The sequence below is a fragment of the Pseudophryne corroboree genome, chromosome 1 (genome assembly GCF_028390025.1).
Source record: "Pseudophryne corroboree isolate aPseCor3 chromosome 1, aPseCor3.hap2, whole genome shotgun sequence".
NCBI classification, from domain to species: domain Eukaryota; kingdom Metazoa; phylum Chordata; class Amphibia; order Anura; family Myobatrachidae; genus Pseudophryne; species Pseudophryne corroboree.
The window spans coordinates 107,360,104-107,504,282 of NC_086444.1; positions in this window are offsets into that span (position 1 = coordinate 107,360,104).

Genomic DNA, 144,179 nt, shown 5'->3' on the forward strand with positions numbered 1-144,179 from the left:
TTCACTGGTTGCATATAGTACAAGTAGAACATCACTATACCTGGCTGGGCAGAGAGGTGAGGTGCCATTAATGAGTGCATTGTTATGTTCTGCATTGTGCATTCTGCTAATGTATTCTTGTCTACTATGTGTATTGTTTTAAAACCATTCACCACCAAAGAAAGATCCTTACAACTCTGTACAATAAGCAAAGAATTTAAGGGCTTATATAATAACCTGAAGAAAAGCGTGATGACATTTTGTAATCTCTCATGTATTAGCTTTTACCAGTGTAGTGCAGTAGGACTAATGAATGCTGGCATCTCTGTACAATCATTGGTTGCTATAGGTTGCAGCACTTTATTAACTGTGCACTGTAGGAAATCGGTCAAAACCGTCTAAATGCGGATATGCCATTATGCTGCAAGATAGACTCTTAGCTCTAGGTTCTACCTATAACCTGTTTTGGCATAATAATAGGTGTACACCTACCTGTAGACCTTAACGAGGACATAATTAGTGAGGCTTGAAGAAGTTAACTATGTTCAAACTTTTCTAGATTCTGTGAGCATCACTGTAGTGCAGTCGTTAGCTTGCTGCCACACAGCACATAGATCTTGGGTTCAAATCCCTCCCAGGCCATACAGCATCTGTGTGGAGTTTGTACATCCCCACATGTTTGCATGGGTTTCCTCCCACAATCCAAAAATGTATTGATAGATTGGGTTCTGACCATAGGCGTTTCTATCATGGGTGCAATGTGTGTGGTGCACACGGGCCCCTGGGTCCAGGGGGGGCCCACACCGCACACATTGCATATCCAGAGCCGTCTTAACAGCAGTGTAGGCCCCTGGGCACAGCAATGCACTGGGGCCCCTACCCACCCATCAGCGGTAGGGGTGGGGGGTGCTATCAGCGGCAGCTTTGATGTCCCGCGGGGGGTAGGGGGGGTTCTATCTTTCGCTCAGCATGTAGGACCTGGAGAAATAATTTCTGCTAATTACTCCTTTACTGCACAGATGGGGAATGAAGTAGAATGCTAAACTGTAGAAGGGGACATTGGGCTGAATGAAGGGGCCCTGGTACATGACTTCCAGTGTGATAGGGGGTGTTTAATACATAGGGGAGGGGTGGATAGTGAAGTGGGCTTAATATTCATCATTTTCCGGGGGTCAGGGCAGCTTGCTTTCCTGCAGATATCTGCAGTTTCTGGAAATAGATTTCTTAGCTTTAATGGGATAAAAAAAACTAGAGAGTCCCACCTTTCAGGATGTACTATGGACTTGGGTATCAGAGTTCAGGAGCTGGAGCAATCCACCAACAAATATATAAAACTGCATATTAAGCGTGTGGAGCTGTAGCAGGGACCAGCTGCTTGAAGGCTGATATCTCTGGTTCTGGGCACAGTAGAGACAAGCCGCCAGTGTCCACTGAAAGGGGTGAGTCCCTGCTTTTGGAGTATTCCCTCAGAAAAACTCTACGTCAGACAGAACCCAAGATATCTGGCTGGGAAGAACAATTAACAGGCTTGGATGGGGACCACTGCTTTGAAGTCGGATATCTCCGGTTCCCCAGGGCCGATTTTCAAAAATCTGGTACCCCTGGAAAGAGGGGACCCTCAGCTATCAGCCTATGGCCCTTTTATTCCTAGGGCCCTTGGGCAAGAGCCCATTGAGCCCATACAAAAAGACAGCTCTGCCCATATCTTAATGTCTACTTCTCCAGAGTCCAGCGTGGTACGCTGCAGCCGAAGCCTTCGCGGAAGAAAATCCCATCCAAAATGGCCGCCGCGCATGCGCACTACAAATTTTGTCTCCGGAACATGGCGGGTACCATGTTTCCGGAGACCTGCGCATGCGCAGCAGACTCCAGCTCAATGCCGGAGCCTATGGTGCCGTGAAAAGTAGGGGGCCCACCCAGAGTATGCACACAGGCCCCCTCCTCTTTAAAACGGCCCTGCTTCTGACAAAAAATGAACCCTAGTTTATTTGTATGAGTAGATTATTAACTCTGTTGGGGCAGGGACTGATGTGAATGACTTAATAATCTCTGTAAAGTGCTGCAAAATATGTGTTTTTTTATATAAATATCTGTTAATAAATAATAAGCAGGCCTGTCAAGAGGGGGAGAGCAGGTGCTAATAACCACAACCTGGGCTTGTTGTTTGGGTCTGCCGCTGCCTTCCCCTATTGTTATCCTATGATTATTATAGTGATAAAAGGATTATGGCCATACATCTACCACCACAATCTGTGTTAACCCTGTAAAGCCTGACACATCAAATAATATATATAATGAAAATTATGCAGTTGGCGTTATACAGTTAAATAACTGTATGTTTTCATGGGAAAGCTAGTTCTGCAGGAAAAAGACTATTTACTAGCCAGGGGCTTCACATCTAGGGAAAAATCCTATCTCTTGCAAAAATATCAGTTTTGCCCAGATTTAGAATTTTTCCCTTATAATAAATATACCTCCAATTCATTTAAAATGCAGTCTACCCCTAGGAACCTGCCCCACAAGTATTTTGCATCTATGATGATGCACAGTGGTGGCAAGAGGCTGGGGGAAGTGGCTAATAATTACTCAGGTCAGAGCTTGTTTGAGGGCCTTGGTCAGCTGCTAAAGGGGACAAATGCCTCTCTTCGGATATGGCCATGCCACTATCAGTCTCTGGGCCGCTCACGGTGGTCCTAATGATGTCACTGGTACCCAGTGCAGCAGTTATAGGATTAGATGCACCCCTATTCAAATTGCGTTGCTAAAAGGTTACAAAAATAGGAGTGGTATACCATACTCTGAACTTAGTAAGTAACGAGAATGCAGTGTAGAACTGAAAATAGCAATTTGATCCATAAAGCAACATCATCAGGATAAGATACATCTTGATAATTGTAAAACCAAAGCATTGCAAATACGCAAATACATGCAATATTAAATTACACTTCCAAAAATGGCTGCCTTTATTGAATTTAGGTCATAAGTACAATAATATATATATATATATATATATATATACCTTCCTTTTCTATGAAAGGTTATTGAGAAAGTTGTTGCAAATCAACTGGAAAGGAAACCCGCCTGACAACATGATATTTATGATCCATTCCAATCAGGATTCAGGAGAAGACATAGCATTGGTGTGTGTGTTAAATGATCTTCTGATGGTAAGAGACACAGGTGACTGTTCAATATTAATCCTTCTGGATCTCTCTGCAGCATTTGATACCGTGGACCATGGGCTCCTAATTGAGCGACTGATACATTTTTGTGGACTGGATGGCACAGTCCTAAGCTGGTTCAAATAATTTCTCACAGGTAGGTCACAGAGACTATCGTCTGGAGTATACTCATCACCATCAGTGCCATTGCCATGTGGTGTCCCACAAGGTTCTATACTATCCCCCATGCTTTTTGCAGTATACATGTTCCCGCTGGGTGAAATAATCAGGCACCATGGCCTGGTCTACCATTGCTATGCAGATGATACACAACTGTACTTGTCCTTTGCTCCGGGCACTGATAACCCAATAGCAACCAAAATGAGCTCCAGGAGTGGATGGGCGCCAGTTGGCTGCGACTGAACCGGGATAAAACAGAAGTCCTTATGATAGGACCGCAACATCAAAGGACAAGACTGCAGCATAGCCAGCTAACTGGATTTACACTCGGAGATTCAGAATTACAAACCACTGATCGTGTGCGGAATTTTGGCGTTGTCCTGGATGGTGGCTTGACACTTAAACATCAGATATCAGCCTCAATCAAATCCTCATTCTTTCACCTGAGGAACATAGCCAGAATCAAGCATTTAATTCCCTCAGATGATCTGCCAAAAGTCATACATGCATTTGTATCATCTCGATTAGACTACTGTAATGCCCTCTACCTTGGTCTCCCAGCAAAAGAATTGCACCGCTTACAGCTGGTGCAAAACACAGCTGCCAGGCTGTTAACCAACCAGCCCCATTCTAGTCACATAACACCTATCCTCTACTCCCTTCACTGGCTGCCTGTAAGATGGCGAATCATCTTCAAGATTGGCTTACTGAGTTTCAAAGCACTACATGACCAGGGCTCAAGGTACCTGAAGCCGCTTCTGATCCCATACTGCCCCACTTGATTACTGCGATCTGTAGATGAAGGACTTTTAGCAGTACCTAGAATCTCCCGTAATTCATCTGGGGGTCGAGCTTTTAGTCATGCGGCTCTGACTCTATGGAACTCACTTCCCCACACAGTGCGAGAGGCCCCAACTATAGAATCCTTCAAAAGTAGACTCAAGACTTTCCTGTTTACTCAAGCATTTCCATAATGTCCCTTTAGTATCTTCATGCTTCTGTAGTTTATGAAAAGCTGTTCTGTACTTCATTATTTTCTGTTCTATATTATGCTGTGTATCTGTTAAGCGCCTTGAGTCCCATTGGAGAACATTGTAGATCAGTATATATATATATATATATATATATACAGTGTGATTCAATAGTCACAGTACATCATTTTGTTTCAAAAACTGTGCAGGAAATGGGAAAAAAAGAGAAGAGACTTGAGGTCATTTTGATGTCTGGAGAACAAAGTTTCTGTGTCATAGCTGCAGATTTTAACAACCGGCACCCAGAAAGACTTCCAATTTCACATAACACTGTCAGGTGCCTAATTTCTAAATTCCGAGGGACTGAGACTGTTGCTGACATGTCATGGAGTGGTCGTCCAAAAAGTGTTACTGACGAGACAACCTTAACAATAGTTTTGGCGTCCTTTGTGAAGAGCCCACAGTGCAGCACATGACGTTCGTTCTCCAGACATCAAAATGACCTAAATTCTCTCTTCTTTTGTCAAAGCCATCTTCAGTTACCTGCAACAACAAAAAGTGTTGTAACTTTTGAACCATAACTGCTATTTCAAATCTGTTTGCAGCAATAAACTTTTCAGAAAATTCTGATGTTGTTTGACATGTTACACGACCCCCATTCCATTTGAAAAAACTGACTTAGATTCAAGATGGAAAATTTCAAGATGGTGCCCAAGTTTGGTACATTCCCTAAAATAGAGCCCACCTCACCCATACCTTACTGGAGTATTCAGTTTTCCCATTTCCTGCACAGTTTTTGAAACAAAAGGGTGTACTGCAACTTTTGAATCAGTGTGTGTGTGTGTGTGTGTGTGTGTGTGTGTGTGTGTGTGTGCGTGTGAGATCCTGTCCACCGGTATGCTGGCAGCGGGTTGAGCGCTAGCAAGCCCCTTGTGGGTTTGCTGTGCTCACCCCGCTACAGGCACGGCGGCGGGATCCTGACTAGCGGTATGGTGACTGCTTTCCATATATATATATATATATATATATATAGTCCAAATAGCCCGGCACTCCTCCAGTCGCACCTGCTGTGACAAATTTAACTTGCTGGGGTGCCCTCCTAGACTCCAACACGTCCACATATGAAATAAATTCAGGCGGCACTCCACAGGCTTTATGACAAAATAACGGGTGGTCTTCAGTATGCCGACTGACGGGATCCCGGCGCACAGTATACCGGCGCCGGGATCCCGACAGCCGGCATACCGATACTTATTCTCCCTCTTGGGGGTCCACGACCCCCCTGGAGGGAGAATAAAATAGTGTGGCGCGCGTAGCACGCCACCGTGCCCGTAGCGTGACGAGCGCAGCGAGCCCGCAAGGGGCTCATTTGCGCTCACCACACTGTTGGTAAGCCGGCGGTCGGGCTCCCGGCGCCGGTATGCTGGTCGCCGGGAGCCCGACCACTGGCATATCGTAGTGGACCCCAAAATAACAACGTCCTTTATTCCCACGGCGTTTCGAGGTAAACCCCCGTCTTCAGGGACAAACGTTTGTCCCTAAAGACGGGGGTTTACCTCGAAACGCCATTGGAATAAAGGACGTTGTTATTTTGTCATAAAGCCTGTGGAGTGCCGCTTGAATTTATTTCATATATATATATATATATATATATATATATACACACAGAGTAAAAACCACAGCACTCACCGCACCAGAAGCGGGGCTCAGCTATGCACTTACCACTCACAGGGTGGGGTGCATGTAACACTGCACTCTCCACCACAGAAGCGGGGTACACAGCTGTACTTACCACTCACAGGGCGGGGTGCATGTAGCCCATGACCACATCGCTCTAATAAATACAAACAGAGAACCCAGCACTCACCAAAGTAAACTCACTTATCCTCAACAATTCAATAAATAAATGATGGGGGTTTAGTTGGTGGATTGGCCAATGCACGGAAGCCTGTATACCGATTCAAGGTACCCCACCTTCATACAGGTCCTACACTATCACAGAGTCTTAAAACCTGACTACCACACTGCTGCATCATCTGCCTGCTAGATGTAATGTGTACCTGCCACAGACTATATGGCTTTTAAAGGCACACTAGTCACCTATTGCACTGGCTCAAAGATGATTGCTAAAAAACAGCTGAGACAGGTTCAGGATAATAAAGTCCACACAGGGGTGCATGAGAAAGCTAGTGGCCACGGTTAATAAGAGCTAACCATAGATTAACCCCTTCATATACACACAGAGTAAAAACCACAGCACTCACCGCACCAGAAGCGGGGCTCAGCTATGCACTTACCACTCACAGGGTGGGGTGCATGTAACACTGCACTCTCCACCACAGAAGCGGGGTACACAGCTGTACTTACCACTCACAGGGCGGGGTGCATGTAGCCCATGACCACATCGCTCTAATAAATACAAACAGAGAACCCAGCACTCACCAAAGTAAACTCACTTATCCTCAACAATTCAATAAATAAATGATGGGGGTTTAGTTGGTGGATTGGCCAATGCACGGAAGCCTGTATACCGATTCAAGGTACCCCACCTTCATACAGGTCCTACACTATCACAGAGTCTTAAAACCTGACTACCACACTGCTGCATCATCTGCCTGCTAGATGTAATGTGTACCTGCCACAGACTATATGGCTTTTAAAGGCACACTAGTCACCTATTGCACTGGCTCAAAGATGATTGCTAAAAAACAGCTGAGACAGGTTCAGGATAATAAAGTCCACACAGTCCACACAGGGGTGCATGAGAAAGCTAGTGGCCACGGTTAATAAGAGCTCTTATTAACCGTGGCCACTAGCTTTCTCATGCACCCCTGTGTGGACTTTATTATCCTGAACCTGTCTCAGCTGTTTTTTAGCAATCATCTTTGAGCCAGTGCAATAGGTGACTAGTGTGCCTTTAAAAGCCATATAGTCTGTGGCAGGTACACATTACATCTAGCAGGCAGATGATGCAGCAGTGTGGTAGTCAGGTTTTAAGACTCTGTGATAGTGTAGGACCTGTATGAAGGTGGGGTACCTTGAATCGGTATACAGGCTTCCGTGCATTGGCCAATCCACCAACTAAACCCCCATCATTTATTTATTGAATTGTTGAGGATAAGTGAGTTTACTTTGGTGAGTGCTGGGTTCTCTGTTTGTATATATATATATATATATATATATATATATATATATACTGTATATAAGTGAAAGTTTGTCCTTCTGTCTGTCTTTCTATACAAATCCACAGTTTGCAAGGGAAGATCATGAAATTTGGCATACGAGCATATTAAAACATGCTAAAAAAGATTAGAATTCCCTAGCACCCCTAGGGGGCGGGACAGCAGCACAGAGTATATTAGGAGACAGCATAACTCCGGAATTGCTGGACCCATGTATTAAAAAATTGGTACACATATGTCTTACAATCTGGCAACAAACACTGTGGGGGGAAGACACCCCTAGCACCCCTAGGGGTGAGGCAGTAGCACAAAGTATGTCAGCAGACAGCATAACTATGGAATGCCTGCAGCAGTTTACACCAAACTTGGTACCATACCTCCCAACATGACCCTCTCCAGGAGGGACACAATGCTCTGCTTCTGGACTTTTTTCTTTATTTATGATTGTCTGCACCTGTGTTCAACAGATTAATGGATAAGAAAGGTGTTTCAGCATAGGTGCCGGCAATCATAAATTAAGAGGAAAGTTCAGGAGCAGAGCATTGTGTCCCTCCTGGAAAGGGTCATGTTGGGAGGTATATGGTACACATATGACTTTCACTCTGGAAACAAACACTGTGGGGGTCAGACACCCCTAGCACCCCTAGGGGGGGGGTGACAGCAGCACAGAGTATGTCAGCAGACAGCATAACTGTGGAAGGCCTGGAGCACTTTGCACCAAACTGGGTACACATCTGACTTACAATCTGGGAACAAACTCTGTGGGGTATAGACACCCCTAGCACCCCTAGGTGTGGAAGAGCAGCACAGAGTATTTCAGGAGACAGTAAAACTCCCGAATGCCTGGACTTATTTACAAAACACTTGGTACACATATGACGTACAAGCTGGGAACAAACACTGTGCGGGAAAGACACCACTAGCACCCCTAGGGGTGAGGCAGCAGCACAGAATTTTTCAGCAGACAGCATAACTCTGGAATGCCTGGAACAATCTACACCAAACTTGCTACACAAGTGACTTACACTCTGAAAACAAACACTGTGGGGGTAACACACCACTATCACCCCTAGGGGTGGGCCAGCAGCACAGAATATATCAGTACATGCATGATATGTCAGTGATGGCATGGCTGCATGTGACAGAGCCAGTGACATGATGTGAGGAGGGGAATGCAGGTAGCACAAACCCACACAATGACAGTTATATAGTATAAGTAGTAGAGATGAGCGCCTGAAGTTTTTCGGGTTTTGTGTTTTGGTTTTGGGTTCGGTTCCGCGGCCGTGTTTTGGGTTCGACCGCGTTTTGGCAAAACCTCACCGAATTTTTTTTGTCGGATTCGGGTGTGTTTTGGATTCGGGTGTTTTTTAAAAAAAACACTAAAAAACAGCTTAAATCATAGAATTTGGGGGTCATTTTGATCCCATATTATTATTAACCTCAAAAACCATAATTTCCACTCATTTTCAGTCTATTCTGAATACCTCACACCTCACAATATTATTTTTAGTCCTAAAATTTGCACCAAGGTCGCTGGATGACTAAGCTAAGCGACACTAGTGGCCGACACAAACACCTGGCCCATCTAGGAGTGGCACTGCAGTGTCACGCAGGATGTCCCTTCTAAAAAACCCTCCCCAATCAGCACATGACGCAAAGAAAAAAAGAGGCGCAATGAGGTAGCTGACTGTGTGAGTAAGATAAGCGACCCTAGTGGCCGACACAAACACCGGGCCCATTTAGGAGTGGCACTGCAGTGTCACGCAGGATGTCCCTTCCAAAAAACCCTCCCCAATCAGCACATGACGCAAAGAAAAAAAGAGGCGCAATGAGGTAGCTGACTGTGTGAGTAAGATTAGCGACCATAGTGGCCGACACAAACACCGGGCCCATTTAGGAGTGGCACTGCAGTGTCACGCAGGATGTCCCTTCCAAAAAACCCTCCCCAATCAGCACATGACGCAAAGAAAAAAAGAGGCGCAATGAGGTAGCTGACTGTGTGAGTAAGATTAGCGACCCTAGTGGCCGACACAAACACCGGGCCCATCTAGGAGTGGCACTGCAGTGTCACGCAGGATGTCCCTTCCAAAAAACCCTCCCCAATCAGCACATGACGCAAAGAAAAAAAGAGGCGCAATGAGGTAGCTGACTGTGTGAGTAAGATAAGCGACCCTAGTGGCCGACACAAACACCGGGCCCATTTAGGAGTGGCACTGCAGTGTCACGCAGGATGTCCCTTCCAAAAAACCCTCCCCAATCAGCACATGACGCAAAGAAAAAAAGAGGCGCAATGAGGTAGCTGACTGTGTGAGTAAGATTAGCGACCCTAGTGGCCGACACAAACACCGGGCCCATTTAGGAGTGGCACTGCAGTGTCACGCAGGATGTCCCTTCCAAAAAACCCTCCCCAATCAGCACATGACGCAAAGAAAAAAAGAGGCGCAATGAGGTAGCTGACTGTGTGAGTAAGATTAGCGACCCTAGTGGCCGACACAAACACCGGGCCCATCTAGGAGTGGCACTGCAGTGTCACGCAGGATGTCCCTTCCAAAAAACCCTCCCCAATCAGCACATGACGCAAAGAAAAAAAGAGGCGCAATGAGGTAGCTGACTGTGTGAGTAAGATTAGCGACCCTAGTGGCCGACACAAACACCGGGCCCACTTAGGAGTGTCACTGCAGTGTCACGCAGGATGTCCCTTCCAAAAAACCCTCCCCAATCAGCACATGACGCAAAGAAAAAAAGAGGCGCAATGAGGTAGCTGACTGTGTGAGTAAGATTAGCGACCCTAGTGGCCGACACAAACACCGGGCCCATCTAGGAGTGGCACTGCAGTGTCACGCAGGATGTCCCTTCCAAAAAACCCTCCCCAATCAGCACATGACGCAAAGAAAAAAAGAGGCGCAATGAGGTAGCTGACTGTGTGAGTAAGATAAGCGACCCTAGTGGCCGACACAAACACCGGGCCCATTTAGGAGTGGCACTGCAGTGTCACGCAGGATGTCCCTTCCAAAAAACCCTCCCCAATCAGCACATGACGCAAAGAAAAAAAGAGGCGCAATGAGGTAGCTGACTGTGTGAGTAAGATTAGCGACCCTAGTGGCCGACACAAACACCGGGCCCATTTAGGAGTGGCACTGCAGTGTCACGCAGGATGTCCCTTCCAAAAAACCCTCCCCAATCAGCACATGACGCAAAGAAAAAAAGAGGCGCAATGAGGTAGCTGACTGTGTGAGTAAGATTAGCGACCCTAGTGGCCGACACAAACACCGGGCCCATTTAGGAGTGGCACTGCAGTGTCACGCAGGATGTCCCTTCCAAAAAACCCTCCCCAATCAGCACATGACGCAAAGAAAAAAAGAGGCGCAATGAGGTAGCTGACTGTGTGAGTAAGATTAGCGACCCTAGTGGCCGACACAAACACCGGGCCCATTTAGGAGTGGCACTGCAGTGTCACGCAGGATGTCCCTTCCAAAAAACCCTCCCCAATCAGCACATGACGCAAAGAAAAAAAGAGACGCAATGAGGTAGCTGACTGTGTGAGTAAGATTAGCGACCCTAGTGGCCGACACAAACACCGGGCCCATTTAGGAGTGGCACTGCAGTGTCACGCAGGATGTCCCTTCCAAAAAACCCTCAGCAATCAGCACATGACGCAAAGAAAAAAAGAGGCGCAATGAGGTAGCTGAATGTGTGAGTAAGATTAGCGACCCTAGTGGCCGACACAAACACCGGGCCCATTTAGGAGTGGCACTGCAGTGTCACGCAGGATGTCCCTTCCAAAAAACCCTCCCCAATCAGCACATGACGCAAAGAAAAAAAGAGGCGCAATGAGGTAGCTGACTGTGTGAGTAAGATTAGCGACCCTAGTGGCCGACACAAACACCGGGCCCATTTAGGAGTGGCACTGCAGTGTCACGCAGGATGTCCCTTCCAAAAAACCCTCCCCAAACAGCACATGACGCAAAGAAAAATAAAAGAAAAAAGAGGTGCAAGATGGAATTGTCCTTGGGCCCTCCCACCCACCCTTATGTTGTATAAACAAAACAGGACATGCACACTTTAACCAACCCATCATTTCAGTGACAGGGTCTGCCACACGACTGTGACTGATATGACGGGTTGGTTTGGACCCCCCCCAAAAAAGAAGCAATTAATCTCTCCTTGCACAAACTGGCTCTACAGAGGCAAGATGTCCACCTCATCATCACCCTCCGATATATCACCGTGTACATCCCCCTCCTCACAGATTATCAATTCGTCCCCACTGGAATCCACCATCTCAGCTCCCTGTGTACTTTGTGGAGGCAATTGCTGCTGGTCAATGTCTCCGCGGAGGAATTGATTATAATTCATTTTAATGAACATCATCTTCTCCACATTTTCTGGATGTAACCTCGTACGCCGATTGCTGACAAGGTGAGCGGCGGCACTAAACACTCTTTCAGAGTACACACTTGTGGGAGGGCAACTTAGGTAGAATAAAGCCAGTTTGTGCAATGGCCTCCAAATTGCCTCTTTTTCCTGCCAGTATAAGTATGGACTGTGTGACGTGCCTACTTGGATGCGGTCACTCATATAATCCTCCACCATTCTTTCAATGGTGAGAGAATCATATGCAGTGACAGTAGACGACATGTCCGTAATCGTTGTCAGGTCCTTCAGTCCGGACCAGATGTCAGCATCAGCAGTCGCTCCAGACTGCCCTGCATCACCGCCAGCGGGTGGGCTCGGAATTCTGAGCCTTTTCCTCGCACCCCCAGTTGCGGGAGAATGTGAAGGAGGAGATGTTGACAGGTCGCGTTCCGCTTGACTTGACAATTTTCTCACCAGCAGGTCTTTCAACCCCAGCAGACTTGTGTCTGCCGGAAAGAGAGATCCAAGGTAGGCTTTAAATCTAGGATCGAGCACGGTGGCCAAAATGTAGTGCTCTGATTTCAACAGATTGACCACCCGTGAATCCTTGTTAAGCGAATTAAGGGCTCCATCCACAAGTCCCACATGCCTAGCGGAATCGCTCCGTGTTAGCTCCTCCTTCAATGTCTCCAGCTTCTTCTGCAAAAGCCTGATGAGGGGAATGACCTGACTCAGGCTGGCAGTGTCTGAACTGACTTCACGTGTGGCAAGTTCAAAGGGCATCAGAACCTTGCACAACGTTGAAATCATTCTCCACTGCGCTTGAGACAGGTGCATTCCACCTCCTATATCGTGCTCAATTGTATAGGCTTGAATGGCCTTTTGCTGCTCCTCCAACCTCTGAAGCATATAGAGGGTTGAATTCCACCTCGTTACCACTTCTTGCTTCAGATGATGGCAGGGCAGGTTCAGTAGTTTTTGGTGGTGCTCCAGTCTTCTGTACGTGGTGCCTGTACGCCGAAAGTGTCCCGCAATTTTTCTGGCCACCGACAGCATCTCTTGCACGCCCCTGTCGTTTTTTAAATAATTCTGCACCACCAAATTCAAGGTATGTGCAAAACATGGGACGTGCTGGAATTTGCCCATATTTAATGCACACACAATATTGCTGGCGTTGTCCGATGCCACAAATCCACAGGAGAGTCCAATTGGGGTAAGCCATTCCGCGATGATCTTCCTCAGTTGCCGTAAGAGGTTTTCAGCTGTGTGCGTATTCTGGAAACCGGTGATACAAAGCGTAGCCTGCCTAGGAAAGAGTTGGCGTTTGCGAGATGCTGCTACTGGTGCCGCCGCTGCTGTTCTTGCGGCGGGAGTCCATACATCTACCCAGTGGGCTGTCACAGTCATATAGTCCTGACCCTGCCCTGCTCCACTTGTCCACATGTCCGTGGTTAAGTGGACATTGGGTACAGCTGCATTTTTTAGGACACTGGTGACTCTTTTTCTGAGGTCTGTGTAAATTTTTCGGTATCGCCTGCCTAGAGAAATGGAACCTAGATGGTATTTGGTACCGGGGACACAGTACCTCCAACAAGTCTCTAGTTGGCTCTGCAGTAATGATGGATACCGGAACCACGGTTCTCACCACCCAGGATGCCAAGGCCTCAGTTATCCGCTTTGCAGTAGGATGACTGCTGTGATATTTCATCTTCCTCGCAAAGGACTGTTGGACAGTCAATTGCTTGGTGGAAGTAGTAAAAGTGGTCTTACGACTTCCCCTCTGGGATGACCATCGACTCCCAGCAGCAACAACAGCAGCGCCAGCAGCAGTAGGCGTTACACGCAAGGATGCATCGGAGGAATCCCATGCAGGAGAGGAATCGTCAGAATTGCCAGTGACATGGCCTGCAGGACTATTGGCATTCCTGGGGAAGGAGGAAATTGACACTGAGGGAGTTGGTGGGGTGGTTTGCGTGAGCTTGGTTACAAGAGGAAGGGATTTACTGGTCAGTGGACTGCTTCCGCTGTCACCCAAAGTTTTTGAACTTGTCACTGTCTTATTATGAATGCGCTGCAGGTGACGTATAAGGGAGGATGTTCCGAGGTGGTTAACGTCCTTACCCCTACTTATTACAGCTTGACAAAGGGAACACACGGCTTGACACCTGTTGTCCGCATTTCTGTTGAAATACCTCCACACCGAAGAGCTGATTTTTTTGGTATTTTCACCTGGCATGTCAACGGCCATATTCCTCCCACCGACAACAGGTGTCTCCCCGGGTGCCTGACTTAAACAAACCACCTCACCATCAGAATCCTCCTGGTCAATTTCCTCCCCAGCGCCAGCAACACCCATATCCTCCTCATCCTGGTGTACTTCAACACTGACATCTTCAATCTGACTATCAGGAACTGGACTGCGGGTGCTCCTTCCAGCACTTGCAGGGGGCGTGCAAATGGTGGAAGGCGCATGCTCTTCACGTCCAGTGTAGGGAAGGTCAGGCATCGCAACCGACACAATTGGACTCTCCTTGTGGATTTGGGATTTCGAAGAATGCACAGTTCTTTGCTGTGCTTTTGCCAGCTTGAGTCTTTTCATTTTTCTAGCGAGAGGCTGAGTGCTTCCATCCTCATGTGAAGCTGAACCACTAGCCATGAACATAGGCCAGGGCCTCAGCCGTTCCTTGCCACTCCGTGTGGTAAATGGCATATTGGCAAGTTTACGCTTCTCCTCCGACAATTATATTTTAGGTTTTGGAGTCCTTTTTTTACTGATATTTGGTGTTTTGGATTTGACATGCTCTGTACTATGACATTGGGCATCGGCCTTGGCAGACGACGTTGCTGGCATTTCATCGTCTCGGCCATGACTAGTGGCAGCAGCTTCAGCACGAGGTGGAAGTGGATCTTGATCTTTCCCTAATTTTGGAACCTCAACATTTTTGTTCTCCATATTTTAATAGGCACAACTAAAAGGCACCTCAGGTAAACAATGGAGATGGATGGATACTAGTATACAATTATGGACGGACTGCCGAGTGCCGACACAGAGGTAGCCACAGCCGTGAACTACCGTACTGTACTGTGTCTGCTGCTAATATAGACTGGTTGATAAAGAGATGTCGTAGTATGTATGTATGAAGAAGAAAGAAAAAAAAACCACGGTTAGGTGGTATACAATTATGGACGGACTGCCGAGTGCCGACACAGAGGTAGCCACAGCCATGAACTACCGTACTGTACTGTGTCTGCTGCTAATATAGACTGGTTGATAAAGAGATGTCGTAGTATGTATGTATGAAGAAGAAAGAAAAAAAAAACCACGGGTAGGTGGTATACAATTATGGACGGACTGCCAAGTGCCGACACAGAGGTAGCCACAGCCGTGAACTACCGTACTGTACTGTGTCTGCTGCTAATATAGACTGGTTGATAAAGAGATGTCGTAGTATGTATGTATAAAGAAGAAAGAAAGAAAAACCACGGTTAGGTGGTATACAATTATGGACGGACTGCCGAGTGCCGACACAGAGGTAGCCACAGCCGTGAACTACCGTACTGTACTGTGTCTGCTGCTAATATAGACTGGTTGATAAAGAGATGTCGTAGTATGTATGTATAAAGAAGAAAGAAAAAAAAAACCACGGGTAGGTTGTATACAATTATGGACGGACTGCCGAGTGCCGACACAGAGGTAGCCACAGCCGTGAACTACCGTACTGTACTGTGTCTGCTGCTAATATAGACTGGTTGATAAAGAGATGTCGTAGTATGTATGTATAAAGAAGAAAGAAAAAAAAACCACGGTTAGGTGGTATACAATTATGGACGGACTGTCGAGTGCCGACACAGAGGTAGCCACAGCCGTGAACTACCGTACTGTACTGTGTCTGCTGCTAATATAGACTGGTTGATAAAGAGATGTCGTAGTATGTATGTATGAAGAAGAAAGAAAAAAAAACCACGGTTAGGTGGTATACAATTATGGACGGACTGCCGAGTGCCGACACAGAGGTAGCCACAGCCGTGAACTACCGTACTGTACTGTGTCTGCTGCTAATATAGACTGGTTGATAAAGAGATGTCGTAGTATGTATGTATAAAGAAGAAAGAAAAAAAAACCACGGTTAGGTGGTATACAATTATGGACGGACTGCCGAGTGCCGACACAGAGGTAGCCACAGCCGTGAACTACCGTACTGTACTGTGTCTGCTGCTAATATAGACTGGTTGATAAAGAGATGTCGTAGTATGTATGTATAAAGAAGAAAGAAAAAAAAAACACGGTTAGGTGGTATACAATTATGGACAGACTGCCGAGTGCCGACACAGAGGTAGCCACAGCCGTGAACTACCGTACTGTACTGTGTCTGCTGCTAATATAGACTGGTTGCTAAAGAGATGTAGTAGTATGTATGTATAAAGAAGAAAGAAAAAAAAACCACGGGTAGGTGGTATACAATTATGGATGGACTGCCGAGTGCCGACACAGAGGTAGCCACAGCCGTGAACTACCGTACTGTACTGTGTCTGCTGCTAATATAGACTGGTTGATAAAGAGATGTCGTAGTATGTATGTATAAAGAAGAAAGAAAAAAAAACCACGGTTAGGTGGTATACAATTATGGACGGACTGCCGAGTGCCGACACAGAGGTAGCCACAGCCGTGAACTACCGTACTGTACTGTGTCTGCTGCTAATATAGACTGGTTGATAAAGAGATGTCGTAGTATGTATGTATAAAGAAGAAAGAAAAAAAAACCACGGGTAGGTTGTATACAATTATGGACGGACTGCCGAGTGCCAACACAGAGGTAGCCACAGCCGTGAACTACCGTACTGTACTGTGTCTGCTGCTAATATAGACTGGTTGATAAAGAGATGTCGTAGTATGTATGTATAAAGAAGAAAGAAAAAAAAACCACGGTTAGGTGGTATACAATTATGGACGGACTGTCGAGTGCCGACACAGAGGTAGCCACAGCCGTGAACTACCGTATTGTACTGTGTCTGCTGCTAATATAGACTGGTTGATAAAGAGATGTCGTAGTATGTATGTATGAAGAAGAAAGAAAAAAAAACCACGGTTAGGTGGTATACAATTATGGACGGACTGCCGAGTGCCGACACAGAGGTAGCCACAGCCGTGAACTACCGTACTGTACTGTGTCTGCTGCTAATATAGACTGGTTGATAAAGAGATGTCGTAGTATGTATGTATAAAGAAGAAAGAAAAAAAAAACACGGTTAGGTGGTATACAATTATGGACAGACTGCCGAGTGCCGACACAGAGGTAGCCACAGCCGTGAACTACCGTACTGTACTGTGTCTGCTGCTAATATAGACTGGTTGATAAAGAGATGTAGTAGTATGTATGTATAAAGAAGAAAGAAAAAAAAACCACGGGTAGGTGGTATACAATTATGGATGGACTGCCGAGTGCCGACACAGAGGTAGCTACAGCCGTGAACTACCGTACTGTGTCTGCTGCGACTGGATGATAAATAATGATATAAAATATATATATATATATATCACTACTGCAGCCGGACAGGTATATATATTATATAATGACGGACCTGCTGGACACTGTCTGTCAGCAGAATGAGTTTTTTATAGAATAAAAAAAAAAACACCACACAAGTGAAGTCACACGACGAGTGTTTAACTTTTTCATGCAATCACAATATAGTATACTACTAACTATACTGGTGGTCAGTGTGGTCGGGTTCACTACGGGTGGCCGGCGGTCGGGCTCCCGGCGACCAGCATCCCGGCGCCGGGAGCCCGACCGCCGGCTTACCGACAGCTTGGCGAGCGCAAATGAGCCCCTTGCGGGCTCGCTGCGCTCGCCACGCTACGGGCACGGTGGCGCGCTACGCGCGCCACACTATTTTATTCTCCCTCTATGGGGGTCGTGGACCCCCACGAGGGAAAATAAGTGTCGGTAAGCCGGCGGTCGGGCTCCCGGCGCCGGTATACTGAGCGCCGGGAGCCCGACCGCCGGCAAACAGAAGACCACCCGTGTGGTCAGGTCACTGGTCAGTCACACTGGCAGTGGCACTCCTGCAGCAAAAGTGTGCACTGTTTAATTTTAATATAATATGTACTCCTGGCTCCTGCTATAACCTATAACTGGCACTGCAGTGCTCCCCAGTCTCCCCCACAATTCTAAGCTGTGTGAGCTGAGCACAGTCAGATATATAATATATACATAGATGATGCAGCACACTGGGCTGAGCAGTGCACACAGATATGGTATGTGACTGTCTTGTACTCCTGGCTCCTGCTATAACCTATAACTGGCACTGCAGTGCTCCCCAGTCTCCCCCACAATTATAAGCTGTGTGAGCTGAGCACAGTCAGATATATAATATATACATAGATGATGCAGGCATGCAGCACACTGGGCTGAGCAGTGCACACAGATATGGTATGTGACTGAGTCACTGTGTGTACCGTTTTTTTCAGGCAGAGAACGGATATATTAAATAAAACAACTGCACTGCTGGTGGTCACTGTGGTCAGTCACTAAACTCTGCACTCTCTTCTACAGTATCAGCCTCAGGTCAATCTCTCTCTCTCTCTCCTAATCTAAATGGAGAGGACGCCAGCCACGTCCTCTCCCTATCAATCTCAATGCACGTGTGAAAATGGCGGCGACGCGCGGCTCCTTATATAGAATCCGAGTCTCGCGAGAATCCGACAAGTTCATGATGACGTTCGGGCGCGCTCGGGTTAACCGAGCAAGGCGGGAAGATCCGAGTCGCTCGGACCCGTGAAAAAAAACATGAAGTTCGTGCGGGTTCGGATCCAGAGAAACCGAACCCGCTCATCTCTAATAAGTAGCACGGTCCCCCAGCAACACAGAGTATATCAGAAGATACATAATGTGTCGCTCTATATAAGAAACGTTAAAAAAACGCTAATTTCACAGGGTCACTGACATGATGTGAGGAGGGGAATGGAGGCAGCAGGAAGCCACAGACTGAGAGTTGTATATTGGGAAGAGCAGGGTCCCCTGGAGGACCAAAAACGGGTCCGGCCACTACACGAAGTGCGTCAGGGAAGCAAGATATGCCTATATACTAGATCTCCAACCAACGTAAATTAACAAACAACTATCATTCTAATTTACCATCCTCATCCCGTACCAAAGCAAGGGTATTCAGATATGTACAATGTTATTTATACTGTGTGTTTAATATTTACATTTATTTTTATAAACAGACATTATTAAAATCCCGGGCAACACCGGTTACTCCAGCTAGTATATATATATATATATATATATATATTAGTGATGTGCACCTGAAATTTTTCGGGTTTTGTGTTTTGGTTTTGGGTTCGGTTCCGCTGCCGTGTTTTGGGTTCGAACGCGTTTTGGCAAAACCTCACCGAATTTTTTTTGTCGGATTCGGGTGTGTTTTGGATTCGGGTGTTTTTTTTAAAAAACCCTAAAAAACAGCTTAAATCATTGAATTTGGGGGTCATTTTGATCCCATAGTATTATTCACCATAATTACCATAATTTCCACTCATTTCCAGTCTATTCTGAACACCTCATACCTCACAATATTATTTTTAGTCCTAAAATTTGCACCGAGGTCGCTGGATGGCTAAGCTAAGCGACACAAGTGGCCGACACAAACACCTGGCCCATCTAGGAGTGGCACTGCAGTGTCAGGCAGGATGGCCCTTCCAAAAAATACTCCCCAAACAGCACATGACGCAAAGAAAAAAAGAGGCGCAATGAGGTAGCTGTGTGAGTAAGCTAAGCGACCCTAGTGGCCGACACAAACACCTGGCCCATCTAGGAGTGGCACTGCAGTGTCAGGCAGGATGGCCCTTCCAAAAAATACTCCCCAAACAGCACATGACGCAAAGAAAAAAAGAGGCGCAATGAGGTAGCTGTGTGAGTAAGCTAAGCGACCCTAGTGGCCGACACAAACACCTGGCCCATCTAGGAGTGGCACTGCAGTGTCAGGCAGGATGGCCCTTCCAAAAAATACTCCCCAAACAGCACATGACGCAAAGAAAAAAAGAGGCGCAATGAGGTAGCTGTGTGAGTAAGCTAAGCGACCCTAGTGGCCGACACAAACACCTGGCCCATCTAGGAGTGGCACTGCAGTGTCAGGCAGGATGGCCCTTCCAAAAAATACTCCCCAAACAGCACATGACGCAAAGAAAAAAAGAGGCGCAATGAGGTAGCTGTGTGAGTAAGCTAAGCGACCCTAGTGGCCGACACAAGCACCTGGCCCATCTAGGAGTGGCACTGCAGTGTCAGGCAGGATGGCCCTTCAAAAAAATACTCCCCAAACAGCACATGACGCAAAGAAAAAAAGAGGCGCAATGAGGTAGCTGTGTGAGTAAGCTAAGCGACCCTAGTGGCTGACACAAACACCTGGCCCATCTAGGAGTGGCACTGCAGTGTCAGACAGGATGGCCCTTCCAAAAAATACTCCCCAAACAGCACATGACGCAAAGAAAAAAAGAGGCGCAATGAGGTAGCTGTGTGAGTAAGCTAAGCGACCCTAGTGGCCGACACAAACACCTGGCCCATCTAGGAGTGGCACTGCAGTGTCACGCAGGATGGCCCTTCCAAAAAATACTCCAAAAACAGCACATGACGCAAAGAAAAAAAGAGGCGCAATGAGGTAGCTGTGTGAGTAAGCTAAGCGACCCTAGTGGCCGACACAAACACTTGGCCCATATAGGAGTGGCACTGCAGTGTCACGCAGGATGGCCCTTCCCAAAAATACTCCAAAAACAGCACATGACGCAAAGAAAAATGAAAGAAAAAAGAGGTGCAAGATGGAATTGGCCTTGGGCCCTCCCACCCACCCACCCTTATGTTGTATAAACAGGACATGCACACTTTAACCAACCCATCATTTCAGCGACAGGGTCTGCCACACGACTGTGACTGAAATGACTGGTTGGTTTGGGCCCCCACCAAAAAAGAAGCAATCTTTCCTTGCACAAACTGGCTCTACAGAGGCAAGATGTCCACCTCATCATCATCGTCAGATTCATCACCCCTTTCACTGTGTACATCCCCCTCCTCACAGATTATTAATTCGTCCCCACTGGAATCCACCATCTCAGGTCCCCGTGTACTTTCTGGAGGCAATTGCTGCTGGTGAATGTCTCCATGGAGGAATTGATTATAATTAATTTTAATGAACATCATCTTCTCCACATTTTCTGGAAGTAACCTCGTACGCCGATTGCTGACAAGGTGAGCGGCGGCACTAAACACTCTTTCGGTGTACACACTGGAGGGAGGGCAACTTAGGTAGAATAAAGCCAGTTTGTGCAAGGGCCTCCAAATTGCCTATTTTTCCTGCCAGTATACGTACGGACTGTCTGACGTGCCTACTTGGATGCGGTCACTCATATAATCCTCCACCATTCTTTCAATGGTGACAGAATCATATGCAGTGACAGTAGACAACATGTCAGTAATCGTTGGCAGGTCCTTCAGTCCGGACCAGATGTCAGCATCAGCAGTCGCTCCAGACTGCCCTGCATCACCGCCAGCGGGTGGGCTCGGAATTCTTAGCCTTTTCCTCGCACCCCCAGTTGCGGGAGAATGTGAAGGAGGAGATGTTGACGGGTCGCGTTCCGCTTGACTTGACAATTTTCTCACCAGCAGTTCTTTGAACCTCTGCAGACTTGTGTCTGCCGGAAAGAGAGATACAACGTAGGTTTTAAATCTAGGATCGAGCACGGTGGCCAAAATGTAGTGCTCTGATTTCAACAGATTGACCACACGTGAATCCTGGTTAAGCGAATGAAGGGCTCGATCCACAAGTCCCACATGCCTAGCAGAATCGCTCTGTTTTAGCTCCTCCTTCAATGCCTCCAGCTTCTTCTGCAAAAGCCTGATGAGGGGAATGACCTGACTCAGGCTGGCAGTGTCTGAACTGACTTCACGTGTGGCAAGTTCAAAAGGTTGCAGAACCTTGCACAACGTTGAAATCATTCTCCACTGCGCTTGAGACAGGTGCATTCCCCCTCCTTTGCCTATATCGTGGCCAGATGTATAGGCTTGAATGACCTTTTGCTGCTCCTCCATCCTCTGAAGCATATAGAGGGTTGAATTCCACCTCGTTACCACCTCTTGCTTCAGATGATGGCAGGGCAGGTTCAGGTGTTTTTGGTGGTGCTCCAGTCTTCTGTACGCGGTGCCTGTACGCCGAAAGTGGCCCGCAATTCTTCTGGCCACCGACAGCATCTCTTGCACGCCCCTGTCGTTTTTTAAATAATTCTGCACCACCAAATTCAAGGTATGTGCAAAACATGGGACGTGCTGGAATTTGCCCAGATGTAATGCACGCACAATATTGCTGGCGTTGTCCGATGCCACAAATCCCCAGGAGAGTCCAATTGGGGTAAGCCATTCTGCGATGATCTTCCTCAGTTGCCGTAAGAGGTTTTCAGCTGTGTGCGTATTCTGGAAAGCGGTGATACAAAGCGTAGCCTGCCTAGGAACGAGTTGGCGTTTGCGAGATGCTGCTACTGGTGCAGCCGCTGCTGTTCTTGCAGCGGGAGGCAATACATCTACCCAGTGAGCTGTCACAGTCATGTAGTCCTGAGTCTGCCCTGCTCCACTTGTCCACATGTCCGTGGTTAAGTGGACATTGGGTACAACTGCATTTTTTAGGACACTGGTGAGTCTTTTTCTGACGTCCGTGTACATTCTCGATATCGCCTGCCTAGAGAAGTGGAACCTAGATGGTATTTGGTAACGGGGGCACACTACCTCAAGCAATTGTCTAGTTCCCTGTGAAGTAACGGCGGATACTGGACGCACGTCTAATACCAACATAGTTGTCAAGGCCTCAGTTATCCGCTTTGCAACAGGATGACTGCTGTGATATTTCATCTTCCTCGCAAAGGACTGTTGGACAGTCAATTGCTTACTGGAAGTAGTACAAGTGGTCTTCCGACTTCCCCTCTGGGATGACGATCGACTCCCAGCAGCAACAACAGTAGCGCCAGCAGCAGTAGGCGTTACACTCAAGGATGCATCGGAGGAATCCCAGGCAGGAGAGGACTCGTCAGACTTGCCAGTGACATGGCCTGCAGGACTATTGGCTTTCCTGGGTAAGGAGGAAATTGACACTGAGGGAGTTGGTGGTGTGGTTTGCGCGAGCTTGGTTACAAGAGGAAGGGATTTACTGGTCAGTGGACTGCTTCCGCTGTCGCCCAAAGTTTTTGAACTTGTCACTGACTTATTATGAATGCGCTGCAGGTGACGTATAAGGGAGGATGTTCCGAGGTGGTTAACGTCCTTACCCCTACTTATTACAGCTTGACAAAGGCAACACACGGCTTGACACCTGTTGTCCGCATTTCTGTTGAAATACTTCCACACTGAAGAGCTGATTTTTTTGGTATTTTCACCAGGCATGTCAATGGCCATATTCCTCCCACGGACAACAGGTGTCTCCCCGGGTGCCTGACTTAAACAAACCACCTCACCATCAGAATCCTCCTTGTCAATTTCCTCCCCAGCGCCAGCAACACCCATATCCTCATCCTGGTGTACTTCAACACTGACATCTTCAATTTCACTATCAGGAACTGGACTGCAGGTGCTCCTTTCAACACTTGCAGGGGGCGTGCAAATGGTGGAAGGCGCAAGCTCTTCCCGTCCAGTGTTGGGAAGGTCAGGCATCGCAACCGACACAATTGGACTCTCCTTTGGGATTTGTGATTTCGAAGAACGCACAGTTCTTTGCTGTGCTTTTGCCGCAAGTCTTTTCTTTTTTCTAGCGAGAGGATGAGTGCTTCCATCCTCATGTGAAGCTGAACCACTAGCCATGAACATAGGCCAGGGCCTCAGCCGTTCCTTGCCACTCCGTGTCGTAAATGGCATATTGGCAAGTTTACGCTTCTCCTCAGACGCTTTTAATTTTGATTTTTGGGTAATTTTTTTTACTGATCTTTTGTGTTTTGGATTTTACATGCTCTGTACTATGACATTGGGCATCGGCCTTGGCAGACGACGTTGATGGCATTTCATCGTCTCGGCCATGACTAGTGGCAGCAGCTTCAGCACGAGGTGGAAGTGGATCTTGATCTTTCCCTATTTTTTTAACCTCCACATTTTTGTTCTCCATATTTTGCGCACAACTAAAAGCCACCACAGGTATACAATGTAGATGGATGGATAGTATAGTATTACTTATGGACGGCGAGTGCACTGACGACACAGAGGTAGGTACAGCCGTGGCCTACCGTACTGCTGCTTATATATATATAATATACTGTATAACGGACCTGGTGGACACTGTCAGCAGACTGCTAAACTAGTATGAAGAAAGAAAAAACACCACAGGTATACAATGTAGATGGATGGATAGTATAGTATTACTTATACTTATGGACGACGAGTGCACTGACGACACAGAGGTAGGTACAGCCGTGGCCTACCGTACTGCTGCTAATATATATATATAATATACTGTATAACGGACCTGGTGGACACTGTCAGCAGACTGCTAAACAAACTAGTATGAAGAAAGAAAAAAAAAACACCACAGGTATACAATGTAGATGGATGGATAGTATAGTATTACTTATACTTATGGACGACGAGTGCACTGACGACACAGAGGTAGGTACAGCCGTGGCCTACCATACTGCTGTTTATATATATATAATATACTGTATAACGGACCTGGTGGACACTGTCAGCAGACTGCTAAACAAACTAGTATGAAGAAAGAAAAAAAAAACACCACTGGTATACAATGTAGATGAATGGATAGTATAGTATTACTTATACTTATGGACGACGAGTGCACTGACGACACAGAGGTAGGTACAGCCGTGGCCTACCGTACTGCTGCTTATATATATAATATACTGTATAACGGACCTGGTGGACACTGTCAGCAGACTGCTAAACAAACTAGTATGAAGAAAGAAAATAAAAAACACCACAGGTATACAATGTAGATGGGTGGATAGTATACTATTATTACTTATACTTATGGACGACGAGTGACGACACAGAGGTAGGTACAGCCGTGGCCTACCGTACTGCTGCTTATATATATATAATATACTATATAACGGACCTGGTGGACACTGTCAGCAGACTGCTAAACTAGTATGAAGAAAGAAAAAACACCACAGGTACACAATGTAGATGGATGGATAGTATAGTATTACTTATACTTATGGACGACGAGTGCACTGACGACACAGAGGTAGGTACAGCCGTGGCCTACCATACTGCTGCTTATATATATATAATATACTGTATAACGGACCTGGTAGACACTGTCAGCAGACTGCTAAACTAGTATGAAGAAAGAAAAAACACCACAGGTATACAATGTAGATGGATGGATAGTATAGTATTACTTATACTTATGGACGACGAGTGCACTGATGACACAGAGGTAGGTACAGCCGTGGCCTACCGTACTGCTGCTTATATATATATATAATATACTGTATAACGGACCTGGTGGACACTGTCAGCAGACTGCTAAACTAGTATGAAGAAAGAAAAAACACCACAGGTATACAATGTAGATGGATGGATAGTATAGTATTACTTATACTTATGGACGACGAGTGCACTGACGACACAGAGGTAGGTAGAGCAGTGGCCTACCGTACTGCTGCTTATATATATATATATAATATACTGTATAACGGACCTGGTGGACACTGTCAGCAGACTGCTAAACAAACTAGTATGTAGAAAGAAAAAAAAAACACCACAGGTATACAATGTAGATGGATGGATAGTATAGTATTACTTATACTTATGGACGACGAGTGCACTGACGACACAGAGGTAGGTACAGCCATGGCCTACCGTACTGCTGCTTATATATATATAATATACTGTATAACGGACCTGGTGGACACTGTCAGCAGACTGCTAAACTAGTATGAAGAAAGGAAAAAAAAACACCACAGGTATACAATGTAGATGGATGGATAGTATAGTATTATATTACTTATGGACGACGAGTGCACTGACGACACAGAGGTAGGTACAGCCGTGGTCTACCGTACTGCTGCTTATATATATATATAATATACTGTATAACGGACCTGGTGGACACTGTCAGCAGACTGCTAAATAGACTAGTATGAAGAAAGAAAAAAAAAACACCACAGGTATACAATGTAGATGGATGGATAGTATAGTATTACTTATACTTATGGACGACGAGTGCACTGACGACACAGAGGTAGGTACAGCCGTGGCCTACCGTACTGCTGCTTATATATATATAATATACTGTATAATGGACCTGGTGGACACTGTCAGCAGACTGCTAAACAAACTAGCATGAAGAAAGAAAAAAAAAACACCACAGTGTTTTTCAGGCAGACAAACGTATACTGGACTGGTGGTCACTGTCAGCAAAACTGTGCACTGTACTCCTGCTAGAACTGCTCCCCATTCCCCACAATTAGGTAGTGTGAGCAGAGCAGTGCACTCAGCACAGATATATCATGCAGCAGTGCAGCACACTGAGTGAGCACAGCCACAGATATGGTGGATCGTTTTTTTCAGGCAGAGAAACAAAAGATTAAAATCACTGGTGGTATAATCAAAACCCTGCACTGTACTCCCTAACAGCTGCTCCCCGTCCCCAATCCTCCCCACAATTATAACAATGTCACTCTTAGACTTAGTCTTTTCTATTACGGAGAGGACGCCAGCCACGTCCTCTCCCTATCAATCTCAATGCACGTGTGAAAATGGCGGCGACGCGCTGCTCCTTATATAGAATCCGTGTCTCGCGAGAATCCGACAGCGGGATGATGACGTTCGGGCGCGCTCGGGTTAACCCAGCAAGACGGGAGGATCCGAGTCGCTCGGACCCGTGTAAAAAAAAGGTGAAGTTCGGGCGGGTCGGATTCCGAGGATCCGAACCCGCTCATCACTAATATATATATATATATATATTAGTGATGTGCACCGGAAATTTTTCGGGTTTTGTGTTTTGGTTTTGGATTCGGATCCACGGCCGTGTTTTGGATTCGGACGCGTTTTTGCAAAACCTCCCTGAAAATTTTTTGTCGGATTCGGGTGTGTTTTGGATTCGGGTGTTTTTTTACAAAAAAACCTCAAAAACAGCTTAAATCATAGAATTTGGGGGTCATTTTGATCCCATAGTATTATTAACATCAATAACCATAATTTGCACTCATTTCCAGTCTATTCTGAACACCTCACACCTCACAATATTATTTTTAGTTTTAAAATTTGCACCAAGGTCACTGGATGACTAAGCTATGCGACCCAAGTGGCCGACACAAGCACCTGGCCCATCTAGGAGTGGCACTGCAGTGTCAGACAGGATGGCACTTCAAAAAATAGTCCCCAAACAGCACATGATGCAAAGAAAAAAAGAGGTTCACCAAGGTCGCTGGATAACAAAGCTAAGCGAGCCAAGTGGCCGACACAAACACCTGGCCCATCTAGGAGTGGCACTGCAGTGTCAGACAGGATGGCACTTCAAAAAATAGTCCCCAAACAGCACATGATGCAAAGGGAAATTAAAGAAAAAAGAGGTGCAAGATGGAATTGTCCTTGGGCCCTCCCACCCACCCTTATGTTGTATAAACAGGACATGCACACTTTAACATACCCATCATTTCAGCGACAGGGTCTGCCATATGACTGTGACTGAAATGACTGGTTGGTTTGGGCCCCCACCAAAAAAGAAGCAATCAATCTCTCCTTTCACAAACTGGCTCTACAGAGGCAAGATGTCCACCTCCTCCTCATCCTCCTATTCCTCACCCCTTTCACTGTGTACATCCCCCTCCTCACAGATTATTAATTCATCCCCACTGGAATGCACCATCTTAGGTCCCTGTGTATATTCTGGATGCAATTGCTGGTGAATGTCTCCACGGAAGAATTGATTATAATTAATTTTGATGAACATCATCTTCTACACATTTTCAGGAAGTAACCTCGTACGCCGATTGCTGACAAGGTGAGCGGCTGCACTAATCACTCTTTCGGAGTACACACTGGAGGGGGGGCAACTTAGGTAAAATAAAGCCAGTTTGTGCAAGGGCCTCCAAATTGCCTCTTTTTCCTGCCAGTATACGTACGGACTGTCTGATGTGCCTACTTGGATGCGGTCACTCATATAATCCTCCACCATTCTTTCAATGGTGACAGAATCATATGCAGTGACAGTAGACGACATGTCAGTAATCGTTGGCAGGTCCTTCAGTCCGAACAAGATGTCAGCACTCACTCCAGACTGCCCTGCATCACCGCCAGTGGGTGGGCTCGGAATTCTTAGCCTTTTCCTCGCAGCCCCAGTTGCAGGAGAATGTGAAGGAGGAGCTGTTGACGGGTCACGTTCCGCTTGACTTGACAATTTTCTCACCAGCAGGTCTTTGAACCTCTGCAGACTTGTGTCTGCCAGAAAGAGAGATACAACGTAGGTTTTAAATCTAGGATCGAGCACGGTGGCCAAAATGTAGAGCTCTGATTTCAACAGATTGACCACCCGTGAATCCTGGTTAAGCGAATTAAGGGCTCCATCCACAAGTCCCACATGCCTAGCGGAATCGCTCTGTTTTAGCTCCTCCTTCAATCTCTCCAGCTTCTTCTGCAAAAGCCTGATGAGGGGAATGACCTGACTCAGACTGGCAGTGTCTGAACTGACTTCACGTGTGGCAAGTTCAAAGGGTTGCAGAACCTTGCACAACGTTGAAATCATTCTCCACTGCGCTTGAATCAGGTGCATTCCCCCTCCTTTGCCTATATCGTGGGTAGCTGTATAGGCTTGAATGGCCTTTTGCTGCTCCTCCATCCTCTGAAGTATATAGAGGGTTGAATTCCACCTCGTTACCACCTCTTGCTTCAGATGATGGCGGAGCAGGTTCAGGAGTGTTTGCTGGTGCTCCAGTCTTTGGCACGCGGTGGCTGAATGCCGAAAGTGTCCGGCAATTCTTCGGGCCACCGACAGCATCTCTTGCACGCCCCTGTCATTTTTTAAATAATTCTGCACCACCAAATTCAATGTATGTGCAAAACATGGGACATGATGGAATTTGCCCACATGTAATGCACGCACAATATTGGTGACGTTGTCCGATGTCACAAATCCCCAGGAGAGTCCAATTGGGGTAAGCCATTCTGCGATGATGTTCCTCAGTTTCCGTAACAGGTTGTCAGCTGTGTGCCTCTTATGGAAAGCGGTGATACAAAGCGTAGCCTGCCTAGGAACAAGTTGGCGTTTGCGAGATGCTGCTACTGGTGCCGCCGCTGCTGTTCTTGCTGCGGGAGGCAATACATCTACCCAATGGGCTGTCACAGTCATATAGTCCTGAGCCTGCCCTGCTCCACTTGTCCACATGTCCGTGGTTAAGTAGACATTGGGTACAACTGCATTTTTTAGGACACTGGTGACTCTTTTTCTGAGGTCTGTGTACATTCTCGGTATCGCCTGCCTAGAGAAGTGGAACCTAGATGGTATTTGGTACTGGGGACACACTAACTCAATAAATGCTCTAATTCCCTTTGAATTAACGGTGGATACTGGACACACGTTTAACACCACCCAGGATGCCAAGGCCTGAGTTATATGCTTTGCAGCAGGATGACTGCTGTGATATTTAATCTTCCTCGCAAAGGACTGTTGGACAGTCAATTGCTTACTGGAAGTAGTACAAGTGGTCTTCCGACTTCCCCTCTGGGATGCCGATCGACTCCCAGCAGCAACAACAGCAGCGCCAGCAGCAGTAGGCGTTACACTCAAGGATGCATCGGGGGAATCCCAGGCAGGAGAGAACTCGTCAGACTTGCCAGTGACATAGCCTCCAGGACTATTGGCTTTCCTGTGTAAGGAGGAAATTGACACTGAGGGAGTTGGTGGTGTGGTTTGCAGGAGCTTGGTTACAAGAGGAAGGGATTTAGTTGTCAGTGGACTGCTTCCGCTTTCACCCAAAGTTTTTGAACTTGTCAATGACTTCTGATGAATGCACTCCAGGTGACGTATAAGGGAGGATGTTCCTAGGTGGTTAACGTCCTTAACCCTACTTATTACAGCTTGACAAAGGCAACACACGGCTTGACACCTGTTGTCAGCATTTCTGTTAAAATAATTCCACACCGAAGAGGTGATTTTTTTTATAATTTGACCAGGCATGTCAATGGCCATATTCGTCCCACGGACAACAGGTGTCTCCCCGGGTGCCTGACTTAAACAAACCACCTCACCATCACAATCCTCCTTGTCAATTTCCTCCTCAGCGCCAGAAAAACCCATATCCTCATCCTGGTGTACTTCAACAGTGACATCTTCAATTTGACTGTCAGGAACTGGACTGCGGGTGCTCCTTCCAGCACTTGCAGGGGGCATGCAAATGGTGGAAGGTACCACCTCTTCCCGTCCAGTGTTGGGAAGGTCAGGCATCGCAACCGACACAATTGGACTCTCCTTGGGGATTTGTGATTTAGAAGAACGCACAGTTCTTTGCTGTGCTTTTGCCAGCTTAAGTCTTTTCATTTTTCTAGCGAGAGGATGAGTGCTTCCATCCTCATGTGAAGCTGAACCACTAGCCATGAACATAGGCCAGGGCCTCAGCCGTTCCTTGCCACTCCGTGTCATAAATGGCATATTGGCAAGTTTACGCTTCTCCTCAGATGCTTTTAATTTAGATTTTTGGGTCATTTTACTGAACTTTTGTTTTTTGGATTTTACATGCTCTCTACTATGACATTGGGCATCGGCCTTGGCAGACGACGTTGATGGCATTTCATCATCTTGGCCATGACTAGAGGCAGCAGCTTCAGCACGAGGTGGAAGTGGATCTTGATCTTTCCCTCTTTTACCCGCCACATTTTTGTTCTCCATTTTTTAATGTGTGGAATTATATGCCAGTAATACATCAATAGCAACGGCCTACTCTACTGCTATATATATACTGGTGGTCAGCAAAATTCTGCACTGTCCTCCTACTATAAACTGCGCACAACTTAAATGCAGCACAGGTATGGATGGATAGTATACTTGACGACACAGAGTTAGGTAGATCAGTGGACTACTGTACAGTACTGCTATATATATACTGGTGGTCAGCAAAATTCTGCACTGTCCTCCTACTATATATACTGCGCACAACTAAAATGCAGCACAGGTATGGATGGATAGTATACTTGATGTCGAAGTCAAAAATATTACATAAAGAGAACATACAATCTACACACATCATAAGTAGCTATACTTGCAAATATGCGCAGCGAGCACAGCAATATATGGTAACATACGCATTTACACGGACATGCCACAGAGATGGATTTGATACTTATTTCATTCAGTACATAATTGTGGCGGTATCAAGCACCAGACATCATGATGATTTAAACTTATATATATTGAAGTAATGTCATGTATGTGATAGACCGGTCATGTTTACTATTGAAGCAACCAGATTGATGTGTAGATTCATTTTATGCTTGTTGTGAAGTTGTGGGACATTGCAGCGGATAGTTATGATTACATGTATAAAAGCTAAAATCACTTTTATTAGAACAATAGATATTCCAAACAGGTGGTGGACAGGAAACTCAGGCCAGCCCCTTTGGACATCCCCAAGGCTGAACCTGTTCAGCATATACAAAGAAACTAGTGACTCATCATGAATGAGAGAGAGAGAGTCCCCTCCCCCAAACTAGATAACACATTGTTGATCACACTGGAGCTCAGTGGCTGTAAGGTCTGAGATGATGATGGACTTGCTGGTAGATCAGTTCCTGTATTTATTTACAAAGAGAGAGAGACATAAGATGCATTGGAGGGAATGGTAATTGTATCGCTGGCATGTAACTGTATGTAACTGTATGTAATTGTATGTTTTAACTGCTTACTGTGTGAGTTGTAATCATGTAACTATAGGTATACTGTACTTTGTAATATATATTGAATCCATATCCTTTTAATAACAAATATATACATCAATGAGCTATGGAACTCAGATAATGTGTGGGTGTATTGTTTTCTCTTATGGGATGCAGTGTTTTGCGATGTATAGCACACATTCATGGGATATGGTAATAAGAGATGCAGGCATTTACGATATATATTAGAGCGGGCATTTTAAATATTTGTGAGAAATCAGTTTGGCATTCTTAGATGGGGGCTGGTCCGCGATATCACGTTCTTAATGATGCACTGTACATTAAAAATGCGGCTGTAATTGACCGTCTCCGATGGACGCATCGAGTAGCTGATAAAAATAACATCCACGTTAATGTATTGTTGTATTATCAGTAAGCCGCTGATATGAAATTAAAGGGACAATGCGTTTGTCATAATATTTAAGATGCTAAAATGTATTTTTATTGTTGCAAAACAAGGTTCAAATAAGTCATATTGTGTTTGATTCAGATTGGATTGTTTATCTGTTAAGTTGGTTTAAAAGTATATTTAAAAGTTGCTGCGTAGCCTTGATATAGTTTTTATTTTTAACTCAGGCCTAAAATAACTTCTGGTGCTTGTATGATGTGTGATTTATTTGTGACAAAGGAAGCCGCATGGTCTGTCCTCCATTTTGGACTAACCACATGGCCTGTCCACCATTTTGTGTAACCCTCATGGATGTGGAAGCGGGAGGAGCAGAGGCCATTTTGGGAAGTTCATTTTCTAAATGGCTGATTTTCACTGCTCTGAATAATCAGCTTTCCTTGGTCACATCAAACACCATTTATGAGTTACCAATGCATTTATTTAACCCATGCCATAGTCAATTACAAATAGTTTCAGCTTTGCCTAGTGAGAGTTAATAGATGAATACTTGATGTAAGAATTACACACAGATATAAAAAAGTTTTTGTTTTTTTTCCCCTCCAGGATTTAGTTAACTCTGCTTGCTAGTCTAGGATAGCCATTGAAATGTTAATTAACCTGTGTAACTGCTTTTTCTTAGCAGTGAAAAACCACTTTTACAGGCAGGCAAATGCACATAGCTTTGATATGCAAATTAGAAGCACTGAATGGGCAAATAAGTCTCATAGGAGACCAGTGAATGGTACATATATATAATATTATTAGAATTATGTGTGTGTTTATATCAGTGTATGTTGTGCAGGATAGCTATCCAATCTGAATCATATCATTTAAATTATTGATTATTGCTAGAGTCATTATAGATCTGTGTGAAACCATATACATTTGTTGCTATATAGTTAAAACTAAAATAAATGTTTAAGGAAGTAAGTGTAAAGCACAAACGCAGTCTGGCCTGGTTGTAAAGGTTTATACAGAAAGAAACTGTGTTGTGTTAAGTGAGCGATTATAGTTAGTATTGCTCACATTTTTAGAAATTGTGTGAGTTGTTTTATTGCGTACGACAGCGTACAAAAACTTGCACGTGGCGCAAGGCCGCACACGTGGCATAGAGGTATGCACGGTTGCGTAACTACGCAAGCTTGCGTAGGGTTGTGTGCGCATAATAAAACTACACAATAGTTTGTTTAGTTTAAAGGTGGGACAGTAGCCACGCTACAATAGCACAATACTGCTCGGTTTCCAAAGATTAGTATAAAACTTTTTGTTTAAACTGTATTGCCTCTGGGGGTAAAGCTGCTTATCTGAAAGAATCAAAATTTTCTGTACAGAAAAACAAAGTATACCTGAGTGAGCGAACGTAGGAGTGAGTGAAATTTGAACCCCGGAATTCGGGATCCCGGCGTTTGGTACACCAAGTGAGTGGAGGCTTGGTGGCGTGAGAAAGCTGACTCACATTAGTATAAGGTTTAATACGCAAATTGTGAGGTGATTTGCAGAGGAGCGTGATAGTGCATAGTATTGCGAAGTATTGAAGTAAAAAGTTTTTTTTGTATTACGCTCCGGACTGAGGGTTGCATTTTTTACAACAACCCGTGGTCGTACGGCAGATAAGTAACAAGTACCTATACGCTGTGCGATTGGACCGCACGTTTGTGGGTGCGATACATAGCGCAACATAATATCCTTTTACGAGCTTTTGCGTAAAATCGCGGTATTATTAGCGCTATATAGAGCATACACAAGCGTGATTTGTGTATAATAAAGTGCATAGGGAGTTTTCGCTGGTCTCTCTCAGGAAGATCTCCAATGACCGATACTTTAATGGAAAGGGTAAGTTATTCCTAAAAACTTCCAGTAAATATAGGTCAGATAGGGCCCTAGGTTGGGTACATTGCCTTCGCTATCGACAGTGTATGGTAGTACTGGCCAACGTGGGCGTGCGTGGGTGAAAGCGCTCTAAGAACTTTCACCATCTATTCGTATTGTGCATTGGGGATTGCGTAAAAGGAAAAAGTCCGTGATGGGATCCAATTGCACAAGCGGTGGACGTTTTGTAACCAGAATTCAAGTTGAAGAGCCGCGGCCCAAGGGGTCAGCGAGGTTTGTTAAAGGAAAAAGTATCATGTGTGGGAAATATGGTCAGGGCCGAAACTAGGATTTTTGTCACCCGGGGCAAGGTAGTCATTTGACACCAACCCCCCCCCCCCCCCCCCCCGCAAAAAAAAATAAAAAAAATATTTTACAATAAATAAATAAAAATAATAAAATAAAATAAAAAAAATAAATGAATAAAAATATTATATATATATATATATATATATATATATATATATATCTCTCTTTCAGAACTTTTTTACCTGAGAAACTGCCTTTTCTAACATACATTTCATATCCAGGAAAAAGTGTCCCCATTTTACACAGTACGACAGGCAAGTGTCCCCATTCCCCATTTTACACATTGCGGCAGACAGGTGTCCCCATTTTACACATTGCGGCAGGAAAAAGTGTCCCCATTTTACACATTGCGGCAGGAAAAAGTGTCCCCATTTTACACATTGCAGCAGGCACAGGTCCCCATTTTACACAGTACGCTGGCAAGTGTCCCCATTTTACACATAGCGGCAGGCACAGGTCCCCATTTTACACAGTACGCTGGCAAGTGTCCCCATTTTACACATTGCGGCAGGCACAGGTCCCCATTTTACACATTGCGGCAGGCACAGGTCCCCATTTTACACAGTACGCTGGCAAGTGTCCCCATTTTACACATAGTGGCAGGCACAGGTCCCCATTTTACACAGTACGCTGGCAAGTGTCCCCATTTTACACATTGCGGCAGGCACAGGTCCCCATTTTACACAGTACGCTGGCAAGTGTCCCCATTTTACACATAGCGGCAGGCACAGGTCCCCATTTTACACAGTACGCTGGCAAGTGTCCCCATTTTACACATTGCGGCAGGCACAGGTCCCCATTTTACACATTGCGGCAGGCACATGTCCCCATTTTACACAGTACGCTGACAAGTGTCCCCATTTTACACATAGCGGCAGGCACAGGTCCCCATTTTACACAGTACGCTGGCAAGTGTCCCCATTTTACACATTGCGGCAGGCACAGGTCCCCATTTTACACAGTACGCTGGCAAGTGTCCCCATTTTACACATAGCGGCAGGCACAGGTCCCCATTTTACACAGTACGCTGGCAAGTGTCCCCATTTTACACATTGCGGCAGGCACAGGTCCCCATTTTACACATTGCGGCAGGCACAGGTCCCCATTTTACACAGTACGCTGGCAAGTGTCCCCATTTTACACATTGCGGCAGGCACAGGTCCCCATTTTACACAGTACGCTGGCAGGTGTCCCCATTTTACACATAGCGGCAGGCACAGGTCCCCATTTTACACAGTACGCTGGCAAGTGTCCCCATTTTACACATTGCGGCAGGCACAGGTCCCCATTTTACACAGTACGCTGGCAAGTGTCCCCATTTTACACATAGCGGCAGGCACAGGTCCCCATTTTACACAGTACGCTGGCAAGTGTCCCCATTTTACACATAGCGGCAGGCACAGGTCCCCATTTTACACATAGCGGCAGGCACAGGTCCCCATTTTACACATAGCAGCAGGCACAGGTCCCCATTTTACACATTGCAGCAGGTGGTGGAGGGAGAGAGAGAGAGAGGAAGGGAGAGGGGCTGACTTACATTTGAAGCGGTTCTCGCCGCTCTTCAGCCGCCTCTCCCTCCTCGTCTGCGCGGCTCCGGGCTCCCCCTTCTCCCTCCTCCGGCGGGGTTTCGTGGAATGACGCGTTTGCGCCGTGACGTCACGACGCAATCGCGTCATTCCGCGAAAACCCCGCCCCCCGAGCTGGGCACTCTGGAGAAGGGGGTTTAAAAGTATGTACCGCGGCGGGTGTAAGGGGGTCTCGGCGCCCCCTCCAATCTGGCGCCCAGGTCGCCTGCCCCCCTAGCCCCCCCCTAGTTTCGGCCCTGATATGGTCCACACGCTGAAGACTTTTTGTCTGAATGGGAATGTATGACTGACAAAGATAGGGTACCATTCCCTAGGGTGGGAAGCTTTGAACCAGAGGTATTGCAGAACTTAAGGATAAGAATATGTCTGATAAAATCCCGAAAACAAAGGGTCAGACATACAAATTGTTTAAACCTGTGACAGCAAGAGGGGTTGGTGAGTTTGATCCTAAGGTATTGCAGGTGGTATGTGTAACCAAAGTCATATAAGACAAGAATGGAAATATAAGAACTGTTTGAACTTGTAGCAACAATAAATAAGTAGGAAGAAAAAAAAGAGAATGCAAGTACACCGTCTTATGTAGATGTGGAAGCAGTTACGGCCAGCATACAAACTATAGAAAATAATAAAAATATGAAACATATGACTGTAACCTATATATGTACTAATGAATGTTGAAGTTTTATTTAGGAGGAGAAGGTGACCTGATTGTTTTCAGACATTTCTCATGCACCCAGAGGAGTATCCAACCGGTAAAAGAAGAGCAGTAGCCTGTGGGGGAAGTGGCTGAGACCAGTGGAACAGGTAAGTATGGTATCATTTGTGTACATATATAGTAAAACAAAAAAATAAAACAAACAAAAAAATCAAGAAAGTAACGTCAGAAATGGAGAAAAAAACCTGTCCGCACATTAGTATTTGCCAGTAGGAAAGCGGACAGAGACAAGGTAACCCCAGGGTATTTCTTTCAGTTACCATATAAGAAGTATTTGTTCCTAGTAATGCCCCTAGTAAAGATGAGCTTGGAAATGTTTGTTGGACCACATACAGACCCTTAATACGGGATGAGAAGGATTGAATGAAATACTTCGCATGACCTAGAAGCTTGTTAAACTTTTTATTTGTTTTTGTCTCTTGCAGAAATAGAAAACTCTCCATCTGGATAAGATCACTGGTAAACACTAATTCAGCAAATGGGAGGTGGCTATCTCTGTGCAAATGGACGGGCTCAATAAGGCATTGAGTGTCAGGGTGCAGACTTCCTTGCAAAATTGGAAAGGGGTCACAGTAGCTAATCTTAGATAGTGTGCTATTGAACATCACTAGAATAGTGCTAGGCGCAGAGAACAACAGGTGGAGAGGTTGAGGACGGTAAGTATACTGGTACATACAGGAAAGACCCATCAGTCCAAACCCCAGATCCCTAATGGTCAATAATATGTTACACTTGTAGGAAGGAAGGGCATTTTGCCAGAGATTGTAGGAGTAGTAGGACACATAGTCAATATAGATCCCCTAGACAGAAAACACAAGCCACATTATTAAACACATAGACGGGACCAAGGGACATATAGTTTGGAATCATAAGCCATATAGAAAACACAGATTCAGCTAATGGGAAGAACAAAATAAATGCAACATTACCCTTTGATAAAACTTGAAGACTAATGTTGCATTCTGCTGTTCTAGATGCATGTCCATCACAGGTAGAGGAAATTATCTCACAGATACCGGGTTCCCTATGAATTTAGGATGGACAGGACACTGGATTGATGGCTGGGATAGTCCCAGTAGAGATAAGACACACAGATTTTTTTTTTTAAGGGGAGTAGACCAAGTAGAGAATCTCTTCCCTGTAGTGCCCAGTCCAGTTGTCAATTTTTTATATAATCTTCTCCACCTCTACAAACTCATCTGTCACCAACCTCTATTATGTTTCTCTACAGTTTTCCTCTTCATCTATTGCATTCACACAGGGTGGTACAATACATGGACCCAAGTACCGTTCAAACTCCACATGCCTAGGTCCTTCAGAGTTCTGCCCAAACCCAGTATATCTCAACAGCATGATGACACCAGTATTACGGCAGTGTGCCTTGTCATGCACAAAGGGTGGAGAATGGGAATACTGGTGAAGGGAAATTTTGGATAGACACTGATATGCCTGTAGGTGATTGGCAAACCTGACATTTTCTTTTTCATTTTCTTCTTCTTTCTCTCCTCTAGAGATGTTTCTTTTTTCTTTTTTTTTGAGTTATGCTCATGGTACTCTACATTACAAACACACGATAGTTAAATTAAGATACAAAAATTTGTGTTCCCTGCAGGAAGAGGCAGTCTGGAGGACAAAGGGGTATGGCCAGGAGTCCTCAGGACTGTGGGCAGGTGTACACGGTAAGCCTCTCTTTCCCGCTGACAAACATTTTCTTTCAGGATATTCTATTTTTGCAAGGTTTTTTTATGAGGAGTCGAGTGTGGGACTGGAACTGGTTCTGGAGGAAGGAGTGATTTCCTTATAGGATCCCAGGATTAGCCGATTAGTTTGTTAAAATCAGAAAAAAAAATCAAAAGTCTAGTAGTTATGGAGTTCAGAGGTAATCAGGAACAATCAGACAATGGTTATTCACACATTGCAGATAAAGAGCTCATTAATATATGTGGAAGAAAGGTTTATGAGTGGCTCTACCCGAACTCCGAAGGTCTATGTTATTTAGGAAGGACAATACTTATAACCCTTGTTCAATGATTAAACAGACCTAGCATACGTTCCAGAAATGGAAACAATGTTCAGAAAATGATAGGAATATGTAGATCATGAAAATTTTATATGTCACTGTCACAATTTGTTTGTGTCTTCTTCACCTACCCAGCAGAACCTCAATTGAATCCAAACATCAGTGTACAAAGACGTAGGTACATGTATGTGTGAAATGTTGATCACAAATCAGACATCATAGGCCAAAGCACTGTCCCAGCATACTCTATAGGTTGAATGTTATCCCATACCCAACCAGTGGTCCCATGACCGCCGAGTGCATATTAAGGATGTCTCGTCCTCCTCCCTGTCTTCCCCAAATATGGTCAAGTGTCTGATTTGTGAAATGAATACATACTTGTGTCTAAGTCACAGATTATTGTATGAAATATTTTTTCTTATGTTAATAATTGATGGCAGTTATTGTTTACTGCCAAAGGGTGGACTGTCGAAGTAAAAAATATTACATAAAGAGAACATACAAACTACACACATCATAAGTCGCTATACTTGCAAATATGCGCAGCGAGCACAGCAATATATGGTAACACACGCATTTACACGGACATGCCACAGAGATGGATTCAACACTTATTTCATGCAGTACATAATTGTGGTGGTATCAAGACATCATCATGATGATTTAAAATTATAAATATTGAAGTAATGTCATGTATGTGTATTATTTGAACGAAACCAGATAGACCGGTCATGTTTACTATTGAAGCAACGAGATTGATGTGTAGATTCATTTTATGCTTGTTGTGAAGTTGTGGGACATTGCAGCGAATAGTTATGATTACATGTATAAAAGCTAAAATCACTTTTATTAGAACAATAGATATTCCAAACAGGTGGTGGACAGAAAACTCAGGCCAGCCCCTTTGGACGTCCCCAAGGCTGAACCTGTTCAGCATATACAAAGAAACTAGTGACTCATCATGAATGAGAGAGAGTCCCCTCCCCCAAACTAGATAACACATTGTTTATCACACTGGAGCTCAGTGGCTGTAAGGTCTGAGACGATGATGGGCTTGCTGGCAGATCAGTTCCTGTATTTATTTACAAAGAGAGAGAGACATAAGATGCATTGGAGGGAATGGTAATTGTATCGCTGGCATGTAACTGTATGTAACTGTATGTAATTGTATGTTTTTACTACTTACTGTGTGAGTTGTAATCATGTAACTATAGGTATACTGTACTTTGTAATATATATTGAATCCATATCCTTTTAATAACAAATATATACATCAATGAGCTATGGAACTCAGATAATGTGTGGGTGTATTGTTTTCTCTTATGGTATGCAGTGTTTTGCGATGTACTGTATAGCACACATTCATGAGATATTGTAATAACAGATGCAGGCATTTACGTTATATATTGGAGCGGGCCTTTTAAATATTTGTGAGAAATCAATTTATCATTCTTATTGACAACACAGAGGTAGGTAGAGCAGTGGACTACTGTAACATACTGCTATATATATACTGGTGGTCAGCAAAATTCTGCACTGTCCTCCTACTATATATACTGTGCACAACTAAAATGCTGCACAGGTATGGATGGATAGTATACTTGATGACACAGAGGTAGAGCAGTGGACTACTGTACCGTACTGCTATATATATACTGGTGGTCAGCACAATTCTGCACTGTCCTCCTACTATATATACTGTGCACAACTAAAATGCAGCACAGGTATGGATGGATAGTATACTTGACAACACAGAGGTAGGTAGAGCAGTGGACTACTGTACCGTACTGCTATATATATACTGGTGGTCAGCAAAATTCTGCACTGTCCTCCTACTATATACTGTGCACAACTAAAATGCAGCACAGGAATGGATGGATAGTATACTTGATGACACAGATGTAGGTAAAGCAGTGGACTACTGTACCATACTGCTATATATATACTGGTGGTCAGCAACATTCTGCACTGTCCTCGTACTATATAAACTGTGCACAACTAAAATGCAGCACAGGTATGGATGGATAGTATACTTGACGACACAGAGGTAGAGAAGTGGACTACTGTACCGTACTGCTATATATATACTGGTGGTCAGCAAAATTCTGCACTGTCCTCCTACTATATATACTGCGCACAAGTAAAATGCAGCACAGGTATGGATGGATAGTATACTTGACGACACAGAGGTAGAGCAGTGGACTACTGTACCGTACTGCTATATATATACTGGTGGTCAGCAAAATTCTGCACTGTCCTCCTACTGTATATACTACGCAAAACTAAAATGCAGCAATGGTATGGATGGATAGTATACTTGACGACACAGAGGTAGAGCAGTGGACTACTGTACCATACTGCTATATATATACTGGTGGTCAGCAACATTCTGCACTGTCCTCGTACTATATAAACTGTGCACAACTAAAATGCAGCACAGGTATGGATGGATAGTATACTTGACGACACAGAGGTAGAGAAGTGGACTACTGTACCGTACTGCTATATATATACTGGTGGTCAGCAAAATTCTGCACTGTCCTCCTACTATATATACTGCGCACAAGTAAAATGCAGCACTGGTATGGATGGATAGTATACTTGACGACACAGAGGTAGAGCAGTGGACTACTGTACCGTACTGCTATATATATACTGGTGGTCAGCAAAATTCTGCACTGTCCTCCTACTATATATACTGCGCACAACTAAAATGCAGCACAGGTATGGATGGATAGTAAACTTGATGACGCAGAGGTAGATAGAGCAGTGGACTACTGTACCGTACTGCTATATATATACTGGTGGTCAGCAAAATTCTGCACTGTCCTCCTACTATATATACTGCGCACAACTAAAATGCAGCACAGGTATGGATGGATAGTATACTTGATGACACAGAGGTAGAGCAGTGGACTACTGTACCGTACTGCTATATATATACTGGTGGTCAGCAAAATTCTGCACTGTCCTCCTACTATATACTGCACACAACTAAAATGCAGCACAGGTATGGATGGATAGTATACTTGACGACACAGAGGTAGAGCAGTGGACTACTGTACCGTACTGCTATATATATACTGGTGGTCAGCAAAATTCTGCACTGTCCTCCTACTATATATACTGCGCACAACTAAAATGCAGCACAGGTATGGATGGATAGTATACTTGATGACACAGAGGTAGAGCAGTGGACTACTGTACCGTACTGCTATATATATACTGGTGGTCAGCAAAATTCTGCACTGTCCTCCTACTATATACTGCACACAACTAAAATGCAGCACAGGTATGGATGGATAGTATACTTGACGACACAGAGGTAGAGCAGTGGACTACTGTACCGTACTGCTATATATATACTGGTGGTCAGCAAAATTCTGCACTGTCCTCCTACTATATATACTGCGCACAACTAAAATGCAGCACAGGTATGGATGGATAGTAAACTTGATGACGCAGAGGTAGATAGAGCAGTGGACTACTGTACCATACTGCTATATATATACTGGTGGTCAGCAAAATTCTGCACTGTCCTCCTACTATATATACTGCACACAACTAAAATGCAGCACAGGTATGGATGGATAGTATACTTGATGACACAGAGGTAGAGCAGTGGACTACTGTACCGTACTGCTATATATATAGTGGTGGTCAGCAAAATTCTGCACTGTCCTCCTACTATATACTGCACACAACTAAAATGCAGCACAGGTATGGATGGATAGTACACTTGACGACACAGAGGTAGGTAGAGCAGTGGACTACTGTACCACACTGCTTTATATATACTGGTGGTCAGCAAAATTCTGCACTGTCCTCCTACTATATATACTGCGCACAACTAAAATGCAGCACAGGTATGGATGGATAGTATTCTTGATGTCACAGAGGTAGGTAGAGCAGTGAACTACTGTACCGTACTGCTATATAATACTAGTGGTCAGCAAAATTCTGCACTGTCCTCCTACTATATACTACAATGCAGCACAGATATGGAGCGTTTTTCTGGCAGAGAACGTAGATATTTTTAGCACATTGAGCACAGATATTTGCAAGCACACAGAGCACAGATATTTGCAGCACACTGAGCACAGATATTTGCAGCACACTGAGCACAGATATTTGCAGCACACTGAACACAGAAACTGAGAGAACGCTGCACGTCCTCTCGCTATCATCTCCAATGCACGAGTGAAAATGGCAGCGACGCGCGGCTCCTTATATAGAATACGAATCTCGCGAGAATCTGACAGCGGGATGATGACGTTCGGGCGCCCTCGGGTTAATCGAGCAAGGCGGGAAGACCCGAGTCTGCCTCGGAACCGTGTAAAATGGGTGAAGTTCGGGGGGGTTCGGATCCCGAGGAACCAAACCCGCTCATCACTAATATATATATATATATATATATATATATATATATAAAATTCACAATTCTTAATTCAGAACAAGTACATAAATTAAATGGTAGGCACTGTATAACTGAAGCATTTGAGTAGTGTATGGCAGGTGAGGCAGTGCCTCACCTGCTTATCTTTTCTGCACATCTCCGCTCAAAACTCACCAAATTTCCAGGAGTTTATACTGCTGCACCCGTGTATAATGCCCAGACGTACACTTTGGCTCATATATTGCGTGTAAATCTGTCACTGGGGCTTGCCAGTGCCTCCTGAGCCATTTAGCTCACCGCACGTCCCTGCATTTGACATATTAAACACAACCAGCCAATGAATACCCTTCTACATTTAATCCCCTTTGAGAATATGCTGGTTATTTTACTTCCCAGACAAAACCTTGCAACAATACAAAGAAATTATACACAACAGATGGATAAATCTATCATAAGATTCCTAAAACCTTCCGGCACTTTTAATTAGCTGAGTGAGAGTAGTTTGGAGAATACCAAAAATAAATGTACAAGCTCACCCTTAATAAAATGTCCATACTTTTCTGCGAAAAGTCCCATCTGAACGGCTTTGGCCACAGTCAATCATTCTAAAAGCCACTGATGGTTAATTTGATTTACCAATATAAAATGCAAATCAGTTGGTTAAGTGGAGTGGCAGACAGTACACGGCTTATTTCAAACCATTAGACTAAATGGAAGCCGACAGAGAACTGGCTTTGCAAAAGAAATTTTAGCATTTTCGTTTGATTAGTGCTACAAAAATTTAATTAGTTTGACTAATTACAGGACAAATTGCTGTACACCAGAGAAAAGGCAGAACCGTTTTATCTTTGCAATGCCCTGTGTGTATTTTAGCCCAAATGCTATCAACCAATTTGGAATAGCATTATTAAATGAAAAGAAGACGGTACAACAGCCCTTAGCGATTGTAGACAGCATAATATATTTAATTAGAAAAGTGGCACACACATATACCCATATGTTACATACTTAAACAATATAAATCCATGTATTGAAACATGTTCTTTTTTTTCCAGAATAAAGAACAAGCTGTCTGCTTTAAATTGTTGCATTTATTTAGAACAATGGCATCAAAACTTGGAATGCAAAGTCATTTTATACTGATTTAACCTCTGTGATGGACGGCTTTTCATCAATTAGGGCTGCGTCCATTCTCTTTTAAATATCCATTAAGTAAAAATTCAATATTTGACACAGTACAGTTACTACCATTCCCCTTTACACTTAAACAGGCATGTTTCAAAGAGATCACAAGTTAACTGAAGTTTAATCACATATTTCTATTTCTTCATTGTTAACAAGAAAAACATTCATAAAAACATTCAGAACAAAACATAGGTGGTCATTCCGAGTTGATTGCTAGCTGCTTTTATTCGCTCTGCAGCGATGAGGCAAAAAAACAGCACTTCTGCGCATGCATATTTGATGCAATGCCCACGCGCGTCGTACTATTGCAACAAACAATGTAGTTTCACACAAGGTCTAGCGAAGCTTTTCAGTCGCACTGCTGGACGCAGAGTGATTGACAGGAAGAGGGCGTTTCTGGGTGTCAACTAACCATTTTCAGGGAGTGTTCGGAAAAACGCAGGCGTGCCAGGAAAAACGCAGGTGTGGCTGGGCAAACGCAGGGTGTGTTCGTGACATCAAAACAGGAACTGTACAGTATGAAGTGATCGCAAGCGCTGAGTAGGTATTGAGCTATTCTAAAACTGAACAAAATTTTCTTGCCGCCATTCTGCTAAGCTAAAATACACTCCCAGTGGGCGGCAGCATAGTGTTTGCACGGCTGCAAAAAACTGCTAGCGAGCGCACAACTCGGAATGACCACCATAATTCACTGATACCACTGGTGAATTTATAATGGGTGCAGTGTGTGTGGTGCACACAGGCCCCTGGGGTCCAGGGAGACCCACATTGTACACCCTGCACTCATTTTTTTCAATACTTTCCCTTGTGCGCAGCAGCAGCGCTGCAGAAATCTGCAGGTAATTTTCCCAGTTTTTTGTGCATGTGCAGCAGGAAAATTACTGAGAAATTAGCCACCGGAGTCCTCTGCATGTGCACTAGACACTGGGACAGCGCTAAGGTCCCATAATGACCCTAGTGCCCAGAGTCAAGATCTCTGCCGGCTAGAGAGGAGGGCAGAGCCGGCCCTAGGCATAGGCAAACTAGGCAAATGCCTAGGGCATTTGGTATGCTTAGGGGCACCAGCAGCTTATGCTGATTAAAATGATATGCGGCATGCCTATGTTCTGTGTGTAACTGACGCTGTATCTGCATACAAAATGCTACGTTGCAGTGTATTCCTGGAAACCACTGTAATGTAGCATTTCGTATGCAGATACAGCCGCAGTCGCACACAGAATATAGGCATGCTGCATATCATTTTAATCAGCAAAAGCTGTTTGTGCATCCTAGTCACATAGCAATGCAAATAAGATGCATTTTCATAAACAAAATGCGCCCCAACATTAGCAGAGCTGCCAGCTGACTCGTGCCAGGCATGTCCTGTAGAACTAGCGGTGGTGCTAGGGGGCACCAGCCAAAATCTTGCCTAGGGCATCATATTGGTTAGGGCCGGCTCTGGAGGAGGGGGCCCAGAAGGAGACAGCACTCAGGCTGGGCCGTAACAAGGTGTGTGTGGTGTGTGCCACCACACATAGCGCTGCAGGGTAGGGGGCGCTGTTGGCGGCAATTATCAATTATCTGTTTCAATTTCTTTCACTTGCAGCTTTCCCCATTTTTAAAACCCACATCTCCTGACCGCCCCTGTCTCGTACCCCTATCTTTCTGTTGCTACTAACTATACAGCATTCATGTACTTGACTTGATAGCTCTTTGTTGTTCAGTCCCACTTTCCTTTATTACATTTTGGGATGCTGACGTGCCCATGTTTCAAACCCATTGCCTATGGCCTTGCTTTCAGACACTGAGACATTGAGCTCTCTGCCCTTGCATAGAAAGCTAGAGAATTCCAAGCTGGAGAGTTCTAACTATTTGAAGCTTACCTTGTACTTTGTGAAGGGATGATCAATGTTGCAGCTGGGCAGATCTATGTAGTGTGTGGCTGCAAGTGATTGGATGTGAGGCTGCACACTGCATGGATCTCCTTGATTATGGTATTGGTTATTTTTTATGAGGTACAGGCAGCTTCATATGATTATAAATCTAATAGTTTTTATGCGTGATCAAGTGACTCATGATTGGGGTATTTGGCTGGGATGCAGCAGGTTGTGGGTTTGAGTCCTGGGTGTGGCAGTATATTGAAATGTGTTATTTACTGAGTATTGTGGCTGGTTGTCGATGAGCTCTCAGGTTGAGTGCATGAATGTGTCCAAATCCATTTTTTTGCAGTGCTCTATAAATGTGTGTGTATAACAAATATGTATGTATGTATGTATGTATGTATGTATGTATGTATACACACATACCGGGTGATTCAAAGGTCGCAGTACACCCTTTTGTTTCAAAAACTGTGCAGGAAGTGGGAAAACTGAATACTCCAGTAAGGAATGGGTGAGGTGGGCTATCTTTTAGGGTATGTACGGGAACATTGTCCCCATTTTGAAATTGCCATCTTGAATCTAAGTCAGTTTTTTCAAATGGAAAGGGGGTCGTGTAACATGTCAAACATCATCAAACTTTGCTGAAAATTTTATTGCTGCAAACAGATTTGAAATAGCAGTTATGGTTTAAAAGTTACAACACTTTTTTGTTGCAGGTAACTAAAGATGGCTTTGACAAAAGAGGAGAGAATTGAGATAATTTTGATGTCTGGAGAATGAAGTTTCCATGTCATAGCTGCAGATTTTAACAACCGGCACCCAGAAAGATCTCCAATTTCACATAACACTGTCAGGTGCCTAATTTCAACAGGATAAGGCTATACCACACTATGGAGCAGTTGTTCATCAGTGGTTAGATGGTTAATTTCCTGGTCATTGGATTGGCCGATGTGGTTCTGTGGAATGGCCACCCAGATCACCTGACCTCACACCACTTGACTTTTATCTGTGGGGTCATTTAAAGCAACTCGTATATGCAGAGAAAATAAGAAATGGACATCATCTCCAGCAACGCATTGAAGAAGCGTGTGCCAGCATTTCTTCGGAAATCCTTATGCGAGTGCATGACGATTGGATCCAGCGCCTTTCGAATTTGTGTTGACCGAGAGGGTCAACATGTTGAACACATTAAATGACTGTCCATTATGGAGAACAGTTCAGCCTGTAATTCCAACAAAAAAAGTGTTGTAACTTTAACCATAACTGCTATTTCAAATCTATTTGCAGCAATAAACTTTTCAGCAAATTCTAATGTTGTTTGAGATGTTATACAACACCCTATCCATTTGAAAAAACTGACTTAGATTCAAGATGGACGATTTCAAGATGGCGCCCTTGCTCTGTACATACCCTAAAAGATAGCCCACCTCACCCATACCTTACTGGAGTATTATTTCATACTAGGTAGAAGTAATTCCTAAGCCATATTTGGCAATAATTGAAGAGTTATAAGGACCAGTTTGAAGCAACCAATAAAAGTGCAGGCAGGTAATATCTTTAGTGTAATTCTACTAATTGATTATCTGAACTCTTTTTCCCAGTAATTTACGATCAGCTAATCAGTTGTTTCTATAAAGGTACCATCTGGCTTTAAATCTAATAAGGCTATAAAATTCGAAGATGTATTACTTTTAAACAAGTTGAAATCGTTTTAAAGCAACCAAAAAGGGTGCTCTTTACTAGTAGGTAATTCCACACCACCATAGAATTTATTACTTTAGAACAACAGAAAAGTTGCTATTTATAAATATATCTAATCTTCCACATCTTTTTATCCTTCTCACCCATTTTAATAATTCTTGAACCCCTGAAGAAGTCAATTCTGACGAAACGCATAGGGTCATGATGTTGACACTGACATGTCAACATATCCAAACTGTCCACGACTATGAATGTTGACAGTCAGAATGTTGATGCATGAAATTAACGTTAGGTTTTGGATTAGGGTTATGTTGCAATTAGGGTTAGGCTGCATTTAGGATTACAGCCAGGCTAACATAGAGGTGTTGACATTCTGAATACTTTCAGATCCTATGATGGTAACAGGTGGTAATAGGTGTCAGTTGTGGGCAATGGAGACTACTGCACACGGCAGATAATTGGTTTATTTACCAAAAGAAAACAGGTGCAGAATAACACAGGGTTAATGCAAGTATGCAGCACATACAGAATTGAATATCCCCAGTTGCAGCCAGAAGCATATGGGGTTAATGCTGGATGTGTATAGTAGTAGGCATCTATTTGCACACACATTCTGTATACAGTTGTGGCAGCGGGATGCATATAATGCATAGCAGTGATGACAGTGGTAAAATGGGGTTTTGTATAGTGGCACACTCTGTAGGGGACATGTACTAAGCAGTGATAAAAGTGGAGAAGTGAGCCAGTGGAGAAGTTTCCCATGGCAACCAATCACCTGATCTGTATACTTTTATAGTATGCAAATTATAAATGTTACATCAGATCAGATTGGTTGCCATAGGCAACTTCTCCACTGGCTCACGTCTCCACTTTTATCACTGCTTAGTACATCTCCCCCACTGTCTCCATTATAGGATACTCTCAGTCACATGTCCTTCACTCTGTGGCGCTGGAGAGGAGAAAATATGCAAAGAACTGCTAAGTGCACAGTAGCATCCCCCGGTGGTCCTGGAGATGGACGTGATGCCGATGTTCCACGCATTTGAGCGATTTTCATCAAACTGTGCATATGCCGCGATCGCACTGTGCATGCATCAAGGTGCTGCTGCGATCCTGCTCACACTGAGGATTTAATCGCAGAATGATTGACAGGAAGTAACCATTAGGGGTTGTTTTGGGGTAACGGGGAGCCATTGGAAAAATGCAGGCGTGTCATGTCCATTTTTGGGGAGTATCTGCCGTCAGCTGCAAGCTCTTGACTTCAGCTGTAACTTCAAACCCCTGCAGCAAGTGAAGATATAGCAGCCATCGGCTGTGCTGCGTCGTTCACAGACATACCGTTTGCATACACCCACCAACTCGCTAACTATCTATCGGCCATACACAGCTTTAAAGACAGTATACTTAACATATATATAATAGGTGGGTTCCGATGACATGACATGTGTTTATTAGGACAACTTGTGTTGTATTAAGAATAATTCAACCCCCCCTCCTGTCAATTATTAGGGATAATAGAAGTTTCCTTGGAGAGCCATGGTCTGTACGAAAGCACTCAGCCATTGACCTTTGCACATTTATACAGTTGCGGAAATCCTGGCTTGCAATACATCTGTAATTTACAGCACAGGTACATTAACCTATAAATAAAATACAGCTTGCACAAATCTCATTTATGTATTAAATAGATAATGAGAGTATAGAGAAGTCCTTAATACATCTGTAACTACGGGACATTTTTATACTTTATTTGTAATTTATGTATTTTTATACTGGGAAATGCACTTTTCTGTATTAAATGGAAGGTAATCATGCAGCTCACTGAGAGTATACGGTGTAATCCGTATCTATGACAATACGACAGACATGTATAATCCACGTCTCCCTGCTAATCTGGAAACAGGGCTGGTGCTGCCATTAAGTGGTTGCCTAGTGCAACACTGGTTAGATGACGCCTAAAACACAGAATATGGGTGTGCGAGCTGTGCAGGTGCCCTGTGAGCTGGGCTTTGGGGTGGCAGCATTACTGCCCCATGGCAATTGCTTTTATTTTGCAAAGTGCCTGAAACAAGTACCCTACAGCCAGTGGAGCTTCTGCATGATCTAAAAGGACATTCTGGGAAAGTGCTCTACAGCCAATAGAGCTGCCTAGAGGCTTTAAAGATGCTCCCTGCAGTGCTCTTCTTCCCGGTAGCTGAATTCCCGCCCTCAGTATGACATCACATGTTCATTGAGCGGGACCGGCACAGGGTAGAAAATTACCCCTGCTCCGGCGCTGGATACATTTGAATATTACAGTAACCTACCAGCAATTCGTTTTGAACAGTCTAGACTAGAGAATGAATACTGGTGACTAATTGGTTGTTTGGTATTGGTATATATGTACTGTAGCCAAGTATACATAAATACCAAGGGGTAGGTTTACTAAACCTTCTATAAAGGAAATGTGGAGCCAATGCATGCAGTAATATACATGATTGAGTCATATTATTATGACCACCAGCTAATAGCCAGAGTAACCGCCGTGTGTAGCACGGACAGCAGCTACACATTTGCTGAACTGTTGTTTTAGTCACATGTCTTGTAGCCCCGAGGCTCATTTTGATGGTGAGCTGCTCCACTTTAGTGTGTCGGTGGCCTCAAGCACCTTCGTAGCCGCCGTTCACCTCTCACATAAATGGCATGTGGTGCTCCGCAGTTTCCACATCAGTCACGATACACCTTCACCACAGCAGCACGCGAACTGCACTGTGTCAGAAATACTGCCACCCTTGGCCCGAAAGCCGATAATCATCCCTTTCTGCAACTCAGATAAATCACCCCTTTTACCCATGACAGCAACGAATGATATGTGTGCAGACGGCCTAATACACACCTTATATACCCACTAAACCAGCGCACAACACATGACGTACTTCATGGGCTACGTGCTGCTGACATCACATGTAGGAGGTGGTCATAATAATGTGACTCGCCCATATACATATATCAATTTATACATTCCTGTGATACCATATACAGAACCATTCCTCTGCCTTCTGGTGGAGCTGGAGACAGCGGATATGTTGTGTGAGTGCTCACATTCCTCTCCATTTCCTATTCTCTACAATAGAATGGCAGGTGGTGAAGACCACTGATAGATTTTACATTGTTTCAACACTTTGCAAAACAATTAGGTTGGTGTTACATGGACACTTTCAGTCCATGTTTAAAGGCACAGAATCTCATTCAGGGTTGGTTATAAACTCAGGTTGCGGTCTTTGGAGGGGAAAGACCTGTGTGTACGAGACCTCTGGTGCTATCTGTGAGCAGCTGGTAACAACGACCGCTGATAGTGTCTGATTCGCAAATCTTCTGCATACATGATACAACCACTGCGATTGCAATTAATACGCCTTTTCCACCTGCGAGCACGGGTCGTAGCCGGGAGCCTGACACGGGAGCTGCCCCCTGCTGCGACCCGTGCTCGGCCCCTTTCCCATCAGCAGTCACAACCCGGCATATGCCGGGTTGGTGACGCTTCTAGTGATGCGGCAGGGGCGGCGCAGGGAGATCACATGATCTCCCAGCGCCGCCCTTCCATACAGTGTAAACGGGAGCCGTGTCGCATCGACACGGCTCCCGTTTACACTACAACCCTACCCGGATCATTCCCGTGTCCTACCCAGGTAGATAGCCGGGTAGGATTCACGGGTCACTTGATCCGGGTTTACCCTTTTCCACTTGCAAAAAACACGGGTAAATGCACGCCCCCGTGCATTTACCCGTGTTTTTTGAGCTAGTGGAAAAGGGGTATAAATAACGGCACTGAACATTTGTTTTTAAAAGAAAAACATGTTTCTTACTCTGTTGGAAAAGAGGAAGGCTGCTACTATGTTTCTTGGTGTGGGCTTCAAAAAAAGTTAAAATTTAATATTTGCCCCTTGTTCTATTTAAATTTAACAGGCTCCAAGCCACTTGGTACTCTTTGTAATTTTTCCGATCCAACCTGAATAGGGCCCTGTGTCTTTGCTCATCTTTTGTGCTCTCAGTGAAGCCAAATATCCTGTCGCAGCCCTGGCGCATCGGCTCCTGTTATTTGCATGGGGACGGAGGCGCATTTGCTACCTACACAGTTGCTGCATCCAGAGGTGTAGCTAGGTGCCATGGTGCCCAGAGCAAGGGTATGTTTTGGCGCCCCCTCCGCTGTACTGAATTGGGGGCCTGGCAAACATATTTAAAAATCCCTAAATGGTGACAGGGCCAGTTTTAGACCTTTTGGAGCTCAGTGCAGGAAGCGCACATCTAAAATATGGAGTAGTGTCCGTTATTCACGTTACACCACACAGTAGTATCCCTTATACAAGTTACACCAGAAATTATAGCTGATTATACACGTTACGCTACACAGTAGAGATGCTTATTCACGTTCCACCACAATAGAGCCCCTTATACACATTATTCCACAGTAGAGCACCTTATACATATTATGGCAAAGTAGAGCCTCTTACACAAGTTACACCACAGTAGAGCTGCTATGAAGGTAGATGATGTATTTAAATATTTACTTGTTTAATTCCAATAAAATGAAAATACTATGTATGCCCCGATGGACCTGACTTTACAACCCCCCAATCCCTTAATGATAATAATGCCCAAAATGTGACCTACCACAGACTTGATAATCCCCCTAATCTCTCAACGAAAATAATGCCCCAGAACTGACCCAGCAGCGGAGAGAGGTGCTGCAGCTGCAGCTGGGGCAGAGAGAGGTCCTGCAGCAACTGGGGCAGAGAGAGGTGTTGCAGCAGCTGGGCTAGATAGAGAGAGGTGCTGCAGCAGCTGGGGCAGAGAGTGGTGCTTCAGTACAGAAGTGACCCTGCTGCACAGCTAAAAGCAGACAGTGAGACATGTAAAGAGAGAAGTGGACCGACCCTCGTGTGAACATAGGTAAGTATGTATGTATGTAGGTGTGCATGTATGTAATAAAGTTTTACTATCACGGTGTGTGTGTTCTGTTTTTTGTTGGGTATTTTTTTTGTAGTAGTACTACAGGTACCAGAGGGCCCGTTTTTCCACCGCATGCTGGTACTTGTGGTTCTCCAAGTACCAGCTTGCGGGGAGGCTTGCTGGGACTTGCAGTACTGCTACAAAAAACAATATTCTTTTTTTTACACTTGGCTATCAGCCCCCCATCCGCCGCCCTTGGATGGGGGGGACAGCCTCGGGCTTCACCCCTGGCCCTTGGGTGGCTGGAGGGGTGCCTTGATTTAAGGGGTCCCCACTCCTCCAGGGTACCCCGGCCAGGGGTGACTAGTTAGTGATTTAATGCCAGGGTCGGAGGGACCTATATAAAAGTGTCCCCCGGCTGTGTCATTATCTCTCTGACTAGTGGAGCCTGGTGCTGGTGTTAAAAATACGGGGGACCCCTACGCTTTTTGTCCCCCATATTTTTGGCACCAGGACCAGGCGCAGAGCTCGGTGCTGGTTGTTCAAATATGGGTGAACCCCTGTAATTTTCCCCCCCATATTTTTACAACCAGGACCGGCTCAAAGAGCCCAAGGCTGGTTTTGCTTAGGAGGGGGGACCCCACGCAATTTTTTTCTTGATTTTTAACACTTTATTTTAATTTTAAAGGTGCACAATGAAGCCCTGCACGAATCTCACAGATCCGGCCGAGATTCATTGTGTTAATGTCGGCAGTGTTTTACTATTCACTCCCGTAAAACACTTGCCGAAATTACGAATGACATCGACATTGGAAAAAACGAAAATGCAGAATACGACAGCATAGTAAATGTGGCGTAAAAAATTCAAAAAGTTGCAAATTCACACATTCGATGTCATTCGAGTTTGAACTTTAACCTCATTCAGAAAAATACAAATTTTAGTAAATATACCCCCATGTTGCAAGCAATGGGTGCATATACATTTACATTTTTTTCTGTGCAGGGTAAATACTGGCTGCTTTGCACAGGTTACACCTGCCCCCCCTCCCCCCCGTGCAGCATGATTTTGCCCACTTGCTTGCTTTTTTGCTTTACTTACAAACCTGAATCATGCTAAGTCTGCAGTGCCTATTCGAAATTGAAATGAACTTTGATAATTTACTAAGCTCTCGAATCCATTCTAGTTTGCTTTTTTTTTTCTAAGCGGAATCTTTGGTATTTACTAAACTCAAATCTCGGTAGTGTTGGGGCTTTTCGTATTGCGATACACTGTCAACCACACAAATATGAATCAAAAGACCATCAGTCAAACAGGGCTGTTATTTTATACAGCACGGGAATTTACTAAGAATTCATATTCTCAATCACTGCCTGCAATAGCCAAACACTGCCGGGAAAGCATAGAATTCGTACAAAAATGTAACTTTCAAAATATACCAGCTTCTGGCTGGCGTGTTTTGCAAGTCATGCATGGATCAGTGAGATCTGTGCATGCTTCTCTGTCTAAAAGTGTCTAAAAGTATTAAAAAATGTAAAAAAATTGTGTGGGGTCCCCCCTCCTAAGCATAACCAGCCTCGGGCACTTTGAGCCAGTCCTGGTTGTTAAAATACCGGGGGGGAAATTGTGTAGGGGACCCTAGTATTTATACAACCAGCACCGGGCTCTTGGGCCAGTTCTAGTTCCAAAAATATGGGTGACAAAAGACGTAGGGGTCCCCCGTATTTTTGAAACCAACACCGGGCTCCACTAGCCAGAGAGATAATGCCACAGCCGGGGGACACATTTATGTAGGTCCCTGCAGCTGTGGCATTACCCCCCCAACTAGTCACCCCTGTCCTGGGTTCCCTGGGGGAGTGAGGACCCCTTAAATTGAGGGGTCCCCCCCTCCAGGCACCCAAGGGCCAGTGGTAGATGGAGGGCTGATAGCCTTTAAAAGTGTAAAGAGAAAGAAAATGGTCTTTTTCTGTGGAACTACAAGTCCCAGCAAGCCTCCCCTGCATGCTGGTACTTGGAGAACCACAAGTACCAGCATGCAGGGAAATAATGGGCCCGCTGGTACCTGTAGTTCAACAACAAAAGAAATACCCACCAAAAAACACAACACACAGTGTGAAAGTACAAGTTTATTTACACATACATGCACACTTACACACTCACACATACTTACCTAGTGTCCCACGGTGCCCATCGGTCCCTTTGTCTAGTAGAATCCATTGGGGTTCCTGTAAAAAAGAAACCAATATACTCATCTATAATCCAGTGAAGATCGGTCCTCTTCTTTCCATGTAGGGATCCATGGGATAAAAAAAAAAAATGCAAAAAAACCCAGTCCATGCCACTAACACGTGGATCCCCTTTCCCCCGAATGCCAGGACCCCCCGTGACTGCTGTCCCTAGAGGACCTGGCAGCCAATCAGGGAGTGCCACATCATAGTGCTCTCCTGATTGGCTGTGTGCTCCTGGCCAGTCAATCAGGCGGAGCGCACTGGCTATAAGGGAGGATCGCGGTCCTCCATTATAGTATAAGGTGGGAAAATTGCGGTCTGCGGCTAACCGCGAGCTTAATTGAGGTCATTCACAAGTTCATTGTCTTAAATCCAGCAGTGTTTTACTATTCTCTCCATAAAACACTGCCGGCAATACGAGTTACATCGACATCGGTGAACTCAAATTGAAAAAATACGGTGCTTTAGTAAATTACCGTGCTTTTTTTTTTTTTTTAAAGTTGCAATCTCACACTGCCGATGTCAGCCAAGATTGATCTCGGCTGAAATCGGCAGATATACAATTGATGGTAAATAACAATGAAGAAAAGGGAGATGTCACACAAGCGCTAACTGCATGGTCTTTAAAATGCTAACAGCAGCATTTTGGGGTCTGAAACGCTCCGTAAACTGCTCTGCAAATGAAATGCATTATATTTGAGCAGCCACTCATTGTAGAGTGTGAGATTTAAAGGCGCTGCATTTCCCCATTGTAAAAACACCAGAGTGGTATTGCCATGTAGCAGTATCTTACTTTCGAGCTGCAGGGAGGACGGCATTTTAAAGCTTTTCTATGATAACGGCTTGCATAGGTAATATGGGGGTTGGTGTAAAGGTCAACGCAAGTCCATTTTGTGTACATATCTTCTAGCGCTGCACATGCTCCTTAAGTAAAAGTAAAAATCCATACCCATGGGCAACTCCAGATCGTATCTAAACTAGAGATGAGCGCCGGAAATTTTTCGGGTTTTGTGTTTTGGTTTTGGGTTCGGTTCCGCGGCCGTGTTTTGGGTTCGACCGCGTTTTGGCAAACCTCACCGAATTTTTTTTGTCGGATTCGGGTGTGTTTTGGATTCGGGTGTTTTTTTCAAAAAACCCTAAAAAACAGCTTAAATCATAGAATTTGGGGGTCATTTTGATCCCAAAGTATTATTAACCTCAAAAACCATAATTTCCACTCATTTTCAGTCTATTCTGAATACCTCACACCTCACAATATTATTTTTAGTCCTAAAATTTGCACCGAGGTCGCTGTGTGAGTAAGATAAGCGACCCTAGTGGCCGACACAAACACCGGGCCCATCTAGGAGTGGCACTGCAGTGTCACGCAGGATGGCCCTTCCAAAAAACCCTCCCCAAACAGCACATGACGCAAAGAAAAAAAGAGGCGCAATGAGGTAGCTGACTGTGTGAGTAAGATAAGCGACCCTAGTGGCCGACACAAACACCGGGCCCATCTAGGAGTGGCACTGCAGTGTCACGCAGGATGGCCCTTCCAAAAAACCCTCCCCAAACAGCACATGACGCAAAGAAAAAAAGAGGCGCAATGAGGTAGCTGACTGTGTGAGTAAGATAAGCGACCCTAGTGGCCGACACAAACACCGGGCCCATCTAGGAGTGGCACTGCAGTGTCACGCAGGATGGCCCTTCCAAAAAACCCTCCCCAAACAGCACATGACGCAAAGAAAAATAAAAGAAAAAAGAGGTGCAAGATGGAATTGTCCTTGGGCCCTCCCACCCACCCTTATGTTGTATAAACAGGACATGCACCCTTTAACCAACCCATCATTTCAGTGACAGGGTCTGCCACACGACTGTGACTGATATGACGGGTTGGTTTGGACCCCCCCAAAAAAGAAGCAATTAATCTCTCCTTGCACAAACTGGCTCTACAGAGGCAAGATGTCCACCTCATCATCATCCTCCGATATATCACCGTGTACATCCCCCTCCTCACAGATTATCAATTCGTCCCCACTGGAATCCACCATCTCAGCTCCCTGTGTACTTTGTGGAGGCAATTGCTGCTGGTCAATGTCTCCGCGGAGGAATTGATTATAATTCATTTTAATGAACATCATCTTCTCCACATTTTCTGGATGTAACCTCGTACGCCGATTGCTGACAAGGTGAGCGGCGGCACTAAACACTCTTTCGGAGTACACACTTGTGGGAGGGCAACTTAGGTAGAATAAAGCCAGTTTGTGCAAGGGCCTCCAAATTGCCTCTTTTTCCTGCCAGTATAAGTACGGACTGTGTGACGTGCCTACTTGGATGCGGTCACTCATATAATCCTCCACCATTCTTTCAATGTTGAGAGAATCATATGCAGTGACAGTAGACGACATGTCCGTAATCGTTGTCAGGTCCTTCAGTCCGGACCAGATGTCAGCATCAGCAGTCGCTCCAGACTGCCCTGCATCACCGCCAGCGGGTGGGCTCGGAATTCTGAGCCTTTTCCTCGCACCCCCAGTTGCGGGAGAATGTGAAGGAGGAGATGTTGACAGGTCGCGTTCCGCTTGACTTGACAATTTTCTCACCAGCAGGTCTTTCAACCCCAGCAGACTTGTGTCTGCCGGAAAGAGAGATCCAAGGTAGGCTTTAAATCTAGGATCGAGCACGGTGGCCAAAATGTAGTGCTCTGATTTCAACAGATTGACCACCCGTGAATCCTTGTTAAGCGAATTAAGGGCTCCATCCACAAGTCCCACATGCCTAGCGGAATCGCTCCGTGTTAGCTCCTCCTTCAATGTCTCCAGCTTCTTCTGCAAAAGCCTGATGAGGGGAATGACCTGACTCAGGCTGGCAGTGTCTGAACTGACTTCACGTGTGGCAAGTTCAAAGGGCAGCAGAACCTTGCACAACGTTGAAATCATTCTCCACTGCGCTTGAGACAGGTGCATTCCACCTCCTATATCGTGCTCAATTGTATAGGCTTGAATGGCCTTTTGCTGCTCCTCCAACCTCTGAAGCATATAGAGGGTTGAATTCCACCTCGTTACCACTTCTTGCTTCAGATGATGGCAGGGCAGGTTCAGTAGTTTTTGGTGGTGCTCCAGTCTTCTGTACGTGGTGCCTGTACGCCGAAAGTGTCCCGCAATTCTTCTGGCCACCGACAGCATCTCTTGCACGCCCCTGTCGTTTTCTAAAAAATTCTGCACCACCAAATTCAAGGTATGTGCAAAACATGGGACGTGCTGGAATTTGCCCATATTTAATGCACACACAATATTGCTGGCGTTGTCCGATGCCACAAATCCACAGGAGAGTGCAATTGGGGTAAGCCATTCCGCGATGATCTTCCTCAGTTGCCGTAAGAGGTTTTCAGCTGTGTGCGTATTCTGGAAAGCGGTGATACAAAGCGTAGCCTGCCTAGGAAAGAGTTGGCGTTTGCGAGATGCTGCTACTGGTGCCGCCGCTGCTGTTCTTGCGGCGGGAGTCCATACATCTACCCAGTGGGCTGTCACAGTCATATAGTCCTGACCCTGCCCTGCTCCACTTGTCCACATGTCCGTGGTTAAGTGGACATTGGGTACAACTGCATTTTTTAGGACACTGGTGAGTCTTTTTCTGACGTCCGTGTACATTCTCGGTATCGCCTGCCTAGAGAAGTGGAACCTAGATGGTATTTGGTAACGGGGGCACACTGCCTCAATAAATTGTCTAGTTCCCTGTGAACTAACGGCGGATACCGGACGCACGTCTAACACCAACATAGTTGTCAAGGCCTCAGTTATCCGCTTTGCAGCAGGATGACTGCTGTGATATTTCATCTTCCTCGCAAAGGACTGTTGAACAGTCAATTGCTTACTGGAAGTAGTACAAGTGGGCTTACGACTTCCCCTCTGGGATGACCATCGACTCCCAGCAGCAACAACAGCAGCGCCAGCAGCAGTAGGCGTTACACGCAAGGATGCATCGGAGGAATCCCAGGCAGGAGAGGACTCGTCAGAATTGCCGGTGACATGGCCTGCAGGACTATTGGCATTCCTGGGGAAGGAGGAAATTGACACTGAGGGAGTTGGTGGGGTGGTTTGCGTGAGCTTGGTTACAAGAGGAAGGGATTTACTGGTCAGTGGACTGCTTCCGCTGTCGCCCAAAGTTTTTGAACTTGTCACTGACTTATTATGAATGCGCTACAGGTGACGTATAAGGGAGGATGTTCCGAGGTGGTTAACGTCCTTACCCCTACTTATTACAGCTTGACAAAGGCAACACACGGCTTGACACCTGTTGTCTGCATTTCTGTTGAAATACTTCCACACCGAAGAGCTGATTTTTTTGGTATTTTCACCAGGCATGTCAGTGGCCATATTCCTCCCACGGACAACAGGTGTCTCCCCGGGTGCCTGACTTAAACAAACCACCTCACCATCAGAATCCTCCTGGTCAATTTCCTCCCCAGCGCCAGCAACACCCATATCCTCCTCATCCTGGTGTACTTCAGCACTGACATCTTCAATCTGACTATCAGGAACTGGACTGCGGGTGCTCCTTCCAGCACTTGCAGGGGGCGTGCAAATGGTGGAAGGCGCATGCTCTTCACGTCCAGTGTTGGGAAGGTCAGGCATCGCAACCGACACAATTGGACTCTCCTTGAGGATTTGGGATTTCGAAGAACGCACAGTTCTTTGCGGTGCTTTTGCCAGCTTGAGTCTTTTCAGTTTTCTAGCGAGAGGCTGAGTGCTTCCATCCTCATGTGAAGCTGAACCACTAGCCATGAACATAGGCCAGGGCCTCAGCCGTTCCTTGCCACTCCGTGTGGTAAATGGCATATTGGCAAGTTTACGCTTCTCCTCCGACAATTTTATTTTAGGTTTTGGAGTCCTTTTTTTACTGATATTTGGTGTTTTGGATTTGACATGCTCTGTACTATGACATTGGGCATCGGCCTTGGCAGACGACGTTGCTGGCATTTCATCGTCTCGGCCATGACTAGTGGCAGCAGCTTCAGCACGAGGTGGAAGTGGATCTTGATCTTTCCCTAATTTTGGAACCTCAACATTTTTGTTCTCCATATTTTAATAGGCACAACTAAAAGGCACCTCAGGTAAACAATGGAGATGGATGGATACTAGTATACAATTATGGATGGACTGCCGAGTGCCGACACAGAGGTAGCTACAGCCGTGGACTTCCGTACTGTACTGTGTTTGCTGCTAATATAGACTGGATGATAATGAGATGTAGTATGTATGTATAAAGAAGAAAGAAAAAAAAACCACGGGTAGCTGGTATACAATTATGGATGGACTGCCGAGTGCCGACACAGAGGTAGCTACAGCCGTGGACTACCGTACTGTGTCTGCTGCTAATATAGACTGGTTGATAATGAGATGTAGTATGTATAAAGAAGAAAGAAAAAAAAAACCACGGGTAGGTGGTATACAATTATGGACGGACTGCCGAGTGCCGACACAGAGGTAGCTACAGCCGTGGACTACCGTACTGTACTGTGTCTGCTGCTAATATAGACTGGATGATAATGAGATGTAGTATGTATAAAGAAGAAAGAAAAAAAAACCACGGGTAGGTGGTATACAATTATGGACGGACTGCCGAGTGCCGACACAGAGGTAGCTACAGCCGTGGACTATTGTACTGTACTGTGTCTGCTGCTAATATAGACTGGATGATAATGAGATGTAGTATGTATAAAGAAGAAAGAAAAAAAAACCACGGGTAGGTGGTATACAATTATGGATGGACTGCCGAGTGCCGACACAGAGGTAGCTACAGCCGTGGACTTCCGTACTGTACTGTGTCTGCTGCTAATATAGACTGGATGATAATGAGATGTAGTATGTATAAAGAAGAAAGAAAAAAAAAACCACGGGTAGGTGGTATACAATTATGGACGGACTGCCGAGTGCCGACACAGAGGTAGCTACAGCCATGGACTACCGTACTGTACTGTGTCTGCTGCTAATATAGACTGGATGATAATGAGATGTAGTATGTATAAAGAAGAAAGAAAAAAAAAAACACGGGTAGGTGGTATACAATTATGGATGGACTGCCGAGTGCCGACACAGAGGTAGCTACAGCCGTCGACTACCGTACTGTGTCTGCTGCTAATATAGACTGGTTGATAATGAGATGTAGTATGTATAAAGAAGAAAGAAAAAAAAAACACGGGTAGGTGGTATACAATTATGGACGGACTGCCGAGTGCCGACACAGAGGTAGCTACAGCCGTGGACTACCGTACTGTACTGTGTCTGCTGCTAATATAGACTGGATGATAATAAGATGTAGTATGTATAAAGAAGAAAGAAAAAAAAAACCACGGGTAGGTGGTATACAATTATGGATGGACTGCCGAGTGCCGACACAGAGGTAGCTACAGCCGTGAACTACCGTACTGTGTCTGCTGCGACTGGATGATAAATAATGATATAAAAAATATATATATATCACTACTGCAGCCGGACAGGTATATATTATATAATGACGGACCTGCTGGACACTGTCTGTCAGCAGAATGAGTTTTTTATTTTATAGAATAAAAAAACACCACACAAGTCACACGACGTGTGTTTAACTTTTACAGGCAGACATTCACAATACAATATAGTATCCTATATACTGGTGGTCAGGTCACTGGTCAGTCACACTGGCAGTGGCACTCCTGCAGAAAAAAAGTGTGCACTGTTTAATTTTTTAATATGTACTCCTGGCTCCTGCTATAACCTAACTGCTCCCCAGTCTCCCCCACAATTAAGCTGTGTGAGCACAGTCAGATATTATACATAGATGATGCAGCAGCACACTGGGCTGAGCACAGATATGGTATGTGACTGAGTCACTGTGTATCGTTTTTTCAGGCAGAGAACGGATTATATTAAATAATATAAAACTGCACTGGTGGTCACTGGTCAGTCACTAGTATAACTAACTAATACTATCAGCAAAATTCTGCACTCTCTGTCTGAGTACTCCTCCTAAGCTCCAGTAAATGAAGTGTCACTGTCTCACTCTGTCACTAGTATAACTAACTAATACTATCAGCAAAATTCTGCACTCTCTGTCTGAGTACTCCTCCTAAGCTCCAGTAAATGAAGTGTCACTGTCTCACTCTCACTCTCCTATCTATTTCTTCTCTAAACGGAGAGGACGCCAGCCACGTCCTCTCACTATCAATCTCAATGCACGTGTAAAATGGCGGCGACGCGCGGCTCCTTATATAGAATCCGAGTCTCGCGATAGAATCCGAGCCTCGCGAGAATCCGACAGCGTCATGATGACGTTCGGGCGCGCTCGGGTTAACCGAGCAAGGCGGGAAGATCCGAGTCGCTCGGATCCGTGTAAAAAAAGCTGAAGTTCGGGCGGGTTCGGATTCCGAGGAACCGAACCCGCTCATCTCTAATCTAAACTTGTGGCTGAAAGGGCTTCACTGGGTGGTAATGGGGAGTATGCATCTAGGCTAAGATTGGTGAGTGAGATTTATAGGAGTGTAGGCACATTTGCGTGTAGGTTTATTTGCATGTAGGCGTACTGGCGTGTAGGCGGATTTGCAGCCTATGCAGAGTTTGGTTATTCAGAGATGTGTCTGAATTCAAGTAATGATGGCTATTTAACCAAGGGTATAGACTTACAGTAGGGGTTGATGTATCAAACAAGGAAAAGAGTAGAGAAGTGAACCCATGGAGAAGTTGCCCATAGCAACCAGTCATCTTCGAGGAAGTATCTACAAGTACATTCTATAAAATGACAGAAACAAATTGGTTGCTATGGGCACCTTCTCCATTGGTCCACTCTTTTCACTTGCTTGATAAATTGGGTTGGGTATGAAGTACCAGTAGTTGGGATCCCAACAGTCAGTAGACTGGCATGGGGAGACCGGCATCCAAAGGAATATCTAGAGAAAGGGAGACCCGTGTGCAGGCTCCGTGTGTGGGCCCCCTCCTCTCCCGTAGCTGGCAGCACTGCTGCTAGCACTCTGATACTCTGGCACAGTGCCAGAGTCTACAGCGCATGCACGGTGGCCATTTCTTTTCCTGCGCATGCCCTGTAGATGTGCCAGTGTCTCTGGTGCTCAGTGCGCTAGCAGCGGCGGTTCCGGCAACGGGAGAGGAGGGGGCCCACACACGGTCACCGATGGACGGCGGAAAGGTAAGTATAGAAGAAATGGGTGCAGTGTGTGTGGTGTGGGCCCACTCTGGACCCAGGTGCCCGCGTGCACCGCACACACTGAATCCATTATAGATACGCCACTGCCGACATGGAATTTCGATATTCCAAATCCTGACACATCCCGTTAAGTACTTTTACCCTAATCCTACCCTTAAACCCTAACCCACCCATCCTGCAGCCTAACCCTAGCCTTCTCCTCCCAAAGCCTAACCCTAACCTACCTCTCTCCCCAGTGTAGTCACTCTGTGGGCTATATACTTGGGCTATATGCTTCCTTATACTTTACTTAAGAAATGTATTGTAAACAAAACTGAACTGTCCATTTATTATAATATAAATGTTTAACAGTAAACTAAATATATAATGTGCAATATAGATATATGTGCATATTGCTCTGATGAAAGGTGTTAATATATATGCATTCATTTATGGGCAGTGTGAGAGAAAGCTCCAGAAGCAGCACATGCACAACATATAGCTGGAGACCCAGGCAGTTAGGCAAGTAAACAGTTAGAGGGGCGTGCGACAGACTGAGAGGGAGAGGAGCAGCAGCATTAATATCTGTGGTCCCAGCAGTATAAAGCACCATTTATGGTTTGGAGCCATATTTACCGGTGGGAGGATTGATAACGGTGGTGAATAGTATCGGGAGTCGTGACTGTGGCTGTACTGATCTGGCTGCGCAGGAAGCTGAGCGCATCGGTAGGCAGAGTTGACAGAGAGGAGAGGCGGTGTCATGAGCATCAATGAGTACCCAGCAACTGCGGCCCTGTGAGTGTTTATGAATGGTGATAGGCGGGTACCTGGGTGGTACTAGCCTGATATTGAACCACAGGAAGCGAGAGGCAGCTCCTGGTTAGCGCTGCATAAACTGACTGAAGGCTATCAGTATCTACAGAGAGGAGGAATTGGCAGCATAATAAATAATTGATTACATGAGGAGGATAGCAGTGCCTGGTTCAGTCACGCTACCCATGGCAGTTAGACTGTGAGGTGAAAGACAGATTTGAACTCCGACAGAAAGGTGGCTATTACTTCTTTAGCCGAATAATCTACATGTCCAATAGCAGGGAGTCGGGGAGTGAAAGGCCACTGGCACGCACCAGCAGGGAAACACTTACCGGTATTGGGGGAGTTATAGGAGTGAAGTGCACCTCCCCCTGGTACTGAGGTTAATTCACAGTTTATTCCTTACATTATATGCTAAACCCACTAACATACCAGTGAGCTGAGTAGTGAAAGACTCACAATTTATGTCATCCGCTTAAGCTATTTATGAGACTATTATCCTCAGTGATCGGACAGTGGTACACCAGAATATACAGCATTTAAGGGACTTCTGCCTTTTTATGGTGACTTATGAACCGCCGCCCTTGATAACATTGGGACGACAGTGAGTCCGGTCTTGTGAGTGACTATTACTAATACAACGAGCCAGTGATACCATGAGTTGGACTCAGCTACAGAGTAAACTGTGAGAAAGAAGCAACTGTCAGGAGAGCAACGTCCCCAGCTGTGTACCAGTAGATTACTAACCTAACTCAATCTAACACCCAAGAGACATCGGTGGGTAGATCGCCAACCCGGCTGCAGGTAGCACCGTCATCTGTTTATAATGGATATAAATACATCACTATGAGGAACTGTCATATATCATAGACGTCACCATCTCTTGTGCAAGCTTGACTAACTTTTTCAGTTTTGTTTGAATGACTCAAGTCAAGTTACATTGCTCTCTGCACATTTCTAGAAAGGGTCCCCACGGTACCATATTTTTTTATCCACCCAAATCCCAGGTCTATAGTCCTTCTGACTATAGGTGGAAGGTATTAAGATTTTTTTTGTTGTGCATGCAAGGGTATTGTTATTAGTAAATATATATATATATATATATATATATATAAAATTGTTCAAGGAGTATTACTTAATCATATCCAGTGGTACTGATTTATACATTTGAACCTTAGATAGGAATAATTAATAAGCTGATGTATAGTCTAATAGGTGTATATTAAATTGACTGCCTTATTATAAAACAAACGAAGTGTAATCTATGATCTATGCCGAAGAATTTACCTGACTCCAGTGAACAAAACAAGAGACATCAGGCAGGAAAAGGGTGACTATATTGTGTTCCTACAGTTCAAAGGTTATCTTAGCTATCACAAGCTAGCTAGGTACAATCCAACTAACTCATTACACTCATTGCTTGGGTGGAGGCACAATCTTGTTAAACCCATTCCTTTCGGGGGCAAGGGGGGTTACACCAGCCTAACCCTAACCCCCTCCCTAGTGCCTAACTCTAACCTCCCCCTTCCACAGCTTATCCTTAACTGTTCCCTGCAGCCTAACCCTAACCTCCCCCTCCCGCATCATAACCCTAACCTTCCCCTCTCACCAGGGCCGTAACTACGTGTGTGCCAAGGGGGCTTGGCACACAGCGCAGTTGCCCTGAGGGCGCAACGGCCAGCGGCATGTAATGAGTCAAATTGACTCATTACATGCCGCCGAAGTCTGCGCCGTGCGCCCCGCTGTGTAGGGAGAAGAGGACCAGCGCCGGGCAGCGGAGAGAAGGAGGAGGAAGGAGGGGGAGCAGTGAGCCGCAGCAGCGCTATTTGATTGGTAGTAAGCGCCGCTGCAGCATCCCCCTCTCCTCCTGTATTGGCTGCCCGGCGCTGCTAAGGATGCTGGGATGCGGTTCCCCAGCATCCACAGCAGCGCCAGGCAACCAATACAGGAGGAGAGGGGGATGCTGCAGCGGCGCTTACTACCAATCAAATAGCGCTGCTGCGGCTCCCTGCTCCCCCCCTCCTCCTCCTTCTCACCTCACACAGCCTGCACCGAGAGGAAGCTGCACGAGGAGCCTGTCAGCGGGGAGAAGGTAAGTATATCCCCCCCCCCTCTCTCTCTCTCTCTCTCTCTCTCTCTCTCACCGTCTGCCGCAATGTGTAAAATGGGGTCTCGTCTGCCGCAATGTGTAAAATGGGGTCCCGGCTGCCGCAATGTGTAAAATGGGGTCTCGTCTGCCGCAATGTGTAAAATGGGGTCCCGGCTGCCGCAATGTGTAAAATGGGGTCTCGTCTGCCGCAATGTGTAAAAAGGGGTCCTGGATGCCGCAATGTGTAAAAATGGGGACTGGCTGCCGCAATGTGTAAAAAGGGGGACTGGATGCCGCAATGTGTAAAGAGGGGGACTGGCTGCCGCAATGTGTAAAAATGGGGACTGGCTGCCGTAATGTGTAAAAAGGGGGCCTGGATGCCGCAATGTGTAAAAAGGGGGACTGGCTGCCGCAATGTGTAAAAAGGGGGACTGGCTGCCGCAATGTGTAAAAAGGGGGCCTGGATGCCGCAATGTGTAAAAAGGGGGACTGGCTGCCGCAATGTGTAAAAAGGGGGACTGGCTGCCGTAATGTGTAAAAAGGGGGCCTGGATGCCGCAATGTGTAAAAAGGTGGACTTGCTGCCGCAATGTGTAAAAAGGGGGCCTGGATGCCGCAATGTGTAAAAAGGGGGCCTGGCTGCCGCAATGTGTAAAAAGGGGGACTAGCTGCCGCAATGTGTAAAAAGGGGGACTGGCTGCTGTAATGTGTAAAAAGGGGGACGCTGTCTATTGTAATGTATAAAAGGGGCGCTACTGTGCAGCGTAATTTGAATAATGTAGACTACTGTGCACCGTAGTATGAATTGCTATTATTTTGTGGCCACACCCCTTCCCCATTAAGCCACGCCCCTATAATTTTTTTGCGCGCCTAAGGCGCGCACTGCCCCTATCTTACATTGGGGGGGGCGCCACTATCGTTTCTTGCACACAGCGCTAAAATGCCTAGTTACGGCAATGCCTCTCACATCCTAACCCTAACCGCCCCCCTGCAGCATAGCAGTAACCTCCCCCTGGCTCTCACTGCCTAACTCCCACTCAAGATCCCGCTGTCGGTTTCACTGTTAAGATTCTGACTGCTGAGATTTTGACAGCATCCTGATACATTAATCCCTTAGTTACATTTAAGCAAAGTGAGAGTAATTGAATCGGCCCCATAATTTCCACCCCATGTACTTCATCAGGGTGGTCTTCTGTTTGCCGGCGGTCGGGCTCCCGGCGCTCAGTATACCGGCGCCGGGAGCCCGACAGCCGGCATACCGACACTTATTTTCCCTCGTGGGGGTCCACGACCCCCATAGAGGGAGAATAAAATAGTGTGGCGCGCGTAGCGCGCCACCGTGCCCGTAGCGTGGCGAGCGCAGCGAGCCCGCAAGGGGCTCATTTGCGCTCGCCAAGCTGTCGGTAAGCCGGCGGTCGGGCTCCCGGCGCCGGGATGCTGGTCGCCGGGAGCCCGACCGCCGGCCAGCCGTAGTGAACCCCTTCATCAGACTTTATCATCATTTAAGTAACTTCTGTACATACCACAAGAACACATGTAAATCAGCACATTATCACTAAAGAGAAGGACACAACATTTAAGCTGTGTTTTCTGCTATTTATTCTTTTAAGCAATTACAGTAGATTTCTTAAGTTCGTTTTCTTCTGCCTGTGTCCTCTACTTCTACCTAGCTCATCTTGAACAGCCCGGACCAAGGTTAATGTTAGTAACTGCTGTGATGGTCAATTGAACTAAGTGCAACAAAATTTGCAAATGACTACATACAGTATGGGCTGCTCGTGTCCCATTGAAGTGCATTGGAAAACAAGGCACTGACAAATATGACTTTGTTGTCCCAACCGGCTAAGCAGCTGCTTCAGGTCCTGCTGACAGTATAGATGACCGGAACATGAATTCTTTGGAGGAAGAGAGATGAATTAAAAGTAGTGTAAGTTATCGTGTTTAATCTGCATGACAATACAGGAAGCTTGAAGCAACTGTGTGGGGCAACAAACTCATGTAAATTGAGGTATTAGTGTTGCAAATAAGGAATCATTAGATGTACCATATAATTGTAATGACAAAGAACAGAAGGCCAATGAGAAGTAAAAGGAAATCTTCTTAAGTGCTACATCTAATAAAACAAGTCATCTGTTCACTTGATTGACACTCGGCAGTCTATGTTTATGCCTGAAGAGATACTTGGCTTCTTTGATTTCACAATATATTCCCTGAAGTATTAGTTACACAGTTGTATTAAACATTCAGAGTTTTTCACGATAATAGAGAGATACCATTTCAGGACATGAATATATTTTAGCTGCCTGACTGGATATGGGCGATGTCTGACGTGACCATTTGCCCACCATTGTGCCACAAAGAATACCCTTGTGTATGTGAACAAAAGTATAGTATATCCCCTCTGTTCTCCGGAGCTCCCTTGGCTTCAGTTTTGTCGCTCACTGCAACTTGTTTTATTTTTTGAAGAATTAGAACTTTTACCAATATTTGTTTAACTCATTTCCAGTTTGTGATAAACATATACCGATAGAGCATGTGTCTCTAAAGGCCAGTACTGATGGGAGAGATGTGTGCTGAGCGATCTTAACACAGACCGCTCAGCATACATCTCTCCCCCCGCTCAGCACAGCGTGATGGGTGCTGAGCGAGGGGGGGGGGGGATGGGGGGCCACTCACTTCACACAGCGCTGAAGTGAGCGACCAGCTAGATTGAGCCTGCATGCAGCTCAATCTAGCACCGGCGATAGTGATGTGCGGGGCCGCGCATCGCTATCGCTGGGGGGGCACACACACGGCAGATCCGTGCTTAAAATTTAAGCAATCAAGTCAGGTTGCTTAATCTAGCAGCAGCGATAGCGATGCACGGGGCTGCGCATCGCTATCACTGTAGGGGGTACACAGAGCGATCATGCTTAAAATCTAAGCAATCTAGTCAGATTGCTTAGATTATCGCTCCGTGAGTACCCCCCTTAAGATTTTAAACACAGATCTCTCTGTGTGTACCCCCCTTAAGTCTGAGCAGGAGATTTAGCGAACGCTGGAAAGAAGACAAGGGGAAGTGTTGTCTATAGCAACCAATCAGATTCTAACTTTCATTTTAAAGAATGTACTAGATAAATGAAAGCTAGAATCTGATAGGTTGCTATGGAAAACACCTTAACTTGTCTTTTGAAGTTTTGATAAATCTCTCCGGGATTGGGTGATCTGGTGACCTTCAAAGTGTGCTACAATCACCTGACTGTTCCGGAATAATCCTGTCTCCGCTATTGTACATCAATGGGGCAGAGCTAAGCATGAGCGTTGAGTTTGTATGTTAAGGTGTGTACACACGGTTAGATTTTTGCTTGCAATTTTGATTATATAGTCAAAATCACAAAGAAAGTTAGTGCAGACTGACTTTCACCTCGCAATCCCGATGCGCGGTCCCGCGAGGTCGGTATCGCAAGCCTAGAAAGACTGTGCAGGCAAGTCAATTTTGACTATCTAGTATAAAAGTATAGTCAAAATTGACACTTAGCCAAAATCGAACGTAGCCAGTATCGAAAGCACAGTCGTCTAGGCTTGCTATACCGACCACAGTCCACATTGCACAGTGAGAATTGGGCATAGCCGAAATCTCACCGTGTGTACACACCTTTAGTGCTACTTACAGTATTCATTGGTCAAAATCAATGGTGCTTTACATGTTTGTGTAAATACATATATTTACATACAGTATCACAGACATACTGTACTAGAGCGAAATATCAGATACAGTGGGACTGACAAAGAGTTGAATGTATGCTTTTTTTGCAGAGTGTATCTTGCATACCCTCCAACATGACCCATTCCACTAGGTACAACATGCTCTGTTCCTGGACTTCCTTATCAGTGGCAGGTGCAGAGGTGGGGCTGCAGCACAGTCCAGAATTCAAATAGGGGAACAAGTCACTGGCAATTGAATTACATCTACAACAAATGTGACAGTACAGTGGCGTAACTCCCAGAGGCAACGGAGACTTTTGCCGCCGGCGTCAAAAGGCCACCAGTCGGGCACAGAGGAGCTGGCCACTTCTGCAGTGAGCGGTAGCGTACCTGACGATGCTGCAGTTGTGTAACAGCAGAGTCCCGGGAGATGCGCAGCAGTCCTTAACAATGTATGTGCTTCTTGCTGGGAGGAGGGACGAAATGCTCGTAGCTGAGATTTCGGTGTATGGAGTTCTAACATTGGAGCCAGCACCAGCATATATATAAAATATTTTATATTTTATATATATATGTATGCCATACTATAGCCCAGCACTCAGTGGGTTCAAATGTATGATGGCTGCGATGCCTTCCTAGGACTTTTAGCATAGTCCAATGTATGTAGAAAAATGAAGGTGGCACTCACTAGGCTTGCTCAGCTGTTAAAATCTTCGTTCTTTACTGGGTCCTAATAAAGGATAAAGATTTTTACAGCTAAGCCAGCTTGGTGAGTGCCACCTTCATTTTTTATATATATATATATATATATATATATATATAAAATGCTCAGAGTGGGCCGATACACACCGGTATGGCATTCCAGCACTTAGATCACTGACTGTCACAGAACTCTCTCTAACTGGCAGCCAATCAGGAGCGGCCGCGCAGCAGATTTGAAATAGTAGTGGCGGTCATATGAACTGCACCAAAGTCCGTCACCCACATCCGCCTCCTCTGTTGCACCGCCCCCTCCCTCTACCTCCTCCTCCGCTGCATCACCACCTCCCTCAGCCTCCTCTGCCACCCCACTGCCATCCTCAGTCTCCTCTGCACCTCCGCCAACTCCCACAGCCTCCTCCTCCACATCATCTCCAATGCCCACAGCCTGCTCATCCACCGCACCGCAGACCACAGCCTCCTCCGCACCGCTGCTGCTCAATAGGTAATTTTACCCTGCTGCCTTTCTCTCTCCCTATGTCCCTGTTGTCACTCTCCCTGTCCCTCTGTCACTCTCCCTGTCACTCTCCCTATTCCTATGTCCCTCTCCCTGTCCATATGTCCTTGCTATATTTAAGTGTGGATATCTATACTTTATAGTGGAGAACTATGATGAAGGACATTAACATTTGTGATTGGCAACAGATAGCGCTCATATGGATAACTGCTGAATGTTTTTTACCAACTTTTTATTTTATTTATTTTGTGTATTTTTAATGTTCTGCACCTTTAGGGTCACTTTTCTTTGTATATTTCACTATCGTTTGTGTTTACGGCAATAGCTTTAGTATCTATTTGAAAGTATAGCCAATAAAAAAAATTATTTTTAAGGGGGATCTCTATTATTGCCAGTACTGAATTTGGGCATCTGATATACTGACTATATTTTTGATTATGATGTTTGTCCCAAATCTCCTGAGGCACCTCATAGATCGGCAGTTTCTGATCAGTACATACTGAGTAAGACATATGCTGGGTGATCTAGAATTTAAGGCCAATTGCTTGCAGAAATCAATACCTACAGTATGTATCTCACACTTGCAGACTTTATGGCTGCCCTCTCCTGGAGAGAGCAGTCAGGTCGGTTCAGCGGGGGGCGGGGCAGTGTCATGTCATGCAGAGGGAGGCGGGCCAGAGGCAGAACGGGGCATGGCGGAGACAGAACAGGGGCGTGGCTGATGTACTGCATCATGTAAGCCACACACCCCCACTGTGTAATGCCACTATTGCCGGCAATATACTGAAGGGGGCATGGCTATGATGATGCGATTCAACAAGAATCGCGTCATCAACTGCCCGGACCGCCCACTTTTCTCGCTAAGTGGGCAGCCGGGCAGGGTGGACCCCAGAAATCGGGAGACTTGTCTGCTTTTCCGGGGGGCCGGGAGGGTCACCCGATTTTTGGGAGCCTCCTGACCATTCCAGGAGAGTTGGCAAGTATGATGTAGATATTGCAGTTTTTGGACCAGTGGTGCATCCCAAGGATCTATTCTTTGATTACTGCCCTTCAGTTTCTTTATTGGTGACATTACCAACTTTTGCAGATTATACAAAGATATGAAGGAGAGTAAACACAGCAGAGTGTGTTAACAAAATTATTGATGTTCTATGTAGACTACAAAAATATTCAAGTGTGTGGCAATTAATCCTTGTCCCAGTTCACATCCCAGCATGCCCTGCAACAGTTTTAGTATGGTTAAATAGCAAAACTGTAGTAGGGCATGCTTGTGTGTGTAGCTCAACAACAGCTTGAGGGCCAAAGGTTCCCCACCCGTGTTCTAGATTCTCATGTTGCTTCCCTTCAAAGCCCTCTCCAGCACACCCTCTTACTTGGGGCCTGATTCAGAGAAGTATGCAAAGCCTATGTTCCACACAACAGAACGATTATCGGAAGACTGCGCACGTGCTACAGTCGCATTGTGCATGCGTTAAGGTGGCGCTGCGATCCCACATGCATTGATTATTCCATCGCAAGTGATTGACAGGAAGTGATCATTTGAGGGTGTGAACATGGTGTTAGTGGAGAGTGGTCAAAAAACCTCAGACGTGTCATGACCGTTTCGGGGCGTGTATCTGACGTCAGCTGCGGGTTATAGCTTACAAAAACATAGCACCTGTGATGCATGCAGTCTGCATAGCCATAAACATACTAGAGCAGTCGATGTTTCCTGCTCTTGTGTATAAGATGCGTATGTGTACGTAATTGCGAATGAGTTGCTGTTGGTGCGGTGTGCATCTCTTTTCATTTCTGGGTGGCAGCTTTGCTTGCCCATATCAGCAGCTGCATTTTGGAGAAAAATGCACTTGCAGCTGCATTTCCGTACTTCTCTGAATTAGGCCCTTATTCTCAAGTTATTCTCCCATATACCAACTAATATCAGCCTCTGATCTTCACTTTACACCTGAGCCTCCTCACTTATGAAACTTCCTTCCACTGCTGTTGGTCCACTTTAAGGATCTTGAACAATTTAGAGGGCAGCATGACTGCCATTCAATACAGAGATTATGTATTCTTCTTGCTCTTGCTAAATAATACAGATATCATATTAGTTACCATCATACAATACACAGAATATCCTAGTAATCATGGTAAAATACAGAGAGTATCCTAATGACCACCGAACAATACAGAGGGATTTATAGTGACTGCCATACAATGCTGAGAGCATTCTAATGATTATTGTACAATAAAAAGAGCATTCTAATAACTGCCCTCAGGGGCATCACTTCCCCTGATGACATGCGGTGTGGGTGGATGTAAAAGAGGATGTGGACTTATATGAGGGAAGTGGCTTATTGGGATTCTCATATGTTATAGCAACCAGCCCTGTGTTTTACCTCATTCTCCTGTCCTGTGGGCCAGGACTTTCTGCAGTATCCTAGAGTTCACTCAGCCTTGCTCTTGAATTCCTTATTTCATGCTCTGGCTCCAGTATCTGCTGTGCATACTAGTTTCCAAACTGCAGCACCTTCCCAGGCTGGTTGCACAGGTGCACAGATTCCAGATTGCAGCAGTGTTCTCAGACCAGTTGTTAATTATATGTGGGCCTGAGGTTTATTCAAGCTCCTGTGGTCCTGCATATCCTCAGCCAGTAATCAGTCCAGTCCTGCAAATCCTCGGCCAGTAACCAGTCCGGTCCCACATATCCTCAGTCAGTAACCAGTCTGGTCCAGCAGCATCTCTTCATCTGGTAGCCAGTCAGGTACAGCTGTATTCCTTAGCCAGTAGCCAGTCTAGTCCAGCTGTATTCCTCAGCCGGTAGCCAGTCCGGTCCAGCTGTATTCCTCAGCCGGTAACCAGTCTGGTCCCACATATCCTCAGCCAGTTACCAGTCTGATCCAACAGCATCGCTTCAGCCGTTAGCCAGTCAGGTACAGCTGTATTCGTGAGCCGGTAGCCAGTCCAATCCAGCTGTATTCCTCAGCAGGTAGCCAGTCTTGTCCAGCAGCATCTCTTCAGCCGGTAGCTAGTCCGGTCCAGCTGTATTCCTCTGCCGGTAACCAGTATGGTCCAGCATTCTTCAGCTGGAAACCAGTTGGGTACATTACTACTGCGTGGTTCATAACCTTGAACTCATATCAAAGGCAGTTCTCACTGCTACCCAAATCCCATGCAAAAGAGCTATATTCAGCCTCCTCAACTCCAGCTCAAAGCCTCAGACCCTGGATGTCGGTCATCACCTTACCCAGGTAACCTTGTGTACCAAAACCGTGCTGGGGGCATGGCGACAAGGACAACCCTTTATTTTTGGCACAACGGGTGTTTGGGACATCCAGTTTTTCCCCCGGGGACTGCTGTGGCTGCAGTACTGGCTCCTACACAGTGACAAAAGCCAGTGATGCACATAATGTTACAGTGCAGCACCTGATTCTGCCACTAAGCAGGAGCCAGCATTTTGGTGTCATCCCTCGGCTGGTGACACACGGGTGTGGCCCGCACCCCCCTTGTGATGTCACTGACCTGACTGTCTTACCTTATAGCAGGCATGTCCAAACTGCGGCCGTCCAGCTGTTGAGAAACTACACATCCCAGCATGCCCTGACACAGCTTTAGCATTCTCTGACAGCAAAACAGTGTCAGGGCATGCTGGGATATGTAGTTTCACAACAGCTTGAGAGCCGCAGTTTGGACATGCCTGCCTTATAGAGAGCATCCTAGTGCCTACTGCACAGTACATAGAGTATTCAGTAATTACCATGCAATATTGAGGGCATCCTTCTGACTGTTATACAATATGGAAGGCACACCAATGACCAAAACACACTTTAGAGAGCATCCTTATTACTGCCATACAATAAGAGCATCAAACAGTTTGCCATACAATAAGATGACATACTTGTGACTGCTGTATAACATGGAAAGCATCCTAGTGACTTCAGTACAATACAGAGGGCATCCTATTGACTGCCAAACAATACATAATCAACTCACATACAACACAGAGAGCATCCTAAGTGACCACCATACACTACATAGATAATCAAAGTGCCAAACAATACATAGATCATCCTAGTTACATTTCCACCTGGGCAAGATACATAAATCCAGCTGACTTTTCTCTCTTTTTCAACAGCATATCATCTATCTCTTCTTCCAACCTATACAATGATTTGGTCCTTTCCTCACTAGATCATTTCCAATCAGGGCCATTCTAATAGCAGTGCATGCTCCTGGGGAAAGTAATGACTGGGAAGGCAGCTTGCTTGACTGCAGATTTCTCCAGTTCCTAGAAATAGATTTCTTGGCTTCTAATGGGCTCTCCTTTCAGGTGGTAAAGGGGACTTGGGGATCAGAGTTCAGGAGCCAGAGAAATCCACTGATGAAATTATAAAACTGCATACCAGCCATGTGGAGCTGGAGCAGGGACCAGCTGCTGGAAGGCTGATATCTCTGGTTCTGGGCATAGTAGAGACAAGCTGCCAGTGTCCACTGAACGGGGAGAGTCCTAGCTTTTTGAGTATACCCTCAGATAAACTCTAATTTAGACAGAACCTAGGATATCTGGTTGGGAAGAGCAATTACTGGTTCAGATGGGGACCACTGCTTTGAAGTTGGATATCTCCGATTTCGCATGTCCGATTTTTAAAATTCTGGTACCCCTGGAAAAAGGGTACCCTCTGCTAACAGCCTAGGGCCCTTATACTCCTTTGGCCCTTGGAAAACTGCCCTTGAAGGCCACATGAAAAGATAGCCCTGTCCCGAATTATGCTAATATGCTTGTAATATTGCTGCAATCTAACAAAATAGATGAACAGATATGAAATAGACAGATGCAGCCCTTCTTTTGAATAATGGATCTTTTGATTATGTCATTATTCTCTCAATAGCTAATAATAATATGAGCACTGGGATCCTGCTGTAGAAATGGTGGAAGTCCATGGGGAAGGAAGCCACCAAAGTATCATTTGAAAAACCTAGCAATAAATGCGTTCATCAATTTATTGCTGAAAATGTACAGTAACTTGCATGGTGGCAAGGAGAAAGTGAGCATATAAGACTATCACTCTCAGGCCCTGCAATCCAATCGGGGCCACTCATATGCCAATCGCTGCCAGCAAATGGTTTCCACCTACTCACTCTTATCATGACCAATGGATTGCCACAAATGTGCGTCTCTGACCTTCGACTATGGTCTAAGTCAACCAATTCCCTTCTCACATGGAGAGCATACCACTGTTAGCATGGCATCCTTTCTGATCTGACACTCCCTCCTGCCACCAAGAAAATAAACAAAATTAAATGATTGCCAAAAGTAGGGAGAAGAAGAAGAAGAAGAAGAAGAAGAGGAAGAAGAAGAAGAAGAGGAAGAGGAAGAAGAAGAAGAGGAAGAAGAAGAAGAAGAGGAATAGGAAGATTGACAGGCAGAGGCGATCACATTTTCTGCGGCCCCCCACAGAAAATGCAGATGCTTGTGCAGCAGGGCCCGCTGCGCATGCGCCTGCGCCACCCCCGCAAAAATTCCGTGCGAATCGCGACTTGCGATCCTTACTGAATTTGCCCCAATGTGTATACCTCTGATAGAAAGCAAAAAACAATACGGACACAGATACTCTGCTGAGACATTCTGTAACACTTATCATCAATTTCCAGACATCACATGCTACAGTTGCCATATGTAACATTGTATCCAGCTTGTTTCCATACTGAGGATTACAACTGCACACCAGCTGATTATTACAGCTTTAAGACTCTGTAGATTGGTACCTGTTTATTGCTCTAACAGCTGTTTTACTACTGCTGTCGCCCAGTGAATAAGCAGATTTCTTTTAGATTATTTTAATTTATTATGTTTCTAATTATGTTTTTTATTGTGTGATGTCTACATGTCCTAGTAAATAATTCATTTAGAAATTGATATTAACTCTGCATTGGTTTTGAATCATTTGCTCCCACGAGCGCTGCTGTTCCTTTCTTATAAAAGTATACATGGCCTTCTATAGTCAGTGGTGAAATTGTACTTATTGGTGCAATCTCATCGCTATGTAAATATTGTAATAAAGATTGCTAATTGATCCTTGGTGTATTGACATCATTTCAAATCTGTGATGGCAGCGCCCATCATCTCTTATATAATTTCCCAGATCTGTGATTCTGTGACTCAGTGTATAATGCGGGGCGGGGCTCTAGCAGGGTCTGCCCTTCTGAATCACAGCGATCACTGTGAGCTAGAACCCCCCCCCTTCCTCCCACAGGTCCACGTCATTACTAGCCTTGGGCCAGATACACACGCTGCAGCCATATGCCGCGGTGGTGACAGCTCCATAAGTGGGGGGTTACAGCAGGGCTCCCCTTTCTCTCCCCCTCTTCCAACAGTTACACAGCCCCTGGGCCACATACACAGGCTGCAGCCATATGCCGCGCTGCTCACAGCTCCTTACCTGCAGGATACAGCGCGGCTCCCCATCCCGTCCCCGGGGATGATGACGGCGGCTGCTGTGTGTGGCATGCGGAGGGCGGCAGCGGCATTGCACCATGCCACAGATACTTGACCCAGATCCCAGTGGAAGACACAGCGCGGAAGCAGCGATGCGAGGGATGGACGCCGGCCACAGCCAATGGCTTGACCGCGGCAGCCGGTGACATCATGGGGTTGGACATTCCACTGTGCTCTGGCGGCGGCTGCTGTACACACAGCGTGGTGGCTGCCGGGTGCTGCTGGGGGCAGCGGTGATGTCACAGGATGGGGTTTCCAGTGTGCTCCGCCGGCAGCTGCTGTACACACAGCGTGGTGGCTGCCGGGTGCTGCTGAAGCTATGGTGTAGTGGGGACAATATCATCGCCTCAGGTACTATTAGATAGCAAACATGTTATTGCATAGTCTTTGCACTGCTGTGGTACAGCCAGTGGGGCGCAGTTGTTAACAGGGTGTCACACATAGTATTGCACCAGCTGGCAGCCCAGGTGTATGAGACATTACATAAACACTACCAAACACTACCCTGCTGCATGCATGCCCACAGGGTACAGGGCAACCCCGGGTGGGTCCCACTGCCAATGGCCAGCCCCTTCTCTATGGATCAGGTTCTACATTGTGCAACTGTACATATGATACATTATACTGCACAGGACTGGGGTGTATTCTCTACAGTGCATTGCTGCTACTAATCTGATAAATTATCACGCATACACTACTAATTCATTTTATAACGCTGGCCAGGCCTATAGCAGGGACTGCCCTTCTGCATCACAAACCAGGGACTGTACTGCACTAAGTGATTCATCGTGGCCTGCGCCCACAATTCACGTCGTTGCAAAGAGCTTCGCCCTCTTCACCATCGCACGCCCTCTCGCCGTGCAATATCTAACACAATTATGATTGCAGGTAATACTCCATATAATACAAATATAGCACAGCCTAAGGGCGTGCAGGTGTTCAGGGGGTGTAGCCTGTTGCATAAAATACCAAGATTTCACACACAACACGCATGCAGGGGTTAAGGGCGTGTAGCGCTTACGACGGTGTGAGGAGCGCCCGTAGGGCGCGATGAATCAACTAGTACATGTAAATTGTGTTATCACAGCTTGCCGACTATATCAAAGTGACCCAGAAACCGATACAGTATCTACTTTTTTAAATGTAATAATGTTGAGCAGTCAACCATATAAAAATGCCACAATGTTTGTTATAAATGTCAGCAGAAAAATTTTCACAAATGCAAACTTATGAAAGTTTTGTAAATACTGTTGATGTGGTTGCCAGGGGTAACCATCCATATCTTCAAACTGCTCTCTATATAAGTATAGAGTAGTAAACTATCTGATAATGCAACAATGCTTTTGAATGTCAGCAGAAAGAAATGATCATATGAAATCTTTGTGAACAATATTGATGTGGTTGTCAGGGGTAACCACACATAACATCAAACTGTTTTGTGCACATGCAGAGATGAGGGGGAGATGTCCCACATCTTGTATAAGAACACCGATGTCAAAATAAAGAATTTGTGATATAACTGTAGGAAAATATCCCAAAAGTAAATCACAGTTGATTAAGCACTTGATCACTCTTTGTTGTTCATATTTTAGAAACATAGAAACATAGAATTTGATGGCAGATAAGAACCACTTGGCCCATCAAGTCTGCCCATTTTTTATCCTTTAGGGCAGGGGTTCTCAAACTCGGTCCTCAGGACCCCACACAGTGCATGTTTTGCAGGTAACCCAGTAGGTGCACAGGTGTATTAATTACTCACTGACACATTTTAAAAGGTCCACAGGTGGAGGTAATTATTTCACTTGTGATTCTGTGAGGAGACCTGCAAAACATGCACTGTGTGGGGTCCTGAGGACCGAGTTTGAGAACCTATGCTTTAGGGAATCTCAACCCTCTCTGAACCTTAATTCTTTGTAAGGTTATTCATAAGTCTATCCCAAGCATATTTAAATTGCTCTACAGTCTTAGCCTCTACCACCTCTGATGAAAGGCTATTCCACTTATCCACTACCCTTTCTGGGAAGTAATTTTTCCTTAAATTTCCCCTGAACCTGCCAAGTACAGTAATAATATCAATAATAGTATAGAGGGGTTGCGTTCATTATCCTGGCTGTCGGGATGCCGGCAGTCATGTGACCAATGCCAGAGTCTCGACACCACTCAGGAGACCGGCACAAGATCACCGACAGCTGACATCCCGAAGGTGAATTTCGGGGTTCAGGTTTAGGGGTAGGGCCTGAGAAGTGTCAGGATTAGGCACTAGGGGGGTTAAGGTTAGACACTGGGCGTTAGCCCTAGCCACGCCCCCAAGGCTTAGCTGTAGATGCCACACCCGGAGGATTAGCCCTACCCACCACACCGCCAATGGTTAGGGTAGGGAACGGGGGGAGAGGTAGAAATACTTACCCCCTCATCTTCAGTGTTGGCATGCCACAGTCAGTCATGGGACCGCCGGCATCCAGACCACTTACAAATTTTATGTATTCCGTATAGAAAATGCAGTGCATTGGGGGTTATATTTACTAAATTGTGGGTTATTAGAGGTGGAGATGTTGCCCATTGTCAAAGTCGAAAAATATTGCAGTACACACATCACGTACAAACCACACACACATGTCCGCCATGCGTGCACATATCCGCAAATTGCTTATGGTCGCACCCGCGGTTCGGCGCATTAGAGCGTGGTACGAGTAATTACAGTGGAATTTGTACTCTCCTGGAAAAGCCACAAAGATATCATAGATCTAATATATATATTGTAAAAATCCCACACTGTCTGCTTGGCCCTTCTAAATAGCATGAAGCTCAGTCACACAAAAATTAAAACTCCTAGAGACTAAAATACAATGGCCTTATTTACACTAAGCTTTGAAATTCTATGAAGAAGGCAAATACCTTTGTTTACTAAAATAGCCAAGTTTCTATTTAAAACAATGGCCCTCATTCCGAGTTGATCGCAGAGATTCATCGCATCGCAAATGTACGAAAACTAAGTGTCTGCGCATGCGCAAAAGAGTAAATACACATGCGTGAGTACATGCGTACGACATTAGTGCTAAAATACCAAATTTAAACCAACACGTAACTGGCAAACGAAAACGAGGAGTGGCAGAGGCGTGGCGGAGGCGAGACTTCGCAATGCTCCGACATGGGCGTGAAAGTGGGCGTACAGTGTGGGAGTATGCAACTCGCAATGGGCGTGTTTTTCGCAATTAAACCTTGTCGCTGTTAAATCTAACAACCGTAGCAACCTTCACGCAGCAGCCGAGTAGGTCTGCAGTTACTCTACATTTGCGAAGTACTGTTACCAAGTGTGTATGCAGTAATTAGCTGTTAATTGGAGAGCACATTCATCTGATGGCCAATTACTTGCTAATTACTGCGCAGATGAAAGTTAGCAAACAGCAATTGTCTGAACCAACATTACATGTTTATTCTACTCACATATAAATTTCACACACTGCCAAATAAGGTTGTTATTTGTGTTAAAGTTGGTGTGTAAACATTTTTTAAATTGTTTTAATGTGTGTAAGAATAACAAATACAAACAAGTGAAATAATTAAACATTTAAATTGAAAGCTGCAACATTTTTGCTAAAGAAACCGACACCCACATAATGCAGCATACACTTTAATTTTGTCAGAAATGTAACATAAATATTTGTTTATAATATTTGACAATGTTTTAAATGATGTCCTGTTGACCAATAGATAAATCTAAAAAGTGTTGTGTCAGTTTACTTAATATGGACATTAAAGTGTGGTGCAAAGCATACCTGTATTTGTTGGATGATGCAATTTTTTGGCAGAAATTGCAGATTGGTCCACAAGTGTCTATATGCTGACCTAATCTTTCTGGAACTAAGATTTACCTAATGCATTACCTTGAATAAACTGCACAATTTTTAATTAAATATTTTTTATTACTGTAGTAAGATTTCACAACATGAAAACAACATGGCTACACGTGAGTCTCACAGGCAGAGATGGACCAAGCAGCAAGCATATGGCACTGACACAAATGATATAGCAGAATTTAGTACTCTGCAAAATTCAGCTTCTGACTAAATTATAATTTGTAAGCAAAAATAAAACATATTACACACCCTGCCACACAAAAATTTTGCCCCAACTGAGAAAGAATTAGGATCCACCACACAAACACAACAATACACACTAGTAAGAGGAAGATGGCTCTGGTGTTTATACAAAAAAACTCACAGGCTACAATACCTCCAAACATAAATAATACATTTCACTAAGAGGGAGTTATCCATTGTAGGTTTCACACTTTTAATTTGTGTTTTTCCTTTTTTGTCTCAATTTCAAATTGTTCCGGAATTGAACCCAGAAAAAATGTCGTATGCTCCGGCAGTAAGTTGACACCCCGTTTTTAGTTTTTTTTTTTTTTTTTTGGATTGCATTTGTCTTATTCAACATATCTTTTTAATTTTTTTAAAGTGTGTGATGTCAGTGTTTGTGGCAGCAGAAGCCCTGCCACCCCAACCCACGGCAGCACTCCCACCCCAACCGCCAGCCCCACAACCACAACCGGCTCCTCATCAACCAAGGCAACGGAGGCGTGCTAGGCCACCAATTTTCCGCACCCGTGTCCTACTTTTTGGGATGCCAGATGATGTTGTTGTGCGTAGATACAGGCTGCCAGCACATCTAATCCTAGACACTCTCTCCATAATAGAGAGTGATCTGGAGTCTTCAATTCGGTATCCTACAGCAATACCACCATTGACACAATTCCTTGCTGTGTTACATTTTTTGGCCACAGGGTCTTTTCAACATGTTGTTGGAGACCTGGTTGGCATGTCGCAGGGCCAGTTCAGTAAGGTCCTGTGGCGTGTCAGCCAGGCTTTCATAAAGCGGGTTAAGCAATTTATTGCTATGCCTTTGGATGTTGGTGCCCTAGATGTGGTGAAGCGGCAATTTGAGGAAGGTGGTAGTCGCTTCGCACATGTTATTGGGGTTGTGGATGGCACACATGTAGCTATTGTGCCACCAAGACATAATGAAGAAATTTATAGAAACAGGAAACTGTTTCATTCTCTGAATGTAATGGTTGTTTGTTGTGGCATTCAGGGATCCTTTCCCTGAATGCCAAGTTTCCCAGAAACTCGCATGATGCTTATGTCATTAGACAATCAGGGATATGGCACAGATTAAGATCAAGTCAACGAGCAGACATGTGGTTATTGGGTGAGTTGGCCAACATAATTTCCTGCCATTTTTAAACAATTTTAGGAATATACTCTTTCTAATTTTTACTTCTCCTCAAACAGGAGACCGTGGATATCCTTGCACCCCCTGGCTCATGACTCCTTACCGTAATCCCAGGCCAGGACCACAGACGGCATTTAACTCCACGCTTACTGCCACTAGACAGCTGGTGGAGCGCACAATTGGGGTCCTTAAAGGCCGGTTTCGTGTGCTCCACCGCACTGGTGGCGACATCATGTATTCGCCGGAGATGGCAAGTAAACTAGTGGTCCTGTGCGCTATACTACATAACATTGCGGTAAGGAGTAGCGTAGAGCTTCCTCAGACAGAGGAATTGCCTGATGAGGAGCCAGGGGTTGTCCGTCGCTTCGGTGGGGGGAGTGTTACACGGAGGGGAAGCCAAGTCAGGGCAAGCATTGTTGAAGAATATTTCAGGTATAGTGTTTTTTTATTTACTTTTTGAAATTAATCAAAAACACAGTATGCTTATGCTCATTTTGTAACGCAGAAATTTGGCTTGCTATTGTAAGGTCATTGTGTAATTATTCGGGTGTGTGGGAATCTCTAATTATGTTTTTAAAAAATAACCGTAAACAGGTTAAGCTTACAATGTGTTATTTTCGAATCTAATAATGTGATGTTGCTAAATAGTGTCCTTATTTGTTTTCTATCATAAAAAACACAAACAAATGAAACTGAATGTTGACCACTTTGTGACTGTCCAGCTGAATTATCACACAAACTGTGGTGAGTACACAGATATTTTTACAATTTATTAAAAAAGTGTGTGTGTGTGTGTGTGTGTGTGTGTGTGTGTGTGTGTGTGTGTGTGTGTCTGTGTTTGTGTGGGTGTTTTCGTTGGTTGTGTGTTAAATTATTTTTTTCTTTTTTCTCTTCCGCGACTGCGTATTTCCGCTCGAGCGAAATTACCACTGTGCTCTTCACAGCATTGCAAAGATCAATAAAGTTAATTGAAATGACGGCATAGATTTTAGACAAATCACATGCTAACACACACTATAAATATATGCCCAAATAAGGAAAACGCCATTGCCATGATGCGTGCAGCACCTTTCACCAGGCGGGAGCTCCGCGTCGCGGTGATGGACCGCCGCGTAGGCTGCGTTGGGCGCTTTATCCCAAATCGGGTTAAGCGCGAGGCCTACGCGGAGGTCCGCCACCTACTGCGGTCTCACGTCCGCAGCAGGCGGACCATCATCCAACTAGAGAGGAGATGGAGTGATCTCCGCAGGAGGACTCCTGAACTGTTGGCGGAGATCCGCCAGCAAATCCGGGAAATGAATGCACGCAGTAAGTTACATTACATAACAGAGATTATTAGCATAAATTTTGCAAATTTACACTAAGTGGTAGTCTGTAATTACAACACTGACTGAACAAATGTAAAAAATATGACAGTGTGTGTGGTTAGGGCAAACAGTACTGACTGTAGCAAAGTGATTCAAAACAAGTGCATGTTGTCCAGAATTAATACCCAGGCTGGAAACTGTACCAAATAACTTGATCAGTGGTGTCTATATAATAAGGTGGCTTGAATAGTGATCTGGTGATGTTGCCTATACCAATCAATATGACTCAATGGAATAGATTCAGTAATGAGCATCAAAAAAGTTTAGTAGAATCATTTTGGTTGCTGTGGCCAACATGAAGAGTTTGAAAAATCTTAATAAAAAAAAAAAAAAAAAGCCCTGTGTCTTTTACATGGGACAGAACAGTGTAATTGACAAATGGTGTTTCTGAAATTTAACATGCAATCTAAAATATACCACATATATCATTATAGGACAACGGCAACCAGATGCAGGGAGGCAACATCAGGCCCCTTCTCAGCCCCCCTCCCCTTCTCACTCCCCCTCCCCTTCTCACTCCCCCTCCCCTTCTCAATCCCCCTCCCCTTCTCAATCCCCCTCCCCTTCTCACTCCCCCTCCCCTTCCCAGTCCCCCTCACCTTCCCAGTCCCCCTCAGCTTCCCAGTCCCCCTCACCTTCCCAGTCCCCCTCAGCTTCCCAGGCCCCCTCAGCTTCCCAGTCCCCCTCAGCTTCCCAGGCCCCCTCAGCTTCCCAGTTCCCCTCAGCTTCACCGGCCCCCTCAGCTTCCCAGGCCCCCTCCCCTTTCCACTCCCCTTCTCAGCCCACCTCTCCTTCTCTTTCTGTGCCCCCTTCTCCTCCTTCCCAGTCCCCTTCTCCTTCTACTTCCAACTCCCCTTCTCAGCCCCCCTCACCCTCTATTGAACAAACATTCTCTCCGCCCCCCTCGCCATCTCAATCAGACCCACCCTCAGAAATTACATCCCCAATCCCTCCTCCTTACCCCATCTCTCCTCCTTCCCCAATCCCTCCTCCTTCACCCATCCAGACTCCTTCCCCCATCCCTCCTCCTTCCCCAATCCCTCCTCCTTCCCCCATCCAGCTGCCTTCACCACCCAGTGAATGGGCAGAAGAAGCCCCTGATGGTCTCAGTGGTGAACATAATGTTGCTGAGGAAAGTAAGTGTTTTAACATTTCTAACATAAATATTACCTACTTACACTTACAATGTAAAAACATGCACTGTTGTACTGTTGAAAATCAGCTAGCATGGAAAACATTTTGAGTTATTATTGATGGTGTTCATGTTGCATTGTAATTTTTGTGAGTATCATTATATGTAGTGTTTATGTGTGCAATGTTTTGTGTGTCCACTCTAGGTCGACACTCATTAGTTTGACAGGGTTGCCAGGACAACATGGTTTAATATGTGCTCAGTTTTCTGCCTAACATTTCTACCTGAGTGGAGTTTAGTATGTTGTTAGTCTTTTACACTTGTGCCTGTGTATTCATAATGTTTGCACTTTCAAATCACATGCTTCACTTTGTTAGCCAGCCGAACAACACAATGATTTGTGGTGTGAAAGTTACACTCACAAAATGCTTATTGTATTTTTCACAACCTGTTTGACCTTATTTAGTAAAGGCGGTTTTCAGGGATTGTGGGCATGCTAGGATATGTAGTCCTTCTGAAGATGTTGATATGCAGTGTGATGATGCAGGACCAAACCTCCTTAAATTTTATTCTCTTCACTACAGATGTGAATGAATGCCAACATGGTGTTACATTTACTAAGATGGTAGTTCTCTTTAACATGGGATGTTGCCCATAGCAACCAATAAGATTATATTTGAAGTTTTTATGCCCACTTTTACAAGATAACATGTTTAATTTGATTGGTTGCTATGGTCAACTTCGCATCTTAAATTGAACTCCCGTAGTAGTAAATGTACCCCATGGTGTGGTACACTTTCTTGTTTAAAAAAAAAAACATTGCTGAGCAGGCTTGTGTGTTGTTATGCTACTGATTTATCCTTAAAGCAGCCATGATGTAGTCACTTAGGCATTAAAGCAGGCCTGTCCAAACTGCGGCCCTCCAGCTAGATAAAAACTACACATCCCAGCATGCCCTGACACAGCTTTGGCATTCTCTGACCACAAAACTGTGTCAAGGCATGCTGGTATATGTAGTTTCACAACAGCTGGAGGCCAGCAGTTTGGACATGCCTGCATTTAAGTGTGCTTTGTGCCTTGCTTGTATAATAAGTAATGTGATTAAGTTATTAATGTTTATGTTGCATCTTAATTTCAGATGTTGCAGTTGGAGATCCCACAAGTTTTGGTGGAATTATTGAAACCATGCGCCAACACCTGCATGGGTTAATTAATTGTCTGGATCTGTTACAAAAATTTGCATGATTTTTTTTTTGGTTAATACATTTATTGATTTAAAAAAAATTACAAATAAAAACAAGTTGTTTAAAGTTAACCGGGTGTTGTGTTTATTAATGCAAAAAAGGATCAGCAGATTGGCAAGCAGAAATTGAATTCCTAAAACATTTCACACATCTAACGTAAGATTATAAAAAATAAAAAAGTTAGGAGATTATTGTGTTAATAAACATGTAAACACCTTCATTCACAAACAACACCTTAAAACCAAAAAAAAAAAAAAAAAACATCTATATTTCTATTTTAGACTTTTACATGTTGATGGCCAATTATGGCAACAAAGTGTTCTTCAGGTTTTTTTTGCTGACTTAATTGGTTTGGAACATTATCAATCATTACACTAATTGGATTCGTAATTGACGAGGGCTTGTGGACTTTAAACTGAAAGGTGTAATTTCACTTAATAGCAAAAAAAAAAAACATTGTTGCGCGTTTTTCCTTTAAAGTGTGCACTTTTAAGGAAAAATGTGTAAATCTACGACAACTTAGTATTTTTACGATGAAGTATGTGTTAATGCGATGGTTTCGCATTGATGCGATGGTTTCGCATTACTGCGATGTCATTTGGCGTACGCCCACTTTGTGTAATACTGCGTACAAATGTGCAAAAATACGTTGGGGGCGGATGTTCGCAAATTTACTACATTAACGCAACTTTGCGAATATGTTGTGCGAACGAAAAACTTAGCGACCAACTCGGAATGACCTCCTATGAGTACTGAATTGTCATTGTCTCACCTGAAAGCAAAAAACAAATGAAGAGACAATACCCAGGAACCGAAGCTGTTTAGAAACAATAGCTAACCACAACACAAGACCAGACAGATAGAAATCTAAGATATTAACATTCATAGTCTAAAACCCATGGAGATGTAGGTGTTCATATATATATATATATATATATATATATATTATATATATGAATAAATATATATATATAATTCCTAACAAATTGTAATAGTAGGAGTATGTGTGCACGTGTGTATATATATATATATATATATATATATATATATGAATATGAATATGTGGATATATGTATATCTTGAAGATTGAAATAGATAATCATATCATGTGTGGGATCATATTGTTCAGAGTCACGTAAACATTAATCTGGTGGGAATAAGAACATTATTAAATATTACCTCATTAAGTTATTAATAATACCAGATTTATGTATGATTAATGTGATGGGTTTAACTGGTCATGGGGCGGGAACTCAGATGTAAACAACAGAAACCACATCTCAAGTCCTAGCCATCGCCCACTTCTTGAACTGACCAATGGTCCCCGGTGCACAGGATATGTCCCACCCCCGAACCAATGGAAGAAGAGCACACAGTGTCTATTGTATTATGATTTGATCTACTGAATAAAGAGCGAGCTGCAGGCCAGGTCACTATCACAGACTCTTAACGCTTTCAACCTGATTAGCGAAGGACCGGGACCGGGAAGCGCACGCAATTATTCACACGTATGTACATTGACTGTAGCCATTATTCTGTTTTAGATTTATCTTGTTAGCCTGTAGTGTATAATTTGTACTGTTATCCCTTTGAAATAATCCACTGTGGCCTTAGAACCCTGTGGTTCACTACATATCGGTGTTGTGTCCTCATTTCCCTGCTAGGGTTTAAAGCGTATTTAACTGTATAAGGTTTAAGAGTATATTGATAAGGTGTACGCACTGCGGGTACTTTATACCGTCAGCGCTACTTAAGGTTTAAGGTATAACATCGTTGCAGTGCTTTGCTGCATAAAGGTTTAAAGTGTAACCATATCATTGCATTGTATCACTAACAAGGTTTCAAGTTTATCAACTGATTGTGTGCGCGCTGTGTGTACTTTGTACCCCCAGCGCAGCGTTTTGTACGCTAAGTACGTACGCGGTACAGGACTCTGTACGCAAATAGCATACGAAGTGCGTAGCGTGTGTATTAAGTCTAGCGGCCGCAGCGGCTCAATGGTAAGAGTGTGTTTAGAGGTATAGCTTTATGGTTTAAGATAATATCGACATTATCACCATAGCAACCAATCAGATTCTACCTATCATTTATCTAGCACCTTCTAGAAGATTATAGATCCACTTCTAAAAACTTACACTTTAGCATACATATCTCTGGGTGCACCACCAACGCTTACGAAATTGATTGATCTCATTTCTACAAAAGGGACTTAATTATTGACTATTGTTGGTTCTTCCATGAGTAATAATATTTGCCAATTGCACGAGTCCTGTGCAGAATCACTACCTTGCTTCTAGATAATGCTCTAATGACTCAGGTTTAAAACCTATCAGGCCAAAAGTCCTTGTGTCAGATTTCCTATTTGTGATCTATGCATAAATATTTTGAAGACCACTTACCTTCACCCAGGCAATGCACCACAGGTGGATATCCAACTGTCGGAATATACAAATCCATAGACCCATAAAAGATTGCTTTAAAAATGTACCCACCAAATATAATTTTGTAGGTACTTTTAAACATATACCTACAGACTTACAGACAGAATTGATATCTGACAAACAAGTATATAAATCAGAATATGTTTTTGTGCTCTACACCTCGTCTATAAAAGCTTATTTAAAAAGTATAACAATGATTGTTCCCACTTTCTGCGCCTTTTTTCCTGCAGCTCACTTTTCAATATCAATCCTTTATTTTATTTTTTTTAGGCACAAAAAAAGAATATAATATAATTTTGCAAGCAAAACTCTTTCAAGTGTTTTAAATGTTTAAAGGCACTGAAGTTTAGAATTGAATTCCAAGTGCTTATAAAAATGAAACTAACAATTTGAAAATGCTTTACACTGAGCAGACCCAGAATTTGACCACCCTCAAGCAGCGGCTTTATATGAAACAGCGAACCACTCCAGTATTTTAAATTGCACAGCCTAATATGGAGTGATTTCAAATGATGAGAGATCTTTTAGTGTGTGCTTTCTTTTATTAAGTGAAGCAGCATTTTAGTATAGCTGCTAAGAAGGTATTAAATATAGACACGGAAAGTACTATGCAGTCCCTAAGCAGGTAGTGCCCATTTTATTTTAATGTTCCACTCATTTTTCCCTTTCACTTTTGCATGCTCTATTTGTGCTCATGCAGCAATGAATGGTTGTATTTTTGTTTTGCTTATTATTAAACCAAGTACTGCATTTGGCATTTTGTACCATGGAACATTGTGAAAATAAATGTGTTTTCTACACCACTGTTGTCAACAAGCACGTTTGTAGATTGGATGACTCATAACTCATCGTATCTCTAATTTACTATCCTCCGATCACATTTGTATTTTTATAGACATTTTCAAAGTGCAAAAGTTCAAGCATCAAATACAGCATGTGGAAAGTAATGTTAGTCTTGGACCAGATTTTAATTTAAAATAAAAAAAATGCCCAATTACTGTACTTCAATATTTTGGTTAATAATAAAAAAGAATGAACTTGTATTATCTGGTGGGGTTATTTCTTACACAGAAATATCGAATTTGATGGCAGATAAAAACTAGAGATGTGCGGGTTTGGATTTACTTGTTTCTTAACACCAGAATTAAAGCAAGTTCGGATTTATCCAGATTTTTCGTATTAGCTAACCAAAACACATGACATCTGAGAGCCAATAACATACTGTATTGAGATCCAGGTAAATCCGAGTAAATCCGTGAAAATCAGAATCCGCTCATCTCTAATAAAAACCACCTGGCCCATCTAGTCTGCCCCTTTAGGGTTAGGGTTAGTTTAGGGGTTAGAGTATTAGGGTTGGTGTACTAGAGTTAGGAGTTAATGAATGGGTTTAGAGTTACACAGAAAGATGGCAGTATTTCTGAAACAGTGCATTTTGCAAAATGTTTACATGCTGCTTTGGTGAAGGTGTACGGTGACTGGACAAATGGCACCATTGCGAATAACCGACGTGGAAACTGTGGAGCACCATCTGCCATTGATGTGAGAGGTGAACATCTGCTACGAAGGTGCATGAGGGCTGACCAGTGGAGCAGCTACAGTGGAGCAGCTTACTGTTAAAATGAACCTGGGGGCTACCCAGGGCCGGTGCTAGGGTGTTCGGCGCCCCCCTGCAAACGATAAATTTGCGCCCTCCCATATTCCTTTGGCACGCGCCGGGAAAAGGGGTGTGGGCTCACAAGTAAGGGGCATGGCCACTCAATAGTACCCCCATTTAAAATTACGCCACAATGTAGCACAATCTTATTCCTCTTATACATAATGCCCCACCCGTAGTAGTAGCGTCATATGTAATGCACCCCAGTAGTAGTAGCATCCTTATACATAATGCCCCCCAGTAGTAGTAGTATCCTTATACATAATGCCCCCCAGTAGTAGTAGCATCCTTATATGTAGTGCGCCCCCAGTAGTAGACGCGTCCTTATACGTAATGCTCCCCCAGTAGTAGTAGCGTCCTTATACGTAGTGCACCCCCAATAGTAGAAGCGTCCTTATACGTAATTCCCCCCTAGTAGTAGTATCGTCCTTATACGTAATGCCCCCCCCAGTAGTAGTAGCATCATTACGCGTAATGCCCCCCCTGTAGTAGTAGCATCCTTATACGTAGTGCACTCCCAGTAGTAGAAACGTCCTTATACGTAATTCCCCCCTAGTAGTAGTATCGTCCTTATACGTAATGCCCCCCCCAGTAGTAGTAGCATCATTACGCGTAATGCCCCCCCTGTAGTAGTAGCATCCTTATACGTAGTGCACCCCCAGTAGTAGAAACGTCCTTATACGTAATTCCCCCCTAGTAGTAGTATCGTCCTTACACGTAATGGCCCCCCCAGTAGTAGCGTTGTTTCACAAAATGCCCCCCCAGTAGTAGTAGCGTCCTTACATGTAATGCCCCCCCCCCCAGTAATAGCGTCATTATACGTAATGCCCCCCAGTACTACCATCCATAAAGTGCGCGTCCACAGACATACCACACACACACACACACACACTTCACACATATATACACACACATACACACCCACCATATACACACACACACACACACCGTATGCACATACACACACACCATATACACACACACACACATACACACCCACCATATATACAAACACACACTTCTCTCTCACCCTCTACTTACCTAAACCAGTCTCCCTCGGTACAGCAGCCTGGTCCGTGTAGCTCCGCCCCTTCTGGACCGTTTAGCTCCGCCCCTTCCATCCCGTTTAACCCCGCCCCCTTCCATCCCATACACAGCCGCTGTCACACAGGTGAGGGAAGGGGAGGGAGGAGGCTTTTCACGCTGCAGGCGCCGCTGCCAGTGACTGTCATACAGTGACAGACACAGCAGCAGCAGCAGCAACAGGGGGGCCAGGACGGCGCAGCAGGGAAGGGATGCAGAGCATGGGGAGCGCCTCTCCGTCCCAGCGCCTCCCTGCACTGCATCCCTTCGCTGAGCGGGTAGCGCCAGGCCTGGGGCTACCAGACATGTGTCTAAAATGACAGTTCAGCCAGTCTAGCTGCTGTCCATGCTGCACATGGCGATTTCTCTGGCTCTTTAGCTGGTGGTCATAATAATGTGACTTGACCGTGTAGAATTTTATGACAGATAAGAACCTCTTGGCCCAACTAGTCTGCCCCAGTTTTAACCTTATATTAACCCCACCCCTATATGATCCTTAATTCTTTGTAAGGATATCCTATTTTCCGATTTTTGCATAAAACAACACTTTCTTGTTGATTGTCCATCTTCTCTTTGGTGCAGGAAGCCCATCCCAAATTGACATGTAAGGAGGATGGATCACCAAAGAGAAGACAAGGGTCATATACAGTACTGTAGTCTGCACTGCCTCTACCATTGGAAGGATAAAATGCTTAATCCAGGCAGTCACTCGGTGCCTGCCTGCCGACATCTCCACCCCGTTCTCCATCTCACCCATCTTCTATGTAAAAAAATAAACTGGATATGAAATAAAGGCCAAACTACCTCTGATGGGTCTCCACAAGTTTCAATGTCCTGGTCTACAGCCTGATCAGCTTGTTAATTAAACAGTACATTGCAGATTTTCAACATTATCTCAATAGGATACAAATAGCTAACAAAGAGATCCAGCAATTTTCAAACTATAGAGAACGTAACAGTTAAAGCTGTATTTTAACCATAACCTCAATAGGAGTGCTCATTGCAATTAAATGATGACAGATCATGGAAACAATCAACTGATTTATTACAATTGCTCCTCTTTTCAATGAAAGTAACTTCAGAAGACAGCTCCTTGCTCTCCAACAATTGGTGACTTTATTCTGAAGTTCAGTCCAATTTTATAAACCTGTATTCAAAGCACTCCTCAACTTGTTTCAGTTATACTTCATTCAATCAGTTTCCATTAGACATGTTACATTATTTTTGCAGAGACAAAATTAGAAACAGTTAGACCTATTCATAAATTTTAAATAATTATATTTTAAGCATTAGTACAAACATACATTAACAATATATTTTTACTGTTTTTGTTGATATCTTAGTAATAATGAAGATCAAATACATTTTGATTTGATATTACATCAAATCTTTCTATTATATAAACACTATATTCCAGAGGTTCTCAAACATGGTCCTCAAGGCACCCCAACGTTTTAAGTTTATCCATGCTTGACCACCGATGACTTAATTAGCACCTTGGTCAATTTGATTTAAACATCTGTGCTGGGCAATGGATATAACCTAAAGCCTAGACCGTTGGTGTGCCTTGACATCCAAAACCGAATCCAAAACCAAAACCTCATGACAAATTTAACCCAAAACCAGCAATAATGGTCTGGCGGTGCATCAGAAAATGTGATCTCAGAAAGGTTCATTAGAAAATAAAAAAATTATACAAATTAGGTAATTAAAATGTTTAAAACTCATTTATTTAACCTGTGTCAGCTGTTTTCCTATTAGTTTTGCAGCAGCTAGGCTTGGCGACTATATCACTTTTAAAAGCCATAAGTCAGTTGGCTGGTGAGCTTTAAATCATTTAGCGTACCTTAAGTTTAATTATGATGTGATAGCAGTTACCAGGTTCATAATTTTGAGTGATAGTGTAGGACTTGCAGGGAAATGGTGTCCCTTGACGTTGGGCTGCAAGCTTACATGTATTGATCAATTTGTGAACTTAAACACCACTGTTTGTTATTGTAAGTGTGTTTATTATGGTGATCGCTGAGCTCTGTGATTTTATATATATATATATATATATATATATATATATACATACACACACACACCTACAGAAATCCACTGTACTCACCATTCCTAGGGATGGGGTGCACACCTGCACTAACCACTCCCGGGTTGAGGTGCAGTGGCCTCTGACTGCATTGCTTACATAAATAAAAACCAGAGAGCCAGTACTCATGATGGTAAGTTTCCTTGCCTTAATATATAAATAATTAAATTATGGCGTTTTGGTTCATGGATTGATCAATACATTTAAGCTTGCAGCCCAACATCCAGGGACTTCATCACACTGCAAGTCCTACTCTGTCACACAGATTGCTGAGAACCTGGCAACTGCTATCACGTCAAAGTCAAACTGAAAATATGCTCCCTTGTGTATAGCTCATCTGCCAACTAACTTATGGCTTTTACAGGTGAGACAGTCACCAACACTAGGGGAATTACCACTAGGGAAGCAGCTGACACAGGTTGAAAGTAAATGAGCTTAGACAGGGGTGCATGAGAAAGCTATGCTCACAGAAAGGGTAATAAAAAATGAACCCAAATATACACATACAGAAATCCACCGCACTCGCTATTCCTAGGAATATGGCATCTAATTCAGCATCAGTTGCAGTTAATATAGCAGAACTGAAACTGCTATCAGACGCATTTTTTGGGCCAACAAGCACAGGGCGAGGCCGCTCAGCCCAGCATGAAAATGCCCACTAGTGATGCGATCGCTGAACTAGGGATGCCCCCTGCATGAGCAGCCTGTCTGCTAAGGCAGGCATAGGGTGGCCATGTTGTCCATCGCAGCGGGCGCGCCTGCCACCACAAAAACATCTCCGGCCCGATCCCAGTTTCGCCACAAAGCACGTGCGCAATGCCACAGGAGCCAAGGAAATATGAACGCATCTTAGATGCGTTCAGTACTGAATAACCCCCATGCATTGGCGTTTCTGTAATGGGTGGAATGTGTGTCGTGCACACCAGCCCCTCGGTCCAGGGGGGGGCCCACACCACACACACTGCACCCATATTTTAATACTCACCTTCCAGAGTACAGCCTCTCATGGTGAAAATCACAGTCAAAATGGCCACCGCACATGCGCAATAGCCAAGTTGGTCTCCGGAACATGGCAGGCACCATGTTTCCGGAGACCTGCACATGTGCAGTAGACTCAGGCACATTGCCGGAGACTACTGCACCGTGCAGAGGAGGGGGCCCACCTCTGTTAAAGTGCCCCTGTCCCCATGGTCCATAAAGAATCAGGCCGCACTCAAAGCCTTGTAATTATTGAATATAGCAGTGTTTAATAAATCATATAATATATACACTGGTAACATTGTATTACTAAAGTAAATATATTCATTAATTACTACTGTACATTAAATTATATTTTGTATTTACTGTTGGAAATTCTTATTAATTATCATTATTTTGGTCAAATGTAGTGTAGTTTTCATAATAGAAATTACCAACCAAACTGTCCTTTACATACTGTAATCCACCACTATCCCTACTGTATTCTTTTTTACATGACATTAACAAACAGAACAAAATTATTTTCTTTGTGCCATATTCTTACATAATATTTCTTATAGAAATAACAAATTCACTTGTATTACATTAATAGGAAAAATTGATTTTTCTCGTTAATAGGAAAAATTGGATTTTCATCTCGTTAAGTCCAATGAAGAATATATATCATTATAATATGGCATGACAACATTCAATGATACAGAATAATGTGGCTAAACAGGTAAAGGTATTCTACATGGATTAACTGTCGGAGGAGAAATAGGAAAGTCGTCTTTAACAAGAACATTTTAAAAACAATTCTGTCTGTAGATAAGTTAAAGAACATTCTCCAAATTTTTAGACAGTTAAAGCTTATCCTGAGTTTAGGAATCAATAAGAATTTTTGTTTAAGCTGTGGGTATTACAAACAGAGATTAGTACTCTCTCACTTCAGAGTTGTCACTGTTAAAGTGACAGATGCTATTAACATTCTATAATAAGTGGCCAGGATCCTCTCTTGGCATTCTTGTGACACAACTAGTAAAGCCCTTTAAATGCTTGTGTTTTCAATGTCATAATCTCTTCCTTTATAAGTGATTACTTTGTAACATTCAACAAGTCATTATTCAATAAGTCTATATATTTTCACAGGCTTTGTAATGCATTATTTTGGGACAGATATTTTGATGGAATTAGCAAAATACAAAAAAAAAAAAAATCAAAAATCAAATGATCTATCTTCATCCAAAACAAGGAACGAAATTTAGTGATTGTGAATGATGTGACAGCTCTCTTACCTGTATGTGCCTGACTGGATTCATTCATGTTTTTGTGTGCAACATTCTGTCCATCTCAGGCACACAGTAGAGATGATGGAATAGAGAGCCATGAGATTGAGGAAAATGAATTCATCAATGAGGCATCAGGAAGGGCAACCTTTAATCGTTGCCTCATGTTAGCATGAGGAAACACATGCTCTGATCTCCAGACTTTGACTAAGAATAATTGGGGATGGATGTTTGACTATGAGGCACCAGGAGGCGACTGTGTCATAGTGGGAGTGGCCATGCCCCATTAGTATATACCGCCTACAAATTGGGATGAATGATTATGGTACATTCCCCTGAAATATACTATTCCACCAAAGTTATTGTGAGATATTATATGTCTGTTATATTTCTGTTTATACTGGTTAGATATTTATTTGAAGAGGGTTTAGCACAAACATATAAAGTAACACATTGATCAGTGGCATCACTAGGGCAGGTACAGGCTGCTTAGAGTATGACCTTCTGAGGGGGTGACACTAAAATGCCGACCTATTTTCAGTGACAGGAAGACACCCAACACCCGGGTCCCCGTCACCGAGGAGGAGCCAGCAGTGAGGGGAGAGTGCCAAAACAGAGAAACCGACCCAGACGCGCTGTTACAGCTATATTACAGAAAATAGGGTAGTACACAAGCGCTCCTAATCCTAGTGATGAAAGGAATTTCCTCCTTTCTCTGAAATTTCTGTACAAAATATACTTTAATAAACGATGTTCACTGTTCTCCGGGCAGTTCGCACCTCCAAACTGACCTCCTTTTGAGTGATGGTACACACATAAAGGTATCTTTTCACAATACTTTCCAATGGTCTTCTTTTTCTATAACCCCTCTTTACAAGACGCTCACCTCATATATGAGCCCTATATGCTCTGAAAGGTTTCTTTAAGATCTTCATATATCACACCATATCCACCACAATCTGAAGGCATCCTCTCCCTTATTGTGACGCTCACCTTAGGGTATATCCCTATGTTCCTTGAAAGGTTTCTTTTGTAGTCAGCATTCGCTGAATGGGTAATGGAGAGGAACCACTTCTTTCCAATCTCAAGCACTCGATTTCCAAAGTACCATGCGTCCACAGTGGTAAAAAAGTGCGGTTTTAATAAAAAAGTTCACATACAATAAAAAACATACAATTGTACCCCAACATATAAGGGCGCGAGTTACTACTCTCTTTTTTTCCTTTTGTAGCGCTGTTACAGCTGCCAGTAGAGATTGTCAGTCCCAATGAAAATTATGAAGAAAAAAAGGAAGGAACTGGCGCTAGATGTTTCCCCAATAATAAAAACTGTGGATGAATTTCAATAAAATAACATAAAATTTATTAATAAACTAAACATCACATGCTAAAAGCAGGAAATAATTCCAATATACACATGTAGTTAAGGGCATTGATGGAGCTCAGAAGTGGTTAATAGTAGCTGCTAGTAAGTGTCCACAAAGGATCCCGGACTGAAAATATGCAAAGTTCCCTGGGGAGAAGAAATGCAAACAGCTGGTGTTACCCTTGTTGGTGGAGACTTCCAGAGATTTGAAATAGCCAGCAGGCAAGCTGTGCTGTTCGTATGAGCGCTGGGTCTCTCCAATCGGTGCTGTATAGATGGAATCCCACAGGGAAATATTTCCAAGGTAATTGGTTCAAAAGTCCATATCTGGATCCATTTGGAGTGCAGGACACTGGTGTGATGGCAGCATAAACACAGTGAGGGGAGAGTCTCTGGTTGCATCCCACTACCTCCTAGAGTGCTGGGTACTCCCCCAGAGTTATGAAAATGGACATATGGCACAAGACTACACCCCTTTCCCTCAAAGCCACACCCTCTTCCCCTCAAGGCCACCCCCCATTTTTAGCACACTGGGTTACCCTGACCCCAAAGACACCACTGCATTTAATCATTTTACTTATTATAACAAAGTAAATGGCAAATTACAGTGCAAATACATGTGTACAAAGAGAATTAATGCCTCTGGACAAGAGCCCACTAAATTGTTTTACAAACTTAGTAAGGTGGAACACACAGAGTGAAAATAAAAGAAAAATAAAGGAAATAATAAAGTAAAAACTGATAATGATAGTGGATAAGTCAATGGAAGGTGGTAGGAACAGGGTTGACCAGAGTGTATGTATAGAGTATCTGGGCCATTCTGGGGGCCTGGAGGTGCAGCTAAAACCCCAAGATGTTGCAGGGCCCTGTTGTTATCAATGTGCCCTCTTAGTACTGAGGCTCAAAAAGTCTACTGATGGCCTCAGAAGACAACACACAAATCACTTATGTTCCCAGAAGATGCATTGAATAGACTCTACAAACACCATCAGCAAAAGGAGGAGTTAGTCAGGAATAACTTGCAAAGGGTAGTGGGAGTTTTGTACAAACAGATATCTTGCACCCAGCTTCCTGGGCCTTACAACTAGTAGATGATTTATGTGGAAGATTGCATCCGGCTGTATAATAAGAGATATAGGCAGGGGTAAAGGGGAAGGCAGGGCCGGACCCATCTGGCACTTCTGGCAAATGCCAGAAGGGCCGATGGCCAGGTGGGCCAATTTGTCCATCCATTACAAGACTGGCAGCACCGCCTCCTGGGTGGCACTGTGCTGAGCGGCCGAGTCATATGCATAGTGACGCGGCTGCGTCATGACGCGGCTGAGCCTCCGGGGTATGAGCGGGGTATGAGCAGAGGGAATCTACCATCAACCATGAAGGGAGCGGAGCGGTGCTAGCGGGGGGAGCTGATCGGGCAGTGGGATGCGACCAAGCTGGCCTGAGTGTAAAAGGTGCGGGCGGGACGAGCTCAGCGGGCGCCGTCTATACATGCATAGATCATGCACCTGCCTGCCTGCGTTCTGAGTCTCCAACTGCACTGCAGACTTCTGCTGCTGCAAGCAGCACGTGCACTGGCTCCAGCCTTCTTTGCTCATCTGCTGGGTGCACAGCTTCTTCCCTTCACATTCCATGGGCAGGTACTGCCACTGCTGCACTTTCTTTATAGTTTTGATGCCCTTTGCTGTTTGATTATGTCACTTGTATTTTTTTAAGGAATTGCATAATTAGTACTAATATCTGCAAACCACATTTCTCTAACGTCCTAGTGGATGCTGGGGACTCCGTAAGGACCATGGGGAATAGACGGGCTCCGCAGGAGACTGGGCACTCTAAGAAAGATTTAGTACTACTGGTGTGCACTGGCTCCTCCCTCTATGCCCCTCCTCCAGACCTCAGTTAGAATCTGTGCCCAGAAGGAGCTGGTTGCATTTTAGTGAGCTCTCCTGAGCTTGCTATTAAGAAAGTATTTTAGTTAGGTTTTTTATTTTCAGAGAGCTTCTGCTGGCAACAGACTCTCTGCTACATGGGACTGAGGGGAGAGAAGCTAACCTACTAACTGCGGCTAGGTTGCGCTTCTTAGGCTACTGGACACCATTAGCTCCAGAGGGATCGAACACAGGAACCGCGCCGCCATCCCCCTCGCAGAGCCAGAAGACAGAAGCCGGCGGGTTGAAGCAAGAAGACGTCAAAATCGGCGGCAGAAGACTCCTGTCTTCATATGAGGTAGCGCACAGCACTGCAGCTGTGCGCCATTGCTCCCACACTAACCCACACACTCCGGTCACTGTAGGGTGCAGGGCGCAGGGGGGGGGGGGGCACCCTGGGCAGCAATTGAGTACCTCCTGGCAAAAAGCAGCATATGTACAGCTGGGCACTGTAATATGCATGAGCCCCCGCCATTATTTTTACACAAAATCGCGGGACAGAAGCCCGCCGCTGAGGGGGCGGGGCTTCTTCCTCAGCACTCACCAGCGCCATTTACTCTCCACAGCTAAGAGGAAGCTCCCCAGGCTATCCCCTGCAGAAGCACGATAGAAGAGGGTGAAAAAGAGAGGGGGTACATAAATTTGGCATAAAAACAATATATACAGCAGCTACTGGGTTAACACTAAGTTACTGTGTGATTCCTGGGTCATATATCGCTGGGGTGTGTGCTGGCATACTCTCTCTCTGTCTCTCCAAAGGGCCTTGTGGGGGAACTGTCTTCAAATAGAGCATCCCCTGTGTGTGTGGTATGTCGGTATGTGTGTGTCGACATGTCTGAGGTAAAAGGCTCCCCTAAGGAGGAGATAGAGCAAATATGTGTGTGAGAGGGTGTCTCCGTCGACAACGCCGACACCTGTTTGGATATGTGTAAGTGCTAAGGTGAATTTACTGCACAAAAGATTAGAGAACAGACAGGAAATCTACCCATGTCTGTCCCTATGGCGCAGAGACCTTCAGAGTCTCACAATGCTCACTATCCAAAATAATAAACACTGATATCGACACGGAGTTTGACTCCAGTGTCGACTACGATAATGCAAAGTTACAGCCAAAATGGCAGAAAATTATTCAATATATGATTATTGTAATAAAAGATGATTTGCATATCACTGATGACTCATTTGTCCCTGACACAAGGGTACACATGTTTAAGGGGAAGAAAGCTGAGGTAAATTTCCCTCCTCTCATGAGGAAAAAGAGCGGGAATCTCCAGACAAGAGACTGCAGCTTCCCACAAAGAATTCTCAGGCAGTATCCTTTCCCCACTAGGGCCAGGATGTGATGGGAATCTTCCCCTAGGGTGTCACGTTTGCCAGAAGGTAGCCCTAGCTATTCTCAGGGATCCTACAGATAGCGTGCACATTCTGGTACACTACTCAGACCGGCAATTATGTCGGCATGGGTTTATAGCGCTGGGGCGGCGTGGACAGGTACCTTATCAGCAGAAATTGAGACCATAGTATGTATATATATATATATATATATATAATATATATATGTATATAGAGAGATATGTATATATATTAAAGATGCTGTCTTAAGAGATATATATAATCAAACATGCCTAAAGAGACATGAGTATACTGGGTCCTAGAGTCAAAGCTATGTCGATTTCTGCTTGACGTGTCCTGTAGAATATGCAATGGACAGATGATGCCAACTTAAGTGGCATATGGAAGGCTGAGGATTGCGTGGAGAAGTGTTCTCGGACCTGGTCTCCACGGCTATAGCTGGTAATTCGGATATTTTGCCTTATATTCCTGCACAGCCTAGGAAAGCACGTCATTATCAAATGCAGCTTTTCGAACAAAGAAACAAGAAACTCCGAGATGCGTCCTTTCTTGCCAGAGGCGGGGCCAGAGGAAAGAAGCTGCACAACACAGCTGGTTCCCAGGAACAGAAGTCCTCCCCGGCCTCTATGAAAATCCACCGCATGTTGCTGGGGCTCCACAGACTGAGCTAGGCCCAGTGGGGGCACGCTTTCGTAAGTTCTGCAACAAGTGGGTTCACTCCCTGTTAGATCCCTGGGCAATAGATATTGTGTCTCAGGGATACAAGCTGGACTTTGAGAAGATGCCTCCTCCCTGACGGACCTGCCGGCTTCCCCCCACGAGAGGGAAACAGGGTTAACTGCAATTCACAAATTGTAGCTTCAACAGGTGGTGGTCAAGGTTCCCCTCCTTCGACAAGGAGGGGGTTATTATTCGACCATGTGGTAGTCCCGAAACCAGACGGTTCGGTCAGACCCATATTGCATTTAAAATCCCTGAACATTTACCTGAAAAGGATCAAGTTCAAGATGGAATCGCTAAGAGCGGTCGTTACAAGCCTGAAAGGGGGAGATTTTATCGTGACTCAGGACATAAAGGAGGCATACCTTCATGTCCCCATTTATCCCCCTCATCAGGGGTACCTCAGAATTGCGGTACGGGATTGTCATTACCAATTTCAGACGTTGCCGTTTGGTCTATCCACGGCCCGAGAATATTCACCAAGGTAATGGCGGAAATTATGGTGCTCCTACGGAAGCAAGTGTCACTATTATCACGTACTTGGACGATCTCCTCATAAAAGCGAGATCAAGAGAGCAGTGGCTGAACAGCGTATCACTTTCTCTGGAAGTGTAACGGCAACACGGCTGGATTCTATGTATTCCAAAGTCACAGTTGGTTCCTACAGCTCATCTGCCTCTCCTAGGCATGATCCTTGACACAGACCAGAAAAGGGTTTATCTCCCGATAGAGAGAGCTCAGGAGCTCGTGACACTGGTCAGGAATCTATTAAAACCAAAACAGGTGTCAGTGCATCACTGCACTCGAGTCCTGGGAAGGATAGTGGCATCATACGAGGCCATTCCTTTCAGCAGGTTCTATGAGAGGACCTTCTAATGGGACTTACTGGACAAAGTGGTCCGGATCACATCTTTAGATGCATCGGTTAATCACCCTATCCCCCGGGGCCAGGGTGTCTCTCCGGTGGTGGCTGCAGAGTACTCACCTTCTCGAGGGCCGCAGGTTGGGCATTCAGGACTGGGTCCTGGTGACCACGGATGCAAGCCTCCGAGGGTGGGGGGCAGTCACTCAGGGAAGAAGTTTCCAAGGGCTGTGGTCAAGTCAGGAGACTTGCCTTCACATCAATATCCTGGAACTAAGGGCCATATACAACGCCCTAAGTCAAGCGGAGACCCTGCTTCGCAACCAATCGGTGCTGATCCAATCAGACAACATCACCGCAGTGGCTCATGTAAACCGCCAAGGCGGCACAAGGAGCAGGGTGGCGGAAGCCACCAGAATTCTTTTATGGGCGGAGAATCACGTACGAGCACTGTCAGCAGTGTTCATTCCGGGAGTGGACAACTGGGAAGCAGACTTCCTCAGCAGGCACGACCTCCACCCGGGAGAGGGGGGACTTCATCAAGAAGTCTTCGCGCAGATTGTAGGTTCGTGGGAACTGCCACAGGTGGACATGATGGCATCCCGCCTCAACAAAAAGCTACAGAGGTATTGCGCCAGGTCAAGAGACTCTCAAGCGATAGCTGTAGACGCACTGGTGACACCTTGGATGTTCGTCGGTTTATGTGTTTCCTCCTCTTCCTCTCTTACCCAAGGTGCTGAGAATCATAAGGAAAAGAGGAGTGAGAACAATACTCATTGTTCCGGATTGGCCAAGAAGGACTTTGTATCCAGAGCTGCAAGAAATGCTCATAGAGGACCCATGGCCTCTGCCTCTAGGGCAGGATCTGTTGCAGCAGGGACCTTGTATGTTCCAAGACTTACCGCTGCTGCGTCTGACAGCATGGCGGTTGAACGCCGGATCCTAGTAGAAAAAAGGGATTCCGGATGAGGTTATTCCTACGCTGATAAAGGCTAGGAAGGATGTGACGGCTAAACATTATCACCGTATACGGCGAAAACATGTTGCTGGGTGTGAGGCCAGGAATGCCTCTACAGAGGAATTCCAGCTGGGCCGTTTCCTTCACTTCCTACAGTCGGGAGTGACTTTGGGCCTAGAATTGGGGTCCATTAAGGTCCAGATTTCGGCCCTATCCATTTTCTTTCATAAAAAACTAGCTTCTCTACCTGAAGTTCAGACGTTTGTAAAGGGAGTGCTGCATATTCAGCCTCCTTTTGTGCCACCAGTGGCACCTTGGGATCTTAACGTGGTGTTGAGTTTCCTGAAATCTCACTGGTTTGAGTCGCTTAAGACCGTGGAGTTAAAAATATCTCACGTGGAAAGTGGTCATGCTATTGGCCTTAACTTCGGCTAGGCGTGTGTCAGAATTGGCGGCTTTGTCATGTAAAAGCCCCTATCTGGTTTTCCATATGGACAGGGCAGAATTACGGACTCGTCCGCAATTTATGCCAAAGGTGGTGTCATCTTTTCATTTGACCCAACCTATTGTGGTGCCTGCGGCTACTCGTGACTTGGAGGATTCCAAGTTACTAGATGTAGTCAGGGATTTGAAGATTTATGTAGCCAGAACGGCTGGAGTCAGGAAAACTGACTCGCTGTTTATCCTGTATGCATCCAACAAGCTGGGTGCTCCTGCTTCAAAGCAAACTATTGCTCGCTGGATCTGTAACACGATTCAGCAGGCTCATTCTGCGGCTGGATTGCCGCCGCCAAAATCAGTAAAAGCCCATTCCACAAGGAAGGTGGGCTCTTTTTGGATGGCTGCCCGAGGGGTCTCGGCATTACAGCTTTGCCGAGCAGCTACTTGGTCGGGTTCAAACACTTTTGCAAAGTTCTTCAAGTTTGATACCCTGGCTGAGGAGGACCTTGTGTTTGTTCATTCGGTGCTGCAGAGTCATCCGCACTCTCCTGCCCATTTGGGAGCTTTGGTATAATCTAGTGATGAGCACCGGAAATTTTTCGGGTTTTGTGTTTTGGTCTTGGGTTCGGTTCCGCGGCCGTGTTTTGGGTTCGAACGCGTTTTGGCAAAACCTCACCGAATTTTTTTTGTCGGATTCGGGTGTGTTTTGGATTCGGGTGTTTTTTTCAAAAAAACCTAAAAAACAGCTTAAATCATTGAATTTGGGGGTCATTTTGATCCCATAGTATTATTAACCTCAATAACCATAATTTCCACTCATTTTCAGTCTATTCTGAACACCTCACACCTCACAATATTATTTTTAGTCCTAAAATTTGCACCGAGGTCGCTGGATGACTAAGCTCAGCGACCCAACTGGCCGACACAAACACCTGGCCCATCTAGGAGTGGCACTGCAGTGTCAGGCAGGATGTCCCTTCCAAAAAATACTCCCCAAACAGCACATGACGCAAAGAAAAAAAAAAGGCGCAATGAGGTAGCTGTGTGACTAAGATAAGCGACCCAAGTGGCCGACACAAACACCTGGCCCATCTAGGAGTGGCACTGCAGTGTCACGCAGGCTGGCCCTTCAAAAAACTACTCCCCAAACAGCACATGACGCAAAGAAAAAAAGAGGCGCAATGAGGTAGCTGTGTGACTAAGATAAGCGACCCAAGTGGCCGACACAAACACCTGGCCCATCTAGGAGTGGCACTGCAGTGTCACGCAGGATGGCCCTTCCAAAAAACACTCCCCAAACAGCACATGACGCAAAGAAAAATGAAAGAAAAAAGAGGTGCAAGATGGAATTGTCCTTGGGCCCTCCCACCCACCCTTATGTTGTATAAACAGGACATGCACACTTTAACCAACCCATCATTTCAGTGACAGGGTCTGCCACACGACTGTGACTGAAATGACGGGTTGGTTTGGACCCCCACCAAAAAAGAAGCAATTAATCTCTCCTTGCACAAACTGGCTCTACAGAGGCAAGATGTCCACCTCATCATCATCCTCCGATATATCACCGTGTACATCCCCCTCCTCACAGATTATCAATTCGTCCCCACTGGAATCCACCATCTCAGCTCCCTGTGTACTTTGTGGAGGCAATTGCTGCTGGTCAATGTCTGCACGGAGGAATTGATTATAATTCCTTTTTAAGAACATCATCTTCTCCACATTTTCTGGATGTAACCTCGTACGCCGATTTCTGACAAGGTGAGCGGCGGCACTAAACACTCTTTCGGAGTACACACTTGTGGGAGGGCAACTTAGGTAGAATAAAGCCAGTTTGTGCAAGGGCCTCCAAATTGCCTCTTTTTCCTGCCAGTATAAGTACGGACTGTCTGACGTGCCTACTTGGATGCGGTCACTCATATAATCCTCCACCATTCTTTCAATGGGGAGAGAATCATATGCAGTGACAGTAGACGACATGTCCGTAATCGTTGTCAGGTCCTTCAGTCCGGACCAGATGTCAGCATCAGCAGTCACTCCAGACTGCCCTGCATCAGCAGTCGCTCCAGACTGCCCTGCATCACCACCAGCGGGTGGGCTCGGAATTCTGAGCCTTTTCCTCGCACCCCCAGTTGCGGGAGAATGTGAAGGAGGAGATGTTGACAGGTCGCGTTCCGCTTGACTTGACAATTTTCTCACCAGCAGTTCTTTGAACCCCAGTAGACTTGTGTCTGCCGGAAAGAGAGATCCAAGGTAGGTTTTAAATCTAGGATCGAGCACGGTGGCCAAAATGTAGTGCTCTGATTTCAACAGATTGACCACCCGTGAATCCTTGTTAAGCGAATTAAGGGCTCCATCCACAAGTCCCACATGCCTAGCGGAATCGCTCTGTCTTAGCTCCTCCTTCAATGTCTCCAGCTTCTTTTGCAAAAGCCTGATGAGGGGAATGACCTGACTCAGGCTGGCAGTGTCTGAACTGACTTCACGTGTGGCAAGTTCAAAGGGCAGCAGAACCTTGCACAACGTTGAAATCATTCTCCACTGCGCTTGAGACAGGTGCATTCCACCTCCTATATCGTGCTCAGTTGAATGGCCTTTTGCTGCTCCTCCAACCTCTGAAGCATATAGAGGGTTGAATTCCACCTCGTTACCACTTCTTGCTTCAGATGATGGCAGGGCAGGTTCAGGCGTTTTTTGTGGTGCTCCAGTCTTCTGTACGTGGTGCCTGTACGCCGAAAGTGTCCCGCAATTCTTCTGGCCACCAACAGCATCTCTTGCACGCCCCTGTCGTTTTTTAAATAATTCTGCACCACCAAATTCAAGGTATGTGCAAAACATGGGACGTGCTGGAATTTGCCCAGATTTAATGCACACACAATATTGCTGGCGTTGTCCGATGCCACAAATCCACAGGAGAGTGCAATTGGGGTAAGCCATTCCGCGATGATCTTCCTCAGTTGCCGTAAGAGGTTTTCAGCTGTGTGCGTATTCTGGAAAGCGGTGATACAAAGCGTAGCCTGCCTAGGAAAGAGTTGGCGTTTGCGAGATGCTGCTACTGGTGCCGCCGCTGCTGTTCTTGCGGCGGGAGTCCATACATCTACCCAGTGGGCTGTCACAGTCATATAGTCCTGAGCCTGCCCTGCTCCACTTGTCCACATGTCCGTGGTTAAGTGGACATTGGGTACAACTGCATTTTTTAGGACACTGGTGAGTCTTTTTTTGAGGTCTGTGTACATTTTCGGTATCGCCTGCCTAGAGAAATGGAACCTAGATGGTATTTGGTACCGGGGACACAGTACCTCCAACAAGTCTCTAGTTGGCTCTGCAGTAATGATGGATACCGGAACCACGTTTCTCACCGCCCAGGATGCCAAGGCCTCAGTTATCCGCTTTGCAGCAGGATGACTGCTGTGATATTTCATCTTCCTCGCAAAGAACTGTTGGACAGTCAATTGCTTGGTGGAAGTAGTAAAAGTGGGCTTACGACTTCCCCTCTGGGATGACCATCGACTCCCAGCAGCAACAACAGCAGCGCCAGCAGCAGTAGGCGTTACACGCAAGGATGCATCGGAGGAATCCCAGGCAGGAGAGGACTCGTCAGAATTGCCAGTGACATGGCCTGCAGGACTATTGGCATTCCTGGGTAAGGAGGAAATTGACACTGAGGGAGTTGGTGGGGTGGTTTGCGTGAGCTTGGTTACAAGAGGAAGGGATTTACTGGTCAGTGGACTGCTTCCGCTGTCGCCCAAAGTTTTTGAACTTGTCACTGACTTATGATGAATGCGCTGCAGGTGACGTATAAGGGAGGATGTTCCGAGGTGGTTAACGTCCTTACCCCTACTTATTACAGCTTGACAAAGGCAACACACGGCTTGACAAATGTTGTCCGCATTTCTGGTGAAATACTTCCACACCGAAGAGCTGATTTTTTTGGTATTTTCACCAGGCATGTCAATGGCCATATTCCTCCCACGGACAACAGGTGTCTCCCCGGGTGCCTGACTTAAACAAACCACCTCACCATCAGAATCCTCCTGGTCAATTTCCTCCCCAGCGCCAGCAACACCCATATCCTCCTCATCCTGGTGTACTTCAACACTGACATCTTCAATCTGACTATCAGGAACTGGACTGCGGGTGCTCCTTCCAGCACTTGCAGGGGGCGTGCAAATGGTGGAAGGCGCATGCTCTTCATGTCCAGTGTTGGGAAGGTCAGGCATCGCAACCGACACAATTGGACTCTCCTTGTGGATTTGGGATTTCGAAGAACGCACAGTTCTTTGCTGTGCTTTTGCCAGCTTGAGTCTTTTCATTTTTCTAGCGAGAGGCTGAGTGCTTCCATCATCATGTGAAGCTGAACCACTAGCCATGAACATAGGCCAGGGCCTCAGCCATTCCTTGCCACTCCGTGTGGTAAATGGCATATTGGCAAGTTTACGCTTCTCCTCCGACAATTTTATTTTAGATTTTTGAGTCCTTTTTTTACTGATATTTGGTGTTTTGGATTTTACATGCTCTCTACTATGACATTGGGCATCGGCCTTGGCAGACGACGTTGATGGCATTTCATCGTCTCGGCCATGACTAGTGGCAGCAGCTTCAGCACGAGGTGGAAGTCGATCTTGATCTTTCCCTATTTTTGGAACCTCAACATTTTTGTTCTCCATATTTTAATAGGCACAACTAAAAGGCACCTCAGGTAAACAATGGAGATGGATGGATACCAGTATACTTATGGATGACGAGCGACTGCCGACACAGAGGTAGCTACAGCCGTGGACTACCGTACTGCGTCTGCTGCTAGTATAGACTGGATGATAATGATATAAAATATATATATATATCACTACTGCAGCCGGACAGGTATATATTATATAATGACGGACCTGCTGGACACTGTCAGCTCAGCACTGCAGACTCCTAAAGTAAGCTACTAGTATCAAGAAGATAAAAGAAAAAAAAAAACACCACGGGTAGGTGGTATACAATTATGGATGGACGAGCGACTGCCGACACAGAGGTAGCTACAGCCGTGGACTACCGTACTGCGTCTGCTGCTAATATAGACTGGATGATAATGATATAAAAATATATATATATCACTACTGCAGCCGGACAGGTATATATTATATAATGACGGACCTGCTGGACACTGTCAGCTCAGCACTGCAGACTCCTAAAGTAAGCTACTAGTATCAAGAAGATAGAAAAAAAAAAACACCACGGGTAGGTGGTATACAATTATGGATGGACGAGCGACTGCCGACACAGAGGTAGCTACAGCCGTGGACTACCGTACTGCGTCTGCTGCTAATATAGACTGGATGATAATGATAAAAAAATATATATATATCACTACTGCAGCCGGACAGGTATATATTATATAATGATGGACCTGCTGGACACTGTCAGCTCAGCACTGCAGACTCCTAAAGTAAGCTACTAGTATCAAGAAGATAGAAAAAAAAAATACCACGGGTAGGTGGTATACAATTATGGATGGACGAGCGACTGCCGACACAGAGGTAGCTACAGCCGTGGACTACCATACTGCGTCTGCTGCTAATATAGACTGGATGATAATGATATAAAAAATATATATATATCACTACTGCAGCCGGACAGGTATATATTATATAATGAAGGACCTGCTGGACACTGTCAGCAGAATGCGTTTATAGAATAAAAACACCACACGACGAGTGTTTAACTTTTTCAGGCAGACAATCACAATATACTGGTGGTCAGTGGTCACTGGTCAGTCACACTGGCAGTGGCACTCTGGCAGCAAAAGTGTGCACTGTTAAAATATGTACTCCTGCTATAACTGCTCCCCAGTCTCCCCCACAATTAAGCTGTGTGAGCAGTGAGCACTCAGCACAGTCAGATATACAGTATTACATAGATGATGCAGCATACTGAGGCTGAGCACAGATATGGTATGTGACTGTGTCACACTGTGTATCGTTTTTTTTCAGGCAGAGAACGATTATATTAAATAATAATAAAACTGCACTGGTGGTCAGTGGTCACTGGTCAGTCACTAGTAAACTCTGCACTCTCTGAGTACTCCTAACTTCCTAAGCTCCAGTAAATCAAGTGTCTCACTCTCACTCTCTATTTCTATTTTCTAAACGGAGAGGACGCCAGCCACGTCCTCTCCCTATCAATCTCAATGCACGTGTGAAAATGGCGGCGACGCGCGGCTCCTTATATAGAATCCGAGTCTCACGATAGAATCCGAGCCTCGCGAGAATCCGACAGCGGGATGATGACGTTCGGGCGCGCTCGGGTTAACCGAGCAAGGCGGGAAGATCCGAGTCTGCCTCGGACCCGTGTAAAAAGGCTGAAGTTCGGGGGGGTTCGGATTTCGAGGAACCGAACCCGCTCATCACTAGTATAATCCCCATGGTCCTTACGGAGTCCCCAGCATCCACTAGGACGTTAGAGAAAATAAGATTTTACTCACCGGTAAATCTATTTCTCGTAGTCCGTAGTGGATGCTGGGCGCCCGTCCCAAGTGCGGACTTCTTCTGCAATACTTGTATATAGTTATTGCTTAAATAAGGGTTATGTTATGGTTGCATCAGGTTTGTCTGATGCTCTGTTGTTGTTCATACTGTTGACTGGGTATGTTATCACAAGTTATACGGTGTGATTGGTGTGGCTGGTATGAGTCTTACCCTGGATTCCAAAATCCTTTCCTTGTAATGTTAGCTCTTCCGGGCACAGTTTCCTTAACTGAGGTCTGGAGGAGGGGCATAGAGGGAGGAGCCAATGCACACCAGTAGTACTAAATCTTTCTTAGAGTGCCCAGTCTCCTGCGGAGCCCGTCTATTCCCCATGGTCCTTACGGAGTCCCCAGCATCCACTACGGACTACGAGAAATAGATTTACCGGTGAGTAAAATCTTATTTTCTGCTATATGAAGTGAAAAATGTATATTAGGCCAGAATTTCTTATAGTATGTCACTTCTGCAATAATGTGAATTTCGGCTCATACCGGTTGCTATAATGTGAGTTTCGTCTCATTCTGTGTGCTATAATGTGAATTTCGGGTCATACCGTGTGCTATAATGTGAATTTCGGCTCATTCTGTGTGCTATAATGTGAATTTTGGCTCATACCGTGTGCTATAATGTGAATTTCGTCTCATACCGTGTGCTATAATGTGAATTTTGGCTCATATCGTGTGTGCTATAATGTGAATTTCGGTTCATACCATGTGCTGTAATGTGAATTTTGGCTCATACTGTGTGGTATAATGTGAAAGAGGCATTAGTACTAGATAGTATAAGGGGTCCTACTATTGTGGTGCATAATGTACATAAGGGGTATATGGTGTGGTAAACTATATTGAAGAACACGCCCCCTTTTGAGTGGCCACGCCCCCTTTTCCGGCACGCGCTTAGTTACATCCTTCACTTTTCCATTCCCCCACTTCAAAATTTCCACTTCAACCACTGGTTCTGTATGTTTTAATATAGAATGATGTACACTTGTATGTGTTTATAATATTAATTATATTTGTAAGAGCACATAGACTAGGAAGTAGGAGGAGTCAGTAATAATAAGGGGAGGAGTAACCGAGGTGGGCCTGTGTGCTTCAAAAATGCCAGGGCCTATTTTTAGTCCCAGTCCGGCCCTGAGGGAAGGTGTACAGTTACAAGTTACCTAGGCTATATAGGAGGGAGGTCATCACAGTTAAGCTGTTTACACAATAGACGATATGTCATTGGACCGACATATTGGGCGTATCATCTAGTATATTCCTGCTATGTTGCTGACAATGCACGCATCCGCGCATCGTCAGGTACATCCTCCGTCGGCCCTACATGCAGGACCAACAGAAGACATCCCTAGCAAGGGCCATGCTGCCAAATACAGCTTGGCACCCGCCATTACTCTATCACTGCCAGCATCAGCAGATGTGTATGCACTTACCAATGCCGGCTCCCCCGCCGGGTCCTGTCGCTGCTGATGTTGCTGGGTACACACATCGTCTAGTGTGTGCCTAGCATGATGCACAGTCCTGGGTATTGGGTTGTCTGAATCTGTGTGCTGGAGTTTCCAAGATTTCATGTATGTACTTCAAGGGGCTTTAACCTCAAATGTGGCCAGCTAGCAAAAACAGCCCTGTTTTTTATGAGAGGCGATGCCCGATGTGTAAGAATTTGTAGAACTTGAGCATGTGCAGCAAGAACACACACTAAGCAAATTGGCATAAATTCAGCCCCTTTGAGGCAAAAGCTCCTTCTTAATTGCTAGGCTTCCTTCCCATGACTGTTAAGGCCATAAAATTACTACAGTACCTTCATGATGTGGGGATGATTGGTTCTACTTATAAAGCAACCACATGAATTTAACATGATCTTGGATACAAGTGTGCAATGAAATATTGGAATACTGAGAACACTAACATACTTTAAGATGCTTTGTAGAGGAGAGATAACTATCCCCTGCACCCATGAATTATTTAATTAAGTCATTTTACAAGTATACCACATCTAATTACAACTGTTTTTATGCCTGACATGTGACACTAAAATATCAGAAGTCGGAATAATACAATGTCACACTAGACAGCGTACGGAAGCATATTAATAAAGTAAAAAAAAAGATCAATTAGTAAAAATGTAATCTGTACTTGTAGTTTCAATTAATTGTATAGCAATTTAAGTGTAATATTCAGTGAGATTATGGATTGCAAAAAGATTAAAAAAAATCAAATATTTCTGAATATTCCATAAGTAAGCATATTTTCTCCTAGGTTATTGTTTGTACTGTACTAATGAAATGTCCATTTCTCTATTATGTACAGTGCTGAGGGATAACATTGTGTAATCCAATGTCTGAGCTACTCTGTTGAGTTGGACTTTCCCCCAATTACAAGGTGCAAAATGTGTACAGTATTGCGCATGGCCACAAAAACAGCATACACCTATGCTGTATTCATATTTGGTCCTTGCATTAGGTGAGGTGGGATGGATGAGGGAAGGGGCTCACAAAAAACAGACTGAGCTCAGTAGGTGGCATATTTGCAAAATTGCAAATGGCTCTTTTCCCTCATGTGCTTTTTTCCCCTTCACTTATACCATTATCTACTCCCCACTGCGTGCATCACCACCTAGCTCTTGAGTTATGAGAACCAGGAAAAGTAAGCCAGTGTGGTTCACAAAAGAGGTATCAACTAGTGTGAAAGCAAAAAAAGATGGGCAGTAGGAAATATAAACACACTGAAAATAAAAATAACAAAGAGGTATATCTTCCCAGATGGAAGGAGGCTAAGAAGGTAATCAGCCATGGAAAGGCAGAAGCTGGGGAGAAAATGACCCAAGTGAAAGGAGAAAATCAAATGGAGAAATAATAAGACTTAAGACAGACAGCGAAAATTTGGTGGAGGGAGACAAAGCAATAGCAGATCACCTAAATATTTTTTTCTCCTCAATAATCACTACCGAAGGAGAAGGAGAGGGGATACATTTAAGCTGCAAGGACATTCATAAAAATAAGGTAATGTAAGTACATTTACAGACTAGAAGGTCCTAACAGAACTCTCAAAACTGAAAGAAACATCCAAGGATACTAAAAGAGCTAAAAGATGTGCTGGTAGCACCATTAACAGAATTATTCAACCAGTCACTAGATACAGGTACAATTCCAGAGTATTTGAAAAGAGTGAATATAGTTCCACTGCACAAAAGTGGAAGCAAGGAAGAAGCAAGACCAGTAAGCCTTACATCAGTAGTAGGTAAAGTAATGGAAATACTATTAAAATAAATAGTAATGGAATATCTTAAATCAAACAATTTACAGGACGCCAAACAGCATGGAATTACTGGGGGGGTGATCATGCCAAATAAATCTTATTGACTTTTTGATTCTGTAACTAACATAATAGATCAAGGGGAGACCTTAGATGTAGCAAATCTAGACTTTAGTAAGGCATTTGATATTGTCCCATATAGCAGACTGCTAAATAAACTCAAAAGCATGAGATTGTATTATAAAACAGTTATATAGATAAGAACCTGGTTGCAGAATGGGAAACATACAGTTACTGTATACTCAATGGAGTACATTCTGTGAAGAGAAATGTTATCAGTGGAGTACCACAGGGACCTATATTTGGACCAGTGCTTTTTAATATCTTGGTGGCATTTCAAATAGTATTGAAGGGAAAATATGCTTTTTTGCAGATGACGCAAAGATAGACAACAGGGTAGACACACCGGGAAGGGTAAAACAAATGATTGATGCTCTAGGTAGACTTGAGAAATGGTCAAGAACATGGCAACTACAGATTAATGCTAAAAAATGCATAATCATGCACTTGGGTCTCAAAAATCCATAGCTTAAATATAGTATCAAGTGTACTATAATGGAAACTAATGAGGAGGAAAGGAGGATCTAGGAGTCACTATTTCAAGTGACTTAAAGGCAGAAAAATAATGCAACAAATCAATGAGAAAGGCAAGTCAGATGGTTGGCAGCATAGGGAGAGGAAACAGTAGCAGAAATAATAAGTAATAATGCCACTGTATTGGTATGACTTCATCTGCAATACTGTGTCCAGTTCCGGAGACCATATCTACAGAAGTATATAAAAACATTAAAGAGCATACAAAGAAGTGCAACTAAAATGGTGCATGGCCTACATCACAAAACTTACCTGGAAAGACTAACAAATCGTAACATGTATAGTTTGGAGCAGAAAAAGGAAAGGGATAGAAACTTTAAAATATTTCAAGGGTTTTAACAAAGTATAGGAGGGAAACATTGCTAAAAAAAAAGAGAAGTATTAGAACTCGAGAACATCTGCTAAAACTGGAAGGAGGCAGGTTCAGGGGAAATTTAAGGAAAATTACTTCACAGAAAGGGTAGTGGATAAGTGGAATAGCTTCCCGTCAGAGGTGACAGAGGCTAAGACAATAAAGCATTTTAAACATGCTTGGGATAGGCATATGAATATCCTTACAAAAAACTAAGGATAAAAAAGGTTCAGATTATCTAAAGGATAAAAAAGGGGCAGACTAGATGGGCCAAGTGGTTCTGTTTCTATGTTTCTGCTGCTCTGCGGATAACTTGAGTATTATGACTGATGATATAGCAATGTTTATACCATGTCCTGCAATGTTCTGTACAGTAAATCAATTTATACTTGTTTTGTTCAAACTGTTTGTGTTTATGTTCTTTGTAAGACACTGCAAGCCTCTTGTGTGCCATATAAATAAAGGATAATAATAATAATAATAATAATAATAACAACAACATACTGCCCAACCTGATTTTGGTGGGACAATACTGCTTTTCAAATACTGTCCTGTCGTGCCACCCGCAGGCTGCAGTAAGTCGCAGTGGTGGTGGAAGAATTGTGAGACCCTTCTTAGTGGTCAATAGCTGCGCACAGCAATCTGACATACTGTACTAATTTGTACATTGTAATTAAAATAATCCTCCACCATTCAGTTTATGGTTACTGTATCAGATAGAGTTATGGTAGAGGTGTCAATAATTTTTGCAAATTCTTTTAGGCCTGACCAGATGTCATAACGTTGTTTAACTTTGGTGTCCAGATAGCTTTCCTGACGGCAGCCGCAGCACTTGTACTGGATTGCTGCTCCTGCTTTTCTAGTGAATGATCCATGATTGGTTTTACTTTTTACACCAGTCAAAAGATTAATTTTTTACACTTGAGAAATAGTTTTGGGGTGTAGGCGATGGGGGACACTACCGCACACAGGACAGTAATATACACTGCATCACTCATCGGAAACACTAAATAAATAGCCAATATAATTTTTTAATTGTTTTAGACAACAACAGGGAAAAAAATTGTTTAGCAGTTTTTTTATATATATAACAATACCTTATAGTATACTGCAGTGATAGCTTTCCTAGGGGAAAAATGTGCAGGTTCACCCTAAAATGACATTATATTTTTTAAAATATAGGGGTAAATTTACTAAGATGGGAGTTCTATTTAAGATGGAATGTTGCCCATAGCAACCAATCACATTCCATGTTTTATCTATAGATTGTAAGCTTGCGAGCAGGGCCTTCCTACTACCTCTGTCTGTCTGTCTGTCTTTGCCCAGTTTTGTTCTATAATTGTTGTTCTAATTGTAAAGCGCAACGGAATATGCTGCGCTATATAAGAAACTGCTAATAAATAAATAATAAATAAATCTTCTAGAAGGTGCTAGATCAGCCGTGGCCAACCCGTGGCTCTTGAGCCACATGCGGCTCTTTCTTTATTCAAATGTGGCTCCCGACACTCAAAGTCACCTGACCAGAACAGATCCGGAAACTTGTGCACTCCAGCCAGACACACAGCAGCACTATGGCGACTGAAAACTGAGGTAGCCAGATCCTGGGCTGTAGTGATATATGAGGGTGGGCTGGAGTGACACAAGGGGGAGCTGGATGAAGTGACACAGAAGGATCCTGGCAGGAGAAACATAATGGGGGAGATGACTGGAGTGATACAGGAGGGTGCTGGCTGGAGTGACTCATGAGGGTGCTGACAGGAGTGACACAATGGGGAGCTAACTGGAGTGTCACAGGAGGATCCTGGCAGGGGAGACACAATGGGGGAGCTGACTGGAGTGACACAGGAGGGTGTTGGCAGGAGTGAAACATGGGGGAGCTGGCTGGAGTGACACAGGAGGGTACTAGCAGGAGTGACCCATTGACACATGGGGTAGCTGGTTGGAGTGACATCGGAGGGTGTTGGCAAGAGTGACACATGGGGTAGCTGGCTGGAGTGACATCGGATGGTGTGGGCAAGAGTGACACATGGGGTAGCTGGCTGGAGTGACATCGGAGGCTGTTGGCAAGAGTGACACATGGGGTAGCTGGCTGGAGTGACATCGGAGGGTGTTGGCAAGAGTGACACATGGGGTAGCTGGCTGGAGTGACATCAGAGGGTGTTGGCAAGAGTGACACATGGGGTAGCTGGCTGGAGTGACATCGGAGGCTGTTGGCAAGAGTGACACATGGGGGAGCTGGCTGGAGTGACACAGGAGGGTACTAACAGGAGTGACATGGGGTAGCTGGCTGGAGTGAAACATGGAGGGGCTGAAGTGTATTATGTGAATATAGCTTTTTCAATATATTTTATGTGGATCTGGATTTTTGTATTATTTTATGTGGAAGTGTCTTTTTCATTGTATTTTAGATTTATTCTTGCTTAAAATGTATTTTATGTGGATCCAGCATTTTCATTGTATTTTATAATAGGGGTGTGGCCTAGCAGGCACAAGGCCACACACCATTTTTGCGTTTGGGCTTGATTCGGCTTGAAGTCGGCTCTTTGACGTACCTAACAAGATTTTTTGGCTCTTTGTCTCTGACTGGTTGGCCAGCCCTGTGCTAGATAAATGAGAAGTAGAATTTGATTGGTTGCTACGGGCAACATCCCAACTTGAATAGAACTCCCATGTTCGTAAATTTACCCCATAGTGCCTGAACATACAAACAAAACAGTGTCTCTAGAAATAACTAGTGATGAGCGGGTTAGGTTCCTCGGAATCCGAACCCCCCCGAACTTCCCCCATTTTACACGGTTCCGAGGCGGACTCGAATCTTCCCGCCTTGCTCGGTTAACACAAGCGCGCCCGAACGTCATCATCCCGCTGTCGGATTCTCCCGAGATTCTTATTCTATATAAGGAGCCGCGCGTCGCCGCCATTTTCACTCGTGCATTGGAGATAATAGGGAGAGGACGTGTGCAGCGTTCTCGCAGTTGTGTTCAGTGTGCTGCAAATATCTGTGTTCAGTGTGCTGCAAATATCTGTGCTCAGTGTGCTTGCAAATATCTGTGCTCAGTGTGCTGAAAATATCTACGTTCTCTGCCTGAAAAACACTCCATATCTGTACTGCATTGTAGTATATAGTAGGAGGACAGTGCAGAATTTTGCTGACCAGTGACCACCAGTATTATATCAGTATGGTACAGTAGTCCACTGCTCTACCTACCTCTGTGTCGTCAAGTATACTATCCATCCATACCTGTGGTACATTTAAGTTTTGCTCAGTATATATAGTAGGAGGACAGTGCATCGTTTTGCTGACCACCAGTATATAATATATAGCAGTATGGTACAGTAGTACACTGCTCTACCTACCTACCTCTGTGTCGTCAAGTATACTATCCATCCATACCTGTGGTGCATTTTAGTTGTTGTGCGCAGTATATATAGTAGGAGGACAGTGCATAATTTTGCTGACCACCAGTATATAATATATAGCAGTACGGTACAGTAGTCCACTGCTCTACCTACCTCTGTGTCGTCAAGTATACTATCCATCCATACATGTGGTGCATTTTAGTTGTTGTGCGCAGTATATATAGTAGGAGGACAGTGCATAATTTTGCTGACCACCAGTATATAATATATAGCAGTACGGTACAGTAGTCCACTGCTCTACCTACCTCTGTGTCATCAAGTATACTATCCATCCATACCTGTGGTGCATTTAGTTGTTGTGCGCAGTATATATAGTAGGAGGACAGTGCATAATTTTGCTGACCACCAGTATATAATATACAGCAGTACGGTACAGCAGTCCACTGCTCTACCTACCTCTGTTTCGTCAAGTATACTATCCATCCATACCTGTGGTGCATTTTAGTTGTTGTGCGCAGTATATATAGTAGGAGGACAGTGCATAATTTTTCTGACCACCAGTATATAATATATAGCAGTACGGTACAGTAGTCCACTGCTCTACCTACCTCTGTGTCGTCAAGTATACTATACATCCATATCTGTGGTGCATTTTAGTTGTTGTGTGCAGTATATATAGTAGGAGGACAGTGCATAATTTTGCTGACCAGCAGTATATAATATATAGAGTACGGTACAGTAGGCCATTGCTATTGATATATTACTGGCATATAATTCCACACATTCAAAAATTGAGAACAAAAATGTGGAGGGTAAAATAGGGAAAGATCAAGATCCACTTCCACCTCGTACTGAAGCTGCTGCCACTAGTCATGGCCGAGACGTTGAAATGCCATCAACGTCGTCTACCAAAGCCGATGCCCAATGTCATAGTAGAGAGCATGTAAAATCCAAAACACAAAAGTTCAGTAAAATTACCCTAAAATCAAAATTAAAAGCGACTGATGAGAAGCGTAAACTTGCCAATATGCCATTTACGACACGGAGTGGCAAGGAACGGCTGAGGCCCTGGCCTATGTTCATGGCTAGTGGTTCAGATTCACATGAGGATGGAAGCACTCATCCTCTCGTTAGAAAACTGCAGTGCCACTCCTAGATGGGCCAGGTGTTTGTGTCGGCCACTTGGGTCGCTTAGCTTAGTCACACAGCTACCTCATTGCACCTCTTTTTTTCTTTGCATCATGTGCTGTTTGGGGACTATTTTTTAAATCTGCCGTCCTGTCTGACACTGCAGTGCCACTCCTAGATGGGCCAGGTGTTTGTGTCGGCCACTTGGGTCGCTTAGCTTAGTCACACAGCTACCTCATTGCATCTCTTTTTTTCTTTGCATCATGTGCTGTTTGGGGACTATTTTTTAAATCTGCCATTCTGTCTGACACTGCAGTGCCACTCCTGGATGGGTCAGGTGTTTGTGTCGGCCACTTGGGTCGCTTAGCTTAGTCACACAGCGACCTTGGTGCACCTCTTTTTTTCCTTGCATCATGTGCTGTTTGGGGACTATTTTTTGAAGTGCCATCCTGTCTGACACTGCAGTGCCACTCCTAGATGGGCCAGGTGTTTGTGTCGGCCACTTGGGTCGCTTAGCTTAGTCACACAGCTACCTCATTGCACCTCTTTTTTTCTTTGCATCATGTGTTGTTTGGGGACTATTTTTTGAAGTGCCATCCTGTCTGACACTGCAGTGCCACTCCTAGATGGGCCAGGTGTTTGTGTCGGCCACTTGGGTCGCTTAGCTTAGTCATCCAGCGACCCTGGGGCAAATTTTAGGACTAAAAATAATATTGTGAGGTGTGAGGTGTTCAGAATAGACTAGAAATGAGTGGAAATTATGGTTATTGAGGTTAATAATACTATGGAATCAAAATGACCCCCAAATTCTATGATTTTAGCTGTTTTTGAGGGGTTTTTGTAAAAAAAAACACCCGAATCCAAAACACACCCGAATCCGACAAAAAAATTTCAGGGAGGTTTTGCCAAAACGCGTCCGAATCAAAACACGGCCGCGGAACCAAATCCAAAACCAAAACACAAAACCCAAAAAATGTCCGGTGCACATCTCTAGAAATAACAGCACCCTAAAATGACATTATAGTTTTTAAAGCACAGTGTCTGAACACACAAGCGCTCCTAGTAATAATTTCACCCTAAAATGTTGTTATATATTTTGTAACACAGTGCCTCACAATGCAGCAGCCCTCTTCCTCTGATCTCCTGTACAATAAGGATTAGTGTGTGACTGGATGACCTCGCTCAGCCTGTCGAGGAGGGTATCCGTTCAGATGGTCAACAGTCATTAGGTCGACCACTATTGGTCGACATTGACATGGTCGACATGGACACATGGTCGACACATGAAAGGTTGCCACATGAAAAGGTCGACATGAGTTTTTTAACTTTTTTTCTTTTGGGGAACTTTTCCATACTTTACGATCCACGTGGACTACGATTGGAACGTTAATCTGTGCCGAGCGAAGCGGTAACGGAGCAAAGGCACCATGCCCGAAGCACGACGAGCGAAGCGAGCCATGCAAGGGGACGCGGTGCACCAATAGGGGTTCCCAGTCACTTTACGCAAAAAACGACACCAAAAAAAGTAAAAAAACTCATGTTAACCTTTTCATGTGTTGACCTTTCATGTGCCGACCATTTTCATGTGTCGACCATGTGTCCATGTCGACCATGTCAATGTCGACCAATAGTGGTTGACCTAATGACTGTCGACCATAACATGGTCGACCATTCATACCGGAACCGTCGAGGAGTGGGCTTACTCCACCACTCAAAGCGTATCCCTCTCACCATCATATGAACATGCTGAAACAACACATCCTGGCTAGTGTCAACTAATTCCCACTAATATCACTTTACCTATCAATATTCATGTTTCACTCCTAACATTAAAACCAGAAGACGTTGTGTGAATAACACATTAAGAGGGGTATGTATCAAACCATGGAGAGAGATAAAGTGGAGATAAAAAAAATCACTAACCAATCAGCTCCTAAATGTCAGTTTTCAAACTCAGGGGGAGATGAACAATAGCAGCACGCATTGTGCCGCTATAGCACTTCCTGCTTCGCGTCATTACCGAGGAGAAGCAGGAAGACTAGTAGCGGATCTTGCCACGGGCAAGCAGGATTTTTGCGTGGGGCGCCGCCTTCCGGAGGGCGCAGGGCGCCATCCGGAGGGCGCCGCACCAGGGCAAGATCCGCTGCTGCTGTGTGCCCCCCGCTGCCCGCTGCCCCCCCCACGCTGCCGCCGCCTCCCCGCTGCCGCTGTGAAGGGAAACTAGACGCGTACGCGTCTAGTTTCCCTTCGTGGAGAGGTCCTTTACTTTGCGGTGCGCGATGATGTCATCGCGCACCGCGCATCATTTCAGTCTGTACAGGGGGCGTAAATGACCATGCCCCCTGTACGAAGCCACGCCCCCTATTGTCGCCCGGGGCACACAGAGCCCCAGAACCGGCCCTGAGGAAGACACATCGACAAGATGTATGAACATCTTGTCTGCTGGAACTGGGGGAGTGAAAACTCTCTCTCCAGTGATCCCCTCGAGAACGCTAATGCGCTGTGCCTGCCTGCCCTGCCGGCTCCAGCGCGCATGTGCGAGATCTCGCTACTCACGCAAGATCTCACATGCAGCCTATAGCCGGCAACCGCCACAACCTGGGACAGTGTTATCCATGACTGCAGAGATAGGGCATCAACACCTGTAGCTGTCAAAATCAATAGCTGCAGGTGTCGGAACGGTCAGTGGTGCTGACCGTTCTCACATTGCCCTGCACATCGGCTTGCTATCCAATTCCATCTCTTCATAGGACCATGGGGGTCATTCCGACCTGTTCACATGCAGCGGTTCATTGCTGCGGTGCGAACGTTTTGGAACTGCTCATGCGCAGCGGCTGCATTTCGCACATGCGGCGTTGCCATGCGACAGCCATCTCCGGGCAGCGGCCTGAATAAAGAAGAAAGTAATCGCTAGCGTGATTGCAAGAAGATTGACAGCGGGGAGGCGTTCCGGGGAATCTACTCACCATTTTTCCAGCCGTGGAGATCCGAACGCAGGCGTGTCCAGGCGTTTGGAGAGCGGATGTCTGACGTCACGTCCAGGACCTTCATCGCTGGATCCATCGCACAGGGTAAGGAGCTGCAGGGCTGGTCTTGTACTGCACAAAACTTTTTTAGCATAGCAGGGCTGCACAAGCGATCGCAGCCCTGCTATGCTAAAATACACTCCCCCATAGGCGGCGTCTAGTTGATCGCACAAGCAGCAAAAAGTTGCTATGTGCGATCAACTCGGAATGAGGGCCCATATACCTTGTTTGTATGTTGTATGCTCTTTTGCTTTTTTTCTGTTTTAATTTTTATTTTTTTCTGAACAGTTATAATAATATAGGAGAGTAATACATGATGCCTACCCCAGACACATTGTAGTCTAACAACACTACCAGTGAGAGTTGAGTGAACAGATCTAAACAATTTACAATTTCATACAGTATCTTAGGAACTAGTTCCTACCTAGTACATTTTCTGAATGAATGAATTTCTAATCGCATGGAAATGCTTGATACAGGTCAGTAATTATTACATGACATGCGCCTTTTGATGTTGCTCCGAGTAAGCAGTAACAGCCAACAATTCATGAAAGACTATAAACTCTGGGGTGTTTCTTATGCTGTTTGTTATGAAATTATGTAATACAGTATAATATACGTATTTATATACTGCCTAGTGTATTTCACTTTCATTTACATCAAAGCTGCCCTGGAAAGTAGGGGTAACGTTCAAAACTTCATTTGCTGTCATGCTTCATATAAATTTTGAGTTTACATTATGACTTTGTATCAATCCACTGAGCTTTATGCAATTATCTATACACTGTATACATCACTGAATCATGTGGAACACTATTCAGTCAGTCAGCTCCTTGCTGCCATGTTGCAGGCTACTAAAAAGATAATTGGGAGCTGATTGGTTGGTACTTTTGGGGTAATTCTGAGTTGATCGCAGCAACAAGTTTGTTAGCAATTGGGCAAAACCATGTGCACTGCAGGGGAGGCAGATATAACATGTGCAGAGAGAGTTAGATTTGGGTGGGTCTCTAGCGCACGCAGGGGTGGTTTCTGAATACCTAGAAACCCCCCCTGCTGCCGATTCATTTCCAAAATTGACCATATTTTTCTTCTTTTTTGGGGGAGGAGTGCATGCCGCTGCAGCTGCTTCCTCATATAGAGACGGCTGAGCTTGCAACTTGTTGCACTTGGGGGAGCTGCAGTGCATAGCTCCTCCAAGGCAATGACCACGGGCTTTCAGAGCTGCCCGGCAGATGCACGCCTTCTCCATTGTGATAGCTGTTAGTAATGCGCCCTGCATCAAACGGTACTGTGTGTATGCGTGGAGGGAAGGGGAGCTGTTGCTGCATTGTGTGTATGCAAGGGGAGGGGAGGAGAGCTGTACTATGTATGCGCGGGTGGGGAGGGAAGCTCTAGTCTACTGTGTGTATGTGCGGGGAGGGGAGAAGACCTGAGAGCTGTACTGCGTGTATGCACAGGGGTAAGCTGTACTATATGTATGGTGGTAGTTTAGTGGAAGGGGGCTAGTGATATGATAGGGAAGATATAATGTATATAAGTTAGAATATGTTTCTGGATACCTTGGCTGTTTGGGATTTAAAGAGGCTACTAAGTGGGGTTCTTAGGAAGGATTAAGATGCTGGGACTATAAATTGTGTAAAGGGGGTTCACACGGAGAGATCCGTGCTTAATTTCTAAGCAATCTGAGTATATTGCTTAGAAATTAAGCACGGATCTCTCCATATGTATGCCCCATAACGATAGCGATGTGCGGCCTCGCGCGTCGCTATCGCCAGTGACAGTTTGGCCTACATTGGCCCACAATCTAGTAGATCGCTCAAACACGCGCTGTGTGCTGAGCGGGGTTGGAGATGTGTGCTGAGCATTCTGTGATAGATCGCTCAGCACACATCTCCCCTTGTGTACGGGCCTTAAGTCTGTCTATGCACATATGTATTTATATTTACAGAGTGCATAATACACTATGTAGATATATATGTATGTCACCTCAGTCTCCGCTGCACCCCGCTTACCCCATCTATGCTAGTCTCCAATCCCCATAGGCAAGCTCATGGAGGACAGAAACCCCCCTTCACAGATCCTGCGTTTGCCCCTGTGGGTTATTTTGTTTCTGTGCAGGGTAAATACTGGCTGCTTTACTTTCACACTGCAATTTAGATTTCAGTTTGAATACACCCCACCCAAATCTAACTCTCTCTGCACATGTTATATCTGCTCCTCCTGCAGTGCACATGGTTTTGCCCAACTGCTAACAAAATTGCTGCTGCGATCAACTCAGAATTAGGCCCTTTATCTCTATAGACTTTATCTCTCTCCAAACGTTAATATATATTCTCCCCTCTGATGAAAGTGTGCAGTCTAGGGAGGCTGATGACTTACTTGACTTGTGGTGAGTCACATCATCATAGCCCCCCCCCCCCAACGCTGCTTATGTAGGCATTGCATAGCGGGGGCGCTGGCGTGGCCGCAATGACACAATTGCATCTACACGCCCCCAGACTGCCTCCTTTTCTAGGGCCTTGCCCCTTTTTAATAGCCCCGCCCCTGCCTGAAAGTTGGCAAACCTGCTTTACACATTAATTATATGTCCACTTTGCCTATGGTTGATTTTACAAGAGTAATTCAATCATGCTAAGATATTGTTCGAGTATGTTCCTCTTTAATCATAAAACACTGTCCATCAGCTGTATGTTTAGCTTTTAACAATTAACAGATCTCTAAACTACCATCAGTGGCGCCGAGAGTGGGGGGGGGAGCGAGTACTCTTTGCCCGTGCCTGTTGGAGGGGCCTTGAGGGGGCCCGTCCCTTGCTGCCACCCCCTCCCCCTTCCCCATTGCAGAGAGCCAGAAGTGAGAGAGAGCTGCTCAGTGCTGTGTGCCTAGCTGGGGAGAGCGGCCGCTGCAACCTGCCCTCTCTCTCCCTGCATGGGTGGGATGCGAGTGTTCGCATAATGCACCCCATGACACCGGCACCCCCCAACAGCAAAACTGGCGCCCCCCTGTGTAGAGCCACATGTATGTTATGATTATTAAAAAAAAATTAATGGAGGGGGTCTGGCCACGCTTCCTCTATTTGGCCACACCCGCTCCCTTATACCAGGGCCCATCAGAACTGTCAGCGCCCCTGACTACCATTGACAGAATAGTCAAATAGAATACATAGCTTCTTGTTATGCTTTAATCAGCCTTTTTCCCCTCTGAACATAATGATCCAGTCAATTACAGCATAACTTAGTTATTCATGAAGACCCATATCAAACACATGGCTTTGCCTGCCTCCCATGTGATTCTCAACATACATGAAGTATAATTCATACCCAAATGATACAATTTAAAATATTCATCAACAGGATTCTAAATTATGTACAAACAGCTAGAATGTTGTTGTTGTCAGAAGCTGTCACACTTTTCATCCGGTAAATCTCCCAGAAGGTCCAATGATTTCAATTATATCTCACAAAGAGTTTTTCCAACATGTTTAAATAATTAATCTGCAGTCAGTGTCTAGTAGAATATGCTGAAAACCCCGTGTTGGCCTTTAACTCTATATATTTAATCTATGTATTTTGCTTTGAATTTATTTCTTGACAAATGCCATTTATATATTTTGCAATAGTCAATAAGTTATATATTTTTTTTCTATTGAGAAACCAACAAGGACACAGGGAGATTTATCAAAGCTTGGAGAGTGAAAAAGTGGAAAGAAAGAAACTGCCAACCAATCAGCTTCTGTCAATTTTCAAACAGCCTGTGAAATGACAGTTAGGAGCTGATTGGGTGGTACTTTATCTCTAGCCACTTTATCTCTGTCCATAAATTTGCTCCAAGTCTGAAAGTAGAGTATGTATATTACCAAAAAAATACATCTGTTTTGGTCATTGGTTTAACTAGTAAAATTGATAACTCATTTTGGCGAATATAAAGTGCATTTTACAAATAGTTGGAAAGGTCTCCGTGCAAAACAGAAATGCTATTTTAATTAAACACCAATGGAAATGATGCATTATAAAAAAGTTTGGATAAATAAATTGACTTTATGGCACCTTATCTACAGTACCCTTTATAAACTTTAAGGTAGACATGTGCGATTCGCTTCTTCAGAAATTGGAATCCACCTGATTTTTGTGGTTCCGAACTGAACCAAAACCCAGTCAGGATCTCCCATGGAGATCCAATTCAAACCAAGTCCCAGTTCGGATATTCCCACGGTTCGGTGGTCGGATTTTAAATCCAAATTTTGGGTTTTAGATAGCAAAAATGACATGATTTTAGCTGTGTTTATAGAATTTATCAATTGTTTATCAAAGATTAGCAATAACGATTAGGACACACGGGTATATTAACTAAAGTGCGGGTTTTTAGAAGTGGAAATGTTGCCTTTAGCAGTCAACCAGATACTACTTATTTATCCAGCATCTTCTAGTAGATAATAGCTCAAATCTAATTGGTTGCCATGGGCAAGATCTTCAATTCTAAAAACCTGCACTAAGGTATACAATACATAGCCCACGGTCCCAGAAATGTATTGTAAATATAGTGGGCGTCCTTAGGCGGTGACTGAGAGGTTGCTATTCAGACATAAGGGGATGTACACGACGTGCTATGTAAGTGCCACAGGTTTGTCGCATTACTGGTTGGGAACTTAGCATGGGTCGTAGATGTGTGAAAAATATATGACCCATTACAATGACATGCGGGGGGACGCCCAGCACAGGGTAAGTCCGGTCTTGCCCCCCCCCCCGCAAACATGTGAGCGCATCGCACAACAGCGTTTCTCTCCCACGTTTAGGGTTACCCTCTGCTCACGCAGCCTAGCTGCTAAGACAGACAGCAACCCGCCATATTTTGGGTCGCACTGATTGCATGTGATGGCACACAGCCGCCGTGGCACACCCTGCAAACAGTCTGGACATGCCTGCATTGTCCAAACCATGCACCCCAATGCCGCAATGCCGCATACGAAATGCCGACGCAATGCCCCCACCCACCTCATGAATGCCTCTGTCTGTCAAAACAAGAGAAGGTAGCACCGCTGGAGCCTGGTATACCACTTCGCCGAAGAGGTGGGTATACATGAATTATTGCATTGCACTGATGCGATGTGTAGTGATAAGTAACAATAAATTTTTTGTTTTTTATATGAATTTACACCCTTGAGATTAGTTTTATTTAAGAAACAGAGATAAATATCTCTTCTCCAGTTGCAGTTGCAGCACAATCAACAATTCAAATAGGGGAGCCACACCAACTCTCACCTCCATCTCCATAGAACATAAATATCAAATTTTCCTGATTTTTTTTAGATAATTATGTTTATTAAATAACCCCCTTAATCACTCACATTGGAGGCCATGCTCTGACAGGGAATTTGCACCTAGCATGGTTTTGATGGTGCCACCGATGGTTGCATCTAAAGACGCACCAAGCTGGATGGTTGCGACAGCTTCTCAAAGTGGATGTCGCCAGTCCTTGTACAGTCATACACACACTTATACACCAGGGGGGGCTGTTACTAGCATTTAGCATAAAGTTTTAGATGCGACTATGGCAAAAGTAGTTGCAGCAGTTTGTAACTCTGAATCAGCCCCTATGTGTGATACTGAGGTTCTTACTTCTAGGTCTTAATTATTGTTAGATCCCTAATGCTGCACATTTCTTATATTTAAATATATATAGATGTAGTAGACTACAGTTATGCAGATTGGTGATTACATTTACGTGTATTCATTGGAATTCTTCTGATGTTTGGTACTTTCGCAAATGAAATCACTGAATAAAGCATGGTAATGTAACTCAACTGAAGAGCTGCCTTGAGAACCTGTTGTTCATTGTTTACCCTGCTCAAAAGATTTTCTAATGTTTAACACTCTGGTTTCTGGCATATATATGTTTCAGTGAATAATGATGATATCCTACTGTCATTTTTGTTTTGATAGGACTGTCTCATTGTGAGCTGGCCCGCGTTACATAATGTCTTCTTCATCATGATTGTCTTGCACATGTGTTTCATTGGCAGTTCATTCAGGAGCATCTCTGGGGGAGTACCCACTCCCCAGCATTCCGAAAATACTGGTTGCCCCCGGAGATTGGTGTGGCTGCACTGCCGGCTCCTACACTGTGACATTAGCTGAGTGCAGGCTTGGACTGGCACACTGGGGTACAGGGGAAACCACCGGTGGGCCCCACTGCCTGGGGCCCCACCTCCTGCTCTAAGGATCAGGTTCCAGACTGTGCACTTGAATTATACATTATGCATATGTTACCTTATACTGGACTATGGTGTATTTTCTACAATGCATTGCTGTTATTAATCTGTTATTAATCTGGTACATTAGCATGCATGCAGCAGCTGAATTTACTGTATATATTTATGAAGGGGCCCAAAAGTTGCACTCTCTAATGGTTAGGTCAAACCAATGAGGTGGCAGGCCACACCCCTTCTGCAGACTGACCACACCTCTTTACATGGGCCCCTACCACTGCATTCCCGGTGGGCCCTACATGCCCCAGTCCGACATTGGCTGAGTGCTGCATGTAATGTCACAGTGCAGCACTCGGCTTCTGCTAGTAAGGAGTAGTCGACATTTTGGTGTCATCCCTCAGATGGTGACACCCAGGTGCGGCTTACACACCCTAGTGATGCCACTGAATTCATGTATTGTGAATTTGTTATGGACAATAAAGTTATTGATTGAGTTATTGATTAATTGATTGATGTAATCTCACCAATTTACAATCAATACTTAAAAAAGTGGGCTAATATTTTCAGGCAATGGAAGTTACCTACCCAACATCTCTATTTATGTAGACAACATGACAATAAACCTCACCCCTCAAGCTTGTGACAGTATATAGGTGTTATCCTTGACTCACAATCTAGTTTGATGATCGTTATCGTCCAAATTGCTAAATGTGTAGAGCCCAGAAGACACATACTGTATCTAGAATACACACATACTGTATCTTACACAAAACACAGACACTGCAAAAACATAATACAATACAATGAAATTCATGCACACCTTATCTTCCACATTGGTTATTGTAACAGTCTCTTTACTGGTCTTCCCCTAAACAGACTTTCACCTTTACAATCTATTTTAAATGTCAGATTCATATTCCTCCCATTACCCGTATTGGTTAAATGTATTTTAGTGAATCCAATATAAAGGAATTCTATGAGTATACCAGGTCATTAGCAAAACTGCTCAAACTCTTATCACAAAATATCTCTGAACTTGACCCACGGGCAGATTAAGGCTGGTGGGGGCCCAGGGCAATGAAGGTGTGGGGGCCCTCACTACTGAAATTGCTGCCAATTCCCCCTCCCATGCATGACAGACACACAAAATCACCTGGACGTCATGGAGGACAGCGCTGGAGCAGCAGACGTGGATGGCTCAATTACAGATTATGATCGCAACACTGGGCGGGACTTGGCACGTTGGCAGCCTTGCCCTGTGCTGGGCGGCCTGCAGCATGCGATTGTACTGAGTAGCAGATTCTACTTTTTAGCAGAATCTTCTACTCAACCTGAATAAAGTCCTTGGTCCTCAAGACACACTAACAGTCCAAGTTGTAAGGATATCTATGCTTGAGCACAGATAAATCTAGTCTTTTATCTTAAGGTGGAATATTTTAGCAATAGATCTGATTGGTGGATAGTTACAGCCATTCATCAGTCATAATGCAATGACATCTTAGTATGTTCCTTGATGAATTCTCAGCACCATCTTCCAATCAGTGTTTTACTGCGTATGACACTGTCAGACCTAGTAACTATGGAGTGCATAATAGATCACTATACATGGCAGATGAGAAACATGCTGAGAATGCTACATGGCCAATCCTATTGTGTATAAAAAAGGCAGGATCTTCTGCTTGCTTTTCGTCTACCAGGCACATCTATGTAGTGGGTGGCCACAAGCAGCTAGCCCAAAAATGATTGAAATTGTCCGAGTCCAGTGGTACTGTAATTGTCGCATATGGCCATACTTACTTGCTCCGGTAGTTGTTCATGGATTATTGGACTCAATTTACAGTGGGGAATTGGTGGATTCCTACAAAGGAGTGAGGGCAGTGGTGTTACAGAAGTTTAACTGACTGTAATCTCAGTCTTTTGACCTGCATCAGTTCCCTTTGTCCTAAAGATGTAGCGGGAATTTAAGCTATCTGTATACCTTTTAGGAGAGTTGCAGAAGAAAAAAAAATTCTGAAAAATAATTGACTGTTTATTGATTATATCGAAAAGTTAAATGTTCAGGTTTAGTGGTCTATTGTATGATAGAGAGAATGTGAAGGGTTTCTATGTGCAACACCTCCACTTGTACCTTTTAGGCATACTGGCAGATATTCTGGCTGCAGGGGTCTGGCATACTAGGGGGGGGGGGGTGACAGAGGGAGTGTGGCATATTGGGAGCGTGGCAGAGGGAGTGATGCTGGGTAGGTTCGGACTAGGGGCGCGCCTGCAAAATCACGCTATCATGGACTCGCCCCCACTACACAATGCCGTGATTACAGGCATTGTGAAACGGGGCGGGGCCACAATTACAAGATTCACAGTGAATCCCCTGGCTGCGAGAGGTTTGTGTGCAGCTCCGATGGAGTGCAGGCAGGTTGCAGCTGGCCAGTAGACTTTCCCACTCTTCCGTGAGCCGGAAGTACCACACAATTTTTGGGAGCCTCCCAGCCATTCCAGGAGATAGGCAAGTATGCTTTTAAATTTGCTACTTCTCCTCCATTGTCTTTTATTGCACGTTAAACAGCATTGCTGCATGCCTTTGACAAAGCAATGTCTTGCAGAGAATGAGCAACTGGAAAGTAATTGGGTTAGTGGCTAAGATGAAGGTACAGCAATGACATGTACTGTAAATATGATGTCCATTAATTTTTAAAACTCATATATTGTATTAATAATTAAATGATTTGCAAACATGTTATCCTGCCTTAGGGTACATGCCCACTGATGTCTTTTATGCTGTTAAGAAGTTTGTTAACAGTAGTAAAAGCTCTTATTAATTTTCAGATATGCATTTTTCCTTGTGTGATTTGCAGACTTTCCAATGCATTAGAACTAGGATTGTAAAAACTGCTGCCACAAAGCACTGAAACACAAAGCAAAGGGGTCAGTGAGTATGGTAGCATTAGAAATAATGATTTACACATTTTTTACAAGTATTAAACAAATCTAAAACACAATTAAGAAATGCCTGTGGGTTAACACCCTTTTATGCTGGACATACACTATACAATTATTTGTCAGATAATCTGCCAGATCTGGCTGGTAAGAATGAAAATCTGGTAATGGATGAGCACAAATGACAATCAAACTTTTGCCCCCAAACACTGGAAAATGGACAAAACCTGTCGATCAGCTAAATTGGTTAAATGATGGATTTAACCAATTTGTATGAACAACATTTTTTTATCAGTTTTCCAGTGTCTGGGAACAAATGGTCAATTGTCATTTGCTCTCATCCATTACCAGATTTTCATTCTAACCAGCCAGATCTGGCAGATTATCTGACAGATAATTGTATAGTGTATGCCCAGCATTATTATAGTTGAAAAGCATCAGTTTCTTTATAGCATTAAGAATGAATTTAAAGTTGAGTTAAAATGAAGGGAAGCAATATATTATTATACAAATGTTTTAAATGAATAGTTTGTCTCTTTTGCAGACTGTGAGCTCTCACAAGCAGGGCCCTTTTATCTTGTATAATCTTCCTTTCCCTTCCAACGCCATCATCACATCACCTTGGCCTTCCTTTTGAAATTGATGTCTCTCAACCCATCAGCCAGTACTACTGTAGTTGCTTAGTTACAGTGTGGGAGACGTACTAAGCCGTGGAGAGTGAAAAAGTGGAGAGAGATAAAGTACCAACCAATCAGCTCCTAACTACCATGTTACAGGCTGTGTTTGAAAAATAACAGTTAAGAGATGACTGATTGGCAGTTTATCTCTCTCCACTGTATCACTCTCCAAGGTTAGTACATCTGCCCAGTGTCCTTTTTGCATGTTTTATGACTGCCATGTCCTGTATATATATAAAACAAAAAGGGGTGGGACCAATAATAGTGCGCTAAGTAATGTGCAGCTAGACAAATCTTTACCAATAAAGAGGATTCCTTAACACCTCCACCACAAATTGCAAAAAGGAAAAATAAGCAAGACTTATCCAGCGCTAATGTCTAGAAGACATCCTCATAAGGATTATCCTGGAATGGGATTAGATCCAGATGAACCCAGAAGTAATGAAAAAAATTGTATAGTGAGGAACAATTTTAATCAACATATATCAATTACAGTAACAAGTAAAATCACAATATTACAAAAGGAATCTTAATAGTTGCTCCATACAGATCTTACTCGCGCTGTATGGAATTCCCTGGGTCCTCTAGTCACAGTCACCCTTGGCGTTAGGCAAAACCTCCGTCGCGTTTCTACCCCAATGCTGGGGTCGTTTTCGAGTCCTGGGAAAAAAAAACAGAATTCCATACTGCGCGAGTAAGATCTGTGTGTGCTCGGGACTCACCTTTAAACACGCTGTTGATGAACTGAGGCATCAGTTCACATTTCTCTGGTAATTTCATACATTGCAGCCACTTAGGCGACCATTTTTAAAAGTGTGGAGCAAATATTAAGATTCCTTTAATATTGTGATTTTATTTGTTACTGTAATTGACACATGTTGATTAAAATTGTACTGTATATATATATATAGTTTTGTCCTGTTATGTTTGCACTGCACTTTTTATGCACTCTGTATTGCACCCCTTGTAGCACCCTATAAATAAAGTTTACAATATTATTATTAGTAGTAGTAGTAGTAGTAGTAGTAATAGTATTGATAAAGTCACTTATATGCTGTCAGTTGTAATTAAATTTTATACCCCATGTCATTATATATATATATATATATATATATATATATATATATATAATAACGTTTTGGTTTCGGCTGCTTAAAAAAAAAAAAGATGTCGATTAGGCATAATCTAACATAACTGTACTGCTAAGAAAGACATCCTTACAGTGCTTGAGCTTCCTCACTTTTGGTTGTCAGCTATGAACCATACAAAACCTACTCTTGCAAATGTTTGAAGGCTATTACAAGCGATGACCTACATATCAAGACAACATCTACACTAAAAGCTTGTATCTGATCCTCTAGGGCTTTCAAACACAACAAAGCGCAGCCAGGATTCTAGAGGGCTTAATGCAAGGTATTACTGGCAGAGAAGTCCTGAGCCGCACTTATAACTCTAATTACAATTAGTAGTATATAAGTATTTGCTCATTTCCTGTCTATAGGTTCAAAAGATCTTACATTTAACAAGTCTATCTTTGTATCTCTGCAAGGCCACCTCACACTGCTAAATTCTCAGGACTTTACAAGTAACACGACACCTCATGTTACAATAATTTCCGCAGAGCAATTGTTTTATTTCTGAAATAAGCCCTAGCCCGGTCCTTGATCCATGAAACATTTGATAATGCCGTTTTACCCTTCTCCACCTGTTTAATGTTTCTCCTCCTCCCTCCGTCTACCTTTTCCACACAACAAGACAATTCTGAGTGTGTGCCATTTAGGTGACACCAAGTCTGTGAATCTTAAAGGGTACAGCCAATTAACATAAAACGAAATCAACAGAGTCTCTATGGAGTCGTGTTTCCCCCTTGCACAGAAAGCCGAGCAGGGAGAATAGCTAGCTTTAGAACCAACATTTGAATGAGGACACTTTGTCTGTGAATAGAAACCCTACATTCTTTGTTATTTTAACAAGCTGTGTCTGTTCTCCCTGATAGAAATTGTATGGGAGAAGATTAAATTAAGTAGTTTTTATGTTATTTCGAAGCAGTTGTGCATTTTTCAAAAGATCACCTTACTTGGCCATGTAATAAACTCTTGTTTTACTATAATACTGCAGGGTATTGTATCAGCACCAGTAACTAGCAGTAGAATTGGGGACGCGGAGGATAGAGAAGTTTTAGTGTTCTTCAGGAGAGGGATTTACAACACTTTTCAAGGGGGGAAAATAGTTTGAAACTTATGGGGGTTTCTCTGCATTGAAAAAACATATAAATAATGTCATATTTGCAAGGATATGAATGGAAGATGCCATATGGCTGGTTTCTTATGGTAAAGTTCAGGGCCAGATTAAGAGCCATGTGAGCCAAGGACTGAAAATGAGAAGCATTTTGTGTCAAACATGTAAATATAATTTTAATAATTTAAAGTAAACCATGTGACCAGCTAGATGGCTGGTCATAACCATGCTGCCATAAGTTAGCCTAAGTTTTTTGTGGAGCCTTGGGTCCATGCTTTAGTCCCATTTGCCCCTTTATTAATCTTCCTTGGTAAAGTCAAGTAGACTTCAATGGAACAGTGTCTTCATTGGCCAAGTATAATGGCCCTTATCCTGCAGGACAGTAGATGCGTGAAACCAGACCTCCTGCTAACTGAACATAACAGCCCAAACTTAAGGTTCTGATTTCTCAGTATCTTATGGAGTTCTGATCTGTTGACCTTTCTAATTCAGTGCCTGAGGTCAACAGCACAAGTCTAGACCGTGGGAGACTTTATAGAGCGCCGAACGGCTCCATCAGGTGGATACAACAGGTGATCCAATTACTCGATAAAAGAGGATTTAAAACCTCTTCCTCCAACAGGTCAATGGCCAATGGGAAAGCTCACTGGTTATCAAATGAATCCTCCCTGACTACCCCTTGGTTCCCCTAGCCTGAATGAGTACTCAATAATGACACCTATTGAGATGTGTATCTTAGTGGTGAGTGATAGGATGTAAGGGAAAACATGTTTATTATAGCTGTCTGGAATGCTGTTGTTATAAAGATTAAAGTAGTTTCATCTGGGATTTCTAGGACTGCTTAGGACACTGGGGTCACTAGGGAGGGAGGTGCAGAATTTGGACCGCACCGGATGTCGCCCGCTAAGGAGGTGACACAAAAATGCTTACGCCTCCTCTGTGACCAGGAGTCGGGTGCTGCACTGAGACATTATTGCATGGAGTTGGAAGTGAAGGGAGAGTCTATCCGTGAATTCTGGGCATGCTCCCAATATAATAAAAATGGGCACGTGTTTTGAGGTCATGCCCCCTTTCCAAACATTCACGTTTTCAGTGCATGAGGTGGGGCTTTTTGGTGCACTGTGTGTTACCCACTTACTACCAGTATAGATAAGTAAAAAAAAACATCTGTTTGCTATAGTCTAAAAACTGCAATAAGACTGCCCAGTGGCTACTTGATTAGAAACAGTATACATTCCAATCAGCACTGAGATATTTTACTATTTTCAATGCACACAGTCTGCCAAGTATCATTGTTCCCATACTGAGACACTGTGATAGACTAGCTTTATTAAAGTTAAATACTAAATGGGAGATTTATCAAAGCTTCAAGAGAGAAAGTACCAACCAATCATCACCTGTCATTTTATGTGCTGTGTTTGAAAAATGACAGTTAAGGGCCCTATACACTGGGCAATTTTAGTGATTTAACGACCAACGATATTATCATTGCCTGATTTTTTTCATTAACGATTTTTGCCTATACACTGGACGATATCGATGGCCGATTTGGACAATATGACAGCACATACAGCTACATTGTCCAAATTGACTTGCATGTACAAATGAGGATAGATCAACGATGAATGACTGCGGGGCCGCACATCGATCATTGTTCATGCATTTGAACGATATTGTTCATATCTATCATCATTATCGTCAAGTGTGTAGGACCCTTTAGGAGCTGATTGCTTGATACATTGTTTTTTCAACATTATCTTTCTCCAAGTTTTGATACAGTATATCGCCCTCGACATCAGTTGATGGAGAATAAGAGCTTTATAAGTTTTCTATATTCTTACATTGGAGATGCACTTTTTCCTGAAGGGACTAGTATGCTACCTGTCTTCTGCTCAAGCTTAGATAAGATCTTCTGTGTCATTACCGCCCTAAGAATACCTGCCTGGAAGTGCATTACATAAGTGCACTACAGACTTTCTGACTTATTATGCTTTATTTTGTAAAATAGGGCTTGATCTAGTACCTGAGTAGGTAACAACCTTTTAAAACCAACCAAAGTACTGCTTCAATCACAACCTGTACTGCTTTTTACCCTTGATTATCTCCTATATGAGAAGGTGCTTACAGAAAGCCAGTTATTCTAACTCACAAAAAGACAGTAGATAGTAGAAAGATGAAGAGCCCTTTGAGGATAAAGTGGACCTAGAAGACTGCTCACTAGCTCAGGATATTCTGAAAGCCCTCTCAGCTAGATCTAACATACATTTCAGAGAATAAAACAAGATTTGATACAATTTAAAGTAATTGTGACCCAATATAAACAGACGAAAGATGTTTGGAAATGGTCAATGTGAAAGACCAATGAACTCACTCATGCCAAACTGGAAGACCTGGAAAATCGGTCTCGACATAATAACCTTAAAATAACCAGCCTTTTTTGAGATGTTAAGTGATGTGGGATTTACAGACTTTGCAGAGATGTACAGATGTAGCCATGCTCATCTTTGCTGAGATGCAGCATGCTGCAATGATGCTTGCTGCATGGCATGCCAGGCTGCAGTTATTCGCGATTGGCAGTCGCATCATTTATTCCTTGCATGCAGTGATGCAGCATGCTGCATCGCAGTAAGATGATCATGCCTACATCTGTATCAAACTATTTAAAGATTATAGGTAAAAAAGTTGCCCATAGCAACCAAGCAGCTTCTAGCTGCAGTATCATTTTACAGAATGGACTTGATATATATTAGCTACAAGCTCACTGGCAACAATGTCCTCTTTAGAAGGGTTGAAACATCTCCACCTTTGACACTTTGATGCTTCCACAATTTTGTTGCCTGTTTAACAGTGGATCTATCCATGTGGGGCAATCAGGGTGATCATCCCCCCTAACACACACATACCATCTCATTCAGGCAGCCTCAACCTCCCTTTCCTTCCTGGGGCCAAACTCTCAAATGGCTCCACATCCAACACACCTTCTCTTTTGGGCAGCTGTAACCTCCCTCTTTTCACTGGGATAAAGCTCTCAGCTGACTCCACGTACCATATTCCTTCTCCTCCGGGAGGCTGTGACCTTCCTCTCCACAATGGGGCCAATCTCTCAGCTGGCTCCACCTCCCATACACATTCTCCTTTGGGTGGCTGTGACTTCTCTCTCCTCACTGGGGCCAAGCTCTCAGCCAACTCCACCTCAAACACACGTTCCCCTTTGGGCAGCTGTGACCTTACTCTATTCTCTAGGGCCAATCTCTCAGCTGTCTACATTTCCCATACAACTTCTCCTTCAGGCAGCTGTGACATCCCTCTCCTCACCAGGGCCAAGCTTTCATCTGACTTCACCAACACACCTTCTATTTTGGGTTGCTGTGATCTCCCTCTCCTCACCAGGGCCAAGTTCTCAGCTGGCTCTACCTCCAACACTCCTACTGATTTGGGTTGCTGTGACCTCCCTCTCTTCACCGGGGCCAAGCTCTCAGCAGGCTCCACATGATTTACTGCAAAGGACTAGTTGGGGGAGGTAATGGAGAGTAATACTAGAAGCAGAAAAACGTGTTGCGACCATTCTTGTTGTGTGTCTCAGCATGCAATTGTGATCTTCTTTGCAGAAAATATGGCACCAGCATCACAGATCCTGTAGCTATTCTATGAGATCATAAACACACCCAGGGATTCAATGTTTCTCACATCTGTGTGGCAGTTATGATGGAGTACAGTTTCAGACATGTTGTAATGGCTCTGATGAGCATCTCTGTTCTTTTCTGGGCAGCTGCTACACTTGCGTTGCCTCCCAGTTCTGTAGCTTTAGAAATCACAGATGCTTAGGCATTAGCAACCGCATCTGAATCAGGCCCCATGTTATCAATTCACTAACCACTAGTGACACCAATGAGACATGAGGCACAAAGAGTTGTATGCCTCGGTAATGTCACTAGTTCCTACTGAATTGATATTCTATGTTCTGATCCTATGCCCTGAATATTATTGTAGTCCATAAAATGTCTATACTTAGGGGCATATTCAATTGTGTGTGTGTTTTTAAAAAAAAAAAACTACAGCACAAGTTTTTCCTGAAAGTTTCCAATTAGCCTTATTAGTCATTAAATTACTCACCTTCCGAAGTGGTGTCTTCTTCCTCCGAATCCAATGGGCTGGTTTTCTGCAGTAGAATGCGTGGTAAGTGTGAGTGTGCATGAATGTGAGTAAGTATGTGTTAGTGTGTGTGTAAACCCGTTGTTTGTGTGACCCCCCCCAGTGTGTGTACGGAGGCGGCAGCAGGAAGAGCTACATCTCCTAGCAACCACCACCCCTCCAGCAACCAGCCACCACCCCTCCAGCAGCCCTCTTACTGCACAGCATCCCCTCCACAGTGGAAAGATGGAGGAGAAGTGACCGGGAGCAGCAGAGACCACCAGACCTGTAAGTATCATTCCTTTTTTTTAATTCTCCCACCACAGGGTTTTCAAAGCTGGAAAATTTGGTGGTATTTTTTTTTTATTCTTAGATACCTCATGTATTGGGAGCACACATACCTGTGGTAGTCCAAAATTGAGCGCAATGTTCCCTGAGGTTTTTTTTGCGGCCCAGACTTCGAGTCCAATTGAATACCCCCCTACATGTACAGTAGCTGACAGATAAGGTCATAATAGCATATTTTGCAAAACAATAGAATGTTTATTTAAATAATGTTTCCCCAAGCTGCAGATTATTGTCTGTATCATATTTTCCTTAAATAGATGTCTGACTGTGGATAGATGAAGATTGTTGCTGCATATTAATTTGTAACAGTGCTTAGAATGAAAACAGATTTTTAGACCCATAGCAGCACTTGTGATTAGTACACGGAACATCTGCAAAGATAATTAAATATCTAGAAGTCCTTGATAGCATGTGCGATAACATTTTCTGATACATACTGTAAACAGTCACCATTATAAGAATATGGGGGTGGTATATTTAAGTTGTCAGAACAGGAAAAAAAAATCCTGGTGTCATTGTGTTGGAATAGATGAAAAGCAGGTGTCACATTATATTGGACGGGGAAAGCACAGAATTGGCTCCATTGTCTGTTTTGCTGGAGACAAAGAGGCCATCTTTGGAAAAGACAGGGAAGATTATAGTGTCATGCTATAAATGTGGAGTACGTGTTCTATACCTTTGTTCAGAAACAAAATAGATGAAAATAATAAGACAGGATAGCAAGGCACCATCGAGAATAGTGATGTAGACTGTACATTATATATTGTGCATGTATAAAAAAAAAATAATAAAAAAAAAAAATATATATATATATATATATATATATAGAGAGAAGGAAGATCGGTGGCACTCATAGGACTTGCTTTAAGTGGACCACTTCTCATGGTGTTTGATGCCTGCAACTGATTTACTTTAAGCAAGTCCTACGAGTTCCACCGATCTTCCATCTCTTTATATTGGGCCATGCAGGCGACCGGAGGGGGGCACCGAGGCAGTTACATCAATCATCTATTTGGAGTGCCGACCACTTTTTGGATATATATATATATATATATATATATATATACACTCCTGTGCTAAAGGTTCCTTATTGCCCTAGTGCCCTCCCGGGTCATGTTGGCCCAAACATACCCCTGTGAAGGAGTTAGATGGTATCACAGATGTGGCAGTTTTACTGGGCGGCAGGACCAGACTGGGCATCTGGCACCTCTGACAAATGCCAGAAGGGATGATGGCATGTTGGCCGAGTCCGGCCACACCGGGTTGGGCGATCAGCACAGCTTTTCGACTCGTGTACAACTGCCCACCCGCCCATCAGTAGTCAGCTCACAGACAGATGGGGACGTGCCATGAGGCCAAGGAATGGTATGCCCCCCTCAGATGTGGCCGCGCCCCTCTTTCATGCTTGTGCATGCATCTCTCACACACAAGGACATGCCAGGGCTGCTTTACGGCCCCAGTCTGTTCCTGCTGTGCGGTGACTGGGAGGTGGCTAGTAGTGTATGTAAGAATGGTTCGTTCAGTGGGTATAGAATGGGAGTGTTGTGAGCGTGTCAGTGTGCATGCAGTTGCAGTCCCAGACATACAGCCGCAAGCACGAGGCCATGGTCAGTGGATCAGTATGAACTGCATCTGCTATAGGGCTGATGCAAGTTTTCACAGTGCAAAAAATGGTGACATGTAAGGACGCAACAATTGCTATTGTAATTTGCATGGACGCGATAAGGGGTTGTTTCAGTCCTTGAACATTTAGGTGAACAAATATACACGAGGCAAGGAGATGGTAGCAGTATTTGCATAGAGACACAGATGGGTCACATCAAGAGAGGAAAAGGCCCATGTGCAGACTCTCTACCTCCTCTCTATCCAGCAGCGCTATGTAGACTCTGGGTCATAAGGGCACCTCAGCACTGGTCCAGAGTCTAGTGCGCATGCAGAGGTCTCCAGAAAAATGGTGGGGCGCCCATTTCCCCAGTGATTTTCTTACTGTGCGTGTGTGAAATGCTGGGAAAATGGTCACCGCACCAATTTCCTGGTGATTTTTGCAGTGCAGCTGCTGCCGACTCGGAACTCTGGAGGGTAAGTAACGAAAAGAAAATGGGTGCAGGGTGTGTGGTGTGGACTGCACACACTGCACCCCTTATAAATACGGCAATGGTCACTACCAATAGACACTGCTGTGTGAACTTGCACGTACAAATCAGGCCCTTTCTGAAGTATAGTAGTATGATGTAAGCAACTCTAAACATAAATTTATTATGAAATATTAAAAACTATTTTGCAGCTATAAAAAGTGACCCATTTATAAAGTTTCTGATTAAAGGAAGTCCTCCTTTAAAAATATATATTAGGCAGCTGGCTGCTGGAAGTGAATTATGTATTAATAATGTGGGGCTGCAATGTTAAGATATTTTTAGAACATAATAAAATATAAATGCAGCACTCATTTTACAAATGGCATAAACAGAGGATCCCAAATGCGGTCCTCAAGGCACCCTAACCGTCCATGGCCCTCATTCCGAGTTGATCGCTAGCTGCCGTTGTTCGCTGCGTAGCGATAATTTATGGCAAATCTGCGCATGCATATGCACCGCAATGCACACGTGGCGTACGGGTACAAAGAGCATCGTGGTTTTGTACAGGTTCTAGCGAACTCTTCAAGTTGCACTGGCGAACGCAAGAAGATTGACAAGAAGTGCGAGTTTCTGGGTGTCAACTGACCGTTTTCTGGGAGTGTTTGGAAAAACACAGTCATGGCCCGGCGTGTGCTGGGCGGGTATTTGACGTCATTACCGTTTCATTCATTGCAGCAATCATCGCACAGAATAAGTAACTACAGGGCTGGTCTTGTTTTGCACAAAATGTGTTTGCAGCCGTTCTGCTGCACAGTCGTTCGCACTCCTGCAAAGCAAAAATACACTCCCCCGTGGGCAGCGACTATGCGTTTGCACGGCTGGTAAAAGTAGCATTAGTTAGGGTGGCGTTAGTGAACAAGGGTGGCGTTAGTGAACAAAACGGGGGAGGAGTAGGGGGAGGAATAGAGCAGATGGCAAGGGTAGTAATATGGGAACTAAAAAGGGTTTTAGAATAACAGTATCCAACGACGATAACGGGTCATCTTTACTGCGTAAGAATTACTATGTCCCTACCATAAGGGGAAATACATATCTCAATTGTATGTATGTAAATGCTAGAAGCCTTACGGGTAAAAAGGGGGAACTAGAAATCCTCGCAGCAAGCAGGGAATATGACATTATAGGCATTACTGAAACGTGGTGGGACGAATCTCATGATTGGACAGTCAATCTAGAGGGTTACATGCTGTACAGGAGAGACAGACTAAATAAACGGGGTGGAGGGGTATGTCTTTACATAAAGCCATTTCTAAAACCTGTTATACGGGAAGATATTCAAGAAGGGACTGTAAATACTATTGAGACGTTATGGGTAGAAATTGCATGCGGGGGTAAAGGAATAAAGAAGTAATTATTGGGTTATGCTACAGGCTGCCTGGTATTAATGTGTCTGACGAGAAATTGTTACTGAATCAAATTGAAAGAGCAGCAGGAGTAGGAGACATAGTAGTGATGGGAGACTTTAACTATCCCGAGATAAACTGAAAAATCAATTCATGTGATACTGCTAGGGGCAATATGTTTTTAAACATGCTAAATTATATTTACTTAGTTCAATTAATCGAGGAACCAACTAGGTACAATGCAATCTTAGACCTGGTATTAACTAACAATGGGGAATTGGTATCAAATATTGAAGAAGGAGAGCCCATAGGTAATAGCGACCACAATATGGTCACATTCAATATCAGTTTTCATAAGCAGTCCTATACTGGCTCAACTAGGACTCTAAACTTTAGCAAAGCCAACTTTGACATGATGAAGGAAGCGTTAAGGGACATTGAATGGGAAATTCTGTTTCAAGGAAAAAATACTACAGAGAAATGGTATGTATTAAAATCACAGCTAATTAATAATACTCGTAAATGTATTCCCACCAGCAGCAAAAAAAGGAATAAAAATCCCAAACCAATGTGGTTTAACAAAAATATAAAGGAATTAATGGACAAAAAAAGACGAGCATTTAATAAATACAAATCTGAGGGGGATGTGGAGTCATTTCAACACTATAAGGACTGTAACAAAATATGCAAAAAAGGAATGAGAGTGGCTAAAGTAGAAACTGAAAGACTAGTAGCAAAGGAAAGCAAAGTTAATCCCAAAATTTTTTTCAAGTACATCAACAGTAAGAGACTAAAGAAGGAGAGTATAGACCCTTTAAAGGACAAGAGGGGAGTCTTAATCAAAAATGATAATGACATAGCAAACAAACTACACAAGTTTTTTTCAACAGCATTTGGGTCTAACATAAAATCTCAGCAAAGATAATGTCCCACTGCTCAATGCTTATTTGTGTGAGGAGGTAGTCTGTGACCGATTAAAAAAGTTAAAGATTAATAAGTCACCTGGTCCCGATGGAATTCACCCGAGGGTTCTTATGGAGCTGCAGGCTGAACTAGCAAGACCTCTATTTTTGCTCTTCATGGATTCGGTTAAATCGGGTATGGTTCCGAAGGACTGGCGTATAGCGGAGGTAATGCCAATATTTAAAAAGTGGAGCAAAGCTGAACCAGGTAATTATAGACCAGTTAGTCTTACATCTATAGTGGGGAAAGTATTGGAAGGTATTCTAAGGGACAGTATTCAAAAGTTCCTTGATGCAAATAAGGTCATTAAAAGGAACCAACATGGATTTGTGAAGGACAGATCATGTCAGAACAACTTATTTGGCTTTTATGAAACAGTAAGTGCGAACCTGGATCAGAGTAAGGAGGTGGATATAATCTTTTTAGACTTTGCCAAAGCTTTCGCCACTGTACCACACATGCGTCTTATCTATAAGCTACAAGAAATAGGGCTAGGGAGCCCAATATGCACTTGGGTCAGTAATTGGTTAGATAATAGGAAGCAGCGCGTTGTGGTCAATGGATCATTTTCAAATTGGACTCAAGTACTAAGTGGTGTGCCACAAGGGTCTTTACTTGGACCACTTTTGATCAACAACCTAACAGTAGGTCTAGGGAGCATGGTGTCAATATTCGCAGACGATACCAAATTGTGTAAGGTTATAAATACGGAGGGGGATGCTGAGTCTCTTCAGAATGACTTAACTAAACTGGAAACATGGGCAGCAAAATGGAGAATGAGATTCAACACAGACAAGTGTAAGGTAATGCACTGTGGGGGCAAGACGAAAAATGACACCTACATACTAAATGGGGTAATATTAGGGGATTCTGTACTGGAAAAAGACTTAGGGGTTCACATAGATAACAAATTAAGCAGCAGTACCCAAAGTAGGAGTGCAGCAATGAAAGCTAATAAGATATTAGCATGCATAAAACGGGGAATTGATGCAAGGGACGAGAGTATTATACTCCCATTATATAAATCACTAGTGAAGCCACATCTTGAATACTGTGTGCAATTTTGGGCATCATATTACAAAAAGGATATCCTGGAGCTAGAAAAGGTTCAGAGGCGGGCAAACAAACTAATCAAGGGCATGGAAACGCTGGAATACGAGGAAAGGCTTGCAAGGCTAGGCATGTTTACATTGGAAAAGAGGAGACTAAGAGGGGACATGATCAACATCTACAAATATATAAGGGGTCAATACACAGAGCTTGGGAGGGACCTGTTTTCTATAAGATCAGCACAGAGAACACGTGGTCACTCGCTTAGGTTAGAGGAGAGGAGTTTCCGTACATTGAGGCGAAAAGGTTTTTTCACAGTAAGGACAATACGTGTTTGGAATCCCTGCCTGACAGAGTAGTAACTGCGGACTCAGTCAACAGCTTTAAGAATGGGTTAGATAA